The sequence below is a fragment of the Danio rerio genome, chromosome 5 (genome assembly GCF_049306965.1).
Source record: "Danio rerio strain Tuebingen ecotype United States chromosome 5, GRCz12tu, whole genome shotgun sequence".
Lineage (NCBI taxonomy): Eukaryota > Metazoa > Chordata > Actinopteri > Cypriniformes > Danionidae > Danio > Danio rerio.
This window is the reverse complement of record NC_133180.1, coordinates 38,734,216-38,844,496: the sequence shown is the minus strand read 5'-3', so window position 1 is coordinate 38,844,496 and position 110,281 is coordinate 38,734,216. Positions and strand designations below refer to the sequence as shown.

Here is a 110,281-nt window from a genome sequence, read left to right as displayed (position 1 = left end):
ACCTCCCCCCCACCCAAATTTAACATTTTACCCTAATCTTTTCACTAATGTTGTTAAGACCAACACGAGTTTCTTCTGTATAAAATAAAAGTAAATTAACTGTATTTTAAATAACACTTCTTCACTGCAATGAAAGTCACAAAATATATTCAGTTACCACTAATGTATTTTCAAGGGTCACTTTGTAAGTTAATTGTACACAAGTTGATAGAATTCTTTGGGGTGTTAATGTAAAGTCTGTAACTTTGGTTAAAAATCTTAGCATTTCATATAATGTGTCATTGCTTGTCATTACAGCCTGCCATTATCAATGAAAAATGTATTCAAACAAACATCTATGCATATGAAAAGTGACATTCTTGTACTTAACCAATGCTCATCTCCACACTGCACAGTGTATATGTGCACCACTTGAAGTGAACTGAAGCTGGATCTTGCTAACTGTAAGCAAACCACTTTATTAAAAAAAAAAATAAAAACGTTGATCTTTCAGACTGATTGTAGGCACAGTTTAATCATTTAAATGAATACAATTTTGATGTGATGTGTTTCATTCATTCATTTTCTTTTCGGCTTAGTCCCTTTATTCCTCAGCGGTCGCAAGAGTGGAATGAACCACCAACTTATCCAGCATATGTTTTACACAGCGGATGCCCTTCCAACTGCAACCCAGTATTGGGAAACACCCATACACTACGGCCAATTTAGTTTATCCAATTCACCTATAGCACATCTCTTAGGACTGTGGGGGAAACCGGAGCACTCCAGAGAGATGGACACAGAGAGAACTTGCAAACTCCACACAGAAGTGACTAAAACTGACCCAGCCGGGACTTGAACCAGCAACCTTTTTGTAGTGAAATGACAGTGCCAACCACTGAGCCTCTTTGTCACTCAAGTCCAGTTTCATATTTTCCAAAATTGTAAAGCAGTCAGGAAAAATAATGTTTCTGTTGAGCTGTTGCCTTTTCCGAAGCTGTGATTCTGTGTATGAACACCTGTGAGCCTGCTGAACACACAGCAGACTGCAGGCCGTCATTAGCCACTTTGCTATCTACAGTTGGGTTAGAATTATTAAACCCCCTGAATTATTAGCCCCATCTTAATTTTTATTTTTTTCATAATTTTTGTTTAACAAAGAGAGATTTTTTTTTCTACACTTTTCTAAAAATATTAGTTTTAGTAACTTTTCAATTTTTCAAGCCACTTCTATACAGCTTAAAGTGACATTTAAAGGCTTAACTAGGTTAATTAGGTTAACTAGGCAGGTTAGGGTAATTGGGCAAGTTATTGTATAACAGTGGTTTGTTCCTGTAGACTATCGAAAAAATATAGCTTAAAGTGGCTAGTAATTTTGACCTAAAATTATATTCTATCTGAAAATAAAATAAAATAAAAAAACGTTCTCCAGAAGAAAAAAATATTATCAGACATACTGTGAAAATTTCCTTGCTCATCATTTGGGAAATATTTTAAAAAAGCAAAAATAAATAAATAAATGAAAAGGGTTTAATAATTCTGACTTTAACTGTGTTTACAAAAAGGGGTGGGGTGGAGGGAGGAGTCCATAGTTTGCTTGGAGATGGGCACACATGAAGTAAATGCACACTTGAAGCTGGTTAAGCATAAAAACCAGCACATAATTCAAATAAGTCAGTTATAGCTCAAAAAAAAACAAGCTTCATGTTTTCTTTTCAGCTTGTCTGAGACAAGCCTAACTAAACAATGTCTACAAAATTGAAAATTCATTTCAATGTTATAATTCAGAAGATATAAAATTGAACAACAAAGGGTTGGTTAAATTATAACCTAGTAGTCCTTTTTTCTTGCTAAACAATCTCTTCACAAAACATTTAGTTATTGACATTAAAAGTTTTTACAGTGTTTGCACTGGTCATTGCCAATTTTTTGTTTGTTGGCATCACACAAACATTGTTTCAAAAATGTAGTTCACAATCTAGTGCTGCAGCATCATTCTTCCACCTCTCGTGTTCATATGGGGATGAGGCATAGGTGTCTGTGTCTGGTTTGCATTCTTCAGAGAATAAAAAGATTATGCATATCAAGTAGAGCTGTATCTGCAGAGGTAGATATGATAGGCCAAAGAGAAAAGCAGGACTAACTAGCAGGCATTTTTCTACTGCATCATGCTCTTTTCCCCCCAGACCAACTAGATCCACCCTTTCTGTTTTCCTGCCTTTTATTTTATTTATCCTTATCTTGTATCTTAGTTTGTGCCAGATCTAGTTTACATTCCTTTCTCAGATGTATGTAGTTATTGGTTGGGGATTAAAATAATTAAGCATGTCATTTAAATTAAGTATATATTTATTAATTATAAAAAACAAATTCAAACAAAGATATAGATATACAATCAGCTAGAAATGAAATACAGTGCTCAGTATACATGAATACACCCCATTTTGAAAATTAATATTTGTATCCATTTGTCAGTGAATATGGGTAATATAAATCGGGGCAAAATATTGCAAAAAAAAAATTTACAAACTACAAAATTTCAACAAATGTTTAATATATTTTTCATTTTTCTTTAATTTAGCTATTTCTGAAAATGCTTGTTTTTTATTTTTACCTAACATTTAAATTTGACCTACTAATTTTTTAACCATTATTGTAAGTTGTTTTGTTAGATAAGCTCCAGATTTGGCTTTAGTACTGACTAAACAATGTATATGCACAAATATAATATTGCAACCTAAAGAAAAAATTTAAATTAACAGAGATTTGTGGGGGGGTACTTATAAATGCTGAGCACTGTATGTAGGGCGACGTGGTGGCGCAGTAGGTGGTGCTGTCACCTCACAGCAAGAAGGTTGCTGGTTCAAGCCTCGGCTGGGTCATTTGGCGTTTCTATGCGGAGCGTTCGCGTGGGTTTCCTCTGGGTGCTCCAGTTACCCCCACAAGTCCAAAGACATGTGGTATAGGTGAATTGGGTAGGCTAAATTGTCCGTAGTGTATGAGTGAGTGTATGTGTGAATGAGAGTGTATGAGTGTTTCCCAGTGATGGGTTGCAGCTGGAAGGACATTCGCTGTGTGAAATGTGCTGGATAAGTTGGTGGTTCCTTCTGCTGTGGCAATCCCAGATTAACAAAGGGACTAAGCTGAAAAGAAAATTAATGTGTGTGCATATATAATTATGAGTAAATAATAGACAGAAGTAAAATGAGCAAATAAATCATACTTATTTTCTGTAAAATATGCAAAAATTTGTAATTGATCATGTAAGATTGTATTAAATGTAAACACATTCATTTTTAATTTTATGTCTATTATTTTAAATATATATATATATATATATATATATATATATATATATATATATATATATATATATATATATATATATATATATATGAAAAATGAAAAAAAAATGTTTTTCATTATTTTTAACAGATGTAAAAATAAAAAAAATTTTCAGACTTATTTTTACACGTCTTTATACTTAAATGTCATGCTGGAATTCATGTTCATACTCTGTAAATACAGAGAATTTGTTTATTTATTTAATTTACCAACTCATTTATTTGCACTCTTACAATCCCTGTTAGACATCTGATGGAAATAAGCCTGACATAATTAGTCAAATCTATTGATGGAACAGTTTGTGCTGTTTTTCAATGTGTAAATAACAAATCCTTGGTTCTCTGTTTAACATAACCATACTGTCTTGTTTCTACAAAACTCCTGTGGTCTTTAAATTTCTTTATTTCAATCACATTAACCTTTTTTATTCATCTCAACTTACATCAGTCGAACAGACTTAAAAATATAAAGGTAAACTTTAACCTAATTAACTTATTACAATAATTTAAAGGAGCTCACTAGATTTTTGAAAATAGACTCATCTACAGCTCCTGTGGATTTAAACAGTTGAGTTTTACAATTTTGTAATCTATTCAGTTAATACCTGAGCAGAAGCCCATTTTAGCATAGCTTAGCATAAACTATTTCATCGGATTAGACCATTAGCATCCAAAAAATTGTAGGAAAAAAAGTGTTTTGATCATTTTGCTATTTAAAGCTTGCCTATTCTGTAATTACATGTAGTAAGTCTGAAAAGTTGCTTCAAATTATCAAAAGTTTTTTTTTTTTTAAATGACAAAAAAAAAATGTGAATGGTCTAATCAAGTGCTCCTGCCAGACCCAGAGATTGGCTGATTGGCTAAACATGTCCCCCAAAATTTGGTGTGTTCATTTAAAGTAGACTAACAACACATTTGTTGTCATGATTTTTATTAAAATTTTCACAGTGTATGTTCATTTTGGCACATTGTAGCTACCACATTATAACACCCATGAAGTAATGTATCTTTATCTCTCGCTTCACCTATAACATTTAGCATCGCGTCCCCTTTCACACAGTACACAAGTTACATCATAGGAGTCACACAAATGTCCAAGCAGAGAAAGTCGGTGGGTTTCAGATGACGATCCCTGATCCAGAAAAACCTGACACTGCTGGTGCAGCCTATTATCAATACCAGAGGGGGTGGGGTTGAGAAATGCAGAGTCATACGAAACTCACTTCTGCCCGTCTGTCATGGATATGACGAAAAAGAGGCTCATGGACACACGTTCAAAAGTCGCTGTCACTTTGTGAGAAAACACACACGACATGCTTGAACAGTCATTTCACATTCATTCATGTGTGTTAACGGAACCGTGATGCGTGTCACTCTTTTTGTAAAGGGTCAAACAAACTCTTGTTACTCCGTCACCGTTAGTTGATTGGTATCCCGACATGTGTAATGCCAGAGGACCCTGCTGTTTCTGTCTGAAACTGTTGCCTCTCCAAAAACTGCAATGCAGAAGAGATTCCGGACCCCAAATAACACCGCCTAACAACCTGAACCCACATTTACAGCTCAAAGAGAGAGAGCAGAGATACGGGGTGAGGGGAAGGAAGGAAGGGGGGGACAGGCATTCAGCCAAGGAGGGGAAAAGTTGAGTGTGAGCCAGATTTTAGCCGATTTTTCAGACACAGAGAGAGAAAGAGAGAGAGAGAGAGAGAGAGAGAGAGAGAGAGAGAGAGAGAGAGAGAGAAGGGGGGGCTGCTGTTGAACAGACTCGCTGCAGTTTGTCCTCAGACCTCCAGTGCTTCAATGCTCTTCAGTTGTGTTTTACCGGCGGCTGGACTGCGTGTGTGTCTCTCACAAGGTGCGTCGGTGAGAGTGTGTGTGTGTCTGTGTGCATGGCAGAGGGTGTTTGTTTGTGTGTCTGAGCAGGCTTGGGACCAAAGCACTGCGTATTTGTGTACGGCATATTCTGCGGACTGGTGCCCTCTGCTTCTCCGGACAGGACACACAGATTTACCTGCTCAACAGAGGTACGGCGCGCGCACACACACACACATGCTGACTCAACATAGAAGCACACAGTTCTTTTGTCAGCTGCGCATGTTTGATTTGCTTAACAGTCGGGGAGGTACATTTATAAGTTATGGACTTAAATGTAAAAGTTCAGTGTTCATCTATATGGGAGCTGCAGGCAAAACCAAGATATGGGATTTCCTTTTCGCTTCTTTGTACTTGAAATATTTACAAGGGTATATGAAGTTCTGTTGTTTTTTAATTACATAAATTCAGCAAATATTAATTTTACTTTTAATATTATTGTTTTTATCCAAAATGAAAGTCCTGCCATCATTTGTTCACACTAATATTTAATTTATTCACCCTAATATAAAGTATTGATAATATTGAATAAAATCTGAGACATTGAAAGTTTATTCATGGAAATATCTGGAGATTTTGGAGAAATTAAATTAATAATGATGATGTGATGACTATAATGATAATAATTAAATTAAAATTGCATATAAATCAGCCAGTTTAGGTGTTCTTGAGACACTTAATTCTTGCTTCATGAATTTAAATAATTTGCATTTTTAATTTATATAAAAACACAGATCAACAATACCTGCTTTATTATGTGCAAGAACAAACCTCAGTGGTTCTTATAGAAGTTTGAATATTGGAATAACCACATGTAAATATTGTAAACATTGTTTGCTAATCAAAGTTTATATGGGAATATTATTTCTAAAATTAAATGTACTGTTAATGTAAAGCAGTTATCTCTTCAGAGAAATCACATTTAACCAATCAATTGATAATTAATAAACATGTTTGATATATTAATTGATATATTTTTTACCTCAGTTTATTAATGGGCTGAATAGACACTTAATGGAGGAACAAGAATCACTCAGCCTTGATAAAAATGTCTTCACTTGTGAGAAGATTAACTTTTTGTTTGGAATAACATGATGTTGAGTAAATGATGACAGTTGATGACAGGATTCTGTTTGCTCATCCCTCTTGGTGAGGTTATAAATTGCTTATAGTTAATGTCTGATTATTGTTTATACAAGGATTTACAAATGGATAGCCACCCTCAAACATTCCTTTTTTCACAGGTCAGAGGGCAAACGAATAACCCAAATAACTGAGTTATATGGAGTTCTGAAATTTTATCTTCACCGCTGAGCAGATTCTTGATCTTCCAGACCTCTGAGACCTGGACAGGCCTTTGACAGGAGGAGTCTTATGCTTGATGTAAAAAAAACTGTAAGCACAGTTTGATCTAGTACGCTCTGCCAAGAAGAAGTCAGGAGTCTTTGCCACCCACGCAGCATCTTCGGGAACAAAGACTTCCGGGAAACTACCGAGAACTGCTGAGAAGGGCTGGTGGACACAGCAAAAGGAAAGGGGAAGAAAGTGAAGAGCAGGATGGTGTCACGGAGCGGAGGGCGTCTAAGAGGAGGAGGAAGTAGAGGAGCTCCGTCAGAAGGAAGTGTGTCCTGTCTTCTGCTGGCACTCATTATTGGTAAGATGCTCCTTTAGTGCAAAGCAAAAATATATGTGGATGTGTGTTACCATTAGACTTGCATCATACAGGCCCACTGACAAGAACAGAAGAGAATGCAAAGCTTGCAAGGTCTTTGCAGCTCTCTGATGTCCTGAACACAGACACATGTGCATGAATCCAGCCCCAAAATGTTGCACTGCAGTGAAGCCGTACAGTAGAATATAGTGTTGGTGTGGTGTGTAAAGTCAGCAGTAGATAACAGGCTCAAATTTCTGAGGCATATATCCCCCCAGGGACGGAGCTACGCAAAGGAAACTGCGGTCAGAGTTATAATTTGCTCACCTTCATGTTGTTCCAAATCTGACTCAAGAAGTTTCTTTTTTTTTTCTCGTTGTATTGAAATGTTCATCTTAGAATATTGTATATTTCATTGACCTATGGGTCATCATAGAATATTGTACACTACCTGACAAATGCAAATTTTAGGAACAGCAAATAATAACTTGACTTCTAGTTGATCATTTGGTATCAGAAGTGGCTTATATGAAAGGTAAAGGCCTGCAGATTATGATTATTTAGGCTTGATTTATTATTAGGACAGTATGTATGACTTTGCTAAGACTATCTTGTCACTTAACAGAAATAATATACAGGTAAAAATAATTTTTGGGGGAAAAATTGGAAAAAATTTACCTTGTGTGTGACTCCTATGAGCTTGGAGGACTGCATCCATACATCTCGGCAATGACTCAAATAACTGATTAATAAAGTCCTCTAGAATGGCAAAGAAAGTGTTCTTGCAGAACTCCCAGAGTTCAATAAGATTCTTTGGATTCATCTTCAATGCCTCTTCCTTCAACTACCCCAGACATCCTCAATAATGTTTATATTGGGTGACTGGGCTGGCCAGTCCTGGAGCACCTTGACCTTTTTTGCGTTCATGAACTTTGATGTGGTATGAGGAGGAGTGCTATCCTGCTAAAGAATTTGCCCTCTCCTGTGGTTTGTGATGTAAGGGGCAGCACAAATGTCTTGATACCTCTAGGCTGTTGATGTTGCCATCCACTCTGAAGATCTTTATGCACATTGTCAGCTAGTGTATTTCATTATCCTATAATAATCAAAAATCACTCATCTTTACTAAAACTCTAAAATAAAGCTGCAAAATTCAATTTGAATTCTCAGATCTATATTGCAGGAAGAAACAACTTCCGCCTTCAAAACTAACTCTATATATCAGAGTTTATATCTTGTCTGTGGTCAGTATTTCAACAATTTTTAATTATTGTGCACCACTGGGTTCGACTAAAGTAAAGGTTTATATTTTCTAATGTTAAAGGTACCTGAATAAATGTAGAAGGTTTCAAGCAAGACCGAATTCTTAAAATGAAAAGTTTGTGGTTTTATATGTTTGTGTTTTGGGGTGCTGTTTGGAGTGTTCATGTGTGTGCCTGTAATTTGATGTAAAACATTTTTATAGCTGGCCTGTCAAAATTGACCTATAAGACAACCATTGTGCCCTAAATATATGCAGCCCTCAGAAAAATAGGACAATAGAAAATGGCTAATGTTTGATAATGTTGGGGTCATTTTAGAAAAAAAACAGGAGGTTTAAGGAAGTGTTTTATTGTTAAAGTTTGGCTTTGATAGGCTGTGTGTGTTTCATTGTGTATTGGATGGGATATTCCTTAATTTAAGTTTTCACATTTCACATTTGGAATGCTTAGATGTTTTGTTTGTGAGTAGATTAAAGATAAATATTTATGCCTCCTAAGTCCTTTATTTTATTGCTAAGTAAATTTTAAATATTGAAACAAGTAATACACAAAGATTTGTTTTCTCCTGTCTTATGTGCACAAAAATGTTTCTCTGTGGTAAAGTAGCAGTTTACTATAACGGAAGTGCAGTATCTCTTACAGAGAACATGAGAAGTCAACAATGAGTCTGCAGTGTTTCTACGATCACTCGTTTCCTTGGTTTAAAATGTTATGAAAGGCTACAGTTTAAGGACCACTGCACTGGTCATGCAACTTCTCTTGACGAAGTACACAGCTGTGTAAACGCAGCACTTTCTCTTTTTCTCTTACACACATACACACACACACATACACACACATAATTCTGAACACAGATATCAGAAGTCCAGGTGTGTTTGTAAGGTCACCACATCTTATTGGTTACATGGAATGATGCAGTATACAACAATGCATTTGTAGATACAGTTGAAAAGTTAAATGTACAGCACCGTAATGGAATGTATCGTGTATTTATATAGCACATTTATTCTGGCCATACACCCAAAGTGCTTCACAATCATTATGGGGTCTTTCCACACCACCACCAGTGTGCAGCATCCACTTAGATGATGCGACGGCAGCCACAGGACAAAGGTTCCTGTGTTCACCACACACCAGCTCTTGGTGGAGTGGAGAGACAGTAATAGAGCCAATTTGGTGGATGGGGATGATTGCAAGGGCCGATGGTGGAAAGATGGCCTTGGGTCACGGGGGTCACATCTCTTTAATGCGAAAGAAGGTGCTCACCAAAAGTATGGTGTCCTCATCACTATACTGGGGCATTAGGATTCACACAGACCACAGGTTGTGCACCCTCCACTGGCCTCTCTACCACCACTTCCAACAGCAACCTAGCTTTCCCATGTGGTCTCCCATCCAGGCACTGACCAGGCTCAGCCCTGTTTAGCTTCAGTGAGTAACCGATCATGGGGTGATATGGCTGTGGCTGTACAAGTATGTTATTAATTTACCTTTTTATTAGATACATCTAACTAGTTCCTTGTTGAAGCCATTTTTGTCTTACTGTATGGCATAAATTCAAGAGGATGGTGGAAACATTCCTTAAATAGTTTGGTTAAAACAAACCTGTGGTGAGAGAAAGTCTGGACTACTCAACCACCATACAAGTGTGTGGATTATTTTGCAAAGATATTAATAATAGAGAACTCCAGCGTAATAAAAGGAGAACATTTTATTGAAATAAAATAAATGCCAATGCGTTTCTGCTTAAAATCCTCCCTTAGGGCCCAAAAATACATCACAGACATGTTAAAACAGATATAAAATATCCTCCACATTATTACATCATCAACAGCCGCAGCTTTTGATGGAATGCAGGATGCTTTCATATAGTTTATGCTAGATTCTTATCCTGTATCTAAATGTTGCAGCAAAAGAGTCACATCAGGACAAACTTGTGTAATGAAGTTGTCAGGAGTGTTGCCAATATTGTCTTCTGCTCCTGTGGCTCATCTGCTTCAAGGTTCTGTGTTTTCAGAGATGCTCTTCTGCAGATCTTGGTTTACTGTTTATTTAGTGGATATTTCAGTTACTGTTGTCTTCCTATCAGCTTGAATCAGTCTGGTCATTCTTCTCTGACTTGACAAAGGCATTTTCAAACACTGCTGCTGCTCGCTTGCTATTTTGTCTTTTTCAGATCATTTTCTTTAAACCCTAGAGATGGTTATATGTAAAAAAGAATTTCTGTAATACCAGTAAATTTTGCATTAACAACCAGGCCATGTTTAATGTAAATAATTGTTTTCCCAATCTGATGCTTGATTAAACTTCAGCAGATTATGTTGACCATGTCAATATTCCTAAATACATTGAGTTGCTTTAATGCTACTGGCTAAGTAAATTTGAAGAACACTTGGATGTGTTTACCCATTAAAGAGGTTGGTGAGTGTATATCAATGTGCAGTTTCACTACTGTACCAAGCATGTCAACAAACTAATTAATAAATAATTTACAGAGTTATTATTTTAAAAATGACCTCTTTGAGGTTTAATTTGAAGTGAAAAACAATATAGTAAACATGGTAAACATGGAAAAGTTAAATATAGATGACCAAAAAGCTGCTATGCGGATGAAACAGTATCTCTGTAGAACCACATATGAAATGTGAAAAGCTGTTATATGAACCTTGCGAAACCACATGCTGACATGTTCAAATTCCACAATCATCTGTGTTCTGAATGGCAGAAAACAACTTACAGAACTGTTCTGTAATGAGAGTGGTCTGTTCATTTGTTATCTCTGTGTTATATTTACATATAGAAGTAATATTTGTTTTAATGATCAATTATTACTTGGATGTATTCATTTATTACTTAGTATATTACCAACATATGTATAATTGTGTACAGAATATTTATTATTTTGGTAGGCATTTTTAACCATTGTTTAACCTTTTTTCAGCTCTGCATCCGCTGTGAAACTGTTTTTTTTTTTGGCATTGTAGCACATTGCTATATTGTCTTAGACTTGTTACATTTAAAATTTCGTACTCAGCTATTTTTATTTATTGATACTTCTCTTGTTAGTCTTAAGAAGATTTCGGCATTATTTATTTATATGTGTCTGAGTGCTGAGATGATGACTGTACAGGACGCTAAATGTGAGCAAATATATTTCAAAGGTTGGCAGCATTCAATGCACAATACTTCAGTAAAATAATAAAATAAAAATTGGTAAAGAAGATGTATGTATTTGTGGATTGATTGGCCAGCGTTCTATGAACCCTCGTGCACTCTAGAGAGGGCCCGGACCAAAAACACATTGGTCCCCCTGAATCTGAGGTTGTACTATTGGTTGGATTCTCCTCTCCAGTACCCTATAGCATAGTCTTTTCCAGGAAGGCTGAGGACTGTGATCCCCTTGTAGTTAAAACAAACCTTCTGGTTGATGGATCTCATTCACCCCCATCTCATCCAATTTTGGAGCTTGCAAACGATTTCAGTGGCTTCAGATTAGGTGATGGATAAGTCAACTTCTGCCACCCCACTATCTGCGTCTTAAAAGGCAGGTACAGTATGTCACTGGGATTAAGAAGATCTTCAATTGATTTCAGTGCCCGACAACATCCCCAGTCAAGGTCAATGCTTCCCCAAATCCACTATATACAATGTTGGTGAAGAACCCTTTATGTTTCCCTTCATTTGGCGCCAAACTCTTCCCAGGTCAGAGATTTTGTTTTAGCTTTACCTATCTTGGGTGGTCAACCTCTGATGTCCACTACCTGGTGGTCTATTACCCCCACAACAGGCACTGGAGGCCTTAAAACCCTTAATTTCATACTCCTCCTCTCCCAGTAAGGTGGTATTCCATGTGTAAAGAGCCTGTTTCCACATCCTAAGTAGTAGTAGTAAGTAATGTTCAGGGATCAAGTATGAAGAAGTAAGAAGTATGATCAGGGAATTTGGCCAGACACAAGTGTTACACCCCCGCTCTTTGTGAGAAGTGCCATGATTTTTAGGGACCACAGAGAGTCCTGACCTCAGATTAAGATCTCATTTGAAAGACGGTGCTCACTGACATTATAGAGTCCCCTTCACTGTGATCAGAGGATCGCTACTGCTGTAGTAATTCCAGCTTTATTTACCTTCAGGAAATCACTGAAGGCTTATATTGTTATCATAACGATCTAATGTGGCAATAAGATCTTAACTATACTGCAAATTTACACAGTGGCCATATTCATCTATGTAGACACACCAAAAACAACATTAGCATTATAGCACACACTGCAAAAAGGTCATTCTCAGCCACTAAACTTATTTGACGGCATTTGAGTGTCATCGAGTGTCAGAATGTTGCGGGACTGCTGTACAAGAGTTATGAATATAGATCACGAAATTAAGTGTTTTTATTTTTTAATTTTTTTAAAGCAGGACTGTAAAACACAAACACGATTATTAATGTATTAAAACATATGCTTGCTTGTAAAAATTCCTAATAAGGACAAAAAATAATAATTTGTGGATCTCTTTGCCTCCTGGTGCAGCGATCCTTCCGTTGTGGCTGGTGTATTCTGGGAAACTTTCTTACCCTTTGGTTTCGAGTGTGGTCCTGAAAAACCATTGTTCAAAGGGTTATTCACCCCTTCCCCTTAGCCCTACGCCTTTAAGCTAAAGAGAATTGGGACACCCCTACCCCTTCACGGGAACCTCCAAAACGAGGGGTAGGGCTAAGTGGTTGAATTTGGATTGGGCCTTAGACTGGCCTGTCACCAGAGACCTTGCCTGGGAACACATTAGGATCCTTCTGGAAGAGCTGGAGAAGTGGGAAATTTTTTTTTTTTTAACTGAGACTGGATAGGTGGTGATCATAGGGGACTGATGGATGGTTAAGAAGATACACACCTGGGGCCTCATGTACAAAGACTTGCATTGAATTAATACTTAAACATTGCGTATGGACAAAGCTGTAAATGTGCATTCGCAGTAAAAAAATCAGATGTATGAAACACTGCATACGCGGAATCCCACACATATTCTCTTTGTACATCCAAATTATTGTGAAACTGAGCACAACATGAGCGCTAAACCCCTCCCTGCCTCCTCCCCCTTATGAATGTGGTGATGACTTTACTTTTGGCAAAAACCAAACGAGAAAGCAATGGCAAAAGCAAGCAAGCAAGAAAAGAAACTTCACAGAATGTGAATCGGAGGTGCTCTTATCGGAGGTAGATCGGAGAAAAACTGTGTTATTTGCAAGTTTTTCCTCCGGAATTAAAAACAAACAAAAAATCCCGCTTTACAACTGTCCAAGTGCAAGAATGGGCATCATTGGCTCTTGGTCAGTTTGTGTTTTGTTGAGGGGGGTTAACAGCCACGTCTTTAATGGATAACAGCGGTCTCCTGATATGCAGTTAAATAATTGCACTCAATAAAATAAAATAAAAACTTAGCTGAAATAATATCTTATAAATACATCACTCACCAAGAAGCCACATATTGCGCACACTGCCACCTTGGAGCCTCATCCCAACCATGCTGTTTGTGAGGATGAATTAATCATGGGTTGACCAAGGCCACCGTGCTACATTATTTGTTACACGCATTTGAGCATAACCTATTATTTGCACATTTATTGAATGGAAATGTTTCCGATTCGCGTATGCAAATTCGTCTTCAGACAGCACCTTTATAGCAGTCGATATAGCCTGCAGTTGATCGCTTCAATTACATTAAGAAAACCCTGGATTTCTGCAAATTGTGCTTTAATGTTTGGCTGGTCAACTGCATGGTATGGAAACCTTATATACCTGCTAGACATGTGAATGATCCCATCCGATACAGCTTGCATTGCACGATCCAGAACCAGTAGCCAGGATACTGTTGGTGCGATACTTAGTGTAGTGTGCAATTTAGCATAATTACCTCTAGGAGTCGCCAATGGAAATAAAACCAACAAACACAAGAAATACACGTAAGCCAGATATGAAGTTGGCACAGATCAACGCACATTCTTATGTTAATTTCATCATTAGTATATCCAAATGTGAGCGTGAAATCTGGCGTACGCAAAGTTTTTGTATGTACGCAGCATTGATACCCAAGGACCCTGGACTATTTACTAGGTGTGGGGTCGAACCGTCTGTTAAATGATCCATAACAAAACCTTTTACTTAATTATTTTATTTAGTGTATGTTAGTTTAGTATTTCAAAATCTGACCTTGCTAATCTACTTTGTCTTTTTGTTTCAGGTGTGTGTTGTGTTCATGCTTTGGAAATGAACACGGGCAAGGTGCCTTTCTTGGAAGCGGTAAATGGCAGCACAGTCCTTCTGCCCTGCACCTATGCCAGCTGTATTGGGATCACCAACCTATACTTCAAATGGGAGTTCAATGACAATGGCACCATGCAGAAGGTAATCCTGGGATATTGCAATACTTTAATCCACCATGAATAGATGTTAAATTGAACAATCGCAAAAACATAATGTTCAAACCACGTACTTACCAACAAACCCTAAGAAAGTTAATCATAGCTTATTGCAGGAAGAATGTAGTAACCATGCATTTTGTGGGTATTGATTTCTATTTTCAAACATCATGCTTAAAAAGTGGTTAGTGTAGCAAAACAATTGATAATTTGTGGTTTAATCACAAAAACAATTAAAAACCTGCTTTATTAGGCTAATTATAATTTCAGCCTGAAAAAAATAAATAAGAAGAATGTTAAGAAAGTCAGCTTAAAGGTCGGCGCCAATAGCCTAGTAATTAAGTGGGCCTACAAATAGCAAATAGGTGCTCACAGCGGCCCGAGTTCAATTTCCGGCTCAAGGTCCTTTATCGACCCCTCTCTCCGCTCTCAATACTTTCCTGTTTGTTACCTCCACTGTCCTATCACAATTAAACATAAAAAATAATAATAATACAAAAAAATCAGCTTTATTATGTATTTGGTTTAAGCCCACCGGCAACTATAGTTGCCAAAGTTCATAGTTGTTATTGTCCTTTTATGAGTAATTGTCTATCAGAGGTGCTCAACCCTGTTCCTGGAGATCTACCTTCCTGCAGATTTCAGTTGCAACCCATATCAAACACACCTGCCTGTAATTATCAAGTGCTGTTCAGGTCCTTATTAATTGGTTCAGGTGTGTTTGATCAGGGTTGGAGCTAAACTCTGTAGGAGGGTAGATCTCCAGGAACAGGGTTGAGCACCCCTGGTCTACATGTTATCCATATTTATTTTGTCAATGACAAGCAAGTCAACAACCAAATAATAGAAACCTCAAGAAAGAAATAAAGGAATTGATTTACTTCCTGTCACATGAGACCTTTAACTTCAGGATGCAAAATGGAGGCAAACCCTCCCAAATAAAGGCAATGTTCATGGTACTAAAAATAATTTGTTGTTCACAAATGTATATCAACATAATCATGAAGGTCTCTAGATTCATCCAAACAAAATAGATCTTTCAAGAGATCTACAGTTTTTTGCATACTTTGTCAAATGTGCAAATACCTTGTAAGCACATAAACCATGTGGAATAAGGGGATAATGTGTTAAGTCAATATATCTAAGTTATGTGTTATTATTGATTTTTGCTTTCGTAATACCCCATATAAATATTACAATTTAACTGATTAACATCTCCCACTGGTCCCACTCCGACAAATAGTTAAAATAACACTGGAGCAGTGTTAAAGTGCTGGTTGACCAGAGAATAATGAACTCCTGTGGTTAAAAAGCAAAATCACTGAAGAAAAACCAAGTGTGCCGCAAGCCTACGTTTGAGTGAAGGTTTCGGCTGTTAGATCGCCCCCTGGGGGCTGGCTGCAGTACAAGTCATAAAGCCCGCCTCCTCCGTGTTAATGAAGGAGACTTGAGCCCAAATAAAAAAAAATTTTACACTTGCAATAAAATGTCCCGAAAGATAGTTCTGGTCGATTAAGGCACTGGTTATTGTGCTGAAATAGGTGCAGATCTTCATTTTTGTAAACAGTTTGTTTTTAGCAGTAATTTAATGTTGGGCGTGTCCTCGTGATTGACAGCTGTGATTGACAGTTTCTCAAAGCGCGGCGTCTGAGCTTCGGCAGGAGACTGAAGTAGACTGAAATGTTATTATTCGATTTCTGTGTTATTTTACCATGACAAAATGAGTTCAGCAGTAAACTATAGTTTCTGACATACATGATCCTGGTGGAACACTGTTTTTTTCGCTAAGTTCAGGGCTTTTTTCGGGCTTTATTAGTTTGCTGATGCACGCCTAGCCACCCAGATAGCAAAACACAGTTCCGGCTACATTCTCGCCTGCCGGAGACTTATCTCTTAGAGCTCAGACTGACTAATGTTACCTCTGCTGGACCTACTCCGGATGCCTGGACTCACTGCCCGATTCCAGTCCGAGTCAATCGAGCCAGATGCGGCGGCCGAGCGAGCAGGCGCTGCCGCATGCGAGCCGGAATCAGCCCGCGATGCCGCGAGTAAGTTATGCGCTGCGGCCTGGAGCTGGCGCGATTGAATATATAAAACCCTCATATTTGTTAACGTTATTACATCCATTTGTGTTGATATGACAGCAAACGCATGCTGAGAAGTTCGGGGGGCGTAGTTGATTTTACATAAAGCGTTTGATTGGAAGCTCGACTCTGCTCATTTTCGCGGCTCCTCCTCTGGCTCCATCAGACAATCCTTCTGCGCATGTCTGGCTCCAATTTCAGCAGTCTTTTGCGACAGTTTGTGCCCGTCAAGCAGGCGTTTTGCCCTCAAGGCGTTCAATGGAAAAAAAGGGCTGTCGCGTCGTCCATATTTTTTACAGTCATTGAGAAAAACACAACACTACAACCAAATTGAGTCACAACCTTAGGCCCTGCTGTCCACACAAACATAGATATTGTCAAAATTGCTGTTTTTTTTCTACACAAAAACATAGTATTAGGTCATTGAAACCCACATTTTTGTAAAACTTTTGTCAGGGGGTTTTCTAGAAAATTGAGAAATAATGTTTTGTTTACAAAAATACCTGTGTACGTGTGGACATGGCCATAAGAATTCAACTAAAACTCAATAAATCTCTCAAAATCTCAGCTCATCAGGATCGTCAAAACATAAGCAGAATTAGCAGCTTTATTTGTACTAAGCTGTCTGACTATTTCTGTCAGATGTCTACAAAAGTCTGTAGTGAGATTTACTGAAAATATTTTTGTTAGATGATTTTTTCATTTATCTTTTTGACACAGTAGTCTGTTGGGGGAAACTAGTATGTGATTATACACTTTAAGACAAATGGTTTTGGGGGGGGGGGTGTTGGGGGGCTCATATTAAATGGTTTTCTAATTTTAAACATAATAAATGTCTTCATGAATATGAATTAATCTTTTGAAAGCAGTTGTTTTGAGTTAAAATGCTAAATGTTCTCCTCCTATTTAAATTCTACATTGAAGGGTTCTTACAACGTATTTGCCCACCGGCAACTATTGCTGCATATTCAAATACAATTTTCTAAAAAAAAAAAAAAAAAGAATAAAAAACCTGGAGAAAATAAATGCAAAACATGTTCATATAGGACACTATTAACAAGGCTACATGTATGAAACCCGTTTTTTAAATTTGGGCACAAATGAGTTAAACTACAGTTCTCACATAGATTATGACAACTTTGTACAGACGGTCATGTTTGTGTGATCATAAAAATACAACTGGCGCCATCTTGAGTTTCAAATATTGTTTAGTGAAAATATCAACAGAGTTTAGTGGACATAGCTGGCCTGGCCATCTGGTTGCAGTGTAGCAAACATACTTTTTGTCAGATTGACTGCCAATTTTGAAAGTTTTACAAAATCCTACCAAAAAGGTAAGTCACTTCAAACATCTTTTTGAAGTGAGTTACTGTTTCTAATGCGAGTCTGACATTGATTGGATGTAGTATAAATAGAAAGCCTCTCTTCATCTTGAGCTGGTTTTGTATGCCTTCAAGGACGCACGAGGTGGAAGGGGAACAGTTCATAGGAATCATTGCATTGACTAGTTTTTCAGTGATGCTGCAAGATCCATTCCAAGATCATCATCAGTGTGGTGTTTTTAGTTGGTTTTTAAAGCATCTGTACATACTGTAGCATTAAAGTCATGGAGTTAAATACTATTAGTAGAGAAAGCTAATGATATTGTTAAGCAGTATGGTGTGTTAAGATAAAAAAATACATACATTTTGAGCTAGAACTTTACATATGTTCAGTTTATCTTTATAATTAAGAGTTCCCTTTTTTTAATAAGGTGGCAGATTCTGTGATTCCAACTGATCATATGGAGCCAAACAAGGTGCAAATTTACCGTGAGCGGGTGGAGTATGTTGGCTCCAGTAAAGAAAATAACATCTCTATCCTGCTTTGGAATGTCACATTCGAGGACGCAGGCGTCTACACCTGCTTCGGCAAAAACCCCAAAGAGAAGGGCAGGAATCACAGCGCCTTTTTCACTCTCTATGTAGTAGAGGAACGTAAGTGTGGTGGGCAGTGGGAGTGACGGAGGATGAACACATATTTCACATAGTACATATCAAGGTCACTATTAAAATAACTCTACTCGCTTCTTGTTTTGTCTTTTTTTTCTCTTGCTATCGCTTTCTTAGTAAAGGTGGTCGATAACACGCTCACCATCATCATCGCCTCCTGTGTTGGCGGATTCATCGCTTTTCTAATGACCTTCATGCTGCTAAAGAACTTAACCCTGTTCATTCTCGCAAAGATGGAGGAAAAAAAGTGAGTTTATTTATAACACCTTACTATAACTCTTACTCTAAGTTACTCAATTGACCCTTTACATTGGCCCGACCCTTCTCTATGTCCGACAAGCTTTCAGTATCAGCCATGGTGCTCCACTATGAATTTGTGCACTCCCCATGGAAATGGTTAATAATTTTCAGAAAAATTACATACTGATCTCAAACAGCAGCAGACATACACTCACTGGCCACTTTATTAGGTACACCTTACTATTACTGGGTTGGACCTTCTTTTGCCTTCAGAACTCCCTTAATCCTTCATGGCACAGATTCAACAAGGTACTGGAAATATTTCTCAGAGATTTTGCTCCATATTGACATGATCGCATCGCACAGTTGCTGCAGATTCAAGAAACACACCATTACACTACGACCACCACCAGCCTGAACCGTTGATACAAGGCAGGATGGAGCCATGCTTTCATATTGTTGACGCCAAATTCTGACCCTACCATCCAAATGTAGCAGCAGAACTCGAGACTCATCAGACAGGGCAAAATTTTTCCAATCATCTATTGTACAATTTTGGTGGGCCTGTTTCCTGTTCTTAGCTGACAGGAGTGGCATCCGCTGTGGTCTGCTGCTGTAGAAATCAGTTTCACTCCTCCATGACTGCCACAGCATCTGCTTAGTATATGGCCTGGTCCAAGATTATGGATAGTATACCTAGGCATCATCTCTTCACAGGTCTGGGATCACATCAATGCAAAAAATCAACTCCCTAACACATAATTCACAAACACTAGCAAATGGTGGCATCCCAAACAAGACAAAACTATAATTCATCTATGAACTAAGAGACAGTAATGAATAATTTACTGTTTATCTGGGTATCCAGGCTATTCACTTTAGGTTTGCTCATCTCACTTGTCATCTTCAGAGTTTTCAGGTAGTTCGCTGGTTATATTGTTAAGTCACTCCATAAACTAAAGTTACGTGGGCTGTCCTGGGGTCCGTTCTTCGTACCTCGCTTAAATCAGATTAAAATGTCTGGATGAACTGATCTGAGATCGCTGCGTGTGTTGTGAAGGACAGATCTATCGATCATCGAAATCATGATCAGCAATACAACGATTAGCTGACGGCACAGCAGTGTAATGACATCATCCGATTAATATTCAATTATCCTTGTGAGCAAAATGACATAAATTTAGTAGTAAACGGTTTGTTAAATATGATAAGCAATAACTTTCCACCTTTGTTGTGGGCTGCAGACTTTACCCTTTCATGTGTCAAGAACAATTTATTTAGTTTAACAGTTAGAGTGGATTTACTTTATTATAGTAGCCAAAGTAGTTTTATAGTAGCCGGTTTCTTAATCGATGTAAAGAATAACTGGATGCTTACAAAAGCATTTTGATATTGGTAAAGTTGTCTGCAACTTTTGTGAAGCATCAAATCACCGCCGTATTAGCTATCAAAACATGTTTATGACAGCATATGTATTATTACTTTTTTTTTTAAAGTCGCATATTGTGCATGTCTATTACACACAAATTGTAGTAAAGAGATCTAAAAAATTCATATCAATAAATGTTCTCTTTGAACCACCAGGTCTTTGTACTTTTATTTTGGAGTGCAGATTGCATAAGTTTTATTAATAACTTTATATATATATATATATATATATATATATATATATATATATATATATATATATATATATATATATATATATATATATATATATATATATATATATATATATATATATATATATATGATCTTTACTTGACCCGATCTAATCCTGTTTATAAGAATTGAGCCTGCTCCCTAGAAGGTTTGAGCTACCAGAACTGTTGCTATGACAACAACTCTCGGATCAATTTTAAAGAACGAAACGATCCTGGATCGTGTCAAATCGTCAATAACCAAATATAGCTAACTGAGTAATCCACGTAGGAAGAACGGACCCCTGATCTGATAACAGATACGATTAGTTCAGTTGGAAGGTTCTGAGTTATCCATTTAGCAAATGACAAGACCATCGGTTGACAGTTGATGGTGATCCATCCACACAAATGTATCTGTATCACTTCTGTAAGTTTAAAAAAAGATGAAATCCTTTTGTGTACCTGCTGTTGGTGTTGTAAGTCCCATACACATTTTCACTATTTCAATTTTTTTTAATTTAATCTCTTATGTAACTCTTACTGCACCTGGTTAGTCTGACTGCTTTGCTTGTCGGATAAAATGACAGACAGTGATGGGCCACAGAATATCGGCATTATAATTGGCCTGTCAATCAAACTGCTTGCGAATTATTCAATTATGTGTGCCAAATAAGCAAAAGGTGAATCAAAATACTGTTGGCTGACAATTTACAATTGAATTGCAAAATATTTGATATATTTTTTGTTATATTTATAATGTCTCTCATTATTTCACTTTCTTTCTTTGTTTTTTTTTTTTGCAGTAAGGAGTGCCTTGTCACCTCCTCAGGGATTGATAACACAGAGAACGGTCTGTCGGGCTCCAAATCTACACCAAAGAAAGCATGACAACGTGCAACCAAACACAATCACACATGCACGTGAATACATGGATCAGCCATCATGCTGTGCTCTTGCTGTTCATTCACATCCGTGTTTAGAAACACTATATGCTTCAGTTTTCATGAGCAATTATAGTATGAAGCTAACTTTAAAGAATGTCCATTCGAACATTTCAATACTGTTCACACAGCTCTTTTTAAACATATGCAAACACGGATATGAATGAAAAAAGGGCATTATGTATTTCTGCATATATTGAATTTATATATGCATTTAAATATGCACCACATGCAGCCTCATGCACTTTAGTTTCTCAGCCCACACTAAATCTGTGGGCTGAATTTATTCTTATGATAGAAAAAGAAAATATTTTCTTCAAATAATGCTTGAGACAGGGATAAATGTAGCTATGCTGTTCATTTAGTTCATTGAACTGGACTGTAAAACTGTGAGAGGCCTGTGGCCTCATGTAGGTGCCTGAATTCAGGAGTTCAGCACTGGCAGATTAATGTTTTGGGATGACGTTTTGTTTTGAGCAAAGGTAATGTTTGTTAAAATGCAATCGGTTTTTAAAAAGTATCTGTAGTAGTACGAAGATCTGGAGGGATGTGATGGTCGGGGAAAAATGGATCAAAGGAAAAAAAAAAAAAACAGTGGTAGTGATAGAAAAATATATATTTAAGTTTTTGCATTCATTCGCAAATTTGTTGTTCCACAAACACTTCCTGTTCATTTCACACGTCAACCCTCCCGTTTTTGCCAGGATACCCTCAGGCGTGCTCCGTATGATAAACTGATCCCAGATTGGATTCTGTACATGCCTCTTTTGTCAAACAAAACAAAATGAGTATGAAATAATGAAAGATTACTTTAGTAAATGTTTGTGCTCATTCAAAAGAGTTAGTTGTTTAAAAAAAAACATGCAGGATGGATATGTTTGATGGATATGTTTGCATATTAAATGTATTTGTTTGTTTAAACACACACCCAAACCCTAAAGTGTCCTGCACTTTAGCTCCTCTTTAAAAGGTGTGTACAGAGAAACTGAGATCAGTTTTTTTTAAATGGAGCGCGTCTGTCAATCAGCGCTTATACATGCATTCACTTATTCTGAGACTGCATATATTTATTTATTTATTTACTTTCTGTTGCCTTTCAAAAACAATAATTTGGGCCAAACTTAATTCCAACATAATTTTTCACAAACTGACTGAGACAAGTCAGATATACAATAAATCACATATAAAGCCAAACAAACAATTAACTTTTATTGAACTCTATAAGGGGTTAAATAAAACCCATATTCTTGAAACATCATACAACATCAAAGCCTTCTCACCCTTCATTATTTTTAAGCCTCTACATAGGTGGCTAGACTCCTTTTTAAAGACAATCAATTGATGAGCTGTTTTCAAAATTTTGCATTTATGGATGAAAAATTTAAGTAAAATAAGTAAACAGTTTACAGTTGTTCAAATGTACTCCAAATTTCACAACCTCCCAACAAAAAAGGAAACATGGATGTTCAACAGTTTCAATTTCACAATTGCAGAGTTGACAAACATTACAATTCACATTAAATATTTTTCTTAGAAACTCCTTTGCAGGGTAAATATTATACGCGAGGTTGCATACAGTATGAAGGGCGACGATGGACGCACAGCTTGAATGGAAAGAAAGTGAATTTTCATATTAATTTCAACATGCTTTCAAGATTAAAAATGTCAGAGAAATATTTGAGAAAACGTAATGATTAGATGATAGCGGGATAGAATGTTAGACAACACTACAAAAACAGTACATGAATACTGGTGTGTTAATATGTAAATTAAGAGTCCAACTAGTGTTCACACTGAATAACAATAGAAAAGTGTTCAGTCAACATCAACAGTTTAAAGAGGAGTTCATGAGTAGTTAAGGATGAGTTAATGATGATGTGCCCCTCCAAGTAAAGTCATGATATAACCATACAATAACAGCTCACGAGTTCATGTAGGTTACATTTAGCTGACATTTAATTGTTAATTAATATATTAATAACATGTACTAACAAGTAATTAGGGTAGCCATTATTCACACATGAATTTATGCGAGTCATAGTGTATTTAAGTTAGTTCATGAATGATTAGCGCATACATTAACACGGTAATGTTTAGTTTACATATTATTGCATCATTATTTATGTACTGTTATTGTAGTGTTACCAAATGGTAAAATACGGAAGAATCCTGGCAAAAAAATATGGAAGGGTTTACATGTATGAACAGGAAGTGTTTATGGAACAACAGTTTTGCGAGTAAAACGCAAAAACTATATGATTTTCCTATCACTCCGTTTTTTCTCTCCCACGCACGCAGTAGAAATCAGAAAGCTCAGCAGGTTAAAGGATTTGTTTCAGCACAGGACACTAGTGAGTTGTAATGTTCACTGATACCACGAGACATACCTGGGTAAAGAAACTGCATGTTTTAATGCGGTATGTGAATGGAGGAAAGATCGTGAACGGACAATTAGGTCTTATTTAACAGTCTTGAGTCCAGTTCAACAAACCTCATTAGCGTTTTTGCTTGAAAATGAAACACAGGTGCCTGTTAATGCTTCTGTCGCCACCTTTTGGCGAGACAAAAAAAAAAAAAACAATGCAAAACATGATGCAAAAAAGAAATAAATGTAAAAAAAAAAAAAAAAAAAAAAAAAAAGTTATATATAAAATAGAAAAAAGAAACCAACAAATAAAAAAAGAAAACGCTGCAAAAGCCACCAAACAGTTAGTACATACAAGCTAATGAATGATACTTGACAATCCATAGAAATCAGTATCCCTTAGAGAAAACCCTGAATGAAACACTGAAAATGCTGCTTTAAATAATTTCCAATGCATTATAGCATGTGTTAAATGGCCAGACATTTTAGGGATACACGGCTGACAATAACAGTAGAAACATTATATGTAATGCTTTTTTTATGGAAACAATGAAACAAAAGTATCACGTAACATAAATAGCATCAGCTTTGAAAGAGCAAAATAGCTTGGTTGATTTCCATGCTAAACAAAATATGAATACCAAAAACTGAAGAACAAAAAATATATATATATACACATATATAATCTTATGATGCAAGCAGACATACTGTGACCTGTAAACCATGCACCTCACCTTCTGACATCTTGAAAATGCAATATTTAAAGGCAATAAACTCATTATCATGCAGTCATATATAATTACTAAATAACAAAGAAAGTATATATCATGTAAATACAGATTTAATAATCGAGACGTTACTGGTTATAGGTCTCGAATGTTTTCAGCTAAAAAGCATTTCAAACTTTCATTTGAAGGATTCAGGGACTTCAGTGGAGAGCAGAGAAGGGGCTGACGTCAAGCGTGTCTGGTGAGGTCTCTTCATTCAATTAGAACTGAAGTCAAACGTAATGCCCAAGCAATCTTACATTATATCTACAGAGCTCTAGTGTCATCTCTAAAGGATGGATTGCACATTCTCATGTCACATTTAATATTACCTCTTTTAGCGAAATGTTCTATTTAGTGAGATATACAGTATTTTATGCAGGTTGGTAATAGAAGGAAATGTATTATTTCTTAATGTTGCAATAACTGATTATACTGTGAATACTGGGAAATGCAGGACAAGTCTTTCTTGAACGAAGCAGCTTGCTTTCAGTGCCAAAAGGAGTTTGCTCCAGATGAACAGTGTAGATTGTAAGAATTGAAATTGCGTCTAGATCTGTAGATGAACTCTGGATTCAGATTTGGTCATTGATTAACTATAGAGCACACAATCTCAGAGAAATCTGGTAAATTTATAGTTGGACCTGTAATAGAAATGCATACTGTGTGTCCAGTAGCAGTAATCTCATGTGACAACACTAATGTGACCTTGGAAAACAAAACCAGACATGTATTGCACAAGTATATCTTTGGCAATAGTATGGCACCCAAGCAATTCTGTGTTCAATAGACATCTATAATAGACGTCTAGATCAGATGGCTAGGCTAAAACGAGGCTAACGTTTGGCTGTCAGTGAAAATGTCCAAGAATAGCCCAAAATTTATTAATTTCACTAATTATTAAATAAACAGGTCAAATAAATTATCAATAAACAAACAAACAGTTAAACCCAATAAGGTAACTCGAACCGTGAGGAAACTGATTGCAACAAACCATTTAAGTTCAAAAACTAATCTTCATGAGTACTGTGAACTTAATCCATTTAATTAAATGAAGAAATTTGCGCACAGTAAAGCCCAATAAATAAAGAGAACCCAAACCAAGAGTACTTTAAAACCCAATAAGGTAACTCAAACCGTTTGAGGAGGCCGATTGCTACTAATCCTCTTGAGTTAAAAAAACAAATCTATACAAGTACTACGAGTTGAAAACTCTTTTCAAATGAGTAGAACTGTCAGTTCAATTGAGTTAACTACAATCATTTCATTTGATAAAGCTGACTGTTGGGTTTTACAGTGCAGATTCAACATTTGATGACTAATTTTGGGGTGGTTTTTAGGATTATGTATCTATTAGACTTTCACGGACAACCCAAATGTATGCTTATTTTAGCCAAGATGTCTATGTTTAGACATGTATCAGATGTCTATTAGACTTGTTTAAAAGTTGTTTAAAAAAAAAAAAGCTTGCTTTATCATCTTAAAAATAATTTGAATATGAAATAAACATGTTCCATAAAGATTTGATAAACGTCCTACTGTAAATATATAAAAATACAATTTGTAATTAGAATTGTGCAAAGTTAAGAATTTAATTTGAAATTGAACAAATTTAAAGGCAATTTTCTCAACATTTAAACCGAGGGATGCCCAAACTAGGCCCGCGGGCCAAAGCTGGCCCATGGTAATCTTTGATGTGGCCCGCCATCCCATCTGAGAAGAGATTTAGAATGATGGGGAGGTTGTGGCGAATGCCTTTAACAGACATAGTCATTTTTAATTTAACATAACCCTTTGTTTGTTTATTGTAAAAACAAAAGTTAACAAATGAAAAAGTTCAATTAAATGTTGTGAATTAATCAGATTTATAAAAATGTAATTACCAAATTTAGAAGACAATACACAAGGCGGTGTAGCTTAACTTGTGTATTTGGCTTTGAACACCAATTTGTTTGTTTGTTATTATTGTAAGTTTGTTATATGTTAAATTATTTATTTATTTTATTTTTAAAAATAAATATATATTCGAAAATTACCATGGCAGCTTTGATGGTACATTTATCGTTGGCCCACCACCCTCAAAGTTTGGGTTTTGTCCCTTCATAAGCAAAACTTTGGGCACCCCTCTTAACCTAATCCTAACAAGATTTGCAATATTCAATTAGTTTTAATTTGTGCAAATACCATCATATCCTCACAGAAGCTTATTTATTAAGCTTTCATTTTATGTATAAATCTCAATTTCAAGAAATTGACACATGCTTTGTGGTCCAGGGTCACAAATGGCTATATTGTTTCCTTTAAAAGGCTTCTGTTTTACATTTTAGCGGGATAGTTGAAATGAATGCAAGGTCACTTATTTTTTAATAATAACAATAGCAGCTTTTACATTTGAATCAGGGTCAGTGAATAAGCGGTGTGATATTTGAGTACATAACTTCTGCAGTATATTAATACAACACACTATTTGATCGAGATTGATCATTTATCTCGTGATGGCACACAGGTCAGTAAAGCAATATTCATTCAGAGTGCTCTTTAGCTTCATCCAGTGAGAGAAATATCAAGTAGGTACGTCCGAGTCCTTGTTCTACCTCTTATTGAGAAATATTTTGATCATATCATTGTGCTAAACTTGCATTTAATATATTTAAGATTTTTGAATGGTCAAGGTTTTCTCAGGTCCTTAAGTGATGTTTGATGTTCTGTCTGCTTTTAGGGTCTGCTGGTTTTAGAATCTTTAGGGCTTTTAATGATCTCTTACCTTAATTAATGCACTATTTAATTAGGAACATATCAGTTTCAGTTGGATAAGCTATTATTTGTCAGGCTTGATGATTGTCATGACCTAAATGTGATTACACATTTAACAAAACCACAACGCTTAGGATGAAAAAAACTCACATCAGCTAGGATGTTTCCACCATTACTTGAAATCAGTGTTTTTCTTAAAATGTTGTTCTCTGTTTATGTATCTCATGTCTTGGTGTTTTTAGTTTAAATCCAGTTTCTGTCTGAGGACTCACAAACACCCGTTTCATGAATCTTAAAACATAAATGTTGATATTCTACTGTATGTTAACTGTTCAGATAAACTGCTTTCTGCTGAAATGTTGAAATGCCAGAGATAAAGCAATACAGAAGACATAAAAACATTAAAAGGTGGACAGCTCAGTTGATATTTCCAGTTTATTTTAATCACTCAAATGGGCTAGTGATTTATGAAATGAAAGTCATCGGCTTCCAGCACATTGAGTGTCAAAAAATAAATAAATAAACTAAATATAAGACAACATCTAGGCAAAACTAAAGTAAAATTTAAGCACATTCACAACAGTCTTGACTGCACATTTCGTCGCATTCTGACAAATACATGTCTAGAAAATGAATGAAATATGGTTTAGTCATTCAGTGTCAGTCTAAAGATACATCACCATCACTACAAATTAAAGTGGTGATGATGTATCATAAATAGTGGATAAATACACACTTAAATATTCCTAATACTGTGACAATAAGGTGGCGCAGTCTGGTTAGACTCCATTGAAAGTAATGTCAATTGTTCAGTATCCTGCAATATGATGTTTCTTTTTAGAAGACCAGTCTTATCCGGAATCATGGGTGTTGGTTTTGTTTTGCCTGTATATTTTGTGTGTGTGTGTGTGCGCTTCACAGTGTGGGTAGCCATTGACTTGCATTTTATGAATGACCAGGGAGAGACCACAAATTACCGCTAATAATCATTACACCTAACATCCCGTACATCATGGATGCCCTGAGAGTGAGTACCATTGTATTTATTATTATCATTTATTTATTTAAGCTGGATCAGACACATTCAGATGCTTTATGAACTCTGCAGCAGTTAATACACAAGTTATACTAATGTGAATGGAGACCTCAAGGGCTCAGGAGTCAGCAATGTCTGAAAAATGACTGAGTTTAGCCAAACCAGTTACTGAAATGTCAGTTGAACTGCAGACATTGTTTGACATCAGTCCCTGCCATACTGAATGTAAACCTCATGCTGTATCATAGATGCTCCACTCAACCCATAATCCAAAATTCTTGATCCCATTGTTACCTCAAGTCAGCGTGCGGGCCTGTTATTCCACATGGGACTGCACAATCACGCATATTTTTCTTTATTATAAGCTACTAAAATAAAATGTTTTGGATAAAACTTGTGTGCTGGATTGTTTCAAGTAAAAGCTTTTATTATTTTATTTATTTTAGCGCACATGAAAAAAATATTAAAACATTTACAGTATTTCAATAACTTGACAGTAAACAAACAGGATGGCTGGGAAAAATATCAGAGCTACCGCTACTGTGACCAAAAATGCATAATGTTTTGGTATCATTTCAAACTGAACATTAAGATTATAATATTATTAAAAAATTTTACATCTAAATTAATGAACACTACTGAGGAAAAGCAAAATAATCTTCTTTCCTCATATCATGAAAGCATGAAGTGATGCTTCATCTCACGGATTTCTCTTAAAAACAACAACAAAAAAGGCAATCAGTGTGGAATTAGATCATTATTCATCGTATATTAGAGATATTCTACCAGAAACGTACATTATCCGTCCCTGAAATAAAAACAAATGCAGTGCATAAAAAGTATTTCATCCCAAAAATGTCTAAAATGGACTGATGTTTGATTTCTGCGAGTTGTTCAGTAAAGAAGCATGTCATTCATTTGCTTCTCAGATTTGTTAAAAACACTTTACAAAATGTACAAACCCTGTCATTGTACTCAGCCAATCAGAACCTACAGCTTTAATAGTACTGTTATGTTAAAAACTGTTATTTAGGGAAAAAAAACTTAAATGGCAAATTTATGTTATCAGACATAGACAAATTATAAATAAATTCTACAAATAAATACTAAACATACAAATAAATTTACTATTGTCCCTGTAGTTTGTCAGTCTACATTAGCATTAAATTTAACATGAAATGTGTGCAGTACACCTTTAAGGCTTTGAATCAGATGAAGTGGCATAACTTGATGGAGAAGTTGACTTTGATCAAGGATGCGTTCTTTCATTGAATTGTATAATTATATGCTTGTTTTTGTATGTTTTTTATTTATTTTTTTGACGACAAGTTTAAAAGGTCAGGCCCTGTCACTTATTTTAGTGAAAATGTACATTTCTGGTAGAATGTCCCTTCAATGTGCACACTCATGTGAAACATACCTCCATTACAGTGTAGATCCAGTCTAGAAGTTGAGTAACATCAGCGTAAACTCCAGGTTTTCCCTCGCGTGCACAGCCCACTCCCCAACTCACTATGCCGATTAACTGCCAACGAGATGAGAGGTACACGAGCGGACCCCCACTGTCCCCCTGAAAGAGAGAGAAGACTTCAAAATGCTAGAACTCACACAGGTTCATCAAAATTAGGCAAGAGAAGATTGGGAAAAAGGCTCCATGGTGTAAAGAGTCTTGATTTCTGCAGTGGCATTTAAATTGTAGGGTTAAGAGTTTGCTGTAAACAGCATGTAAGCATGGGTCCAGTCCATTCTGCCTGTATCAACAATTCAGGCTGTAGGTGGAGTAATTGTGTGGGTGGTCGATTTTTGGCACACTTTAATGTGCTTAAATGCTTGACTGGTACTACCAGGCCCAGTATACACAATTTTGTTTCGGACCATATCCATCCATCATTTGCACAAAAAAAAAAAAAAAAAAAAAAAAAAAAAAAAGACCAATGGCTTATTAAATCTAGCCCAATTATATAAAAACTCAGCATGTCATTAGTTAATCATTGGTAGAAAATACACTTTTCAAATATTACAACGCAACTATATAAATATAATTATGTAAAAACTTTAAACCACAATTTAAAAGACAACCCACAGTAATTGCTTTAACCCAATTTTGCTGGAAAAACCTGGCAACCCAGGACTTCAGTGCACCAATTTTGTAAAGTCACTTTGAGCAGGATAATGCACAAAACAAATCTCAAACTTGTTTACATTGAGTTTGTATAATCAGATGGCCTCTACAATTACTCGATCAAATCCAACAGGTCAACTTCGGGATGTGGTGGAATGGCAGATTCACATCACTCATGAGTCATGTCTTCATGATGCCATGACAATATAGATTAACATCACAAATGAATGTTTCCATGACTTGTTAAATCTGTCACAAACAATTAAAAAGATTCAGCCTGGTAAAAACATGTTGTACCTAATAAAGTGGCTGGCGCATGTATAACTCTTAGATACAATTAGCCTGTATTGTTACCTGACATGCATCTACATTTCCTTGGAGGAATCCTGCACAGAGCATTCTGGGAGTAATGCTGGAACTGTAAATAGTGGGTTTGGAACACTCAGACCTGTTGACCAGCGGCACAGAGGCTTTCTGCAGCACTGTGGGCAGCGCACCTGTCAAACCAACCAGAAAGAGGACATGCTGGACACAAAACAATATAGAGGATGAGAGAGAAACACAACAGAAGGCTTACTGCTCAAATGGGTAGAAGGTCACAGTTATGCCTTACCCGAGTTGATGTTAATCCATTAAGTGTTCATAAATATCTCTCTTACCTCCCTCTTTTAGCAATCCCCATCCAGTCACCACAAGCATGTCTTTTATGGCCAGCTGGTGCGGTGGTAAACAAACCGGTAAGATCGATTCTAGATGTAGGCATAAAACAAGTGCAGAAGACCACTGATTATATGTTCGTAAGGGCTTTCACACTTAACCCTGTCATTCTAAACCCAGAGTAAATGTAACTCTGAGTAAATTGAGAAACGGGAAGTGTGTGACCAATAACATAGTTAACAATAAAGGGTATTAATGGCTGTCAGTTGCTAAGCTATAAAAACAAACGGTTTATTATTGGTATTGATGGATCCACGAAGAACCTTAAACATCCATAAAAATTGTCAGGTGCACAAAAGGTTCTTTGAAGCACTCTGAAATAAAGGTACAAACAGTCACAGGTGCAGTACCTTTTTGATAAGGTATATCTTTGTACCAAAAGGGTACACATTTATATTATATCCAACATGCACATAGTAGTACTACAGTATGAATGTGAAATGTGTAAAGTTGACAGTCACACACACAATGGTTGTATGGAGTCAGTGCAAGTTAAAAAAAAAAAAGTTTTGCAAGCATAAAGAGTTGAGCAAAAAAAAAAAAAATAATAATAATAATAATAATAATAATAAAAATTAAAAAAAATTAAAAAAAAAAAAAAAAAAAAAAATCGCAAGGCAAAAAATTATTTGAGAAATAAAAATGAAATTTGAAAACAAAAAAAAAAGAACTGCAAATTAAAATAATAAAACAAAATCCAGCAGAGCAAAAATGTTTACAATTTGAAAATGAATTTTATATACACACACACACACACACCAGTTCTGTCTGGTTCTCGAATCTGATTGGCTGATAGCCGTAATATATATAAGTACTATCAGCACCCGTACAGCCTCTTTACCCTTTGTGTATTACTCCGCCCACATACAGCCAGCAAAACGCAGACACTACAGATCCAAAGTTTAAAAGATGCTTGCTCAACTGTTTAACTGTCAGCTTATGATTTGAATCCAAGGTGGAAGAAAGTAGTTCCTCATACAAAAGGATTTGAGACTCTCCATGTTTGATTTTGTTTTTATATACACTATTACACTCGTAGCAGTCCGATATGGCTGTATATCGGCACTGGTGGGGGCACTAAGGCACTCAGTGCCGATATACAGCCATATCGCACTGCTACTCGTGTGATATTGCTATACATATATATACACACAGTACAACATTTTTTAGCATTGCCTTTAAAAGAGCCTGTCTAGTCAATTGCAATCCTCCTTCTGTTTTGCTTTTAAGTCAACTGAGTTTGCGATGCTGTTTTTCACTTGGCACTTCACGTTCCACTTTGTGGCCTTATTTGACAAAGGAACTTGGGCGTTTACGGCAGGCCCTGACCTACTAGGCTGTAAGACCACCTCGGTGGTTGGCGCCAGTGGTGTAGTGGTTTGTGCGTCGACATGCACTCCAGTGCTCACGGCGTCCCGAGTTCGATTCCCACCTCATGGTCCTATGCCGATCCTTCCCCTTTCTCTGCTCCCCATGCTTTCCTGTCAATAATCTCTACTGTCATATACATTAAAGGTGCTTATTTTTGCTTAATACTTTATTTTTTGTTTGCAAACTTTATTTTGTAAGTATATTGAGGCCCTACATTTACTCTATAGGGTTCCTTTAGAATCAGTCTTTTAATTTCTTTAAGGAACCTAGAATGATTCTTATTTTGCATCACTACAATTTTTTTTTTTTTTATAATTTAGCAACCTACAGTTTTTTGTTCAAGTTTTCATGAAATGTGTAAATATAGATCTAACTAACAAATGCCTCGACTATAACAGTGGTTCAACAATGAAGTACTTTACCTCCAGTTTTGACAGGCCAGGTGAGTTTCAGCATGGCAATGTCGAAGTCATTAGTCAAGCGGTTGTAGTCTTTGTGGATGACAATCATATCCACACTGACACCGACGACGTCCATCACTTTGGTCTGACCCAACACCACAGTCCAGCGACTCAGCTCTTGTGTCCGGCTGACACAGAAAGACAAATCATCCACATGAACCAACTGACGCACAGTCAATTACATACAGGTATAAATCCATTTCATTATTGTAAAGAGAAAGAAAAACATTGGAAAGCTGCTTTAAGTTTACATTTTTACTCGTCATTTAACTAAAAAAAAATGTATTTAACCAATTTAAAGTGCTTTTGTTCTGGCTCACACGTGGCTCACCCTGTAAAGCAATGAGCTGCTGAGATGATCCAGCTCGTGGACAATAAAGATCCTCCACACATGTGCCGGTGATTGAACTGAAGACTGACCTGCCACGGCCAGTGCTCGATGGATGTCTCCACTCCACCAACAATACGGTCTTCTCCCACCACCTCACCACAGTCTGCAGATGTTCATTTGAATCAGAAACAAGAGATTCATATGCTTCCTAACTTTATTAAATTTACAGATTGTTTAGTGTCTTTGAATTGCAGTTTTATACAATCCACTTTTTTATTCTTATTCAACTTCCTATGAGTTGCGACCAAATTCAGCTCAGGAGTTTAAAAGAATCTATTTGTTTCTTTTGTTCTAAATTATTCTCGATACACAAAGCCCTTACACAAACATTTTAGCTTTATATTTTAGAAAATATTTTCTTGTTGCTTTACTTTTTTACATTATAAAGCTTTAACAAGCCTGATCAGTCCGCCATGTTGTAGAGCAAAACATAAGCAATGACACTGAACTGAAACATTAATTGTTATGCCAAATGTTGTAAAAGAAAAAAAATTAGGAGATAGCTTCTTAAATTCAGTTTGCCAAAACACACCATATTTCCTGCTTACCAAATCAAAAGACTTAGCTTGATCTCACAAGGAAACCTATCAGTTTTACGTTTATCAGTTTAGTGGCTTATTTGAATAAGTTCAGTCAATGTACGAGTTCAATGTACAATTTTAAAAAGGAGGCGTAGCACCCAACCCCGCCCCTAAACCTGTCACTGGGTAAGCAAATCGTACTAAATTGTACCAATGAGATCTTAAGAATTCATACAAATTAGCGACTAATAAAAAGTTACAAATTGCTGTCAGTTTGTGTTGCTTTTCTATGATTAAGACAGCATTAATAAACAAAAAACAACATTCAATAGTACAGTGCAATCCATGCCGTCATTTATCAGAGCATCCTCATAATTTATGAAAACACACATCTTACCAGAGCAGGACACAGACACCACTGAGCCAGAGGAACATTTATTACTGCGAGAGAGAAAGGGAGAAAGAGAATCATTTCTCCATGAGATGATCATGGAGGTCATCACAAATGGTTGAGGTGCGTATTCCCATCTCACCTGGCTGAGAGGAAACTTTGAATGTCAGATTGTGCAGAGTCATTGCTGACTGTAGCAAATTCGTTTTGAGGGTTAAAGAACAAACTTCTCACTGGGATTCGTGTGCTACGTGGACTCCTGTAATACAGTGGATTTATTCCAGGATAAACACTGTATGCACTCAATAGGGAGGGGATCAAATGTTTTCATTATACCTCACACAACTTGCATATGGTTTAATTTAGAGTATTGATAATAGTTTTTCAAGCATTGTGGCCTGTGTGCTCTACTTACACTGTATAACCCAGTTGTTGACAGGTTAACCGAGTGTGCTTTGTTCTCCAGTTGTCAGCACACACGGTTCTCCATCCACTCGCATTAATGTACACCTGCAGGACCAGTCTGTCCCCCATCAGCCTCACTGCATAGGTAAATATAGATGATTATGTTCTTAAAATGCATCTTTGTACTCAAAGAACGGCCACAATGAAGTCTTAAATTTGTAGAAAACCGTTCCATAAAAAACTTTTAATCGTCATCATAATTATAAATATAGTCTCTCTTTCATAGTGATGACTTGTTTTTGATTACACTGAGAATCTTTCAGTTGTCTTTTTATTGTCGTTTTACACTGTGAATAATAATCTAAAGCAGGGCCTTTCAACTTTTTTTTTTTTTTTTGTCAGACTTAATATGACAATTCTTACGTGATGGACATCCGATACAAAAATATTATAGTTTCCGTTTAAAAGTTGACCGTTTACATGGGTCTAAAATATTATTTAAAAACATGAAGTTACTGTATTTACAGATTTATAAAAAATGTATCATTAATTTTAATCTAAAAATACATCTGTTTATCAAATTTTATTATATTAAGATTTATTTTTAAAAAATGTTTTTGTTAACATACACTTTAATAATAACTTCTATTTTTATTAAACCACTTTAAGGAACCTTTTGTGGAATTGAAACATTTCACCAAAGAGGAGTTTTGCAGTGATCCCATGCATGGAAGAATGTTTTTGGGTTTACAGCTCTTAAAGGAAACATTTCTTAGCATAAATTAATAAATTCATTATTTTAAGAAAATGTTTTCTTTCAAAGAATGTTTTGTGTTTCCAAGAAACCATTAATACCAATAAAAAGGTTCATTTTCAAAAGCATACAATTTTTTTAATGCTTATTAGGCTGTTCTTGTCATCCATGAATCTTCAAATTTTGTATTTATTATTATTATTATTATTAATATTACTACACTGTGAAACCCAACAGTCAACTTTATCAAATGAATTGAGTTCTCTTCATTTATTAGGTTTTACTGTGCTCAAATTGCCATCGTTTACTCAAATGGAGTAAGTTTACAGTACTCATTAGGATTAGTTTTTAAACTTAAATAGTTTGTTGCAATCAGTTTCCTCAAATGGTTTGAGTTACCTTAACTTTTTGGGTTTTACAGTGTATTGTTTTTATTATTATCATTCAAATGGCCAAATTCTGACTGAGAAAAGTTGAATGTGCTGGCCAGTTTGTTATTTGTCTAATAAATGACAATAGGCTACAGTTTTAATTCTAATGATATACGTCAAATTTGTTTTTTTTAAACAAGTTTTTGTTTTTTCCGTATTTCTTTATTCTAACTCTTTAGCAAATATTTTTGGTTCATCAAAAATTGTGGTGTTGCTGACAATTCAAAAAACCAATCCAGCCAAAAATAGAGCTTAAAATGTCACTAAATGGAGTATTTAAGTCTCATAATCAAATATAAAATGAGGCCAATAACTGCAAAAGTACACTTTTAGAGAATAAAGAACCACCCCTTTAACCAGGCTGGTTACAGGCCTAGGGAAAAGTTATCTTGAACTTTAAAATGTTCTTTCAATGATCATGAACTGGTCATTTGTGGAAACTAAAACTTTTTTTGGGTATGCATTGCTTCACACTAATAAATAAGAAAAGTCACCTGGAAAAGTGTCATTGATCCGTAGTTTGGAAATGCACACATTTTCGTCCTCGCCGCCTGCACAGTCAGCCCTGCCATTGCAAGCCTTCTCAATTGTAATGAACTTCAAAGAACCAGAGCAAAAGAAAAACTTGCTGTTCACCACCCTAACAGCTGAAGATAAACAACAGATTTTGTTGTTGTTGTTGGTAATTGCCTACCATTTTTTTTTTTACAAATGATAAAAGACTGAATAAAATGCAACAATTCTTACTAAAGTACAAGCCCACGATCAAAGACACCATTATGGCCAGCACACAGCAGACGGTGATGATGGTCAGTCTCCAGCGCGCTCTGCTCTCCTCCGTCCTGAGTGTGCTCAACTCTCGTCTTCGCGTCATGGCCATCACACACTGAGAGAAGAAAGACCAAGAGAAAGGAGTCTAGTTTACTGGCCTTCTAACTGAACATGGATGTGATGCCGTTTCTTAGCTGTATGTGAGACTTCACTAACACTAACAGTTTTATAAGACTACAAATAAATTAATTCCATATGTGGATTTAAACTCGTGTTGATATCCTATCTGTTCTAATTAGAGACTCTCACAAGGTTTCCTGACTAACCACCAGCTAACTACATACTACAGCGTTTAGAGACTCCCATAGTTATAACCTCCACTCAGCTGATCTGCATCAACTAATTAGGCTGAATTCAGACTAGCGTACTAGTTCAAAGAATGGCACACTGTTATTAGTTTTAGAAAATGAACATGCTAGTATACTGAAACAGAGTGAATTTCTGAATTCAACTTTTGATGGATTAGTGATCAGATGTCAACGTATACAGGAGAAATGATTGCATTGTTATTAGCAATACAATAGGTAGAGTAGATAAGACCTTTGAAATCAGTCATCTGTTCAGTCTCAAGTTCTTCCCTGGGTATAATAAATCAGAAGGTAGACCAGAGATTTTAATGTAAATAATGGAAACATTATATGGAATTCAAATGATGGGTATAACAGTAATATTGTATGGGTACCTGCACATATTGATGTTCAAGGAAATGAAATTGCAGATAAGGAAGCATAACAAGCTATTAAAAATAATGACATTAGTCTAAATGTAAGTATAAGTAAGAGTGAAATTAAGAGTATTATTAAGAAAGAATGAAGCAAAGGTGGCAAAAACAATAAGATAATGAGAAAAGGGGATGGTGGTTTTACAGAGTTCGAAAGAAAGTATTAAAAATGAGAAGTATATGGAAAAACAGGAGAGAGGAGATAATAATAGCTAGGGTGAGATTCTCTTCATTTCACACGAAATTAAATAGTATACACTTTTTAAAATGGGCAAACATGGTATACAGAACAATGTGAGTTTTGTGAACAAGAGACAGTTGAACATATTACACAGCATGAAGATGAAAGGAAGACTCTAAATAAGAATTTAGAATAAAAGTTCGTTTTAAATTAAATGACATTCTACAAAATAACTCAGGAATGCTATAACTTTTTACTGCAGTATCTTAAAAATACTTATTTGTGGGAGATGATTTAAGAAAAGAAAGAGGTGGGTGAGACGACTGGAGGGCAAAGTCATAATGATCCACACTCCATGCCAGTTGGTGGAAGAAATATACCAATCTGTTGTTTGTCAACCACTAATAAATTTAAGAAGAAAAAAGAAGAAGAAGAACTTTTGATTTCAAACTAGGGCTGTTTATTATTATTATTATTATTATTATACATTATAAACATTTTATCATTGCCAAAACAAGGGAACTAGGGACTCTGGGTGTTGCTTACAAAAAAAAAAGAAAAAAAATCAGAATCAATATCTTTTTTATATCTTACTTAAGATATCTATATTCACTGGATATGTACAATGAATAATTCTAAACGACTTCTTTTATATTGTCATTAAGTAGCTATTTTGGATGAGCCATATTTTTTTAATCAATATAAGAAACAAAAGAATTCCAATACAAAGTAACATTTGGAACTGATGCAATTCGATTAAGAAATAAAGAGCACACTATAAAAAAATCCAACTTACAAATTGTTAATTCATTTCAAAATTCTAAGTTAGGTGGGTATATTTTTGAGCTCAGTGTTGAGTTCACTCATGAAATTATTTCACTCCATATTTAGAATGAAATTATTAATCCTTATTTTCAATGAAAATGTTATGTTTTTAAACTAAAGGGGTTCACGTTGTGCCAAATTATTTTTTGAAATTGAGTTGAATCGACTTATTCTGTAAAGTATTTTTGAGTTAAACTAGCCTTTTCAGGCAACTTTTAAAAAAAAAATTGGCATTCAACCACTGAGGTTGAATAAACTCTCAATTTCTTTGCAGCCGGTTGCTTTAAATTTTTAAGTTAACTCAACTTTTTAATTTTTAAAATGCACTATTTACCTGTAAGAAGAGTTGCCAGATATGTGAAATATAGTCATCACTCTTAAAGGGATAGTTTACCCAAAAATGAAAAATCCGTCATTTACTCACCCTTTATTTGTTCCAAACCTGTTGACTTTCTTTCATCTGTTAAACACAAAATAAGATATTGTGAAGAAAGCTGGAAACCTATAAACGTTGAATTCCATAGTGTTAGCTTTTTATACTATGGAAGTCAATAGTAACAGGTTTTCAGCTTTCTTCAAAATATCTTCTTTAGTGTTTGACAGAACCACTTGTGGGAGGCTAAATGGTGAGCACATTTCATTTTTGGGTGAACTATACTTTTAAAATAGGGATTCTTTATTGACACTGACAGTTCTGTTGTAGAACATTTAGCATCTGTAGAAACTTTTCATTCTGTAATAAAGTTCTTCACAGTAAAAAAATGTTTTTTTTGGTCTGTATAAATGTTCTTCACTCACATGAAAAAAAAAGGTTGTTTAAAGAACATTTCACTTTAAGACTTTTCCAGGGCATCATTGTGAAAACACTTTTTGGTTCCTCCAGGCACTTTAATATTTTAGTTTTAATGACCAGTCAAAAATATCTCAAATATAAAAATACATATTGTACAACCATTGCTATCCTTTATACACAAATTCAACTTTAAAATCACGGTATATAATAAAAATCATAATGTTTTCATATCATAATGTGCTCATATAAGGGAGCAAAACCAGTTCCCCTCCCTGATAAATCATGTAAGCAAGTCTGCATTGGCAGAATAGTCATTCCCGAAGGCCTTAATAATATTGAGTTCAAAGGGAATTTGTCAGTGATTTAAATACCTTAACAACAAATACCTTTTAAATAACTTAAATACTGTCTTCGCTCATTTGTTTGACACACCTTAACGAATAAAAGAAATGGTGTGCTATTGAGGTGTTACTGTGTGTCAGACACACACACCTGTTGATGACGCACATTTGCTAGTTCAGTAATGGAAATACTATTAATAAATGTGGTTATGCTTGGTTTGTTACTGTGTACCTGTGAATGTATGAGTAATCAGTGTTTATTATTTTCATTCCAAATAACCTGTGATTTTTGACACGTTTTCACAGTTAGTATTAAAGGGATAGCTCATTTAAAACTCAAATCATTATTTATTCACTATTCATTAGTTTCAAACCTGTTTGACTTTCTTTCTTCTTGCCAACTGACTCCTCCATAATATTTGTTTATCCTACTATGGAAGTGACAGTTTGTAACATTCTTCAAAATATCTTCTTTAGTGTTTAACAGAATAAAGAAACTCTTAAAGGAACCATTTGAAAGTAAATAGTAGTACATTTCCATTTTTGAGTGAATTATCCAGCCTGATATGTGCTGAATTATCTCTTCAACATATATGACGCTCACACTGTCCTTTGTTTATTTTGAAGTTGTGTGGATTGTTGTGTGAAATGGGATTCATACTTGTGTGATCGAGGACAACATTATGATGCAGCAATGATTATTCATCTATGATGAAAGCAGCTGACAGAATGTTCTCTGTGTGTGTTTCTATGGACATGTTGTTTAGAAACTCTATTTGAGAAGGCTGACTGTAAAACCTGTTGAACAGGTGAAAGAGTGGGAGAGGAAGACATGAGTTACTGCAGGCTGAGCCCGTCCCGCTCTGATCATGTAAGAGTTGTGCCACTAGCAGGTGCATGACAGAGAACAAATCTATAGCTGAAGAAGAGTACAGGTAGAGGCTACCTGACCGCTTTAAACGGATACTCACATATGGAGCACAAACAGGTACAAATATTGTTTTAAACAAACATAGAAAAAACAACTTTTACATTTTAGTCCTTATTTCAGGTGTGTGATTAGGTCAGTCGGTTGAAGAGTTTGATATAACTTTGATTTTCTTGTTTTATTTGTACTCTATCAGAAATAATGGTACAAAAGCTGTCATAAAAGGACTATATTAAATGTATATATTGTACCTAAGTTCATATATAAGTACTTAAAAAGAAAATAAAGTGGGATGATTTAAAAAGATGCTGGTACATTGACAGCTTTAGTACCTTTATTTCTGATTGTTCATTTTATTTTGACTATTGAGCGAATGGCACTGAAATTCCATTTGTGTGAAATTCTGATCTTTATCTGAATGCTTTTCTTTCTGTGATAAGCTTGTCGTCAGTAGTTGTCATTGTTGTGTCCGAATCGCCAGTTGGATTAGTTGACTTGTATCCATAGTTACTGTCACTAATTATTAACATATATAGAATTAGTAACATAGCTGGTTGCCGAAACATTATTTATAGCAGTTATTAACCTGAGCTATATTACATGTGACGGTGTAACTGATTCACTGAGAGGAATATAAAGTACGTGTTCTAACTAGATACTATCAAAGAGAATAAGACCTGCAACGTGCCTTAGAAAGGAAGGGCAGACTCTGAATTTCACATAATAATCTTTATAAAGAGAAAAACAACACACCCTTAAAAAAGATTTAATAATTCCACGAAGAGCCTTTAAAACATTTAAACGAGTTTACATTACACATCTTACACTTACCGGCCACTTTATTAGGTACACCTGTCCAACAGCTTGTTAATGCAAATTTCTATTTAGCCAATCACACAGTAACTTAGTGCATTTAGGCATGTAGATATATGATCAAGAAGATCTGCTGCAGCTCAAACCGAGCATCAGAATGGGGAAGGAAAAGTGATTTAAGTCATTTTGAACGTGGCATAGTTGTTGGTGCCAGATAGGCTGGTCTGAGCATTTCAGAAACTGCTGATTTACTGGGAATTTCACGCACAACCATCTCTAGGGTTTATAGAGAATAGAAAAATAGAAAATATCCAGTGAGCGGCAGTTTTCTGAGCGTAAATGCCTTGTTGATGCCAGAGGTCGGAGGAGAATGGCCAGACTGGTTCAAGCTGATAGAAAGTCAATAGTAATTAAAAATAACCACTCGTTACAACAGAGGTCTGCAGAAGAGCATCTCTAAACGTAAAACATGTCCAACCTTGAGGCAGATGGGCTACAGCAGCAGAAGACCACACTAGGTGCAACTCCTGTCAGCTAAGAACAGGAAACCGAAGCTACAATTCACACAAAATTGGACAATAGAAGATTGGAAAAACATTGCCTGATCTGATGAGTCTTGATTTTGAATGGTAGGTTCACAATTTAGCATCAACAACATGAAAGCATGGACCCATCCTGCCTTGTATCCACAGTTCAGGCTGGTGGTGGTGGTGGTGTAATGGTGTGGGGGATATTTTCTTGGCACACTTTGGGCCTATTAGTACCAATTGAGCATCGTGTCAACACCACCAGATCTCAATTCATTTGAGCACCTTTGGAATGTGGCGGAACAGGAGATTCACATCATGGATGTGCAGCCAACATATCTGCAGCAACTGCGTGATGCTATAATGTCAATATGGACCAAAATCTCTGAGGAATATTTCCAGTACCTTGTTGAATCTGTGTCACGAAGGATTAGGGCAGTTCTGAAGGCAAAAGGGGGTCCAAGCCTGTACTAGTAAGGTGTACCTAATAAACTGGCCAGTGAGTGTATTTTTGTCACATAAGAAAACTTGTTACACTGTAATTTCAGACTTGATAGTAACACTTTATTTAGATGGTCCCTTTTAAACATTTTGTTGACCACACATAACTTTGGTACAACAGTATGTCAATTACCAGTCATTAAAGGGCATTGTAGACTGCTCAATATTAACACAATATCACTTTAATTTTTAAAGTCTCTCAAAAAACATGATATTGACTTTGTATAGATATAAGTATCTTTGCAAGTAAACTTTCACTTATAAACTTTCAGACAAACTTTCACTTCCTACACTCTGAAAATAAGGTACGCGAGCTGTCACAGATATGGTGCCTTTGTAAAAAGTACACTTTGAAACTTTTTATGTCCTAAATATACACTTAAGGTATTAATTTGTATTTTTAGTGTACCAATATAGATTATTATACAATAAAAAAATATTTTTTCTTGTGTGCAATTCATGCCCTAAATAGGCTCAGTGTTGAGTCTCTACTTTGTACCTGTGCTTCTGCTACACCCCTGCATTTTACTCTTTATGTCGTATATAATAGCTATAAAAGTGAATCTCTGTATAGTAGTGAATAGCTGTAATCAGTTAATATGGGAGCAGAAATGAATATACATTTTGAAATACATCTTTTGTAACAAATTTGCTTGTATGCATAAAAATGCACCTAAATTGTTGAGAGAAGGCTTGAGGTGTCTAAATTGCTCTGTCTGCAGCATGCTGTCTTTATCATTTCAATATGTGTATGTGTTCATGGATATTAACAAATGCATGTGTTAGTTCAGACAGTAGCAGAAAAAAAGGAGAATTTTGGATTCAATGACATTTAATTCTCTACTATCCCTGCAATCATATATACTTGCTGTGTCAAAAACACGTTCAAATATACCAGAAATAAAGTTTTAGAATAGGTTTAGAATAATGCTCAAGAATGTTGTCATTGTTAGTGAAATTAATTTGGCCAGATAGACAAGAATAGTATAGACATAAGGATTAACCGCACCCTCTAGTGGTGAGGAGGACATTTAGAGAGAAATTTAGAGAGTTTAGAGAGAAATGTCATATGAATACACACACCCAAAAAGATGATAGATAGATAGATAGATAGATAGATAGATAGATAGATAGATAGATAGATAGATAGATAGATAGATAGATAGATAGATAGATAGATAGATAGATAGATAGATAGATAGATAGATAGATAGATAGATAGATAGAGAAAGAGAGACAGATAGTAGATTTTATTATATTAAATGATTAAATAATTAACATAAATATATTGTGAATGTAATTCAGTGACTGAACAGTGTTACTAGATCTGCATATTTTTTTGCTCGCTGCTTTTATACAATCTCTTTTTTCACGAATACAGACTGAGGCTCCTCCCTCATATGACTCTGTGGTGACTCAGAACATCACACCTCCACCTTCATATCCCAGTCTACAAATATTGTCGACCACTCAAGTCCAACCGTACTACATACCTCAGCCATTACCTCAAATTCCTGCTCCCCATGTAGTAGAGACAAGTAAAACTTAATAACACAAACTACCTACAAACACATCTCAAAATCATAGTCAGTGAATTGAAGTTGAGCTATAATCACCATTGTGGTTTCCTTCCAGCAGTCCCACAACAGAGAACTCAAGCTGTCTCATACAGGAGCAAAAGGTGTTGCTATGGAGGATCCACTGGCATTGCTGCTGTAGTTGTCCTGGTTGTAATTGCTGTGTATCTGGGAGGTAAGCATATTATATGTAATTATGTTATACACTGTATCTGATTAGCATCATATTCGCTAATCTAATACAATGCGTCTTTTTCTCCTAAATGTGTAAACTTTTACATTTTTTTGTAATCAGGGCTTACACTTTAAAAAGATATCCTGTAGTTTGTGATTCATCCATGTTTTCCAGTTTTCTGTATTTTGTAATATATGATTTTTAAAATATAGTTATGTTTTTGAATTGCATTAAGGGGCTTTGATCTTTCTTCCAACCATTTTTGATGTTGAAAAGTTTTTAAAAGGTGACTTTTATTGACATCTTTAAAAGTATGAAGGGATATATTGTCTGTCTTGGTGTTTAAATTACAGTATAAAAAACCAAGCACTTCTCACACTTTTTTGTTATCTTACACGTGCTGCTTCTAATTCAGGTTGAATAAAACCATGCAAAATTTGTAATTACTAATAAGCAGCTAATATCTTAAAATTGCAGGTTATACGCCACTGTCACGATCAGCAGCAATCTAGCCTATCCAGATCGTTGGAGAACCACACATATGTCACTTTAATAAACTGCAACTCCCATCATGCACCTTAGACACACCAGTCCCTGATTCCCCGATTACACACACACATGCAGACTTTGCTGAATCTTGTTCCATTGTAACATTTCTAAATGTTTTCCTTGCCTTGTCATTTCTTGTTTTTTGATCTTTGCTTTGTTCATTGCTTTATGTTGTCTTGCCGCCTGTCCCGAACATTCACCTGTTTTGCTGACTACGCTTTTGGATTACCTTCATGTTACTGTTTGCTCCTGTTTGACCTCTGCCTGCCTGACGATTCTTTTAATAAATCTGCGCACGGATCCTCAACTCTGTGGTTATCCAACTCAATCTTACAACCGCTAGTTAATGGGGAGAATTTATTCTTAAACACATAACCAAAATTTCTTTTAAAACTTGTTAAACATTTACATATTGTATATTCTTTCAAAATATTACATTTTAACATCAATGAGCAGATATCAAGGTTCCAAATGGCAAGTGTAAAAAATCTGAAATTATGATATAATATTAACAGTAAATTTACAGAGTCTTTTTACAATGTACATTTAAACTTTGAATTTGGTGCAAACTCCAGAAAGAGTAATTTTACATGGCTTCACTTTTAAGTCACTTTTCTGCTGATGCACAGTGCGTTATGGACCGTCGCTGTGGGCTTTTTCTGAGAGAGACGCAGAGACAGACACATGTCCCGGTTCAGCAGTCAACTGTGATGGGAGGAAAGACTGTTCTCTAGGCAGTGATGAATCTCAGTGTGGTCAGTGTCAATCATCTCAAAAGTGACTTTTTAAAAATATTTTTCCAGTTGTAAATTATAAACTGGTATGCCTTCAATCTTCCTATGCAGTGCGGATTGGTACAGGAAATGAATTGCAGGTATTGACCTCTAGGTCTGGGAGTTTTCTTCCAGTCTGCGCACAGGGCTGGAATAAAAACATAGCTGACCAAACCTGCCAACAGCTTGGCTTCAGACAGTAAGTATAACATATATCCATACACACAAGAAATGCAGATTAGTCTTGTGATAACTCAAAAATTTGTCAATCTTACATTAAAATATTTTGTTTCAAATATATGTTTTGAGATTTTAGATTTTTTTTTAAATATAATTTCCACCAGGTACTCACTATGAAAATAGTCATGAATTCTGACAACACATTGAATCACAAGCAAGCAATAACAAAGATAACAGTGTGAATGTATATTCATGTGTGTTTGGGTTTGTGTGCTCCACAGGAGTTATTCGTATGGTGTCGTGAAATCCAACTCACCTATGTTTCAGAGTGTGAACAGTCAGCTTGTAAACAACATCCAGGGGAGAGTTAACACTAGGTAAAATAAATTGCTTGCAATTGCTTTGCTTTTTTACAAAACAATTTACTGCTTTTTTACAGCAGTTACAGCAGGTTTAAAGAATTTACAAATCACATATTTACAACATACAACCTCAAAGGAAAACAGTTTTTTCATGATGTACATGTATATAAAGTATACAAAATATATGAGTTTGTACAATTGAAGTTTAAGCTTCAATTTTCCATCTTCCATCATAGAATGTAATAAACTAGTTAAATACCGAATATGGCAAAACAGCACAAGAGAAACTATTATCCATAAACTATTATATCTATTATGTGAAATTGTAATATATTTTTTTTATATATTTGCCAAGTGCTGTTTAATAGAACAACAACATTTTAGTATTGGGGACAAACTATCAAATATTAATACATAGTATTTTCCTTCTGGAGAAATTGAAGAGTTTTGATGATAACCTCTAAATGCTGTCTGATTTTTTTCTGAGGCTGCAGTGTTTAATTTCAATAATTTTACCATAAGTGCAAAGAATAGGTTATTGTCACCATTGCCTTTAAAGTGAAATAACTGAACATAAACATACAAGGCTAAGAAAAATACATTTTAGAGGAAAAATCCAGACGGAACTTTGATGTTTTTGCATCTGAACTCATCAATTATTATTTTAGTTTAGTTTGAATAGGTTTATTATTTTTTATATTTTTTTTCTTTACAGATTTTAAGGTCAATATTATTAGTCCCTTTAAGAAAATATTATTTTTTGATTACCTACCATTGTCCAATGACTTGCCTATTAACTTAACTTGCTAACTAATTAGTAAAGCTTTAAACCACACTTTAAGCTGAATAGTATCTTACAAAATAACTAGTGAAATATTATACACTCTCATCGCAGCAAAGATAAAAGAAATTAGTTATTAGAAATTATTAATTTTGTCTTCAACTGTATAAAATGTAATGTTTTACAATTTGGCCAATTTAAATGATGATAGATGTAGGGGAACAAACGGCACTATGTATTTATGCTGTGTGTGTGTGTGTGTGTGTAACAGTGTTGTTGTTGTAATTGTAGTTCATCGTGTCCCGATCAGCAGAGTGTGTCCCTGCAGTGCTGCGGTGAGAAGTTTACACCGATGCCACATGTTAATGCTTCTTGATAATGCTATCTAAGTCTAAACAGTCTCTTCCTGATCAGATTGTGGAAGGCCACCAGTTTCATCAAGGATTATTGGGGGAAGCGTGGCTGCTGAGGGTCACTGGCCATGGCAGGCCAGTCTGCATTTTCAAGGAAAGCACTCATGTGGAGGATCTCTGGTGGCTCCAGACTTTATCATCACTGCTGCTCACTGCTTCCCCAAGTTAGTACACCGTATATTAGACAGATGGACAGAAGAGTTGATGACAAGTCTACATGTTAGACACAATGTCGTAGTCTGTAGTTATAAATAATATTAATAAACAATTTAGGAAATACTATCAAAAATGGCTGTATGAACAGATAAATTAATATGCTTTTCCCCCTCTTCTTAGAGAAACATCTGGCTCTCAGTTGCCTAGTAACTGGAAAGTGTACATAGGTTTCGTGTCCCAGCTCAAGCTGCCCAGTCCGTATTATGTAAAGGAAATCATTTTACATGAAAAGTACAACCCAACAACAAAAAACTATGACATCGCCTTGCTGAAACTCAATAAACCTGCCAGTGAGTTTGAGCTGCACACAGAGCTGCAAATAATTAACCCATATCCTTCTCTCCTGTTTTGCTTTTGAGTGTCTCTCATTTGGCAAAAGATTAACTTTGTGTGTGTGTGTGGTTCAGAAATATTATACAAGTAAATTTTGATCATTTGCATCTTAAAATGTTTGTTTTTAAAGATTTTCTCTTTTTTTTCCTTCTTTTTCTGATTCTTAATTTATTTATCTATGAAATATTTCTATGAAAAAATATGCTGCCTATATACTTTACACTCACTGGCCACTTTATAAGGTACATATTACATATTACTCATCGTCACGTTCAGCAAAGATGATTCAAGCTTTATGACATGGCACGTTATCCTGCTGGAAGTAGTTTTCAGAAGATGTGTTCATAAAGTGATGGACATGGACAGCAACAATACTCACAATTGTGAGTATTGTTGCTGACCATGAAAATATTGTGCCAAAATATAATAAATATAAAAATATACCCCAGAGCATTACACCACCACCAGCCTGAATCGTTTATACAAGGCAGGATGGGTCCATGCTTTCATGTTGTTGATGTCAAATTTTGACCCTACTATCTGAATGTCGCAGCAGAAATCGAGACTCATCAGACCATGCAACGTTTTTCCACTCTTCTATTGTCCAATTTTGGTGAGCCTGTGCGAATTGTAGCCTCAGTTTCCTGTTCTTAGATAGGAGTGGCTCCCTGTGTGGTCTTCTGCTGCTGTAGCCCATCTGCCTCAAAGTTGGACATATGGTGTGTTGAGAGATGCTCTTCTGCACACCTCGGTTGTTATGAGTGGTTATTTGAGTTACTGTTGCCTTTGGAACCAGTCTGGCCATTCTCCTTTGACCTCTGGCATCAACAAGGCATTTGCCCCCACAAGTGCCTCTCACTGGATATTTTTTTTTTCTGACCCTTCCCAGAGATGGTTGTGCGTGAAATTCCCAGTAGATCAGCAGCTTCTGAAATACTCAGACCAGCCTGTCTGGCACCAACAACCATGCCACGTTTAAAGTCACTTAAATCACCTTTCTTCCCCATTCTGATGCTCGGTTTCAACTGCAGCAGATCGTCTTGACCATTTCTACATGCCTAAATGTATTAAGTTGCAGCCATGTGATTAGCTGATTAGAAATTTGCGTTAAAGTGCAGTTGGTCAGGTGTACCTAATAAAGTGTCCGGTTAGTGTATATATGGTTAGATTTTGGTACTCAAGGAAAGGATGAGGATTAAAGGGATATCTTACCCAAAAAATTTTATTTGCTGTTAATTTTCCAATATTAATTTTGACAAAAAAAGTTCAATATTAAACAAGTCATTTTTTATGTCATTAAACATTAAATACCTTAAAAAAGATTCTTGACAAAGCTGAAACAGCTGTCCTTTGTGATTAAAAAAATAACAATAAATGCCTACCAGTTCTTTGAGAGATAAATAAAATAAAAATATACACATACAGGCAAAACAGAATAACCGTGACTCATAGTGGTATGCTAAGGTCTTATAAAGTGAAAGACTGCAGTGAAAGAAATTACACTGAATTTGAAATGTCTTTGCAAGAAAAACTGAATATTATTTATAACATAATTATTTTTAATAGAGTCTCTGCAAATGTTATATGTGAACAGAGGCTCTATTTACTTACAGAGGTTACATGATTGCTACATAGGTTACATATTTTGCAATTTCTAGGATAAGCACTTTAAGTAGGCTACAATTTTGATGAGCAATACACAATGTACACATATTCTATCAAAGAGCTGTTGACTTGCATTCTGTGAACCACCAAGGTTCAAGGTTGAAGGTTCAAGCCCAAACTCTTCTTCAATGTTCTACTAAAGAGTGAGAGTGGGCAAATGAACAGGAAATAGTTATTTTTGGGTGAACTATCTCTTTATGCCTTAAGTACTTTACATGATGTACAATACGTGAACATTTATGCAAATCATGCTTCAATAAGAAGCACTTTGGAGCACTAATGTGTTTTCTATTTGTCATTAAAGGCGATGTAGAGCCCATATGCCTGCCTGTGATTGGCCAGACGTTTCCACCTGCCAAACAATGCTGGACAACTGGTTTTGGAGTTATTCGACAAGGCAGTAGTATGTATATGCGCATGTATTCAGATTTAGTTTAAGTTTACATTTATTCATTTGTGTATTAAAAACACTAATGTAATGTCTCAATGTGTGTGTTTGCAGATAGTGTTTCCACTTCTCTAATGGAGGTCACAGTAAGCCTGATAGACTCGAGTGTGTGTAACTCACCTAATGTTTACAATGGAGAAATCACCGAGAACATGCAGTGTGCTGGAGACCTTAGAGGAGGAAAAGACTCGTGCCAGGTTATACACACTTATTGTCGAAAGCTTGCTGTTTTGACATGAAAATACTGCCACCTTGTGTTAAAATATTATATTGTAGTTTAACCTTTTACTGTTCGTGCTTTCATTCAGTATCATATTTTCTCCTTACCTTTTTATTCTCTCTTTAGGGTGACAGTGGTGGTCCATTGGCATGTAAATCAAATGATGGTCAATGGTTTCTCACAGGCGTAACAAGTTGGGGAGAAGGCTGTGGACAGGTGAACCGTCCGGGGGTCTACAGTGATGTAGCCAAATATTTAATGTGGATATATAGCAAGATGCAGGTAAACACAAAAGCATTTTCTCTCTCTCTCTCTCTCTCTCTCTCTCTCTCTCTCTCTCTCACACACACACACACACACACACACACACACACACACACACACACACACACACACACACACACACACACACACACACAACCCTAACCTTAAACCTACAGTGTAAAAATTCTTGGTTCCACACAATTGTTTTTTTTATTGGGACAACATGAAGGAATAATATTAACTTATTTTATTCATTTATTTATGTATTTATTTATTTATTTATTTTTTTTTTAAATTTAAGTGAATTGAACAGACAACAATTAAGATATCACCCCAGAAAACTCAAGAATTGTGTTGTTTCAGCTCATTTTATAAAGGCCTTTTGAAAAATGGAAACATCAGCAATATCCAGTGGTGGAAAGAGTACTGAAACATCATACTTCAGTAAAAGTACCACTACTTCCCTAAAAATGTAGTGCAAGTAGATTAAAAGTATCTGTTATAAATAATGCTAAAAGTATGAGTAAAAAATAGCCTTTTTAAAACTACTCAAGAGTAGTGAGTAGTGAGTATTACCCTGTGAAAAGCTGATGCATTTACATGTAATTTGTAAATGTGTGTAAACGTAACAGTCTGCAGTGCATTTAGTCATTGCCCAGCAGGCACAAGACATCATAAGATGTTAATATTAGATTAGGTTCAGGTCGTGATGTCAGGTGACCAAAATTCAATAGCCAGCGTCTAAGCATAACTTTATTCTGATGTCAAATAACGACGTCAAATGACACTGATATTTGGTTGATTATAGGTTTTGTTAGAAAGTGACCAAATTCCATCGTCGAATACTGACATTTATTCATCAGGTATGGCAACCAATATCCAACATCTAATAGACATCATAGTGGTAACGTCCACACAACGTCAAGCTGTAACATTATCAGATGTTGATATTTGGTTGATTTTAGGTTGGACGTTTTCTAATTCCCATAGACAGAAAAAGTATAGTGACTGCAGGTTGAAGGAAAGTAGTGGAGTAAAAGTAACAAAACTGCACTAAAAATGTACTCAAGGGAAAGTAAAAGTACACATTTTTAAAACTACCTACCAAATTACAATTTCGGAGAAAAACTACTCAATAACAGTAATTTGAGTATTTGTGATTTATTACTTTACACTACAGGCAATGTCCTCATCATTGCCCATCTCCTTTGTATGTATAATAGTTGTGTCCTATGGCATTATACAGCGTTGTGACATGATATGTCACACCAGGCCTGTAGCCAGGGGGGCTATTTAGTATGCCATCATAAATTGTGAAAATAACCAATAGAAGAAGGCTTTAAGACGAATAAGCAATAAAACAACCAATAAAAGAAGGCTTTAATTATTTAAATGGACAAATTCTGACTGAGGAAATGAGCTAGCAAGAAATGTTATTTGCATATAAGCTACAGTTTTAACAGATTGCAATATTTTTTATGTCTTTGTTTGTTTTTTGAGATTGATGACAATTAATGAGCATTTAACAGATTAGTATTTTTTCATATTTCTAATATTTACATTACATATGAAACTGTAATAACTTGCAGTTTAAATGTACATTTGTAAATAAACATACATTTTTGTAAACAAACTTTTTTTTGTACAAAAATGTAGGAAGTATTTTTGTTGCATCAAAAAGAATGGTAATGATAACCATCCCACAAATTAATCCAGCACAAATTAGTGCTTAAAATGTCACTAAAATGCAGTATTTGAACCTTATAATTTGAGGCGAATAACTGCAAAAAGGTCCACCCCTTTTAATAGGCTGTGGCTACGGGCCTGCACACAGACTTTCACAAATGACAATTCTGCCATCAAAAATCTATTTAAGTTTCTTTCTTCTGAAACACACGCAAATATTTTGAAAAAGGCAGATAGCTAGCACTCACTGACTTCCATAGTATTTCTTCTTCTACTATGGAAGTCGATGGGTCCCAGCAACCAGCATTCTTTAAAATATCATCTTTCGTGTTGAACAGAAGAAAGCAGCTCATAAAGGTTTAACATTTTTGGCTGATCTATCACTTATTTCTAAAATCGCTTTTCTCTCACAACTATTGTTCTATTCCTGTCTCTTTAATTACAGCAAGCACGACCATGACCTTCGACAATCATGAAGAACACACTCATTGCAGATTTGATAGCAGTTTTGCACAGAATGGAACATTTTTTTCTCATTTTTAAAAAAAGTGAAACAGTAAAGCAACATACATTTAGAGTAAATACATTTTTTAGTAAGACTTTAAATTCATAATTTAAATCATGAAAATTCACTTATTTTTTACTGTGTAATTCAATGTATTTATTTTCTAGACATACTGTATGTACTGGAATAAAAACCTGGACTACATTACTGTGTCATGAGGAGTTTTTTTTTAAATAAATAGGAGTTAAATAGGAGTTCATAAAACGAGGAGGCCATCTACTACTAGATCTGCACTGGTCTAAATAAAATAATAGCCAAGCCTCGTACTGATGTTTTTGCTGTGTATTTTTTCTCTCTCTCTCTCTCTTTTCAGCAGACACCGTGAAAACGTGTCCCAGACAATTCAGAAAAAAGAACTTTCGTTATAGCTTCTTTCTGCCACTATGTTAGTTTGAACCATAATGCAATGCTCCCACACTTCACTCAACTTAAACATGTGATCTGTAATATTCCAAAAGCAACTTTTTCTTTAAAAATCCCATAACTTCAAACATTTCAAGGGTGCACATTCTCTGCTTTGAAATTAAATGTCACATTCGTACATTCTGGCAAGTATTTTAAACAATAAATGCACTCAAATTAATATGAGTTTATAACAGAAACACAAATATACAAAACCTATAAACACAAAAATGTGTCTTTGACAATTACAACTTCTGTTTAATAAATAGTACATGAAATTAGTCTGAATAACTTTAAATAAAGCTGCATAATTTACAGAATTAGGTGGTGCGGTGGCTCAGTGGGTAGCGCTGTCTACTCACAGCAAGAAGGTCACTGGTTTGAGTCCCAGCTGGGTCAGTTGGCATTTCTATGTGGAGTTTGCATGTTCTCCCCGTGTTGGCGTGGGTTTCCTCTAGGTGCTCCGGTTACCCCCACAGTCCAAAGACATCCACTTTAGGTGAGTTGGGTAAGCTAAATTGGCCGTAGTGTGTGTGGATGAGACATATAAAACATATGCTGGATAAGTTGGTGGTTCATGCCGCTGTGGCGACCCCTGTTTAATGAAGGGATGAAAAGAAAATGAATGAATTTACTGAAATATTATTACAAATGTACAACTAAATTTTCACTCATGAATGTGAACTCTGCCATTATTTGCACACCTTCAATTTGTTCCTATGAGTTTCAGTTGAAAACAAAAGAGGAACGTAATCTTCTGTGTTTATCAGAATAAAGAAACTCACGCAGGTTTTGAGACAAGCAGAGTTATTACAGAGTAAATAATAAAGTATACATTACGTTTTACGAAGAGTGTTGCAGAATATTGAGCTGAAGTCTTCTTTAAAACATCAGGTTGTGATGGATGATTTTAGCTTACATTCGCTGAAAACTGAAACAGTATTACTGTCCTTGAAGACAAATTCTTTTCAGTTTGAGAAGGTGAACGTTGGCAGGATCTTTTAGTTTAGTCCTAATCATTAACTTTGGTAAGAATACCCCACTTAGTCTCTTTATATACTTTGATAGATTTATCTTCCAGCTTATTAAAGTGAGAGTATAGCATAAGGCTAAAGAGGCTATAGTGTATAGTCCTAATTTTACACTTGCTCTTATTTGAGAGACGTTCGGTATATTATGTAAATTGTATGAATACTCCCACTCGTGACTAAAGTGATTAGTTATGTATTTGTTCCACACTTCTTTATGGGATCTTTAGAAAATTACTGTTTAATTTTTAACTGCCCACTGAAACTGAACTAACAGATCACAGCTTGCTGTCCTTGTGAAATCTTAGTGTAATTGGTCAACAACTTTTAAAGTATATAGTAGTGTTTTAAAATATCACTGCATAAACAGCTCATTTGGATACTTTATATCATAAATTGTTAGTTCATTTCTGTCCTTCATAGATTAAATCTGTCTCTCATGGTCTGCTTGTTTCTCGATGATCATCAATGACCTTGTCAGTTTATTGCAAGGGCACGTTCACAACTGCACAATGGTTAGATATTAAGAAATGCCCTAAAGGCTTGTGTTTATGTGCATGTTGTGAGTTTACTGGATAAGACATGTCAGACCGAAGGGTTTGAAGGTCATTATTTGTAAGCACACACACATACACACACTTCATCTCCTCCCCATAGCTCTCGCTGATTTGCCATTCGCTCATCCAGTCAAAATTAAATTTACAAATCCGAGAGTTTAAGGAGCTCCCTGCAAACACTCAGAATCCTCTGTCACTTACAGTCTCACACAGATACAGGGGTGGAATTATCAGCTCTGACATATTTGAGATCCTGCAGCACATCAAAAAGATGGGAGTGGGTAAGTCTGATTCAACTTTATTCAACTTTTATTAATCAGCATTGAATGATGAAAACCTTTACCTCACAGCTTATGGAAACCAAAAATCTGCCATCGTGTATTGACAATGTCATTTCAGTAATTGTATCTTTCTCCCTTTTGTGGAACACAAAACAAGATCTTTTGACAAATATTGATCATTATAGTTTTTGTTGATGACAAATTTTCAATTTAGGGGGGGTGAACTATCAATTTCATAAATATTCAGATGTTTTTCAGAATTTCAAATAATAATCTAAGTTTAAAGTTAACATGATCATCTTACTCTCTTTCTCTAAAGAAAGTCCTGAGCATTCAGATGCTGATTTCACCTATGGTAAGAGTGCCTCACAGTTACTTACATTCCTTAATGAAAGTGATGATATATGGTATGCATGAAATGTGGTCATTACCTTTAAAGAGTTTGTGTTTTTTACATATGTTAAACATATTTAAGTGTTTTTTACTCATATTTTAAGAATTTAATGCTCAATTTCATGTGGATTTGTAGTATTGAGTCAAGTTATTTAATTACTTTTTGAGTAACTAGGTTACTTTCTAGGCAAAATAATTAGAAAAAAAAATTAAATACAATTGTAATAATGCAACTAGGGGTGTCACGGTGGCTCAGTGGTTAGCACTGTTGCCTCACAGCAAGAAAGTCACTGGTCCGAGTCCTGGCTGGGTCAGTTGGCATTTCTGTGTGGAGTTTGCACGTTCTCCCTGTGTTTGCGTGTGTTTCCCACTGTCTAAAGACATGCGATATAGGTGAATTGAATAAACTAAATTAGTCATAGTGTACGTGTGTGAATGTGAGAGTGAATGGGTGTTTCTCCATACTGGGTTGCAGATGGAAGGGAATTCGTTGTGTAAAACATATGCTGGATAAGTTGGCGGTTCATTCCGCTGTGGCGGCCCTTGATGAATAAAGGCACTAAGCTAAAGGAAAATGAATAATGCAACTAGTAATTGATAACTAATTACTTTTTTGAAGTAACTCACCCAAAACTGGTTGCAAATTAGTTTGTTTCCACCTTATTTTATAAAATTCAAGACAACTGCTGAACTTCCTAAACAAGTCTTTAGAAACACTTATGGACATCTTAACCATAACTATATCTCTGCTTATGTCAGATTATGAGTTAATCAGAAGAGGAGGACTGATCTTCGCAGCTGTTTTGTTCTGTTTGGGCATGGTTATCATATTCAGTAAGTTTACCATCCATGCAGTCTACAGCATCTCCTCTACATACATTATAATAAAGAATCGAAGCTTCCTTGGTTAACCAACTGTTATCTTCTTTTCTTACAGGCAAAAAACTCAGATGTGGAAAGTCCTCTGCTACGTGAGGCACATATATAAGACTTTTACAATAAAAGATACAGTAAAAGATAAAGCGCTCTCTCTCTTTCTCTCTTACCTCTTGATGTGTCTTCTGTGCAGGCATGAAGATAATGGTGATCTTTGACCTCTTCTTCGTTAACCTTCACTGTGAGCATTAACATACAGTGTTGCACTTTTAGCAGGAATATTTCCAGTCAGCAATACATCATGTTTTATGAATTACAGGCTTTAACTTTCTGTCAGGAGAGTGTTCTTAAATGACATTTAAAAGGTCATTGCCTTTCTTACTTCGCTAGACATTTGTCTCAGAAATTCTCAATAAAAATACAGATTCACAATGTAGAAGTGTATTATATTACAAAGAATAATGGACATATTTGCATTTATTCAATGACCACAACTGCCGTTTTCTTACTATGTTTCACGCAGGTATTGGGACACTTCAATATTTTCACCAAGGATGACAATATCTTTTTCACTTTTGGGTTTCAACTTACATCCATATATAGTCTGCTGAATACTGTAATTTTTTTAGTTCACAAGATCTGACACAATGTATGCAATCACAATAAAATGTTCAAAATGACTCATAAATTGCCCAGTCTGTGGAAATAATGTTATGATTATACAGTCCTACAAGATTATATTTTATTTTTAAAAGAATTGTATTAAATTCTTCTCATATATATATATATATATATATATATATATATATATATATATATATATATATATATATATATATATATATATATATATATACAAATTTAAATTTGTTACAAATTTACAAATGAGAGAATTTTAGAGTTTATTTATTACTCCTATTTAAAGTTATTCTGACAGGAGTTTTTAAGTTACATGTATTCTGAAACACAGTATAAAAACTTAAGTTACATACAAGAACACTGATCAAAATTAGAGAACTCTTTCAGATGTCTCCCATTTATTGGTGTTTAACTGGCACATGTTGGTAATCTGACAAACCCTATTTAACTTGCAGTTTAATGTTTCACTGCCTTTTTGCAAGATGATGAGCTGTTCTCTACAGTGACTGCATCCTTCCAACAGCAGGTCGTCCAGATGAAGGCTGAAGCAATGACACTTTCAGCCACAACAAGAGAAGCTCAATGATTTCTAGAATATTGCAACTTTACACTGTCACTAACTCATTTAAGTCCCCCCAAAATGACTGGAAAGATATTAAAGATAAATGCTTGTGAGGACAAAAGGTCTCTGAGGGCTGTCGGATGAACGCTACAGCTGAAATTGCTCACGAGTTCAGCTCTGTACAGGGTAAGGATTTGTCTCTTCATAAACTGTGTCGACGTTTAGAGAATTTAGACTGAAGGCCCAGTCTGTTGACAGCAGGCCTGTAGCCAGGGGGGATTCGGGTGGTTCGAAAGACCCACTCCCACTGACAAAGGTTCAGAATTTTTCCAATACATGAGCTCATTTGTTCTATTTTGACTGCTAAGCCATCATAAATTGTGAAAATAACCCATAAAGGCTTTAAGACCAAGCAGAATCTGACGTAAGTAAAGTCATGTTTCACTTCTGACCTTCTGTATTGCTGTTACATAGAGAAAGCATTTTACAAGTAACCTTTATTCTTTATTTTATCCACCAAAAGTGGATCATTTTAAAGTTAATGTTAATACTAATCTGGCATATTGTTGTTAAATCATGAATTTTCAAATGTACTTTTTTTTTTTACAAGAAAGAATAGAAAAATCACCACACTCTATATTATTATTATTATTATTATTATTATTATTATCTTTTAATTGTTCCTTACTCAAATGGTGAAATTCTGAGAAAAGTTGAGTATGCTGCTCAGTTTGTTGTTGCCTAATAAACAACAATAGGGTACAGTTTTTTAATTTAAAACTTCAACCGATTTCATTTTTTCCCCTAATGATATATGTAATACATTTGTATTTTTTAAATAAGTATTTTTCTTTGTATTTCTTTATTCTAAATCTTTAGGAAATATTTTTAGTACAAGTGTGGTTATGTCGGTGACCATCAGACAAGCTAATCCAGCTAAAAATAGTGCTTAAAATGTCACTAAATGCAGTATTTAAACCTCGTAATTAAATAGAAAATTACTGCACAAGGTCCACTTTTTGTAAACAAAAAAAGAAAAGAAGAAGAAGCACCCATTTCACCAGGCTGACCACATGCTTGATATGTGAGAATGATGTCCTGTGGCTGCATATGTGCTGAAGTCATTAAAAAAAGGCCTCCACACTTAATTAATAGCCTAATAAAAAGTGTGTAGTTAATCTGTTACAGCTTTTGCTGTCCTCATTTTTTTTGTTTTCAAAATGTTTTTGTTGAAGTGCCTTGGCTGTTTCCAACCAAAACTGAAAATTTCACATAATGAACAGTGAAGATAATTGACAAGAGTGGATTTAACCAATAAGCGAGGTAAGCGGCCGCTTAGGGCCCCAGGACATCTGGGAGCCATCAATAAATATTGAGAAGTATAAATTATACCTATATAAACTATATATATTACACCGTTTTCTACCATATTTTGTATGGTGAGAGTTAAATACAATTTTAACGTAATTAAATATTATTCAATATACAACCAAATATATTCATTCATTCATTTTCTTGTCGGCTTAGTCCCTTTATCAATCCGGGGTTGCCACAGCGGAATGAACCGCCACAACCAAATATAATACTATTATAATAATGTAATGTTATGTAGTAATAATATATTTATTACAAAATAAAATATCCATCATAAAGCGCAGTCCAGCAGTCAGTTTATTAAAAAAATATATTATTTTTAGTTGTAAATTTATTTCAAGAAAACTAATTATTTAAAATATAGAGATTGCATTCATTTAACATGTTGAAAAGAAGATATAGTGATAAAAATACAGCAATAAAAATAAATATTAAAAAAGTAGGGTGCATTTCAAAACTTGGGCCCTATGGCTGGAATTGCTTAGGGCCCTAAAATCACTAAATCCGCCCCTGTATATTAAAGAGCATAAATTGTCTAATTTTGACCTCTACTCTAAAACAAATTATTTAATGAGTGTAAAATCTGGCAACGTGTTATTCCAGAGCACGTGACGCGCATTATATTTCCAGATACAGCTTCGCACAGTTATTTTTAGACTTGTGTATACGATCAGAATCATCTGCAACAACATCAATCACTGTGTCTGTGAAAGGATGCTGCTTCGCCTTTAGGTCGGCTCTGCGTCCGCGCGCGCGCGCTCCAGCTCGGCTCCTGTAATTGGCTCAGCGCTGTGCTGTTGTCCATGCGCCACTGGGCGAGTCTCGGCTGTCTCAGTAACCCTCCTTTATCCTCAAAAAAGGAGAGCGAAAGAGGGCAGACTCGGAGTTGGGCTCGGGCGGAGGGACCGCCATTATCGGGAGGCTTGGGCAACCACTTTCGCCCTCGCGCAGAATGTACACATCTTAGCATTTCAAAGACACGCGTGGTCCAGATTGCTCGTGATTTGGCAACGAAAAACTGGATGTTGGGTCTCAGTGTAAAGGCATCGCTGCATGCTGTCTGCACACGGCGAAATCAGCGTTTTATGGCCACAACAAAGGGCATTATAATTGATCAAATCCAACGTGCTTAGGCCGGAGGAAGAATTAAAAACAAGCCTTTTTCAACACGGAAACGACTGGCCTCCAAGAACGGACATTTCTTTGTTTGGATATGTTAGCCGTCGCTGGATTTCCACAGCCGTTTCTATGCGAACGCGAGATCTGTAAGTTGCGCCTGACAAAAATATCCCCTGGAAACTGCAAGTCTGTCAAGCCACAGTCAAAGAGCCCCCGGGGAATCTAACGTCCTCTGCTTTTTACCTAGTCTTTTGTTTGCTTTTATTTCTGGTTTCCAACAACATTGGCCGAGCCGGTGGTAAGCCCTCTCGCGGTGGCCTGGCCGAGGAAAGAGGGATTGAGCAGGGAGAAGAAGGACGTAGAAAGGCACTGGTATGTATGTATTCTCAGCGGGGTGTTTCAATAAAAACAACATTAATAAGCAAAGTAAAACGTGTCACCTGCCACTTTACAGTATTCCGTCGTTTAAGAAGCATATGAATCGACTATGTTTCAGTAAGCGGCGTTCGTAGTGCGGTGTGTGCAAATGCATAAAGTGAGGACTGTCTTTTGTGCAGGCAGCGCCTTGGCTGCATCGAAAACGGATTTAATCTGCACTCTTATAATCTTAGAATGTTGTAAGTTGGCAGCCCTGTTTTTTTCACGTGATGTGAACCTTGCTACTGAATTGCAGAGTATTTAATTGTAGTATATGCAACGTAGAGGAGTTGTTGTATTGTAAGTGTATATTCCCATTGAAATACATGGGGAAAATGTCTCAGACAGTAAAGTGCAATGTTTGTTGCAGAATCACACAGGCAGCTGAGACGCTTAGGAAGGCAATTCTGAAGTATGACATCTGCATTACGTAGATTTGACTATGTTGGGCCTACTTTAAAAAAAAAGTCTGTTGTTTTCTTTCTGTGGAGTTTTAACTTTAAGATGAGGATTTTGCTTTACTAATGTGTGTGCATCAAACTCTTAATTTTTCCAATAAACACACTGGACGTAATAGATTTTTTAAATGCAACAAGATGGCATAAGCCAGTACAGGGCTGTCAGATCATCAGGTTGTCTCTTGGTGTGTCAGCTGAAGGTGAGCCTAAACAGATGGTAGACTCTAATGTCATATAGCAAGCAGTCAAATGGCATTGTCACTTGCACCCATTTGCTCTGCACCCCGGCTTGGGATCTTTTAGTCTGGAGGAGCCCAAACTACGGCCTGCTGGCCAAACTTGGCTCATGTTAACCTTTGATTTGGTCTGCCATCCCATCTGAGAAGTGGAAGAATAATGGGGATGGTTTAGATATTGTCATTTCAAATCTAATGTACCCTTTTGTTTTATGATTAAAAGTTATCTGAAATTCAATGTTTCAATTAAATATTGAAAATTAATCGGATTTAGTTTACTGCTATATAGAGGACAATGCAGAGAGCTTGGTGAGCAAATCAAGTATGTATTCAGTATTGAACTCCATCATTCACCATGTTTTGTATTGCAATATTGCAATAAAATATATTAAAAGTTACTCTGCATTAGTTAATACGATTTAAATTCAAATTACATTTATTTTTAAGTATTATGAAATAAATTAGCAAATTAACCATGGCAACTTTTAATATAATGCAGTTTGGTATATTTACCTTCAGCCCACGGCTCATAATGATATTTGGTTTTTGGCCCTTTATATGAAAATGTTTGGGCACCCCTGTTCTAGTCTAAGCTTCATAGTTGCACAGGGTCTGTATTTGAGATGTTGAATTACACTGGGAAAATACAAATAAAAGAGTTTAAATTGCATACCTACTGTTGATTTTATTGATCTTAAATAGCGTATATGTATGTTAATGAAGTGTTTGGTCGAGCATCAAATAAACAAGATATTACAGTATTCTGCATTTTTTGCACCAAACTAAATAAGTGGGTTTGTTTTGATTGTTAGTAAAAACAAGATCTCTTGTTAAAAAAGATTATTTCTATTAAGTATTATGAAATAATATTCACTGAAGAGGTTTACAACTACCCTTGGATAACAGATTAACCCAAAAAACAAAATTGTCTGAAAACACTATTATTTAGGGCTGTGCAATTTAATCCAAATCGAACTGCAATCGCGATTTGAAACGTTGCGATTAGCTAATCGTAAGAGACTGCAATATGTAATATATATTTGTATTATTAACTTTCCCCACCCAGAGCAAATGCATGACTGCCGTCCGTTTGTGATAGTCTTACTAGTCAATTGAGTGAGCACACTTTCATTCTGCCCAATCAGAATTGCGCAACTGAACTATGCGGGATGCCCACAATAAAAAAAAAAACAAACAAACAAGGAAAAGACGAACGAGTTGGATGATGGCGTCTGCTGCTTCAGAAGCATTTATAGACTAATTAAGAAAAATATCACATCCGTAATATAGGAATATCTTGGTATCAAAGTCACAGACACCAAACTAAACCAGGGAATTTGTAAGAGCTGTGGCTAAATTGTTGCCACAGCACAAGGAAATACAATAACCAGCACGTAAAAAAACGCCACAGGCTGCTATATCAGGGGCGTCTTGCTAAAAAGTCAACAAAGTATTGCTAGTGACACTCAATCTAGTAGCAAGCAACAGCAAAGTACAATTTCAGAGTTGTTTGCTAATATAAGTTATTATCTTTTAAGTTCTTTTTTTTTAAACTAACACTCACTGCATTTTAGTAGTAAGAAGCTACAAAACAGAATATTGAGCTGAAGCTTGACTACAAAATTAAATCGCAAATCAAATTGAAATCGAAATCGCAAATCTTTTGTAGAACTAGGAGTATAGAATTTAGGATATAGCTTTTCTCATCTGGAAATGGTGAGATCCGGATTTGCTGCTTGTCTCCTCTTAATGAAGACGCGGCTCTAGTTGGTGTTAATTGTCCTGTCTCCACAGATTTGGTAAGTGAGCGACCAGGGGTCTTTGTTAAGTAAGATGGCACAGTTAGTTCGTATCGAACTAACTATTACACAGAGTGTAAACATGTAAGCACCACAATCAAACTTACCGTTGTGTAGGATTTTCCCCACATTTTGTGAGAGGAATAACACACACGGCTTTCTGACGTTACCTACCGAGTGCATATAAGTTTCCGGAAAATGCAGAGTTTTTTTTTTTTTTCTCTTATTCGCCATGCAGAAACAAACATTGCATGAAAAATACATGCTTCCAGCCCTTCCTCGAATCAAATATCTCATTTGTCATGAGGGGCATGAATAAAAATCCTTAATGAAAGAGAGAAACTGCAGTTAAAAGTCCACCATTTAATAATTTGTCAAATAATTCTGCTCCTATGACATTCCCCCCTAAACGGAGATGGACACACCCACTTTCCTGACTTTTTTCAAAGTAGAGGTGTGAAAACACCCTGCTGAAACAAGAGGGTTTCATGGCTGAAATTTTGGTCTGTTTTTCAAATCATGGCTTCAGAAGTCATGAAAAAAAACATCATATCAACCACTTATGATGCTTTTATGGTGTTTTGTGTCCTTTTCTGAAGCTTGAAAGCTCCAATCCCCATTCATTGTAATTGCATGAAAAATAGCAATTGCATTATTTTCCATTATAACATCCCCTTCCTTGCATTCTGTGAATAAGCCATAAGCATTTGGAAGGACAAATAAGGAAACTGCAAAATACATAAATAAAATAGAGAAAGCGTTAAATGTTAAAAGTCTGTTCACCAGTTCTCATTTATTTATTGTGCTTACCGTTAGATCACACTATTTAATGACTTAAAAATGTAGGCTAAGTGCTAGAGTTCAATAGGGAGGAAGTAATTACCTTGCAGCTTTATACAGTTATATGATATTTTCTGCTTTTATTATGTTTTGTTTTAGTAATTTTGGATGAGGTATTGTTTAGTTAAATATTTTATAACCTGATCTATACATAAATCATTCCAGAAGAAACTACATATAACACACAGCAGTGAGATAGCAACCATTTACAAAGCACTTAAAATACCAGAATAAAATCTGACTTTAAACCAGTTCACTTTGGTTGCTGGTGGATGCTATTAGGTTTCTGATTCAGATAAAACTACAAATTTGCTGTTGTTCAATATAATGTTTGTTTGTAATATGTGAGACATGTGGTATTTATATTTTGACGTTTTAAAATATATTTACATTTAGTTTCAAATGCAAGTAACTACTTCAGACAACAGAAAACTTGACTTCTGCAAATGAACTTATCAGAAATTTTAGTATTTAAGTGGTAGCACTAACACTGATTAATGATTATAGTATGTTAATTACATGCTGGAATTACGCAGTTATATTGCTTGTATATGTTTATGTCTTTGGGAACATGCTACAGTAGCAAGCAATATATCCATTCTGATTTAAACAGTGCAGTTAAGTAGTATTTACCCATTTAATTTAGTTTAATACCCTTTAAGTGGAGAGTTGTTTAAAAAAATACACACAACTTCCATATTCAATTCAGTACTTGGGGAAAAAAGAGAGAGAGAGAGGTGTTTTGCTCAAAAGTGCCTTTCCCATTAAATTTCACAATGCAAACATGTGTATTTTGACTTTTATGAGTCCCACCTGTATTAATTTTTTAACTCAAACCTTTCCTTTTTTTTACTAATACATTAATTATTATAATACACTTATTATTTACTAATAAATTGATTGGAGAAAATAGGTCAGGTTAGGGAAAGTACTAAAATAGTTTGATACCAAACATGGAATATCTTTAATTTACTGTGTTTATTAACAGCATTTTAAAGTGATAACCTTCCCCCCCCCACACACACACAAAAGTGTTCCCTATTTATTCTCACTGAAGTGGTTATAAACCTTTTTGCGTTTATTTATTAATGCAAAAGCCTCTAAATGCCATCAGAAGTCTTCATTTAATATGAGCATTTTTCATTTTTTTCCCTGTGTGTTTTCTGATATTTCACTGTTATGGTGATGAATAGGTTGGATGAAAAATCCAATAACACCATATAAACATAAAAGACTGGGAAAAATGCTCATTTTAGAAGAACATTTCAGATGGCATTTAGAGGTTTTTGCCTCTGTACTCTTCATATTTTGAAGGAAGCTGAATACCTGTAACAAGTGACTTCTATAGTGGGAAAAACAAATGCTCAATGTCAAAAATTATAGGTTTCCAACTTTCTTCAAAATATATATATTTTTTGTATTTACAACTTAACAACAAAAGCTGAAACCAGTTTTGAACATTTGAAGGGAAATTAATAATTACAGAATCTCCCATTTTTGGGTGAACCATTTCTTTTGATATCTTTGGCAAGTAATAAAGTAGTAAATAATTCTTTGAAATGTGCCTTTTGGCAAACAAAGTCCATCATTTTGTTGATAATTGGTTTGCTCTCTTTCTCTCTCTCCTTCTCTTTCTCATTTAGGTTGGCCCCAATTCCTGCCCCGCTTCATCAGGCCCCTCTCTTATCACTGATTAGTCCCCTTTAAAATGGGCAAAACATGCAAGCAGTTTACTTGATCTGAAAGGATGACTAAAAAATCTGAACTAAGGCCTCAATTTTAAATCAAATACCGGGCCCCTTGACTTTAACATTTTATGGACACATTTTAAAGAGTCTGCCTCTGTCAGCCTTTGGGGCATGGCAAGATGAATGCCTGTGTACGATGATGATGGCTAAAAAGCAAGAATCCCGGCTGCCAATCTACAACCTTGTTGTTGTTGGCCTGTCGGGAACTGAGAAGGAGAAAGGGCAATGTGGAGTTGGCAAATCTTGCCTTTGTAATCGCTTTGTTCGCCCTAGTGCAGATGACTTCCATCTCGATCACACCTCTGTGCTAAGTACTAGTGACTTTGGTGGCCGGGTTGTCAACAATGACCATTTCCTGTTCTGGGGGGAGGTTGGGAGAGTTTTGGAGGATGGTGCAGACTGCAGAATGCATGTGGTCGAGCAGACAGAATTTATTGATGACCAGACTTTCCAGCCCCATCGTAGCACAGCCTTACTGCCCTACATCAAAAGAGCTGCCTCCACCAAATTGGCTTCTGCGGAAAAACTCATGTACTTCTGCACTGATCAGTTGGGCCTGGAGCAGGACTTCGAACAGAAACAAATGCCTGAAGGCAAGTTGCAGGTCGATGGCTTTCTGCTTTGTGTTGATGTCAGTCGTGGTATGAACCGCAACTTTGATGATCAAATGAAATTTGTCACCAACTTGTACAATCACTTAAGCAAGACAAAAAAGCCTATTGTGCTGGTTCTCACCAAGTGTGATGAGGGTGTGGAGCGATACATCAAGGATTCTCATACCTTTGCCATTACAAAAAAGAACCTGCAAGTTGTTGAGACTTCGGCTCGATCCAATATCAATGTTGACTTGGCTTTTCTTACCTTAATTCAACTCATTGATAAGGGAAAAGGTAAGCCTAAGATCATACCTTACTTTGAGGCATTGAAACACCAGAGTCAACTGATTGCCTCCGCAAAAGACCGCTATGAATGGTTGGTGAACCACATTGTGAAGAATCACAATGAAACTTGGCCAAACGTCAGCAGACGTATGCAGACTTCACCCGAATATAAGGAATATGTGTTTTTAGAAGGCACAGGTAAAGCTAAGAAACTATTTCAACAGCACATTCACCGACTTAAACAAGAGCATACTGAAAGACGTCGTAAAGCATACTTGAGTGCTCTTCCACTCGCCTTAAGTAGCTTGGTGTCGGAGTTGGATGAAATTGAGCATTTAAGCTGGTCTGGGGTGCAAAAAGTGCTTGAGTCTAAAAAAGACTTTGATCATTGGTTTGTGGTACTGGACGATGCACCATGGGAAGACACACCACATCTTGACAATATGGAGGATGACCGCATCCCCTTTGATGTGCTAGACACCACGGCTGCTGAAATCCTCTTTGATGCACACCTTGAACACTTGCGCAATGAATGCAAGCGTGCCCAGATGCGTCATGAGTTCAAAGGAAAATTAGCATCTTCACCTTTCGTTACTCCAGGCAAGCCCTGGGAGGAGGCTCGAAGCTTCATCATGAATGAAGACTTTTACCAGTGGCTTGAGGAGCCAGAATATTTGGACATTTATAACCGTCACCAGAAAGCAATCATTGACAGGGCAAAAGAGGATTTTCAGGAGCTTCTGCTGGAGTACTCTGAACTCTTCTACGAACTTGAGGTGGATGCCAAACCTAGTAAAGAGAAAATGGGAGCAATTCAAGAAGTGTTAGGTGAAGAACAACGCTTCAAGGCACTTCAGAAACTGCAAGCTGAAAGGGATGCTTTAGTACTGAAACACATCCATTTTGTTTATCACCCTACGAAGGAAACATGCCCAAACTGCCCACACTGTGTTGACAGCAAAATTGAGCAAATTCTAGCTTCATGCTTCCCTGCACAATATCCTTCCTTTGGAAAGTCGCATATAACTGATGCAAAGGTAGATAGGATCAATCTTGTTATACTGGGTAAAGATGGACTTGCTAGAGAATTAGCCAATGAAATTCGGGCACTGTGTACTAATGATGATCATTATGTGCTTGAAGGAAGAATGTATGAGCTTGTCCTTCGGCCAATTGAGGGCAATGTTAGACTTCCTGTTAATTCGTTTCATACATCCACATTTACTCCCCATGGATGCCTGTGTTTGTACAATTCAAAAGAGTCCTTGTCCTATGTTGTAGAAAGCATTGAGAAGTTGCGAGAGTCCACACTTGGCAGAAGGGACAACCATATGGCTCAGCTTCCGTTGTCCCTCTTATTGGTAAGCAAAAGAGGTGTTGGAGGACTGAGTGATATTGGTGGTGAGACTGCTCAAGCGTTAATCTCACAGGGTCAGCAAGTAGCCATAAAACTGCAGTGTAACTACCTGGAACCTTCCTCCCCAGGCACTGGTTATGGGCGAAACGTGAATGAAAAGCAGATCAACCAGGTTTTGAAAGCTCTACTTGAAACAAGGAGGACTTCTACATTTCGTAGCTGTTCTCCACCTGCACCTCCACTGCCTCCATGTATTCGAGACTTTCAGCAAGACCAGAGCCCAGAGGCTGATTTGCGTATCGTCATGTGCCTAATGTGTGGAGACTCTTATGACATCGATCAACTTCTTGCACCATTCCTGCTGCCTCAGCATTGCAAGCCAACTTCTCCCCAGACAAGTGGCACTTCAGTGCTGCTAGAACAAACAATTGGTGGCCACAAGCTTACGATTGAGCTTTCTCTGCTGTCTTACCACTCTTCTTTTGCTACTCGGAAGAGTCGACTGGTGCATGGCTACATAGCTGTATATTCTGCTAGCCGCAAGGCTTCTTTTGAAACCCTGTGTGCCTTTTTGTGTGAGGTTCAGGACATCATCCCGGTACAGATGATTGCAGTGGGGGAAACACAGATTGAGCTTCAGGACTCTGAGTCTGCTCGTGAATTGTTAGTCCAAGGTGAAGAGCTGGCACATGAACTTGAAGGACGATTTGGCAGTATTGTCTGTGGTCATGGCGGCGTTGTTGGAGGACTACACAAACTAGACCTTTTAGAACAATTTTTCACAGAAGTATTAGAAAAGAAAACCATAGTTGAAGCCAGCCATATGTATGAAAGCATGGCAGAAGCCAGTAGCACAAATGAGAATGTGTATTCGCCACACTGTGGCTCCCCAAGCCCTGTCACAATGCTGTTAGATTCTGAGGAAGACATGGAAGCTTCCCCGCCTTACCATGATGGCACACTTACCTCTCACGGTGGATTCAAACTGCCTGACCTGGACTCAGGTGACACATTCTCTGTGATCTCTGACCTTAGCACCTTTGAGAACAAGCTAAATAATAAAGTTCCTCCACAAGTGAGACCCAAACCTAGTGTCACATTTGACCTTAGAAAGCCAAGTTTTAACCCCTATGTGGATGGAGTCAGCCACCGCCGTTCCCTCACATCCAATGTGACGTGGCCTCTAGGAGGAGATTATGATCCTTCAGACTATGCTGAGCCAATGGATGCTGTCTCTAAGCCACGCCCCAGCTATGAAGACAGCATATATTCTGTGCCTCATGACAGCACACAAGGTAAAATTATTACTATACGCAATTCAAATCGAATCCACTCCAACGGAGGAGGAAATGGTTCAGACAGTGAAGGGGATGGCAGCTCATTGGAGAGACGTCGCAAGTTTTCAGCAGCAAGGGTTAAGCCACGGCTTTACCGTGATCGTTCCAAACGTCTGGGGAAGTTCAGCAGTTTCCGCACTAGTTTCTCTATTGGTAGCGATGATGAGATTGGCACACTCTCAAGGTCAAAAGAGGATGATGTTTCACCACTGAAGACAGATATAACAAATGAAGAAGGAGAAGATCCCAAAAAGAGAAACATCCTGAAAAGTCTCCGCAGACCAGGCAAAGTAAGTTTTTGAGTATATTATTTATCTTTTTTATACATTTTTAATTGAACTGTCTTTGGAGGCCTATAAATAAGAACAAGCATTGCTAATTGTTTAATTAAATTGTCAACTTAACCTGTATTTATTTTGCTATTTGCTAGAAAGCAAGACCAAAGCCTCGTCATTCCATCTCTAAGCCTTTGGAGAGTAACTACTTTGGAGTGCCTCTGGTCAATGTTGTTTCCTTCGAACGACCTATTCCAGTTTTCATTGACAAGTGTATTCGTTATATTGAAGCCACAGGTACATTTGCTGCATCTGTTTCACCGTCATACTCCCCCCATAACCTTGTGCTTAGGGAACCATATAAGCTTATCATTATCTCAGTGTCCAGTTAAAATTAGACACTTAATGGGCTGTAGCTGTCATAAATCACACCACAGCATTGTATTGCACATTTTTAACCTTTTTGTGACTGGGTTGCAGTTATAATTTATGAAGCAAATGTTGTGGAATAATATTAATGTAAATATAAGAATTGGTAACATTTTACGTACTGTATATTAGAAATAAACATTGTAGTTTGTAGAATTCTTCTGCCAGTAATTTATACTTAATAGTTTAACAATCATAGAAAGAAAATAAACCTCAAAATGATTTGAAATTAGAATTTAAAGTAAAATTGTTCTTTTCCTCATAGGGTTAACAACAGAGGGTATCTACAGGGTAAGTGGGAATAAGGCGGAGATCGAGGGCATGCAGAGGCAGTTTGAACAGGGTAAGTTCAGAATGATTTAAATACAAACTTGTTGCAGGCTATAGTAATGATGATTGCCTTAAGCTTTTATGGTTTGCTTGGTGCATGCTGACAGGATGTGCATGCTTTTTGATAAATAAGCTCTACTGGTTTTGCTCTCTCTTTTATCTCTTATTTCTATCCCTCACTCCATCACTATTTTCATTAATGTTTAGACCACAATCTGGACTTTGTGGAGAAGGACTTCACTGTGAACACAGTTGCCGGGGCAATGAAAAGTTTCTTCTCTGAGCTGCCTGATCCTCTGGTTCCTTACAGTTCACAGGAGGAGCTGGTGGAAGCTTTCAGTAAGATTTCACTTTAATAGTGTTTGTGAAGATTAGAATTACATTAATGCATATTCTTAACTGATAAAGCAAGATGGAGTGCCATTTCATCCATAATATGTTCCCTAAGCCTGTGGGATAATCACGTTTTTAATTGTTTTTTGTTCATAGAAATTAATGATCGAGAACAGAGACTTCACACAATGAAGGACGTGTTAAGACGATTTCCCAGGGAGAATTTTGATGTCTTCAAGTATGTAATGAGCCATCTAAACAAGTGAGTGTCAAAACACCTGAAGTCAATATATTTTGGAGATCTGTTAGAGGCCCTGTATAGACCTGGTTGTGAGATGCACTATTGTTAATTTCTGTGGGTAATGCTAAATATAGGTGTAGATGGAGTCTGAAACATTTTGAGCTTGCCTGCTTTTAATTATATCCAGAGATGTACAAAAATGTATTCAATCAGATTGCATTTATTGTGTAGATGAAAAGTTGTTGATGTTTGTTTGCCATTTTCTGTTTGGACCTCATGCGTGAATGTGCCAGTCACTTAATTCAGTGTGAAATTATATATTTTAGCAGGCAGGTAGGACAGCTTATCACATCCTGACCAAATGTTTTGATAGGACAAACTTCTCTTGCTGTTACACCTTCCACAGTATATTAAAATTCATATACATTTGGACCACTTAATTCAAGTCAAAGTCAAAAGTCAAAGTCAGTTTGTTGTCAATTAAACCACATATACAGGACATACTGAGAATCAAAATTGCGTTACTCTTCGACCCTAGGTGCCTAACATGTAATATTGATACAAAAAGCAGAATTTAAAAAAGAAATTACAATCAATACTAGGGATGGGATGATAACTTTTTTCAAGGTCATACCACAGTTTGGAAAGTCAAGGTTTTAAAACAATTTATTCTGCTATACCGTTCCTAAGGTATATATAAGATTTTTTTTTTTTCCTTTTTTTTAAACTGTAAAGAAATCTGTGTTTTGGAGACTAATGAACACAGTAGAAGTCTATAAATTATTTTTATTATTTAACTTGACATGTTTACTGCTCCAAATTATTTGTTTTCAAAGGGGAAAAAAGTGTTGTTTTTTACCCAGACATTTAAAAAGAATATATTTCAGAGCAGCCCTGATTACACATATAGTATAATCTAAAAATATGAGTAAAAAATAAAAATGTTTAAACAATACAATTACACTTGAGGGCATATGGCAAGGAGTGCAAACCAGAGTATTGTATCAGATTCAAAAAGCTTTTTAAACTTGATAATTATGATAAAGTGACAGTGTCCTAATAGTATACAGGGAGGTTTTATGAGGTAACTAACAGTCTAATGTTACACAAAGTGACTGGTGCAGATGTATGCATAAGTGTGTGTGTTTGCATGATTGCTTTCAGGATGTGGAGACTTGGATGTGGAGACTCACCCAGCAAAACAAAAATTGTTTCTGAAGACAATCCCTTTTCCACCTTTAAGCTTTACAGAATGAGCTACCAAAACACGCTAGTCAGACATGATTTGCTCTCTGAAATTAGGTTTAACAAGTAAAAACAAGAATGTTGAAAGCACAATGTTTTTTTTAACAGTCCTTAATCATGAAATCCACAGCATTAACACAGGTTTTCATGTCCCAAATTCTTAGAATGCATTATTTGTGTTTCCATTCACTAGTGGACCATTTCACTGAATGGTATGGTACTGTTCGATACACTTTTATGGCTGTTTCCACTGTCAAAAGGTACCAAAAAGCGAACCGTATTGTAACACTTTTTGGGTACCCTTTCTAAAGGGTACCTAGCACAACAATAGGGAACCAAAAGGCAGAGCTAGATGCACAGCTGAATGCTATTGGTTTACAGAGATGCGTCTCTAGCGCAGACACAAGCCAGGGGAATGAAAACAAAGGAAGCGCCAGTTTCAAATACACAGCTGAGAGATTACACCATAATTATATATATACATATATAATTATATATATACATACATACATACACATATATATATAAGCTCAAACAAACCTTTGATAAACAGCCACAAAGTCAAGAAGAAGAGCAGATTCTACCCTGTGCCCCATAGTTGTTTATGGGACGTTACGCTGCACATCTATATTTGAAATAACAAACTGCTTGAGCTGATAATAACGTGCACTTCATTATTGAAGAGTTTCTGACATCCGATCCTTTCAGAAATGGACAAACGTGAGAATGACACGTGAAAAAACAAAGGAGCAAATGATTTTTTTAGCGACCTAAACCATGAACAAACTGCCCTGTTTCACTATTATCATCATTTTTTGGACTATTATGAACTCTGAATGACGGAATTACTTTCTAACCAGAGGTTACATGTGCTGGTGAAGATTAAAGACACAGATGAGAGGTTTGCACTTACTGACATATATGAACCAAAATTAGGACTAAATGTCGGCTGTGTGTAGTTTTTCAGTAATTGGTAACATATCGGAGACTGAAGGGTCTGTATTTGTTCATATATGTTGCATTTATTTTATATAATTGCAGACATCACAGTAGGCTATTTTGCATTGAACTGCAGTTATAATCAAATTATGTAAATATAAAAGTTAGTAATGAATATTTATACACAAGTAGTTATGTGTATAAAGCCTCTGTTTTGTGAGAAGTGCTTCTCATATGGTATGTGAACGACCCGTACAGCTTACTTTGACATTTCCTGACATTTGACATTTTTGAGCAACAATGACGCTGACTCAAACTTTGTCATATACCACGCCACCATACCACCATTAATACCCTTTTGGTAGTGGAGACGCAAGCCTGATAAAGGTGTCCCGTTTCGTACCGTACTGAACCACTTTGTGAAAAGTAGGCATAAGCTAATTTGCAAAAATATTTTGAAAGAAAATGTTCATATATACATCCACCCCATAGACCATCTGGTAAGTTAAATGAGGAAAGTGGTCAAAGTGGACAGATTGATAAATCAAGTGTTAACAGAAATATGCCCCAAAATATCTACATCTGATCTGATTGCAAAAAAAATAAATAAAAATCTGGCCAAATGTAAAAGATTCCATAGCTTAACTGTTTCTTTTTTTCTCAGGGTTGGTCAGTGGAACAGAGTCAACTTAATGACCAGTGAGAATCTCTCCATCTGTTTCTGGCCAACACTGATGCGGCCAGACTTCACTTCTATGGATGCCCTGACCGCCACACGCACCTACCAGACAATCATCGAGACGTTTATCCATCAATGTGCTTTCTTCTTTTACAACCAGCCTCCTGCTGAATCGCCCACTGGCCTATTCGGCCAGCCTGGACCAATGGTGCCCTGTGGATTGCCCCCATCCCCCACAGCTGCTCCTTCTTATTGCCCTTCGACCCCACATTTTACCCCTCTTCTTCAGTCCCCGCCTCATTCTCCCCCCCAGAGCCCACACTCCGCCCCTGCAGAACCACAAACACTGTGAGCTGGGGGACAATAAATGATGTGGCCCGTTATTTAACCATACATACACTCAGATACGTCAATGCATGCTTACACATCTACATACACAGACACGCACACACACACAGACATATCTAAATGCCTCTAAAACATGTAGCTTGTTTTGGTCAGTGTTTGTGAAAAAGTTGAGCTCTCAGTACTTGCTGTACATCAGGGATGCTCAAGACCTTTCTGCTGCGTTTAGTTCCAACCTGCTCTGAAAAACGTCTGTAATTTTTAATGTACCCCAAAACCTCAGTTTCGGGTGTGTTTGATTAGTATCTAAACTCTTTATAGGACTGCAGTTATTAACACATATCACACACCAGACAAAGGTCTGTGCGCTTATGAACTCTTGAACATTGTAACCAACAAAGACTCCAATCACCTCCATGTCGTTTATTACAGAAGGGGGACGCCGGTGTCATTTCATGAGAGCGAATATACAGTAGCTGTTCTAATCAAGAAGGATATGAGTTATTTTGAAGGATCTTCTCTTCCTCTCCTTAGAAGGTGATCAATTTTGCAACAATTTTAAACCCAGTTTTGTTCTATTGTCATCTCTATTTGGATCTATTAGGACACTATTGTCATAAAAAAACCATGAAGCACTTACACGTTCAACCTTTCATCATTTTATGGAGAATAATAGAATGACCTCTTCCTTATTTTCTTTCTTTTAAGAAGATGAATGAAATCACTTTAGCTGCAACCATATTCACCACTTTGCCTGGCTGTTGTTCCACTTTACCGTCCGCCATGCCTCTGTATGTTAAGTTACAAACACCAAGTATCCAGTGGATTTTGGAGGATGTTTGTTGTGAATTGCCAGCTTTGAAGACTTGAAGCTCTGATAGGCTAGAAGGTGATGTCGATGAGGATTTGCTTTGCTGAAAGTCTCCTGTGGATCCCGGCTCATAAATTCACCTAATGGGAGTGTGTGTGCCCTTTCTTTGAAGGCTGGGATTTAAATGGCAGCGGTATCACGTGGTTTTAGGGAATGCACTTCCAGTTAGCGCTGGTGAAGGGCTCAAGATCACTGAGACTGCAGATTTACTTCGACCCTTAAACTCTTTTGAGTCAGCAGCTCAAAACCCTCACACCTTAATTTTGAACTCATGGTATTAAAAAAAAATCAAGATTAAGGCCTTTTTTTCTGATGCCCAGTCTGACTGTTTTAAAAAATGTCATTGTTTTTACTTTATCTAAAGCACTTTTTCGTCTTTTTATATAGACCTGTGAACGCTGGCACTGACTGATGATTGGTTTCGATTTTTTTATTTTTTTTTTTGCCATCAATGTTTAAAAGATCAATGAACTTGAAGGTGAATGTGGAGCAGTCACAGATTAAGCCTAATCTTGGTCAAAAGTTGACTCTTGATGATTCTGCATTCATTAGCTTGTCTTTTGTCTACTGTCATGCACTTAGATCTCTTGTACAGCCTGAACGTTAATCACCATTTTCCCTTTTGTCATCTGCATTTAACGAAAATCAAATGACTCAGTTTATCTCTTGTTCTGCTTTCACCATCTCAATCTGTCTGAAATCCTTCTGGACAAATCCATAATGTATAAAGACGCGACTGATTGAGTGTAGATTGTATGTATATTACCATAATACCTTTATTTAATTTTTTTCTCTTAAACCGCAAAGCTTCTGCTGTGAAGGAAATTATTCCTAAGCATAATTTTGCTTGAAGTGTCACTTCCTATTTCTATCCAGCCAAGGTAGAAAAGCTGAAGTACCAAAGTAGTGCAATGTGGTTGAAGAGGGTTCAACACCAGTTGTAAATATTTTGATGACGGGTTTGGAATGAGTTATGTCGGATTCAACAAATAGTATTTGACAAATAGTCCAAATGGTGAAACTTTGATGATTTGAACACGCTTTCGTTCATGGTCCTTTTCGTTCTGCGTATCTGCTGCTTTTCTACCAGGCTGAGAAAGACTGAAAGAATCCCAACGTTACTTGAAGAATGCTGTTTTTCTTTCAATATTGAGATGCAGCTTGAAATTTCTAGGATTACCAACTCATTTCAGCCATCTGTATGTGGGTGTGTGTGTGTGTGTTTATTTGTAAGAATACAAGCTAATGTAATTAGTCATGAAAAGGATGGGTAACTGTGATGACGGTAATCATAATGGTTAAAAGAATTGAGGCCATTCAAGAGTGCCACAAAATGTTCTATTATGTAGAAGTGTTTGTAGAAGTAGAGCTTCTTTGGATTTGTAACTTTGCTTTTGATCTAAAGTACTGAGTACTTGCTAATTTTCTGTCTGCTGTTACATTGTGTTAAGCCCAGAATGTGGAATAATTTGAAGTCATTCAAACAATTGAAGTGTGCACTGTTGCACCTCACCAAACCTGACCTGCTGAGTTTACTTACCTGGAATAAATGAACGTGCCCTATAAACTGCTAAGTGAGATTTAGTCAAAATTCTGGATTACATGTGACAGCTGTCGACATACTGATCTGAAGGTTATAGAAATGATTCACTAAAATAATAATAATAATAATTTGCTGTTAACTTGCTCACCTTCACCATCCATCCAAGATGAAGATGAGTTTTCTCAAAGAAACACTCCAATTTTTGGAAACAGGCTTATTTTACAACTAGATGACAGTTAAGGTTTAACAGTTTTGAATCTATTGATTTAGCATATCTCCACGTCAGGCAGATACACTATGTTTAGCTCAACATAAATCATGGAATCATATTAGACCAGGGGTGCCCATGCGCAGTCCTGGAGAATTTATCTCCAACACACTTGCCAGGACGTTTCTAGTATATCTAGTAAGAGCTTAATTAGCTGGTTCTAGTGTGTTTGATTAGGGTTGGAGATAAACTCTCCAGGACACTGGCCCTCCAGGACAGAATTTGGACTCCCAAATATTAGACCATTAGCATGTCCCTAAACAAATTTCAAAAAACATTGCAAAGAATACTGTTCTGAAATTTTTTTATTAATGTAAAAGTAAAAATGTGCAAATATAAAAGCAACTTCACCTCAATAAAAGTGTTTAAATATATATATTTTTTTTTTGTTTAGAGCTTGAGCGTTCTGTAGTTACATCATGTACTAAAACCTATGTAGAACAAAACGTTGCTCTTTTCTAGTGTGATATCGCTATCAGAAGAATTTAGACTCTCATTCCAGTGTGGTAAACAAGAAACTTTGCTGCTGTACCATGGCTGCAGCAGGCACAATGATATTACATGATGCTTTTACATAACTGGGGCTATTTGCAGGCACTGCGTAATATCATTGTGCCTGCTGCAGCTAACTGTATTGATTATTACACTGGAATAAGAGTATAGTTTCTCGACATACACTTTAAAAATTCTGGGTTCCACACAATCCATTTGTGTAGAGACAACATGAAGGAATTAAATTAACTTATTATTTTTTACTAATTTAAATGGATTAAACATAAAACAGTCAAGTTGTCCCCCCAAAAATAAAATAAAATATGTGTTGTTTTAGCTAATTTTAAATAAGTATATGAAACTAGAGCTGCACACTAAACAATGCTGGGTTCCACATGACCTCTTCATGTTGTTCCAATGCAAATTGATTAAGTTGTAGGTTTGTACAATTTTAAATTGATTGAACATATAACAGCTAAGTTGTCCCCCCAAAAAACTCTTATTATAGTTTGAACATGCAGCAAAAAAAAATTTCAGTGCACAATAAATCGATTTAGCATCGATATCGCACAACGAATCCTTCCAATTGATATAACATTATCCTTTTTTTTCCAAATAGAGATTAAGTCATCTGATGAAATTGTATTCATATCTCAATATATATAGCGCAAAATAAAAAAAATATTGTAATGTTAGATTTTTCCAATATTGTGCAGCTCTAGTTCAAACAAATGACAAACATAATTTTTAGAGTGCAGTCTAGAAAATAGCAACTTTTCATTTTGCATCTGCTTTATTATATAGGATAACTAAGATATACTATGACTACGATGTTTCAGCTAAAACTGTGGTTCTTGGTGATTCATAAAATGCAAGGCAATGCCTTTCAGCACTTTCAGTCAAATAAATAATAATTAGCATCTGTTTTTCCTGATGACACACTTGATTGAGGTCTTGTGAAGTGGAAAAAGTCTGTGCAATAAAGTGAACATTATAAAAACATATTTACCTTAAATCCACAGCTTCTGCTGATTCTTTTGACATGTGATAATATCTGAACATCACTTTTATAGTACTTCAAATTATTCTCAGGAGCCACAGATATGCATCTTGTTTTGCATACGTTTTGACTTTTTATTTACTCTTAAAGCTTATTTAATGGCTTTAAGTGACTCCATAAGGACCACAGTTTCAGTTAAAAATCTTGTTTCATTTTCTACTGAAGAAGAAAGTCACTTTCATATTGATCTGAGGGTGAGTAATATAACAGCAAATTCAGTTTTTTGTGCAAACCATTTTCAGCATAAACCCTAAACATTTTTTTCTTTATCAGAGCCTTTATTGACTATTCTACATTACATTGTTTCATACTACTGTCAAAAAAATCTAATGTTAATGTAACCATAAAGTGATCATTCGTATTAACTAATTGAAGTCCATCATTCAAAATAAATGAATGTTCTGCTGCCCTCTTGTGGACATAAGTTTATTAGCAGGTATGTTTAGAGATTGAATATTGTTTTTGTTTGCGTTTTTAATGTAAGCGACGTATGAGCCTGTTCATAGCTACTCTATTTTGTTATGTGGTCTAGTTTGTGTGAGAAATGACTCACAAACACACACACACCACCCATTTTCATCCTCTTTCTGGTGCCTTTAGTTTATATTTATTAGCTGAGCAGCTCTTTCCGCTGTGAATAGTTGGTTTACTTCCTTTCATGTTGAAAAGAAACAACATTTACGTTATGCTTTAAAGAAGGTTTTGAGGAGATATTTCGCTGACAGTGGGTCTATAAGGACGTGGCTCACCTGGTGTATTTGTACAGCTCAAATCAAGGACTTTTCAGAGTTACTGCAGTGACAGCCTGGTTGTGTGTTAGGAATATGAAACACACTGCCTTTTAGTTAAGCATAACTTGTTTCTTTCATATATGAACAAAAGATGATAAAAAAAAGTCTTGGTGCTTAGTCTCTTGCTTCTTATTTAAGCTTTTTTTATGGTGTTAGTATAGTAGCATGCATGACCGAAGATCTATACAGGGAGGTTTTTGCTGCTTTCAGTATTTCCAAATATGAGTCTGATTATGTATTTAATTATGAAGAAGAAGAAAAAAAAACTGCAAAATGATCCTGTAATGAAAGAGGGTCAGGAGGGCTTTAAATAAATGATGACGGACAATAAATGAAGTTTTGTTACATGTACGATGTTCTCATTGTTTTGTTTTCTTTAGGAGTGACATTCCACTGATATGATGGTCTCTCCAGGATTTGTAAGGGCTATATATGAGCAATATCACACGAGTAGGAGTGCTTTATGGCTGTATATTGGCACTGGTGGGAGGTGTGTGTTGGCTCGTGGCCATAGGCCGAGTGCCTTAGTGCCCCCCACTAGTGCTGATATACAGCCTATCGCACTGCTATGAGTGTGATATTGCGCTTATACAACAGTTTGATGTCATAATTATGTGTATAAAAACAAAATCAAACACAAAGACTCTCAAAAACCGTTACTTTCTTCCACCATTCATTCACATCTGCTACTGACGTCAGAACAGCAGAAACCTTTGGGAGTTCACAAACATCACCTTAGAGCTAGTATTTATATGACTCTCTAGTATAATATCTAAAGTGACAACAAAACAGCTGATTTTTGCTCACGTTTTAATATTATAAGGCTAAACGTCATAAAATGCCATCAGTCTACAGAGATTTCCCACTATTTCTCTGTTGCAATCGGGATTTCACAATAACCACAAAAGGCTAGAGCAAAGTAAACACTATCAGTTTCTGTGGCATAAATACAGCACTACAAAATACAAAAAGAGAGATCGACTCAGAGCGACACTTACCTGATTTGTTCAGCTGTTTGACATTTTTGCTGAGATAATGCAGTTGTTCTCCCCCAAGCACTTTTTATGCAGTCTCTGTAGCCATCTTGTGGAGAAACATCAACCGTCACTTTCTTTGGTCTGGTCAGACAGGCTGATGGCAGTTGATGCACTGAATCCAGAGGTGGGTAGAGTATCCAAGACCTATACTCAAGTACAAGTACTTGCGGAAATTTTTACTCAAGTAAAAGTAACAATCTTAAAAGTTATTCGAGTACAAGTAAAAAAGTATTTGATGAAAAATTACTCAAGTAAATAGTTACTAGTTACTTTTCATATATATATATATATATATATATATATATATATATATATATATATATATATATATATATATATATATTATACACATTTTCATAGTATCTTTTTCTGGAGAAGATCTTGTTTTATATCAGCAAAAATAAAAGCAGTTTTTAATGTTTTATAATCATTTTAAGCTCATAATTATTAGGCCCCTTAAGCAATATTTCTTTTGATTGTCTACAGAACAAACCATTAATTACCCTATAACTTGTCAAATTAACCTGGTTAAGCCTTTAAATGTCACTTGAAAAATCGTCACCTTAGAAATAAGGTTCTATCTGTTAATAAATCAATTTTAACAAAAATGTCAGATAGAACCTTAATTCTAAGGTGACGAAATATCTAGGATCTTCAAAAATATCAACTCAAACATTATGTACTGTCATGGCAAAGATCATCCGTTATTAAAATGACATATTAAAACTATAGAAATGTGTGGATAATATCTTTCTGTTAAAGCAATTGTGTGTTAAAAATTTATGTTTAAATGGTTAAATGACTAATGTGTGCTGGGCAGTTATTCCATTAAAAAGCAGTTTCTTTTATAGTTACCATTATTTTATAGTTATCCCATAGTTACCATTAATAAGGTCTAAAAATATGGTTAATATTGACACTTACCACGTATTTTTTTTTTTTCAGATCGGAGCTGTAACTCATGTATATGTCAGTTCGAGGCGTGCATCGCATTATGAAACTATTCTTGTTGACATCTTGGAGTAAAAACATAGACTGAACTTGAGGCTGGGTGACCTGGTCCGATAAACTCACTGCAGGGACAGTGTGACTGTCCCTCACGGAACCGCAGATGGTGAGCGGGCCCACAGTATAAACTCTTACGTCTTCCTAGACTTCAGCCATTATTTCAAAAGGCGCGCGCGCTCTAACCGAAAGCGGACACGCATCTCTATAGCAACCTCTCGCAACACAACCTCTCCAATATTTGCAAACAAGTAATATGAATCATATATTTTTTTTCCTTGGCAGTAACGGAAGAACGCCGCCAAATGTAGCGAAGAGGGTGATTTTTCTCTAATAATTTACTTGAGTAAAAGCACACATATTTAAATGTACTAAAAAAGTACTCATTACCCAATAATTTTACTCAAGTAGGCCTAAATGTAACTCGTTACTACCCACCTCTGACTGAATCTGATGTTTGTAAATTATAAATATATAAAAATAGGCACTATTCTTATAAATAAACTGCATAGCTGCAACTAAACAATTACATTCTCTACTAAAAAAGCTGGCGAGGCAGTGGCGCAGTTGGTAGTGCTGTCGCCTCACAGCAAGAAGGTTGCTGGGTCGCTGGTTCGAACCTCGGCTCAGTTGCCGTTTCTGTGTGGAGTTTGCATGTTCTCCCTGCCTTCGCGTAGGTTTCCACTGGGTGCTCCTGTTTCCCCCACAGTCCAAAGACATGCGGTACATGTGAATTGGGTAGGCTAAATTGTCCATAGTGTGAATGTGTGTGGATGTTTCCCAGAGATGGGTTGTGGCTGGAAGGGCATACGCTGCGTAAAAAAAACTTGCTGGATAAGTTGGCGGTGCATTCCGCTGTGGCTACCCTGGATTAATAAAGGGACTAAGCTGACAAGAAAATGAATGAATAAAAAAGCCTCTAAAAAAGCCTCAAAAGTACTTTATGTTGTCCAACAGCAGCAATATTTGTCAAACTGTTGAGTGTTCTTGTGTTATACAGGGTGAGGCTGTAGTAGTGCTGTTATTTGCAGAATATCGCACAGCTATTAGCCAATCAGATTCAAGAAAAGAACTGTTGTGGGTGTATATATATTATCCCCCTTTGATTTTTTTCTTTTTTAAATATTACCCAAAATTTTGTTTAACAAAGCAAAGAAATTTTTAAAGTATGTCTGATCATATTTTTTCTTCTGGAGAAAGTCTTATTTGTTTTATTTCAGCTAGAAAAAAAGCAGTTTCTATTTTTTTAAACACCATTTTAAGATCAAAATTAGCCCCTTAAAGCTATATTTTTTTTAGTCTACAGAACAAACCATCGTTATACAATAACTTGCCTATTTACCCCAACCTGCCTAGTTAACCTAATTAACTTAGTTAGGCCTTTAAATGTCACTTTAAGCTGTATAGAAGTGTCTTGAAAAATATCTAGTCAAATATTATTTACTGTCATCATGGCAAAGATCAAATAAATCTCTTATTAGAAATGAGTTAGTAAAACTATTATGTTTAGAAATGTTTTAGAAATTGGGGCAAAAAAAACAGGGGGGCTAATAATTCAGGGGGCTAATAATGTTAATGACTTTTACTAAAGATGTTTTTTAATTTCTTGTTCACAAATGCTGCATTTATTTAAACAAAATAAACTTTAAAACGATTGAAAGAAATGCATCACAATGCATTTCTGTGATGGTAACTCTGAATTTTCAGATCGAAAGTTAAAAGTAGAATACGTTTTGGGTAATGATTTTTGTTTTCATTCTTGCAGAATAAAAAAAACTGTATTAAATAAATAAATAAATAATTATTATTATAAAATATTATATTTAAAAATATACATTTTATAAACTATAACTTTAAAGTTTTGAATGGTTATACATTTACTGTATGTTTACTATCAGCTGTGATGATTATATTGCATATATTCACACCCATAGTGGTCAGCATCTTATTTATAATAGATGTTTACAATAACTGAGTTTCTATTGAGTGTCAAATCTAAAGTATACTTTTAATATTCCATAAGTTCATCATATTAATATAAATACAAAGCTTGTTTTAAGAAAAAAAATGTTCATTAAAATGAGTGTACTAATTTGTTATTATCATTATTACATTATTTGGGATACTACTTTATGATATCATCTTGCGATCACACCACTGCAAAATGGATCAGTGGTTTTGCTTTGAGAACACAAATTGGTGTTGCTTTCGAGAATATTTTCTGCCTATACTCTGTATAGACTTTTTACAAAACTAAACATATGTAAATAATGTTGATTATTACAGTTTAACACAAATTTAAACTCCCTCTGCATTTCTTTCTCATTTAAATAGCTGATTTTTTTTGAAAATATAGACTGCAATGTAGCAGAAAAACTCCAGCATCATTTGATAGTTTTATTTTTTCTGTAAAAACAAACGGAGAGCATTAAGGCCTGTGTGCAAACAGGTGTTTCTGGCATTGGCGGTGGGCAAATCTCTTCAGTTACAGTAGTTCTGCAGCTCAAAGATGCTGCAGGGTTTGTGGCAGCACTGCTCTACAATGCCTCTCTTCCTTATCAGCTCGGCATGATCTTTAAATGCAAAGTCAGCCACCTCAGTTTCCTGGGCAGATTTAGGAGGAAGGAAACCTGAAAAAACACAACAATAGGGAAAATCCTGACATTAGTCTAGCTTAATATTAGTCTACCACTGCTGGCTCTTTGTAGTTCCCTGCACAGACAATGAAATCAGACCTATTCAGGGTTCAATATATCGCCTTTAGTTACACTTTTTTCTAACAAAGTCAAAGATTAACAAACATGTAATAGCAAATTGCTAGAAAAAAAAATCAAAACTCAAACAGTTTGATTGCCTAAACTTTACATAGTTTAAGACTGTAATTATTATCCCACTGTAAAAAAACAATCCTGTCTGCCTTAAATTTTTAAGCTAAATCAAATTAACCTTATGAGTCCATTGAGCTTATACTATGTTAAACTGACTTAAAACTGAAAACTGCTTGCATAAATTAAGTTAGAACATGATTAACTTAGTTTAATAAGTTACAATAACCTAAGAACATATGTTGTCAGGACTAATTGTCCATATAGTTTTTAGTGTAGTTATTAAAATTGAATTATTTCCAAATAAATTTTTAACAGATTTAAAAAAAAAAAAAAATTTAAATTAATAACTTACTTTTTTTTTTGTTTTGCCATTATATTAGATATTTTCTAAATATTTTGAAAGATAGTAGTATCTTTTTAGTAGTTCAGTAAAAAAAAATTCTACACTAAAATTATCTGTACATTACCAGTTTTGCATAATTTGTGATATATGTCTTTTATTGTATTTCCCCGTTTATTTTGCATTATGAGACCTTGGTCTTTCTTCAAACAACTTTTACCTTGAAAAGGTTTTTAAGGTGACTTTTATTAACATTTCTTATAGTTATGTCGTGGGGGTCAGTGTCGTATATACTGTATAAGGATACAAACACCTTGCAATAAACTGCCAGTACATTTTCTGTTCTTTTACAAACTTATTTCTCTATGTATTACTTATACCAGAATTATGAAACCCTCTTTAAATTAGTTTTCTTTTTTCAATATTTCCCAAATGATGTTTAACAGATCAAGGAAATTTTCACAGTATGTCTGATAGCATTTTTTCTTCTTTAGAAAGTCTTATGTGGTTTAATTTTGGCTAGAATATAAGCAGTTATTACAATTTTTAAACAACATTTTAAGGCCAAAATAATTAGCCCCTTTAAGTTATATATTTTTTGATAGTCTACAGAACAAACCATCGTTATACAAAAACTTGCCTAATTACCCTAACCTGCCTAGTTAACCTAATTAACCTAGTTAAGCCTTTAAATGTCACTTTAAGCTGTATAGAAGTGTCTTGAAAAATATCTAGTCAAATATTATTTACTGTCATCATGGCAAAGATAAAATATCACTTATTAGAAATGAGTTATTTAAACTATTGTGTTTAGAAATTTGTTGAAGAAATCTTCTCTCCGTTAAACAGAAATTGGGGAAAAAAATAAGCAGATGGGCTGATAATTCAGCTTCGACTTCAACTGTACATTATATTATTTGAAACTACTAAAACGTCAACAAAAGTCACTTTGTTGAACTGTGGAGTTGAATATTTAACATCAAAATGCGGCAGAGCAGAGATCAACATCCCATAATGCAATTCATAAATCAACCAAAAACTTTTACATTTTAATTAACAAATATTTTTACAGTGGAGATTAATTAGGCTAACTAGGCAAGTTACTTTGTTGTCGAACCATGGCTGCAGCCATGATACAGTGGCAAAGTTACTTTATTATTATGCTAGAATGATATTAACCTACACTGTAAAAATCGATTAGTAACTTTACTTTAAAAAAGTAAGTAAACCAACCGCAAAAGCAACAAGTTAATTTGGTAACACTTTATTTTGATGGTCCATTTGAGTATTAGTAGACTGTCTGCTTATTATCTGTTGATACTGCTCCTTCAACAGACATTTAACTGACTATAAGAAACTTTGCAAGTACATGTCAACTTACACTAACCCTAACCCTAAACCCAACCTGTCTACATATAATCTAATGAGAGTTAGTTGGCATGTAGAAGCAATTTACCAAATGGACCATCAAAATAAAGTGTGACCGTTGATTTTACTTTTAAAAAGTCAGAAAACCCATTGACTTAACTTTTATAATATGCACATAGTTTGCTTAATTATAAGGCAACGAGTTCACTCTCTTTTTTTAGGTAAAGGCAACTAATCGCTTTTTACAGTGTAGAAAGCAGCAACATTTCATTTCCACTGGTCTTAGTCCACAATGTAAATAAAGAATAGTAAAGTTATCATTTTCAAGCTATATACTCAATAGGGAAATTATCAAAAAAAAAAATTTACGAGACGCTAATGGTCTAATTCAATTCAATGATCTACGCTAAACTAAACTAAAAGTGCTCTTGCCAGAGTTGGAGATCGCTAATTGGATTTAAAAATGATAAAACTCCACTGTTACTACTCCACTGTCAAAACACCTCTACTTGACTTTCTTACCCAGAAGGGGCTCAACGTCTCTCTTGGGGTTGTAGAAGAAGCCTGTTGGGCCACAGACCAGATAAAGGGCATCGACCAGATGAGATCCACACAGGTGCTGCGGTGTGCCTGGGTTAGTGCTTACACTGGACACGACCAACAGGACCAACAGAGCACCAGCCTGAAGCCACACTGCCATGGTCACACTGACACAAACACACACATACAATCTCTGTTAATCAAAAACATGTACACAAGCTACACTCCGCATTCTCTGTAGATTTACCATCCCGCTCGACACTCACCTGTTCTCGAAGCAGAGGCGAGGAATGGTGGATATGGTGGTGGAGATGTTTTGGGACGAATAGCATCTCCTACTCACTTTTATACTCGAGTTTAGATCGGTTCTGCTGGTTTTGCCTGATTCAGCGGAAAACCAATCCTGTGCGTAAACACACTTTAACACTTTTAAGTGGCTGTCCAATCACACATGCCACATTAGCTGTGTTTGGCCAACCAATTCACATTGACTTCGTGGACACTGCCACGCTCACAGAAGACAAACACATCGTGATGCTCACGCAGCTCCAGAGGCTTTTGGTTAATTGTTAATTGTTGAGAACACAAGTTTACACAGAATGAGCAGATCACAGAGACAGCTGGTGGCTTTTCTTTGAGTGAAACAGCAGAAGGTAAGATGGGGTTAGACGAGTCATTAGTCTTCAGGAACGTTTGTGACGTCTTCATTGTGACTTTTTTTTAAAACCTAATATGTGTGGTTTTAGTCATAGGGTAGTGGCCTGGATTTTGAAAGATTTTATAGTATACTATTAGATCATTTTGTGTTTATTTCTTGATAATTTCTTATTATTAGATGATTTCTCTACAGTTTTAAACACAATTTAAGGGAATTCACACAAAATGTAATGTTCTGTCAGCAGTTACTATTTGTTAGCTTATTTGTTGAACACAAAAGACACCATAGACATCCCTAGTATTTGCTTTTTTAATGGAAGTCAGTGGATACAGGTTTTTAGCTTTCTTCATTTTCTTAAAAAACAAACAAAAAAATGCTTTCATGTTCAACTATAGATACTCAAAAATGTTTACAAGCACTAGAGCAGAGGTGCCCAAACTTTTTCTCATAAGGGACCAACAACTAAACTAGACTGTGGGCTGAAGTTAAATATAACAAATCATATTACATTAAATTTACTATGGATAATTTCCTAATTTAGTTGCTAATATATAAAAACAACTAGAAAACATATCAATTAATGATGCAGTATCATTTTAAATATTATATAATGAACTTATTAAGGTACAAACATAAGTATACCCATTTATAACACAATAGAGTTCAATGCTGAATACATTAGTCGAGCTGCTCCTACCTTTGCCTTGATTTGCTCGCCGATGTCTTGTGCATTGTCCTCTATCTTTCAAGTGACAATATTTACTTTTTAAAAGTTTGATTAGTTTACAACAGTTAAATAAAACATTAAATTCTAGTTGGCTTTTTGTAGCTCCTTACTTGAAGAAACCAAAGGTTTTGTTAGCCTCAAAATGGCGATCTCTGTCAAAGGCATTCACCCCTTACCAACTTCCCATCATTCTCCCTCTCTATTTAAATGGGATGGTGGACCAAATCAAAGATTACCATGGACCAGCTTTGGCCCATGGGCCCTACTTTGGGCATCTCTGCACAAGAGGATGAGTAAATGTAAATTCTTGTTTTGTAATCAGTTTAAGTGGAAACACTGCAGGCTGGTGGACAAAAACATTCACAGCGTTTCATCAATTTGTATCTATAGTTGGCAAATACAATACATATTTTTAAAGGCAGTTATATCAAAATACTGTTTTCTCCTGCACTGATGCATACATCTCCAGCATACATTGCGCCTCAGATTTAATCATAAGCATAAATTCCTAATCTAAAGGTGAATATAAAACTTTCCAGGGGTATATGTTCATACATAATATGCCTGATCTGATCATACATTTCTTTTTGTGTATATATACAAAGTCAAGCCTGAAACTGTTCAGACCTCAGGGGTATGAATAAATTCGGGTTTGACAATAAATAAAAAATCTTACAAGATATTCAAAAAATAGATACTTAAATGTATGCAAATTAGCACAAATTTAATCAAATAATGCCACATTAGCATATTTAAACGTGATGTTTGCACAACTACAAAATTATTCTTAAAACTATTATTAAATCTATTGTTAAACTGATATTATTAAACAACTAGTAATAAATTATTGATAAAACTATTATATTTTTAAATGTAACCTTTAATAAAGCTGTTTTATAGTATATAATCATTGTTTATACCAACTGAACATCAATGCTGTATGAATTCATGGTAGCAGAGAGAAAATAGTTTTCTGGAGAAACTGTTCAGTTGAAGTCCTTATTATATCACATTAAAAACCTGTATTCTACACCCTGTTTCCCAAATGCAGTCCATTAAATAATATCTTGTAGAATTATGTTTTTAAAAAGTACCAATGTTTAGTTTTATTTTTTAAAAGAAATTTATTTGCAACTTCTTTGACAAACTTTGTGCTTACCTCTGAAGACATGCAACTCTATATCAGCTCAGACGAACTTGGAGTAACAAGACATGAAAGCAACAATTACATAAAAGTCCATAAACAAACACTAAATAATCAAAATATTTTACATAACACAGTGAAATATAATATACATCTATACATTATATATACAATATAGTTTGCATATTTATTGCTTTTAGATAGTTAGGCAGTGGGTTACATGAAGCATTATTACCCTGGGCTAGCCTGCATCAGAAAAGACATAATAAATGAGTATATCTCTTCTTATATCTCTTAATATGTCTTTGCCCTGTTTTTATGATGTTGCCTTGGAGAAACAAACCCATTTTCATTACTTTGCAAGCACATGATGCATACAAGATAATACGCCTAAGTCAAATGGTTTATGTAAAAACAGTTTATAATGAATACATGACTTATAGATGACTTCACAGTATTTTTTTCATGCTGTACATTGGAATGTTTAAGGGGGAAAATTATATCGTGGAATTTCTGTATTCAGAGATATTTAGAGTTGGATTCTTCTGTAAACCATAGACCAAGGGTTAAAAATGATTTGGCATGTACGACAGTATTTCTTTGTCAAGAATTATACTATCGGGAACATGATGCTTTTGGATTTTTTTGTGTGTGTGGCTCTAGCTGACATCATGAAGAGTGGAACTCCTTATATGGTCACATCTCCTGATAGAGCAAGCAGATGAACACAGCAGCGAGCCCTTTTAAAAGGGTTTTAAAGTGACATTGAGCATGTTCAACAATATTTAATATAACCCTTTGACACATCATTTTTATATTTCCATGGCGACACGTCTGGTTTATCACATGCAATTTAAATGAGAGATTAAAGCTGTTGGATTTACAACATGCCAATTCATCACCTTCATCTCCCAAAATACAAGAAACTAAGTGGATGTTTATCTCAGAGAAGAACAGAGCAAATGTCAACCCAGACTCATTCTGATTACGTAACCCTATATACATTTCTTAGAGCAAAATACGTCTCAGGAGCTACATTTTTTTGCAGTTTTTGTTTCTGCTTTGTACGCATTTTCAGATCTCAAATTCCTCTCGCAAATAATAATAAGAAACTAAAGATTTTAAGTAAAAAGATGGATGCATACATGAGATTGTACATAATGAGCATGAAACCCGCCATTTAAATAAGCACAGCGAAAGTCGTCTACAGGCATTGTTAAGGGTTTTGGTTTCCAAGAAGCAACATTGGCAGAAGTTAGTTGCTAGTGACATCCTAATATGATATATGTTGTAAACATTGCTGTCATAATGCATACAATAGCATTTCATGAACCTTATAAATAGTAATAACTACATTGAGTTATAAAACATTCATCCAGTTGTTATAAACGTAAGGCATAGAACAACATGCAGCTCAGTTCTGCAGTTAGTAGATTAGTAAATAACCTCAGTGTAAAATTCAAGCATTGGTTTATAATATTTCCTACATTTTAAATGTAAACAGATTTGGGGGGTTTTGTCAGTAATTTGACTGAGGGGTGTGTTAATGTTAGACAACCCTTTGTCTTACATCCTTCACACAGCTGCAGCTTTTGTCAGCCTGTACTCCATCATCCAGCAGAACAGAGACATCTAGAGAGAAAACACTCATTAATTAGAGCTGTTTTAGCAAAAATGTAACACTTTCATCAAACTGTGTTTCACTAAATTTAGATTTATTTTCTAAATAAACCAATGTCGTGTATCAAATGTAGTTGCATATTCGTGGCAAATTAGTTGTTAAGCAAATGTAGGCTACTATGAAATCTGTTTTAGTTTCCCATTAATTAAAAATCCGCCCACCCCCCAAAATTCCATCTTTCTTTTTCAGTTTTAAAATTTCTAGACTCAACTTTAATGGTTTAAAAGCTTGTATAATGGATTGAAATTATTAATCTTCCACAACTGAACATTTTGCAACTACATTCAACAGCTTTACTTTTTCTCAAATTCAAATTTATTCCTGTTAAAATTAAAACAAAAGAAAAAAAGTTTTTTTTTCCATTAAATGCTGTAATAATTTATTTTGTATTAATTTCATTTTTTAAATAGTTTTTTTTATTATATTAGTTAGTACACTGAATAAATGATTTCTTCAAAATTGTTGCAAACAATTTATATGGGTTGAATTTAAACAAACTAGTTAAATTTAGCAATGTTCAACTTCATTTTTTTTTGTTTAAATTCAGCCCAAATAAATTGTTTACAACCACTTAACATAACAAAACTTAGTAAATTTAAGGAATCATCTTTATAATAATAATAATAATTCCTTACATTTATATAGCGCTTTTCTGGGCACTTTAAATAATATTTTTTTTATTACTAATTACTAAAATAGTAGTTATATATATATATATAAATATTTTTTTAATTAATATTTATAGACAATAGTTCATGTTGCAGTTTGATTGTTTATACTACAGTACTAATTCCGGAAATTGCATGACATTCTGTATTATATAGCTTATTCGTAGAGCCCTAAAAATGCAGGCAACTCCTAAATTAAACTCCTAAAGACTTTAAATCATTTAGTGCTAGTCTTTTCTTCACTTTCTCAAATCATTCTCACCCTTTATTTCTGAGATTACGATCTCTGGATTTCCATTGACAGTTTGAGCTTGTCTTTTATCCACCATGTCAGTCTTCACTTGTCCAAGAGTCCTGAGCAAACACATGGTGTCAAACGCTGCTTCCCCTCCTTCTGACAGCAGCTCCAATACCTGTAAACACAGATCAACAGAAGCATGCTTTACTTAGGCACCTCACTATAACACCTTGACCAGAAATTATTTTTAAATATCACTTAAAGTACTTTTAAAGGGTTAGTTTACCCAAAAATTGTACTCGCATTCAAGTCATCTTAGTTGTTAATAACATTCTTTGTTCAGTCAAATCCAATCAGTGTAAAAATACAAATAAATTAATCTTACCCAGTCTCTGGTGAACCTGCATTTGTCAATTAGCTATGAAACAATGTCTGTAAACTTAAAAAATTAAGATATTTTTATAACAAATCTTAATTTCAATAGAGGAGACCTTAGTTTATCTTTGGGAGCCATGTGAGGATTTATTATTATGGATGGACGCGCTTTATTGGACTTGTTTTGGACTGTTAAGGAGAAATACCTGATCACTGTCATTGTAAAGCATGAAAGCCAGAATATTTGTTTCGTTTAAGGAAAGACCTGCTAGCCAGGTCTTATACTCGGGACACCTAAAGTATAATATCGATACATGACAGCACACTGCCCATGAAGCTAGTCAGGTCCGTAGCCAGAGGGGTTTGGGTGGTTCGGAAGACCCACCCCTTACTGACAAAGTTCCAGAATTTGTCCCATACATGAGCTTATTTGTCTTATTTTGACTGCTATGCCATCATAATAAGTGAAAAATGCCATCGAAAAGGTTTTAAGACTAAGCGGAACCGTCTATTGGCTGTCGCTTCGGTGTGACTTCAGCTAATCAGTTTTGGGCAATGCAAACAATTACTTTTCATGAGTCCAACATCCAGCTGTGCATGAAAACATATAATCTGACATAAGAGAAGTCATATTTCACTATTGTATTGTTTTTTAATGGAGAAAACAATTTACAAAAAACTTTTATAGAATTGTAAGTCTTGGACCGTATACTTGCAACAAAAAATGACCAATAAAAAGGTCCCATTTTAAAATTGATTTGAATACTATTTTGGTTAAAATAGTCAAAAAGTGTGGTTATGAGGACCATTTAACAAACTAATTCAGAATAATGCTTAAAATGTCACTAAAATGCAGTATTTTAATTTCATAATTCAAAAGAGAATGGGGCGTATAAAAAGGTCCACTTTTTGAGAAAAAAGAACCACCCCTTTCACCAGGCTGGCTACGGGCCTGCTATTGGTGCTGACGCCAGGAATTATTTTGAAATAAAACAAACAGGATTCGTCTGAACAAAGAAAGTCATGTACACCTACAGTAGGACCACTTAAGGGTGAGTAAACAATGGGTTCTTTTTTTTGGAGCGAACTAACCCTTTCACCCAAATTTGGGTGATTTTGATTGACATTTTTAAATTATTTACATTTTAAATGACATCTTAAACCCACAGTGTTTGTGCATATTTGACCTATAATTAGGTTTTTAAAAAGCACTGATTTCAGACATTCAAATGCACACATGCGCAAACCTGCAAGCATTTGTAGCTCTTCAGCTCACTCAGGTTTTCCTCCAGGAACAGCAGGTAGATGCTGAGGTCATCATATCGACGGGTCGCAGGCTGCAGATCCAGCACGTGGCCGAAAGCCGGCAGCAAATGGTATGGCCGTAGGAACTGACCACGCTGATGCTGACGGGCAGGCTGAAGGCCGGCATAAACCACAGCCGGCACTAACAGTAAATACACCACCAGATTCATGCAGCTTAGAAGACGGAAAACACCCACTGCCACCAGCTTACACTGAACAACATCTGGCACTTCACTCTGGTTCACTAATATACCTGGAGACACACAAACACAGAAAAGCATCAAAGCACCCAGAAAAGCATCAAAGTAAACACCCTCACGCGCTCACATTAACAGCTGAAGTGTATGAGATGCACACACACCTCTGCGCAGATGGCAGGAGAACTGATCGCTGGGTGACACCCAAAAGATGTAGTAGGTCAGATAAAAGCAGCCCAGCAGTAAAGTGAGGAAGGTTAAAACCCGACAAAGCAGATATTTTGCAGCCAAAGCCCACGATGACCGTTTTGTCTTTAAGTACTGCTCTACCAGAGGGTACTTAAAACAAGCTTCAGTCAATTCAAGACCACTGAGAGAAAGAGAGAAGGACAGCAACAAATGAAGAGAGGAAGAGCAAAAGAGAAAGACATTTTGTGAAACAACAGCAGAAGATTCAGGGAATTCATGTAAGAATGGTAGAATAAAATATAAGAATTTGCACAGCAAGACTCAGCAAGATTTTTCATATGAGTGGTTATTAAAGCCTACCATATAGCATGCAAGAACTCAATCTCAGCACATATATTTATGATAGAGCAAATTTCAGTGCACTTTTAATAAAAGAATCCTGAAAATCTCATGAAACACAAATATAACATGTGGTGTTGTAACATTTTCATATGAAACCCTTTTTAAATACATGATCACTTTTTACACATGAAAATATTCCAAAACAATGTTTCACATTTGACTTTAATGTAACCCTCTGGTCGTACTGCACTCAACCCATTCTGAGCTGGGATCAAACAGGGGATTCTTTGTATATGAGTTGGTTGCTCTAACTAGGAGGATAAAGACCATGGCCTCTAGAGTACCTTATGAGGTCAGAGGAGTGAGGTTTACCCGCATGGCACTTCGCTAGCTGGCCTCAGTTACACTCACCCCCCTAAACCTCTACTCCCATCCCGGACGAACCCCCATGTGTAACCCACCGATCCTACTGCCAAGGGTGTAAATTTACTCTTGACATTAGTAGGGACATACATTTCTAGAGCGCATGCACTGAACAGCACAAATTTTGTTTCGCACTTAAACATGATTAAAGTACTCAATCATTTCAAATAAACACTTAATAATACAAATAACAATCCTGTACCATGCTGCAAAAGTCAATTAACATGATTTTACTGCAGTCGGGCCTTGAGGAGGTATGAATGTCGAGAAATTTAGAGCTGTGTGATACAATTTAACTGTTTTATCCGTAATATTGTTTTTCATTATCACAGAGGCCAAAATCAAAACTGAATTGTAATTAATTGCACTGCCTTGGTTAATAGTATTATGGTGAACTAGTAGCAAACTTGACTTGGTGCATGTGTTGGTTAAATGTTTACAGAGCATTACTTGAAGTCGATTAAATTATTGGTAGGGACATTTCAGTGTTTGGTGGATGTTGGTGGGGATATGTCCCCTCTGTCCATCCCAATTGCCTATTGCACCCAACCCGCGCTGAGCTAGGATCGGACCGGTTTGTTATGGGAGTCGGTTGCTCTAACAAGAAGGCTAAAGACCATGGTCTCTAGTGATTGTCACTAGAGCACCTTTTTGAGGCCAAAGGAGTGATGTTTACCTGCATAGCACTTCGCTAGCTGACCTCTGCTAAACGTCTACTCCCATCCCGGACGAGCCCCCACATGTAACCCACCGATCCTACTGCACCCAACCCACTCTGAGCTAGGATTGAACCAGCAATTCTTTGTATGGGAGTCAGTTGCTCCAACAAGAAGGCTAAAGACCATGGCCTCTAGCTTTTCTAGGCCTCTAACTTTTGAGGTCAGATGAGTGAGGTTTACCTGCATAGCACTTCGCTAGCTGGCCTCATTAACAAACCACTGTACATCTGAAACTTGTGTTTTTTTAAAAGTTCATTAAGTAAAATTCTTGAAGTACAAAGTACAAATGTTTCTAAAAAAACATTTCAAAATAGAGTCTAAATATAAGTTTTAGCATATTTAAATAATTAGCAGAAATTCATATTTTAAAATCTATAGTGGCACTGACAATAACAAATGACAGTTTTAATGTTCGTTCACACCAAGAATAAAAACATAAACAACCATACTGAGATCCACATTAACACGATATGCCATTATAGCATTTGGGCAGTTTTGTTGTCTGCTGCTTTAAATGCTTGAGCTCTTTGAGGTACTACAGAACAGATTTAGAGATGGCTGCATTATTGTTGAAAAAAAACTTTCTCAAAGATACTTTGTACTTTGTACAATGTGCCATTATTATGATGATTTATGGTCATGCTATAAACTCCACCATTCTTTTACATTGTGAACAATTTTAGGAGCTATTATCATCGGCATTCTAATTGTTTCCTTTACTTTTTCACTTTAGTAGGCAGTGCACTTTAAAAAGTGGTTGGGTTTGTCCATATATTACCCAAATGTTTTAAGCATTTTCAGAGTGTAGCAACCAACCCACTTAGAATCAAACATTTTGTGCAGTTGGAAACAGAAATTTCGTGTTGTCATGGAGATTTGAAAAGATTCAGTGTGCTGCACCTGTGTGGGTCTTCAGCGATGTCTTTGTCTTGTTTGGTTGTGATGCTCTTGGCGAGCCGAATGGCACGGTTGTAGCAACGGTCGAGTTCCTCCATGATAAAACTGAGGTCAGATGACAGAGAAGGGGCAGCTGTGAAGCGCCAGAAGAGAGCAGGAATATACATGAGGATGGCGAGCAGAAGGAGGATATAAGGGAAGAACTGAAGATAAAGAGGAAAAAGCATAATCAGAATTGTGAAGGTCTCTGAAGCAAAGAAAAAAAATGTAATTGTTACATTCTTACAATAACTACAATTACACAAAATACATAGTGACGGGTGCCAGTATTGCAATTCACATACACAATAAATCTAACCCATCATGACCCTTTTATAAGATGCTAAAATAAGTCTCTAACGTCACTAGAATGTGTATAAGAAATTTCAGCTCAAAATACCCCACAAATAATTTTTTATAACTTTTTAAAACTGCTTCTTTTAGGCTTTGATTTAAAACTGGGCCGTTCTGGTGACTGTCACTTTAAATTTAAATGAGATTGTGTTCCCAGTCCTCTTTTCAAAAGAGGGAGGAGTTACAAACGCCTCAGTGTCAGTAGAGTGGCAGATTTGTAACAGGACTAGAATGAAAAAACTGAGAATGTCAAAAAAAGACTGTCAGTAGAAGGCAGTCTATGGAGACTCCGGTCTTCATTTGTGCATCCTAAAACTCCACATTTATAATCCTCTCAGTTGCTTATGTTATCTTCAGCATGTGAAAACTCTTATGGTGGATGGCTGCTTCTTACTAAGGGCTGTTTATGCTAATGACAAAGAGATTGTCATTAATGGGTGGGATTTTCCCTTCTCTGATGACTCTGATGGCAGAATGCCAATCAAAGTGTACAGGCTGCACAGTAAAAAAAACATTGACTCAACTGAAAACTCTAGTCCTCATGCTGCAAAGCTTTTTTGAGTTGATTCAAATTTAAAGTCAACTATGCAGTTAAAAATTTGATATTCAGAAAATTGTTGAGTTGACTCAAATTTCAACCTAATTACTGCACTTGACTTAATTTAAGTTGAGTAGACTCAAAAATGTCCTGAAGTTTGTTGCCTTAAAATTTTAGTCATTTTTTTTTTGTGTATAGTACTTGAGATAAAAGTTGAATCACCTCAAAAAAACATGATGCTAACAATTTTATGTTGTCACACAATTGTGTTCTAAACCTTTATACAAATGATTTTTGAATAATAGGTAACCTTTAACATTTCACTTCAATTAAAATAAATAAATGAATAAATAAATAAATAAATCACCAATTTTTAAAAAATATCTGATTAGTATTGAACTCAAGCTATATTTATTTATATTAGTTAAACATTTGCATGAAACAATTAATCAATATATAAATCAATACAATTTGTATCATGTAATCAATAAATCAATATATTATTTATTATGTAAAAAATGTGTTAGGTTAGTATATTAATAATTACTCCTCCAATACAAATTTTTTAAAAAGTGATCACAATTTTTCATTATAAGATCTAATGGTTTTTCTGGCTATAGACGTCATGCTTTCCATGACAAGGTGTTCAAATATTACATTCAACCAATAATCAATATTTAATAAATGTTAGCTGTGTTGAAGAATAATATTTTTGTCTTTTGCAAATATTATTGATAAAAATTAATTTTACATGTGATGGTACAACACCAATTTCAGAAAATGATTCTAACAAACAAAACAAAGGAGACGTTGGTATTTATCAGGAATCTGTTTTAATTTAATTTGCTGCTCATGATGTCCATGTGCGCCCAAAAACGAACCTGCATTACCTTATGTAGATGAAGAGGGGCGCTGTAGGTCTCATTCTCTGAAGGGTGATGCTCTACTGCAGCCCAGCAGAAAGAGTCCGCATACGCAGCCTGTCTCATCGTGAAATTAGTTGGAGGAAAACATGTGATCTGAGTACCTATAAGACAGGGGAATTACACAAGAAAGTGTCGTTTTCTTAGCTGAAGGGAAAGAAAGAGTGATGTGATAATAATTGCTTTCATTGCTTTCATTATTGCAGCATAGATTTGGAAAGTGCATTATGTGTGCTGTGTGATAATAATGTTTGAAACATCAATTCCAAATTCATAACAATAGACGTTTATGAGCAGCTCTTTCAAATAACTAATTAGGTGGAGATCGGAAGCAAATGTTTCCTTCGTGGCTTATAAAATCTACCTAATGTTTTATAATTATGTGAAACATTATCAAAAGTAACTGTAATGTTAACACTTTATAATAATTCACCCAAAATCCAATGCTGTTATTACTTTCGAAACAAGGTGTTTTAATAATGCTGGTAGCCCAACAACACTGGAGCACTTGCTTAAATTGTTTAGACAAAAAACGAATTGAAATAATTCTTAATATTTCCTCTTTTGTGTCCCACAGGTGAAATACAAATAACATTCCATTATTTCATTCTTTGGAATGAGGGTGAGAAAAATTAATGCACAATTTTTTTTGGTGGGCACTTTTGTTATTGCCATGCAAGTGTCACAATCACAATCAGATGAATAAATTATATTAATCCATGTATATTTTATTAATTATTTTATTAAATTAAATTATAATAAAAATAATATTTTCCCAGAGATAGGTTACGGCTGGAAGGCATCTGCTGCATAAAAACATGCCAGATAAGTTGGCGGTTCATTCCGCTGTGGCAACCCCGGATAAATAAAGGGACTAAGCCAACAAGAAAATGAATGAATAATAATAATATATAACTATATTAATCCAAATTAAATAATAAAAATATTAATATTCACCTCATTAACTAATAAATTATGCATTTTAGTGACATTTTAAGAACTAATCTTTGCTGGATCACCTTGTCGGATGGTGATCATAGCCACACTTTTTTTTTTCTCAAAATGCGCACCATTCTTTTTTTCCTACAAAGTTTTTATTTACAAATTTGGATTTAAACTGTAAGTTTATCCAGTTTTATAAACATTGTTATGAGATTAGCATTTTTTTTTAAAATTTACATTTATTTTATAAAACTTTTTTTTTAAATACAAATTTATTATCATGCATCATTTAAAAAAAATAGGAATATGGTAAAACTTGTTTAAAAATAAAAACTGTAAAAAAATGTCCAGCTCATTAAACTTTCCTCAGTCAGCATTCGGCCACCTAATTAAAATTATAATAATAATTATTATCTATTTATCTATTTATTTTTTTCATGAACTTCATGAAGCCTTCTTTCATCTCAAATTTTTACAATTCATGATGGTAAAGCACAGAAGTAGAACAAATGAGCTTATATAGGGCTCAAATTCTGGACTTTGTCAGTGGGGGGTGGGGGGAAAAGGGATGTCAGTGTCAATAAATATGTTCATATTTATATAATGAAAATTGTATATGTTCATTTTATAAATCAGTTGTCATCAAAGTTGTTCTAAAACTCAAATATCTATTGAACAGTTCCATTTTTTCAGCAATGTACAATGGTAATATGTACTATTTGTCATTTATGAATACTACAATAGCACTATTGTATATGGAATAACTATAAGGTCTATAAACACGAAAGTCTTCAACAACAAAAAATGCCATTTAAATGTACAATATCTGTTTTGTTTTATAATTATAGTTTAAAAAGAAAAACAGGCTGATGACAGCCATAAAATAGAGTGTGGTTATAGACAATGTTGAAACTTTTAAGCAACAAGTTAGAAGTTAAATATATCATGCAGATATTAGATTAAAATCAGTCACTCAATCTGATATGTGCTTTAGGGAGACAGATAGCTTAACTCTGTGGTTTGAGTGGTTTATGAAGTGATACTGATTCAATTTGTCGTGGACTGGGACAAACACTACGGCCTCGGCTCAAAAAACAAACAAACAAAAAAAAAGATTCGCCTGCTGCATTTGGCTTATGTTTTTTCCCCGTGAACGCGCATATCTGTTTTGACGCATCATCACCAGCAGCAGTGACGCGCCCATTGTGGATTTACAGACAAACCCGATTAGCAATTGGCCTTAATAATGTACAATAAGCCGTGAACAAACACGCCATTCAAGCAATATTATGTTTAAAGACGGTGAAGTGAATGATTATTTAGCGAGTTTCTTCCAACATTTGTCAGTCTTTGTGTTTAAAGCAGCAGCGAACAGCTCAAAAGCGAGAAATGGCTTCAGGTTTATCTGTTTAAGTCAGTATATCGACTAAAGTTTAAACACATCTGTCTATCTAGTTGATTTGCCAAACTCAATCATTTTACGGAAATCACTGTATCGATGATAAAAATGGTTTTACTGACCCACAGAGACTTCTTGGGCAAAGGCGAGTGAGATGAGTAACAAAGGAAGCCCGACCGCGATAAAACTGACTAGTTTGTCTGTGGCCAGTTCCAGCCGCACGCCTTTATACTTAGAATCACTCTGCTCTTTCAATAAGAAATCAGAAAACACATATTCAGTCGCTACCCGCGCTATAGCCATTGTTAAGATGAAGTGTACAGTACAATTATGTGTCAAGTGCACCGCTAGTTCCGGTGGGCAGGCGCTCGTGCGCGGTTCACCAACCAGCAACAAAAACAACCTGAGGGGAAACTGAAGCAGAGCAGCATCCTCGAGCGACATACAAAAGACATAGGCTATATCGTTTTTGGTGACTCCGTTTATAATTTATATAATAGTTTTAGCAATTTACAATCTTACTTAGGCCTACATATTTATTTTCATTTATTTGAATTATTCAAATTCAAATAGGCTGTTTGTTTTTAATTTATTGATGACTTGGTTTGTTTGATTTATACTTATCTTAACCAATTTTGATCATACTTATTTTTCATAATATTCTATTTAATAACTTAATTTATTAATAACTTAATTTAACTTACTTTTTTCTCCAAACATATATGCCTACACAGACACCCTACCCTCAGTCATTTTAGCCAAAAAACCATGCAATGATGGACTGATTTAGTTTTTCAAAGAAAAAAATAATAATATTCTGTAAGCAATTTAATATAATTGTTGGACAGAAAAGCAAAGAAAAATTAGACAGATAAATAAAGTGAGAGGGATACTTTCATGCACCTACCTAATGATAAGTTTTTTTTGCTGTACAATTATTGTTTTTTATACATTATATAAGCACCATTCTTATTTGTTTGTTTATTTATTTATGTACTTCATTTATTTAATTTATTAAGACTTCCCCATTCCATCCAAAACCACTTCATGGCAAATTAGTGTGTTAAATTAATGAATAATTTTGGTATACTTGTCTTTATGTATTTTCTTTTCGGCTTAGTCCCTTTATTAATCTGGGGTCGCCACGGCAGAATAAACCGCCAACTTATCCAGTATAGGTTTATGCAGCAGATGCCCTTCCAGCTGCAACCCATCACTAGGAAACCTCCTTACACACTCATTCACGCTCATACACTACAGACAATTTAGTTTACCCAATTCACCTATAGCGCATGTCTTTGGACTGTGGGGGAAACCGGAGCATCCGAAGGAAACCCACGCGAACACAGGGAGAACATGCAAACTCCACATAGGATTGACAACTGACCCAGCCGAGGCTTGAACCAGCGACCTTCTTGCTGTGAGGTGATCGTGCTACTCAATGCGCCACCGTGGCACCTATACAAGTCTTATCTTATTTTTTTAATCTGCACAGATTAAAAGACAGTTTCGTTGCAAAAACAGATATTAGTGAAATTATGTTTAATATTAAGAAAGTCTAAAGACAGTAAAACGAAGGCTTTAGCACAGATAAATAAGCTGTGTGATTTCTTAATATACAGGATTTCTTATCAAAACAAACAGTCCAACAAACACTTCATTCACTAAATAACCAAGTAACTAACTGGTAGATCAAGAGTGATGTTCAGTTTTTTCCTCCATCCAATTATTACACACATTTAAACTATTGTATGTTACATCAAAACACCCTTAGTTTATTAGTTAATTCTGTTCATTTTCCTTTGTGTATGCAGTTTTTAGTAACTTTTTTCCCTTTTTCCAAAGTTTTAGAATTGTTGTTGTTTGAAGGACCCTTTGTTCACATAGCTTTGTGATTATTTTCAATTTACAAACAAACATCAAGAAGGATTTCAGCGAAAGCTCATCTTTATTGACTTCATTAGAGTGCAGAAACAAATTGCAAAAGACAAAAAAAGAAGGTAAGATAGAAAGTGCAAGCATTTTCTGAAGAAAGAGAGATGGATACAGGAAATATTTGTAATTAAATGCTCTTTTTATTATTGTATGTAGCCATTGTTGGCAGTTTGCAGGTCATCTTGTGTGTTTTCTTCAGTCGTGGAACAGGTCGAAGAAGCTGTGATCGTCTGGAGCCTCCTCAAATGACACACCCTCACAATAGGCCGGAGGTGCAAATACTTGAAGGTCGTCAACTTCTGTTTCAACACCGAAGAAGCTAAAGCAGAAAACAGCACAATGTACTGACTGGCATACAAAGCTGAAACAATAACATGTAAAGAACGCTGTTTGAATACCTGAAGAAAAGATCTTTCTTCTCGCCATAGTAGGAGCCAGAGACCGTCAAACAGCCACAGGAGGTGGTAGACAGAGAGTAGTGAGCTGAAAAAAATCAGAAACTCAAAAAGTAAACATGCTTTCTTTAATTTTTATACATAAAAGCAATCAATTAACCGAATAGGGGTACAAAAAGTAAGGACCGTGAAGTTCAGGAAACTTTCCGTTCCACACACGAACTCTGAGTCCCTGCTCGGTGAGAGAGGGGCTACCCATGTAACTCTCAGACTCGTGAGTGGCATCAACGGGAATCTCCATCAGGTGCTTGCGGAACTGCAGAGTCTCCTTCTTGCAACTCTCATTTTTACTGTCTATCTCATAGAGTACACCCTGTGCGAAAAAAAATTCTTTAATGTTTTGACTGTAAAAAGCATCAACAAAACTGGTGAGTCACAAGCTGAAAGAGGAAGAGGAATAGAGAGAGAGAGTTGCTGAGTCGTCCCACCTCTTCAAAATGTATGAGCACATCCATATAAGAAGTTTTGTTCGCGTGAGTGGTGTCCTCAACAAAACGAAATTTATTCGTTTTGGAGTCATAACTGAACTCTCCAGATGCAAGGTCATGACCCCCTGTGGAAACCTGAATGTGTGTTTAGAACGTGGAACAAAAGAGAAGATTGAAAGTGTTCAGTTATACAGTAATGGTTAGTGTTAGGCATGTTTCTGAAACACAAACAACATTTGTAAATGCAAGTTAAAGTTCATAGTAAAACAAATATTAACACTTTAAATAACTTTAAAAAAGAAATGATGGGTTGTTTCAACACAGTTTTGGGGAAAATATGGACAAACCCAATCACTAGGTTACATCTTTGGTTGTTTTTTTTTTTTTCAAAAACTAAATAAAAAAAAACTGAAACCCATTTGTTAACTTGTAAATATTTTACCCAAATGTATGTTGAAATGACATTTATTTTCTAGAGCCTACACTGTAAAAAAATATATGATTACATAGTCATGACAACATATGTTTTTAGTTCATTGCAACTTATAAAACCAAGACAATCATGTTCTAACTTAATTGTATAAGTTATGCAAGCAGTTTTAAGTCAGTTTAACATAATATACGTTCAATGGACTCATAAGGTTAATTTATTGATCCAGTTTCAAAATTTAAGACAACCATAATTTTACGGTGTAGTTTATGTACAATCGGAAAATCTGTGCACTCTTTACTGAATTAGATTGTTTACAGTGAATCAGTGAATAAATCAGGCCTTGCTTTTGTTTGCAAGACAAAGCATTTTTTAAAGCGTTCTTCTTGCACAGTAATATTGCACTTCTAAAATCATCAATCATGTCTTTAAAATGTTGTTCACTCACCACTTTCATCGTTCCACTGGTCAGCTGTGGTGAATCTGTAAAAGAAACGAGATAGATGACATTTATGCCTTGTCAGCAGCCTCTTAAAAACATTGTCATACTCATTTTGGACCAATTTAATTGAGAAAATGCAGCAATATTAAAGAAACTACTTTAAAAAAAAATTAAGCACTTACGACATGGCTGCCGATGAGAGTGATGAGAAGCCCAGCCGATGGCGCAGAGGCAAGAGAACACCACACAGAGCAGCTTGACTGTATGCATCGTTGCTCTTTAACTTTCTTCAGGTCCAGACACTTCCACCCTCATTCAGACTCTGCCTTTTATACATAACCCCTGCACCCCATCTAAATGCCCCCTCCCCTCTGCCTCTGGACGTCCAGCAATAGAATAAACATCTGATGTTTCAAAACACCTACTATTGTAAGCCCAAATGAGAAAGCTGGAAAATTGGCACAAATGACTGTCCACTAAATAAAAAAAGTACATTTCAACAAACAATCGCCCCATCCGGCCTCTGATCGGCGCTCAGGGGTGCTGGTGTCATACTGGTGGACCAGAGACAGTTGGTGTCATGTCGCATGATTGTGGTTCATGTAAGGTGAAGATTATGCTGACTAAACTTCTCAATCAAGAAAAAAATTAAACAAAACAAAAACAAAAGTGGGTTATGCAGGTGTGAAAACAATCACCATCTGGTACTTTCCTCATTCATTCAGCTCTTCTATTAGAAATCACACTTTAAGTAAGATTACATAAAACTGTGCAATAAACCTAAAAAATTCAAAGGGAAAACTTTAATCAAAGACAATTCTGTAGTGTCACTTACTTTGCAGTCTGGTTGCAGAGACTAGCACTTTGATTTTCATTGGAAATTACTGTGGTAATTTCTGTTTATATACAGCAGGGTAAAAGAAGTATTCAACACTTCACCATTTTTCTCAGAAAAGATATTTCTAAAGGTGCAGCTGACTTGAAATTTACACCAGATGTTGGTAACAACCAAATAAATCAATATCTGCAAATAAAATAATATTAATTACTTATAAATTAAGCTATTTGTAATAAAATGAAATGACACAGGACTAAAGTTTTGAACACATGAAGAATGAAGGCGTAGAAAGACAGTGAAAGCCCAGACAGCAGCTGAAATCTCTCAGCAGTTCTTTGTCATTGTCAATTATTATCAGCTGCTTCACTCTAACATTTATATCATCAGGATGATAAAGATGATAACAGAGTGGACATTTCAGTGAGACAATGATCCAAAACACAGCCAAGGAAACTCTCAAATGCTTTCAGAGAAAGAAAATCAAGCTGTAGAATGGTCCAGCCAATCACCTGACTTGAATCCAATAGAAAATACAAATTAAAAATCAGATTTGATAGACGAGACCAGACACAGAACCATCAAGAAATGTACAATCTGTTGAAGTCTGTGAAAAAAAAAAATCACACGTGATCAACGCATGTGACCTCATTCTCCATATGAGAGGAGTCTTTAAGCAGCTATCACCAAAGTATTTCAGTACTTTCTCCTTGTGTCATTACATTGTTATACATTCATTTATTTTCTTTTTGGCTTAGTCCCTTTATTAATCTGGGGTCGCCACAGTGGAATTAACCAGCATATGTTTTATGCAGCGGATGCCCTTCCAGCCGCAACCCATCACTGGGAAACCCGTACACACTTATTCGCACACCATATTCGCACACCATACACTTTACATTTTAGCCAACCCAATTCACCTGTACCACATGTCTTTGGAATGTGAGGGAAACCGGAGCACCTGGAGGAAACCCACGCAAACGCAGGGAGAACATGCAAACTCCACACAGAAACACCAACTGACCCAGCCGAGGCTCGAACCAGCGACCTTCTTGCTGTGAGGCGACAGCACAACCTACTGCGCCACTGCGTCGCCTGCGGTGGCGACACATAACAAAATTTTCAAGATTTATTTTGTTTTGTTTTTATGTTGTACTGTTTGGGTTTTTATAAAAATGTGGTTGAATTTCATATCAACAGCTTTTAGAATATTTGTAATTTTAATTTTAAAAAGTTGGCGCATTTTAATATATAGCAGTTTTTTTCAATTTAAATTTGAGTAAAATATGGACAAACTCAACCACTTGGCCATTTGTTTTTACTTTTTACATTCATGTTTGTCCATATTTTGCACATTTTGTTAAAAATAAATCCATGATTCTAATTACGAAATAGTTTACTGGAAAAAAGCTACAGTTAAAATTTGTTACAGTGGTTAACAGAATGTTTCCATAATGTTTGTTACCATGATGGTGTTTAGTAGTTGATACTGAACCCTCTCTAGATATTAATATTTCTCTGCTTGAGCTTTGACCAACACAATCTCACGGCAATTCGTAACTTTTTGATTTAGTGGCTAATTCGTATGAATTTGTATGATCTAATTTGAACTATTTAGTACGATTTGCTTATTACCCAATGGCGGTTGGCGTTAGGGGTGGGGTTAGGTGCCATGGCTCCTTTTTAAAATCGTACATTTTCTTACAACTGAACTCGTACAAATTCATACGAGTTAGCCACTAAACTGACAAAACGTAAAATCTTTACGTTTCCTCTGTCTTTTTCTTCACCATCTTTTTGTGGGGGTTTTTCTGTGTATTACAAAGGTTCAAGGTACAAACGTAAAAAAAAAAGATAAAACATGGTAGTGTGCTGTTCATTTTTATATGTTTATGCCTTTTTTAATGGCTAAATACTGAAACCACAGCTGTAGTGGCTTATGCCATACATTTTATAGATTTGTTTTTACAGCGCAAATTTGGGTTATTACAACTCACTAATTTTATGCATCACGAGTTGGGGTTTTCTCATGCAATTTCAGTTATGTTTGTCACACAATATAATATATGTGTGTAAACAGGAAAGTGTTTGGGTGTTTCCCATTGATGGGTTGTGACTGGAAGGGCAGCTGCTGTGTAAAACATGTACCAGAGTTATTGTTGGTTCACTCCGCTGTGGTGACCCCTGATAAATCAGGGACTAAGCTGAAGGATAGTGAGGATAGATTTTCATATAATTAATTGATTCTGTTTTCTTGTAAAGAGGACACAAGAAATCCCCCTTAATGTTTGTAGGGCACTTTCACTATTGCTGATTTATGGCAGGGATTGTCAGGAATAGGTTTTGAAATTTGATTTTATAATGGTATAGTTATGGAAAAAAAACTTTCTTCTATCAGTTTTACAGAAGTTCTTCATTTATCTTCATGATGCATGTTGTGAAATCTGGATCTTAAAAAAAAAACCAAGATGACAGTAACTGGATAAAAAGCAAGTGGACAGTAACTGGATGAACAATAAACATGTTACTTAAATTGACCTAAATAAGATTTTCATTAAAAATATAAGGTCACTTTATTTTGATGGTTGAGTTAAGTTACATTGCTTCTACATGCCAATGAATTCTCATTACATTTTTTAAGTAGACTGTTAGGTTGGGGTTTGGGTTAGGATTAGTGTAAGTTGATATGTACTTGCAAAGTTTCCTTTTGTCTTTAAAAGTCTGTTGAAAGAGCAGTATCAAAAGATATCGAGCAGACAGTCTACTAATACTCAAATGGACGATCAAAATAAAGTGTTACCGAATATAAATATATTATATGAAATAAAACATTATATGTATAATTCAAATCAAAAGAGGAGTTGATCATCAGTATGTGGGCTTGAAGCAGATGGTTTTATTGACTATCAGACCCCAGATGTTGAACTGCTGGCATCAATGCGGGACGCTTGTGACTGGTGAAATTAAGTTTATTTGCTTTCACTGCTTGATGTCAGTCTTGTTTTCTAGGCAAAAGGGAACATTATACCACATAAAGAACATAACCAAATCCTTTTTTAGGAGAAAAGCTTTTAAAAAAACTGAGAAGATGTATGTAAATGTGATAATTTCGAAGAATTTTTTGACATTTAGATGAAATGTTACATTTTACATTTTTGAAAAGAAAATGTTTTTATTAAAAATTTAATTACTAAATGTGAAATATTTTTTATTTGTGTACATATATAGTCAGTGAATCACTTTTCAGTGTTTATTAAACTGATTTGCTCATTTCTGTTCTCTTATCAAGTATTTAAATTTGATATTAGTCCTTGAAGGACAAATTCTTAATTTAATTCCTGGGGCACATTATTCAACAATTCATATAAAGCATACAATTTTATAAATATTATTACACAAAATTAACATCTGCACTAAACAAAATTTTTAGCACAGCCTTGTATGTTAAATTTAAAGGAAGAAAAAATAATCATCCTAAACATTAATGTTATAAAAAGCAAAATTTATACTTTCTCAAACTTCAACATATTGTTAGAACAGCAATTCTTAAATTTTTAATTAATGATAAGCAGACTAATTGTATTTGTTGAAAAGTTATGCTTCAATAATGATCTGCCAGATAGAACCTTATAATACCAAGCGGAAAATTATGTTTTAGAGTTAGAAGCTTCTATCTGCATATTATGGAGCTGATAATATGCCAAAACAATCTGAATTTGAATTGTGGCAATTTGAATTATTCACAATTGTAATTTAACAATTGTAAAACACAATTGTAATTTTTGTTTTTTTTTTGTATGCTGTTTTGATGTTTTGAATTTAAAATCCTTATTTTGAATTTGAATTTCATAACTTGAATATTGAACATTTGAAATTTAAGACAACTGAATATTTCAAGGCTGACATTTTTTATAGACACATTTGCAAACTTCAGATTTTTTGTGTTCTGAATTCCTACTATTCTGACTGCAGAAATTGGGTTTGTAAAAATACAGTTTCAAGTTTTCAAGATGAAGAAATTTAGAACATCAAATTCAATATCCTAAAGTTTAAAACCCGAAATTCAGATTCAGCAGAAAGTTAGTCAGGGGTGACGAACAGGGAGGAGTAGACGATCACCGAAAAGTCAAACTAAGAAACACTCACCTCTGTTTGATTCGTTGTTATGGACGAATTACAGGGTGGGAAGTAAGAGGGTGGGGGTTTTGGGGGGGGGGGGGGGGGGGGGGGGGGGTCTGGAAATAGGTAAAATTAGGTGTTTTTTATCTACATATTATTAATAACTATAAGGTTCTATCTGCATTCTGAAAGACTTTGAGACATTGAGCTTCAAAGTTTTTGCATAGCAAACAGTATATGTGAAACATTTGTTTTTGTTTTTTATAAAAAGTCTTAAAATGTAAACAACTTGTAAAAAAAAAACACCCCATAGTGTAAATAAGTTATAATTTAATAAGAATATGTCAATTAACTCTAATTTGACAAAAATGTCAGATAGAACCTTTTTATTCTAAGGTGGCAATATAGCCTAATGTAAGATTAAAGTCATATTTATTTGAGCTTTAAGCATGGGGAAGGCTGTTTAGGTTTCAGGTCACAAAACAAACATTATGCTGAAAACTTATCAAGTGGCATTCCCTGTACACTATTCACAACAACATAGACCTTCAAACATCTCTTATGTTGTCACCATTTGAATCCAAGTTTTAAGCACTTAACAAATGAGGTTAACAAGAAATCTCTGAGCGAGTCATTCATAGTGAGTCAATTAATTTAGAAATGAGCCGATTCAAATGAATCTGAAAAAACAATTCAGTGACAAAGACAGAGATTTTTTTTGGTTTCAATATATTTTAGCCAAAAATAATGTAATATTTTAAATATATGGAAAAATCAGATCATTTAAATAAATACAAATTTAAGGTTAAATATGACTTCTTAGATGTGAATAGATGGTATTTAAAAGAGGCAGCATTTCAGTGCTGATAATGGGCTTTTGGCAAACATATAATTGAAATTGTCCTTAAAATCTACTATATGCTGTGCTGTACTATAGAATATTGTAACAAATAGCATTTAATGTAATTTGATTAAGAAGTGTGTGCTTGCAAATATGTCTTTTACCACAGTTGTAAAATGCTGGGACTGTTTAAAACTGCACCTGGACAGAGCTTGAAAAGTCCTTAAACGTGACTTTGGTAAAGGTGTAACAGCACTTTGTCTGCTGAAATAATCAGTTACAGTATAGGTCAGAATAAGCTATTAATTCCTGATAACACCAAAAACCTAAATAAGTTTGATTAAACAATGAGATGTAATTGAATTAAATATATGAATTTGGTTTACCGAAGCATGTATATATATTTATTAGACAAACTACTGAAAATAGCTGATCCCCGATAGTCAGTATGCAGAGGAATTGTGTCCTCCTGAGCCTTAGATACACCAGTAAACTCATGCAGCTCTGTGATTGGTCAAAATGCTTAGTTTGACTTTTCGGTGATTGTCTACTCTTGCCTGTCGACTCCCGACCTGCTGAATCTGAATTTCGCAATTTGAATTGAAACTATTGAATTTGATGTTCTGAATTTCTTCATCTGAAAACTTGAAAGTGTATTTTTACAAACCAAATATCTGCAATCTATGAATTTAAAACAGAAAAAGAATGAAAATGCGTCAATTCAGCCTTGAAAATTTCAGTTGTCTTAAATTTCAATATTCAAGTTATGAAATTCTAATTCAAAATTAGAAATTAAAAACTATTTTGAACAGCATATAAAAATCTGATTTATTAAATTACAATTGTCAATAATTAAAATGAACACAATTTAAATTCAGATTGTTTTGGCATATTATTAGCTCCATACATTTGCCCTTTTTACTTTAATTTACAAATTTAAGAGAACATTGATCATTAAGATTTAGAGTGCGTTTAGGGTCTCTGTCATGTTAATGTATGAAAGAGAACAGCTACACACATATTATTTGCTATATGGAACGCACAAACTTTGAAGCTCAAAATCTCTAAATCAATTAGAAAGCAGATAGAACCTTATAATTCCAAGGCAACGACCTCAATATTTCATTATTATTGTAATATTTATGTAAAAAAGAGAATCTGAAAATGAAAATGTTTATCAGAGCTGCATCAGTTTTGCACACACT

General features: G+C 35.5%; 8 protein-coding genes across 20 annotated transcripts; 4 read left to right on the top strand and 4 right to left on the bottom strand.

The window, feature by feature from the left end:
* The first annotated feature begins 5,114 nt into the window (after nucleotides 1–5,114).
* On the top strand, nucleotides 5,115–21,608 carry scn4bb (sodium channel, voltage-gated, type IV, beta b). The gene is made up of 6 exons (NM_001077573.1): nucleotides 5,115–5,347; nucleotides 6,440–6,849; nucleotides 14,340–14,503; nucleotides 18,355–18,577; nucleotides 18,710–18,839; nucleotides 21,279–21,608. The coding sequence occupies exons 2-6, from the start codon at nucleotides 6,753–6,755 to the stop codon at nucleotides 21,361–21,363; spliced, it is 699 nt and encodes a 232-aa protein (NP_001071041.1). The 5' UTR covers nucleotides 5,115–5,347; nucleotides 6,440–6,752; the 3' UTR covers nucleotides 21,364–21,608.
* A 6,111-nt stretch (nucleotides 21,609–27,719) lies between these two features.
* On the bottom strand, nucleotides 27,720–54,196 carry tmprss4b (transmembrane serine protease 4b). 6 transcript variants are annotated; one of them, XM_073949880.1, is made up of 14 exons: nucleotides 53,813–54,133; nucleotides 53,335–53,567; nucleotides 43,980–44,108; nucleotides 36,650–36,788; nucleotides 36,397–36,549; nucleotides 34,728–34,854; nucleotides 34,455–34,571; nucleotides 34,319–34,362; nucleotides 33,341–33,503; nucleotides 32,971–33,137; nucleotides 31,120–31,209; nucleotides 30,815–30,957; nucleotides 29,759–29,908; nucleotides 27,720–29,048 (listed from the first exon to the last, which is right to left on the bottom strand). In XM_073949880.1, the coding sequence occupies exons 3-14, from the start codon at nucleotides 43,980–43,982 to the stop codon at nucleotides 29,034–29,036; spliced, it is 1,311 nt and encodes a 436-aa protein (XP_073805981.1). In that variant the 5' UTR covers nucleotides 43,983–44,108; nucleotides 53,335–53,567; nucleotides 53,813–54,133; the 3' UTR covers nucleotides 27,720–29,033. The 6 variants fall into 6 exon arrangements, with proteins under 6 accessions (XP_073805981.1, XP_073805980.1, XP_073805983.1 ...); XM_073949879.1 differs by lacking the exon at nucleotides 43,980–44,108 and having other exon boundaries at nucleotides 27,720–29,050; nucleotides 53,813–54,196; XM_073949882.1 differs by lacking the exons at nucleotides 43,980–44,108; nucleotides 53,335–53,567; nucleotides 53,813–54,133 and adding an exon at nucleotides 49,956–50,051 and having other exon boundaries at nucleotides 27,720–29,050.
* tmprss13b (transmembrane serine protease 13b) lies at nucleotides 40,410–52,714 on the top strand. 4 transcript variants are annotated; one of them, NM_001082844.1, is made up of 13 exons: nucleotides 40,410–40,582; nucleotides 43,745–43,901; nucleotides 44,002–44,115; nucleotides 45,294–45,419; nucleotides 45,510–45,636; nucleotides 45,899–45,994; nucleotides 47,052–47,095; nucleotides 47,175–47,337; nucleotides 47,510–47,679; nucleotides 49,692–49,790; nucleotides 49,890–50,032; nucleotides 50,182–50,337; nucleotides 52,451–52,714. In NM_001082844.1, the coding sequence occupies exons 1-13, from the start codon at nucleotides 40,568–40,570 to the stop codon at nucleotides 52,463–52,465; spliced, it is 1,425 nt and encodes a 474-aa protein (NP_001076313.1). In that variant the 5' UTR covers nucleotides 40,410–40,567; the 3' UTR covers nucleotides 52,466–52,714. The 4 variants fall into 4 exon arrangements, 2 of the variants coding, with proteins under 2 accessions (NP_001076313.1, XP_005165399.1); XM_005165342.4 differs by having other exon boundaries at nucleotides 40,497–40,582; nucleotides 43,999–44,115; XR_012406029.1 differs by lacking the exon at nucleotides 47,510–47,679 and having other exon boundaries at nucleotides 40,497–40,582.
* A 535-nt stretch (nucleotides 54,197–54,731) lies between the features above and the next one.
* fxyd2 (FXYD domain containing ion transport regulator 2) lies at nucleotides 54,732–56,787 on the top strand. Of its 3 annotated transcripts, XR_661637.4 has the most exons (7): nucleotides 54,732–54,838; nucleotides 55,158–55,193; nucleotides 55,991–56,065; nucleotides 56,169–56,202; nucleotides 56,301–56,348; nucleotides 56,427–56,472; nucleotides 56,631–56,787. XR_661637.4 is itself a non-coding variant. In XM_073951080.1 (6 exons), the coding sequence occupies exons 1-5, from the start codon at nucleotides 54,829–54,831 to the stop codon at nucleotides 56,323–56,325; spliced, it is 180 nt and encodes a 59-aa protein (XP_073807181.1). In that variant the 5' UTR covers nucleotides 54,732–54,828; the 3' UTR covers nucleotides 56,326–56,348; nucleotides 56,427–56,787. The 3 variants fall into 3 exon arrangements, 2 of the variants coding, with proteins under 2 accessions (XP_073807181.1, NP_001268850.1); XM_073951080.1 differs by having other exon boundaries at nucleotides 56,427–56,787; NM_001281921.2 differs by lacking the exon at nucleotides 56,427–56,472 and having other exon boundaries at nucleotides 56,631–56,786.
* Nucleotides 56,788–59,529: 2,742 nt separating this feature from the next.
* On the top strand, nucleotides 59,530–76,128 carry arhgap35b (Rho GTPase activating protein 35b). 2 transcript variants are annotated; one of them, XM_003198643.6, is made up of 7 exons: nucleotides 59,530–60,173; nucleotides 65,195–69,164; nucleotides 69,305–69,446; nucleotides 69,844–69,921; nucleotides 70,116–70,247; nucleotides 70,398–70,503; nucleotides 73,331–76,128. In XM_003198643.6, the coding sequence occupies exons 2-7, from the start codon at nucleotides 65,436–65,438 to the stop codon at nucleotides 73,695–73,697; spliced, it is 4,554 nt and encodes a 1,517-aa protein (XP_003198691.2). In that variant the 5' UTR covers nucleotides 59,530–60,173; nucleotides 65,195–65,435; the 3' UTR covers nucleotides 73,698–76,128. The 2 variants fall into 2 exon arrangements, with proteins under 2 accessions (XP_003198691.2, XP_009299965.1); XM_009301690.4 differs by having other exon boundaries at nucleotides 59,530–60,177.
* A 7,013-nt stretch (nucleotides 76,129–83,141) lies between these two features.
* ins (preproinsulin) lies at nucleotides 83,142–86,136 on the bottom strand. The gene is made up of 3 exons (NM_131056.1): nucleotides 86,100–86,136; nucleotides 85,816–86,000; nucleotides 83,142–83,387 (listed from the first exon to the last, which is right to left on the bottom strand). The coding sequence occupies exons 2-3, from the start codon at nucleotides 85,991–85,993 to the stop codon at nucleotides 83,239–83,241; spliced, it is 327 nt and encodes a 108-aa protein (NP_571131.1). The 5' UTR covers nucleotides 85,994–86,000; nucleotides 86,100–86,136; the 3' UTR covers nucleotides 83,142–83,238.
* A 2,181-nt stretch (nucleotides 86,137–88,317) lies between these two features.
* Nucleotides 88,318–99,963, bottom strand: panx1b (pannexin 1b). 2 transcript variants are annotated; one of them, NM_001100030.2, is made up of 7 exons: nucleotides 99,714–99,946; nucleotides 97,218–97,354; nucleotides 95,400–95,599; nucleotides 92,991–93,196; nucleotides 92,572–92,882; nucleotides 90,974–91,124; nucleotides 88,318–89,994 (listed from the first exon to the last, which is right to left on the bottom strand). In NM_001100030.2, exons 1-7 carry the CDS (start codon nucleotides 99,892–99,894, stop codon nucleotides 89,912–89,914), a joined length of 1,269 nt encoding a protein of 422 aa, NP_001093500.1. In that variant the 5' UTR covers nucleotides 99,895–99,946; the 3' UTR covers nucleotides 88,318–89,911. The 2 variants fall into 2 exon arrangements, with proteins under 2 accessions (NP_001093500.1, XP_073806899.1); XM_073950798.1 differs by lacking the exon at nucleotides 92,991–93,196 and having other exon boundaries at nucleotides 88,338–89,994; nucleotides 99,714–99,963.
* A 1,557-nt stretch (nucleotides 99,964–101,520) lies between these two features.
* Nucleotides 101,521–103,586, bottom strand: epd (ependymin). The gene is made up of 6 exons (NM_131005.2): nucleotides 103,464–103,586; nucleotides 103,288–103,322; nucleotides 102,410–102,544; nucleotides 102,108–102,294; nucleotides 101,925–102,009; nucleotides 101,521–101,845 (listed from the first exon to the last, which is right to left on the bottom strand). Exons 1-6 carry the CDS (start codon nucleotides 103,549–103,551, stop codon nucleotides 101,722–101,724), a joined length of 654 nt encoding a protein of 217 aa, NP_571080.1. The 5' UTR covers nucleotides 103,552–103,586; the 3' UTR covers nucleotides 101,521–101,721.
* Between the last annotated feature and the right edge of the window lie 6,695 nt (nucleotides 103,587–110,281).

What these genes read in the sequence shown, in the direction of transcription:
- scn4bb (NM_001077573.1), top strand. Translation starts at nt 6,753, where the DNA reads ATGGTGTCACGGAGCGGAGGGCGTCTAAGAGGAGGAGGAAGTAGAGGA. An exon ending in TCTGCTGGCACTCATTATTG is followed by an intron (nt 6,850 to 14,339) that starts GTAAGATGCTCC and finishes TTTTTGTTTCAG; the next exon opens with GTGTGTGTTGTGTTCATGCT. An exon ending in TCTCTATGTAGTAGAGGAAC is followed by an intron (nt 18,578 to 18,709) that starts GTAAGTGTGGTG and finishes TCGCTTTCTTAG; the next exon opens with TAAAGGTGGTCGATAACACG.
- tmprss13b (XM_005165342.4), top strand. An exon ending in TCCCCATGTAGTAGAGACAA is followed by an intron (nt 43,902 to 43,998) that starts GTAAAACTTAAT and finishes GTTTCCTTCCAG; the next exon opens with CAGTCCCACAACAGAGAACT. An exon ending in TGTGTCCCTGCAGTGCTGCG is followed by an intron (nt 47,096 to 47,174) that starts GTGAGAAGTTTA and finishes CTTCCTGATCAG; the next exon opens with ATTGTGGAAGGCCACCAGTT.
- tmprss4b (XM_073949879.1), bottom strand. Translation starts at nt 53,379, where the DNA reads ATGCCAACTGACCCAGCTGGGACTCAAACCAGTGACCTTCTTGCT. An exon ending in CAAAGTTTCCTCTCAGCCAG is followed by an intron (nt 34,363 to 34,454) that starts GTGAGATGGGAA and finishes TCTCTCTCGCAG; the next exon opens with TAATAAATGTTCCTCTGGCT. An exon ending in GAAATGTAGATGCATGTCAG is followed by an intron (nt 29,909 to 30,814) that starts GTAACAATACAG and finishes TCTCTCTTTCAG; the next exon opens with GGGGACAGTGGGGGTCCGCT.
- fxyd2 (XM_073951080.1), top strand. An exon ending in AGATGCTGATTTCACCTATG is followed by an intron (nt 55,194 to 55,990) that starts GTAAGAGTGCCT and finishes TGCTTATGTCAG; the next exon opens with ATTATGAGTTAATCAGAAGA. An exon ending in GGGCATGGTTATCATATTCA is followed by an intron (nt 56,066 to 56,168) that starts GTAAGTTTACCA and finishes CTTTTCTTACAG; the next exon opens with GCAAAAAACTCAGATGTGGA.
- arhgap35b (XM_003198643.6), top strand. Translation starts at nt 65,436, where the DNA reads ATGATGATGGCTAAAAAGCAAGAATCCCGGCTGCCAATCTACAACCTT. An exon ending in TCGTTATATTGAAGCCACAG is followed by an intron (nt 69,447 to 69,843) that starts GTACATTTGCTG and finishes TTTTCCTCATAG; the next exon opens with GGTTAACAACAGAGGGTATC. An exon ending in GCAGAGGCAGTTTGAACAGG is followed by an intron (nt 69,922 to 70,115) that starts GTAAGTTCAGAA and finishes ATTAATGTTTAG; the next exon opens with ACCACAATCTGGACTTTGTG.
- ins (NM_131056.1), bottom strand. Translation starts at nt 85,993, where the DNA reads ATGGCAGTGTGGCTTCAGGCTGGTGCTCTGTTGGTCCTGTTGGTCGTG. An exon ending in AGACGTTGAGCCCCTTCTGG is followed by an intron (nt 83,388 to 85,815) that starts GTAAGAAAGTCA and finishes GTGTTTTTTCAG; the next exon opens with GTTTCCTTCCTCCTAAATCT.
- panx1b (NM_001100030.2), bottom strand. Translation starts at nt 99,894, where the DNA reads ATGGCTATAGCGCGGGTAGCGACTGAATATGTGTTTTCTGATTTCTTA. An exon ending in TGCCCAAGAAGTCTCTGTGG is followed by an intron (nt 97,355 to 99,713) that starts GTCAGTAAAACC and finishes CCTGTCTTATAG; the next exon opens with GTACTCAGATCACATGTTTT. An exon ending in CGTAATCTCAGAAATAAAGG is followed by an intron (nt 89,995 to 90,973) that starts GTGAGAATGATT and finishes TTTTCTCTCTAG; the next exon opens with ATGTCTCTGTTCTGCTGGAT.
- epd (NM_131005.2), bottom strand. Translation starts at nt 103,551, where the DNA reads ATGCATACAGTCAAGCTGCTCTGTGTGGTGTTCTCTTGCCTCTGCGCC. An exon ending in CTCTCATCGGCAGCCATGTC is followed by an intron (nt 103,323 to 103,463) that starts GTAAGTGCTTAA and finishes TTTCTTTTACAG; the next exon opens with ATTCACCACAGCTGACCAGT. An exon ending in AAGAAAGATCTTTTCTTCAG is followed by an intron (nt 101,846 to 101,924) that starts GTATTCAAACAG and finishes TTTCTGCTTTAG; the next exon opens with CTTCTTCGGTGTTGAAACAG.